Raw genomic sequence first — 121,896 nt, forward strand, 5'->3', positions numbered from 1 at the left:
TGTGAATTGTATTATGTTATTATTGTACATGTATTACGATGTTTAACTGGCATCTTAACGCGTCTTGCTGCTGGTGACAAAAAGTCCTGATATTGAATATGGCTACAGAAATCTGGTTATGTTATTTCTTAATACAAATATCGTTTTGAATAATTAGGCGACATCAAATGTCAAATATTACATCAAATGTTTCACTCTCTCATGATGTTTTCGCTATACTTCCTATGCCTTCTATTCCATATGGTCACGGGTATGAAATTATCGGATATATAAAACTGATTAAACACGTAAACACCCAGCATCGCCAAACCCTTCTTTAACCACTGAGGTAAATTTCTTTGGTCTGTCAAACATTTCATTTCATTTATAAGCAACTGTTTGGCATTCTGGAAGTTGGTGGGTAAATAAGAAAACTTACAACTGTGTATGTTTTCTTACTGTATGAGTAGTTGAGCAAGTAGAGCGCGTATCTCAATCAACTGTTGTCCAACACTTACCGGTCATTCGAACTTCTTTCTATCACGGACGGTCCAAGACATACTGGGTAATTGACCCGACACACTTTGAAAATGGCACCACCTCATTGCCTCGACAATACAACAAATAATATATCCATCTTATTAAACTGTCGGTCAAAATATAATATACACTAATTGAATTTGACCAAACAATTACAAACCTCATCGAAACGTTACTATGCTGAAAACAGTCGCCAAAACACTGCAAACTTCAGCCCAAAAAACAACTTTGATTCCCGTATTAAATACATCACCATCGAATAACCATTTCATGTTTGTTTCATTTTTAGCCACCGTCAAACATTGGAGTATACTTTCTTTTTTTTATGATAGATGCCCTAGGCCTATTCACTACCTCTGCATCGTTTATTATCAAGGATGCCTATATTTCCTTGATTCATGTTTCCTAAGAGAAACTGGACTCTATTGTATGTTTTTATTACTTGGAGTAAGAGTATACATGTGGTCGAATTGGTTTCTTTCGTGTTTTAGATCTGTTATTGATTATCTGGTCTATTTTCAATTGTAACAGAGATACGAATAAGATTACCCCTATTCACAACCTGTTTATTATAACGACCGGGGAGGGGTCTTAAACAAACTCACTTCGTACCAACCGAATTATTATTCGCATTAATGTTTTTAACCACATGGACTCCTCGGAAGCGTTATAGCCGATATCGCGTTATATCCAACCTCGTTATATCAAAAGAGCACTGCAAGTAATGGAAATACCAAATACAGTTTATCATAACTGTGTTTCGTTAACGGCAAGTTGTAACAGTATGACACGTATGTAGCACCAACTTTAACTGTATATGTGTCACCTGGTTATACAATATCTGTATTACGTCCATCAAATAAGTCAAAATAATTCGATTACAAACGATTTCTATGCTTTCCATGATAAGCAGCGGGAAGTGTCAGTCGATCAGCTTGTCAGCCAGAGTTACTGATCGGGTTTTATACCCTGGCCATGTAAACTGGCAGCTTGAATGCCACCTTGGTTTGTTGTACGAAAAATGGATCTCGGGGATTTGAGGTTATGTGATGTGAGGTGACATGGGCCATAACCTCGCGTACAAGACTGTTATTACACTCATATTGCTGTGTGTACTGGTCCCTGCGTATGGGTTTACAGTGCTACCCCATTGAGGTAATATGACACAGTTTAACATGGATACCCCACTCAGACACAGTGTGCTGACTCCGAGACGACCAGTCCTTGTTTTAGCCCTTAATGCCTAGCGCCAGGTAGACGGATATAAAGGCAATATATTATTACCAAGTAAATACACAGGACAGTGTCGTGTTGCGGTGGGGAAGTGTCGAAATGGTGATTTGGCGTTGTGTTGTATATAGAGTCGTGTTGGTGTTGGCTTTGCAGCAGTTGACGCGCGGTGAAGTAATGTCATGTTGGTCCTGTTGTAGTAGCGGGTTGGAGGTTGTGTCAAGCTGGTGTTGTGGCAGTCACGAGCTGGTGTTGTGGCAGTCACGAGCTGGTGTTGTTACAGTCACGAGCTGGTGTTGTGGCAGTCACGAGCTGGTGTTGTGGTAGTCTAAAGCTGGTGTTGTGGCAGTCACGAGCTGGTGTTGTGGCAGTCACGAGCTGGTGTTGTTGCAGTCACGAGCTGATGTTGTGGCAGTCTCAAGCTGGTGTTGTGGCAGTCACGAGCTGGTGTTGTGGCAGTCACGAGCTGGTGTTGTTGTAGTCACGAGTTGGTGTTGTGGCAGTCACGAGTTGGTGTTGTGGCAGTCACGAGCTGGTGTTGTGGCAGTCTAAAGCTAGTGTTGTGGCAGTCACGAGTTGGTGTTGTGGCAGTCACATGCTGGTGTTGTGGCAGTCACGAGCTGGTGTTGTGGCAGTCTAAAGCTGGTGTTGTGGCAGTCACGAGCTAGTGTTGTGGCAGTCACGAGCTGGTGTTGTGGCAGTCTAAAGCTGGTGTTGTGGCAGTCTCAAGTTGTTGTTGTGGCCGTCTTAAGTTGTTGTGGCATTCTCGAGTTGGTGTTGTGGTAGTCTAAAATTAGTGTTGTGGCATTATCAAGTAGGTGTGGGTTCGGTGATACTGTGAAGTATTAAGTAAATAAGTCCCTAACTGTACAGCACTTTACAACCCACATCACTGCATCGACATCATCACGTTACACCTGGTAACAGTTTAATATGGCATCATTGATGAATTTGACTCTAGACACGAAATGACATCTAGATAGCTCGTTTGATCTTCTGTTGCTATGGAAATACGAACTGTGCTGCATTGGACAGAGACGTGTTGACATTTGTTGTATTGTTTGTTTAATATTAATGGACTTGCAACAATGTTTTCAAATCAACACTCACACAGGAAACCTATAGGGGGATGGAGCGTGCGTGATGCAATCAGCCACGACAAGAAGCAGTTATAGAAATGAATCTAGTTTGGGCCACATGGCATTCTTACCGCCCTAAAACATGCATTGTCAAATTTATCATCAAAATTCCACATAACTAATTTGAATAGGTGGCTTTATTATAACCTGGCATCTGTTTCAACCCTTAAAGAGATCGCGTCAAATTTTATGAGGACTATAAACAGGTTGCATTACATTCTAAAATGTACTTGTTGGTAGTTACTGAACAATGTCCTACCTACATGTAACATAGGTAGTCAGTGTCGTTTCTTAACACTGTCATTGGTGTAAGCCCAGTCAATTTAGTGTGCAGTGTGCATAGGTGCGGCCCTTAAGCACGCCAGAAAATGATCGTGGCTTCGAACCCTGATTCGCCCCGATTTTATTTCGAGATTTGTCAGCACCATACCCATACTCGTTGGTTTCACCGAAAAGGAGACCTGCATCATTGCGGGCGTTCCTCCCACATCAAGCTGACACGCCGTGATATAACTATATACTGTTACGACCGACGTTAAACCTAATTCAGTCACTCACTGGTAAAGCCTTGACTTTGTGACATGGAAAAGATCAGCGTGGTGATTTATTGTAATTGCATGTGCCTTATGGTGTGGCTGTGGATACTTGGTTTGTCCACAGGTTATTAAATACCCAGGCAGGCATACAGAGGCTGATGTGGACCACATTCTTCATAACCTTCACTCAATGGCTGTGTCGTAATCTGGTTATATGTATATGTTGGCTCACCTGCCGAGAACTACCGCATATCAAGTCAATCTTACACCCGCACCGGTACAGGATTGTAACCAACCCAGGGTATTTACCCCGGTGTCACGTAATCTAAATTATCTCTTTGTCACTGATTACTTCACTCAGCCGACTGGACTGTTTTATGATTGTGTGATCGATGAGCTCAATATTGTTCTTCATTTTTTTCAGACTGACTGGGACGCGGTATGGCAAGGGACCCAAAGCTCAGATCATAACGATTGCTGGCTGTGATCGTGTGCTGAAACAGGAATGGGGTGAAACACTACAGTGATATAATGTCGCAGATAGGAACTATTGCTCGGCAGGGCACATTTGACACAGCACCGGCCGATTCTATCAAAGGGAACAGCATTAAACGAGGTGATATAGAAATACCTGTAGTAGAGCCTGAGTCGACGGCCAAGAAATCGAAGAGGGAAGCTAAAAAGACTGACAAAAATGCTAACAGTGTATCTGACAAAAGTTCAAAGGATTCGAAACCTACCGGAGGGAATAATATTAGCAAGTTTGCCAATGTACCACCAGTCAGTACCTCTAAACCTGAGGTCTCAAACGATTCACAGCAGCAGACTACTTCGTCGAAAGGAGCGCTGAGTTCACTCAACAGTAAAATATCCAAGGGTAATTCTCCTGCTCCAGTTCCAAACCACCCAAAAACAGACGACAAACCAAGGCCTGCTCTCTCTGATTCTCTGTCCAAGCGTCTGCGCGAATCGCCAAGACGGGACCCCAGTCCATCGAAGCAGGTTGAAGTTGGGAAGAAGTCCAGAAAAGATGACCGGAAACATTCGGATAGTTCGGCGAGTTCGGGTAACAGAGGTAAACAAAGCGAAACATCTGCTCAAGCTTCTCCTTCCTCGAATTCAAAGAAGGGGGATAGGCATGTTGATATGTCAAAAAGAAAACGATCTGAGTCTGATGTGTCTGTGAGCGATGATAGGCCAAGTAGGCCCCGGAACAGACCGGATCGTGGTATGACGAACTCAGTGTCACAAGACAGAGCAAAAGATGGTACTCGGTCTCGAAAACTTTCGCCCTCAAGGTACGAGGACGTTGATGTGTCTACCCCTAGAGACAACACGTTTCGATACGAGGAAATGAAAGATGATCCAGTGCCTTTACACCCTCAAAAGGAGGTTTATAAACCAAAACGAAACTCTGACACGCGGATTAATACGGGAAGGGACGAAATGTCCCGAACAGTGCCAAATGCCTATGGGCAAACAAGAAACTCTGTTGATTCAGATAGGCGGGAAACTTATGAGCAAATTCGGCTAGAAAGGGATGGTTTGATTCGAGCGGAAGCTGTATATAAAAAAAGGATAAAGCAGCTGGAGGATGAAGCGAAACTGTTTGTAAACGATGTTGACAGTTTGTCAGAAGAAAATAAAACCTTGCGTGCCAGAATGGAGAGTTTGGAGACTAACAAGACCTCCCATGTGGAGGATGTAAGAAAAGAAAATCAACACCTACTGCAGAGATCGGAGAAGCTAGATAGAGAAAACCAAGAGTTGTGGATGGATAACCAAAAGCTCAAGACTGAGAAGTCCGATCTGGGCAACAAAGTTCATAGACTCACGTCTGATATAGAAGCATTGCAAAAGGCCCTCAATTCCACCGAATCTAAGAAGAATGAGGAAATTCGGGATCTTCAAAGCCAAAACAAGAAGACTGAATCTGATTATGATAATCTGAAAACTTCAGTTTCCGATCTTGAAATGAAAATTGTTGATCTGCAATCTGAGAATAAAGCATTAACTGAGAGTTTAAGTGAGAAAAGACGAGAACTTGAAGAGCTAGCGAAAGCTCTCCAAAGTGATAAGGAAATTCAAAAAGACCTGAAACAGAGCCAAACAGAGTTAGAACATGTGCGCAAAAATTTGAATAACATCACGCGAGAGATGGAACAATTCCAGCAAAAATTCAAAGACCTTGTGGCAGAGAAAGGTAAGGTTGACGAAACAGTAAAAGAAAAAGATGTCGAAATTTTCAGCATGAAAGATGCACTCAGGAAAAGAAAGTCAGCCAATGCAGATCTGCAAAATCAGATTGAAAGTTTGAAAAAGGAAATCGAAAAATTGAAATCTGAAAATGCAGAGTTGAGATTACTGAAGAAAGATATATCTGACATGAAAGAAAAGGTGAAAACATTGAATGATGAGCTTGGGAAGAAGGCTGAAGGAAACAAAAAACTTAAGCGTGAAAAGTCTGATAACAAGAGTTATATAGAAGAATTGAAACGAGGGCTTGCTAATGCCGCGGCTTCAGCTGAAACTGAAGCTGAAACATTCCGGGAAAAGTTGTCCACCGAGCAACAAATGATGAAAACGATGAAAGAAGAGATGGAACGAAAATCAAACTATATATCTAAACTGGAAACTGAAACATTTGAAATGAATATGAAATTTGATTCCTTGAATGAGAAAGTTCGAGAACTGGAACGGGAACAGAAGGAATGGGAAAGCAAAAGAGATCATGTAAGCGAGATAGAAAGTAATAACAAGAAACTGATAGACGAAAACAGACGTATTCGGCAGATGCTTGTTGAGAGAAACATGGAGGTAACTAACCGGAAGACTGAGAAAACAGTGCTTACGTCAAGGCTTGAAAAAATGGAGAAGAAGCAGGTGGACTCGGACATCAAGGTGAAGCAGCTGCAGGGATGGGTGGACGATATATACAAGGAAAACGACCCCATCGTCGTTGTGACAACTACACCTCTGCAGGAGCCTGTTCGTGCCAGAGCCAACAGGCCCAAGGCAAAAAAGCCAGCTTCCAAAAGTTTGGAACCAATTTCTAAAGGATCCAGTATCAGTTTAGAGGACCTTCGGCAAAGTGACCATCGAATCCCCAGCCCTCTCACACCACCAAGTCTGCCTGCCATTGATTTTAAGGTCCAGAACTTTGGCTATTATGATATCTATAAACAGAAGCTAAAGCTGATGAGAGGGAGGCGGTTTTAGATGTTGTTAGCAATGGGTGGCATTGAACGGATTATATGAGGGAAGAAGAATGTGTTCTTGAGTGCCTTTGGGATTCCTACCAAACAGATGCAAATATATGTTGTGCATGTGAGTGGATTATCACTTGGTAGGATCACATAGATTGATATCATTTCGAGATACAGACAGTCCTCCCAAGATGTATATGTGCGGGGATGCATTTTGTTCCAAATCGGGAGGCCAACATGTATAATGACCCCCCTACGAAACAAATACTAACATATTTTTTCAATTCACCAATGGATTTATTTGGCCAGGATGCTCGAAAATACCGATTTAAGTATCATGATACATAGATTATAGTGATGGTCATGTGTTTTCGTAATCGACATGAACGGAACAGTACTGTTGTGACAGCATTCGACAAACACACTGTTAATTTACTATTGTGCATATTTTCATTGTGGACGAACAACAATGGAAGGTCATCACGGTAACTAGCAAGTGCTAACCGAAATAGTTTGATCCTATGGGGACAAAGCTGGCTCAAGTAGGATTGATTTACAAAGAGGATTGCCTGTACACGGATTCCCAGGGATCGTGGAGGATTTACTAAATGGCACATTGCAACAAGTGACAAGTCCTGTTTAACCACAAAACGCTGAACACGTATTACCTTGAAATACTATATTAATCTGTTTGAAACTTGTGTGAACAAAACCCATCACCATCATTATATTTATTAAGTTTCGTTTGACATGTTTTGGGAAACTTTCAGATGCATTAGTTTATTATCCTTTCTCATGATAATGAATATTAAGTCTGCATTTATTATTTATGAAATTTATATACGATTATATGCATTGTGAATTTATTCTTGAAACATAACAGTATCGTCCAAATGGTTATATATTCATTCCTATATACTAAAAATCCAAATTTCTTACAGCAGAATACATTACTTTTCAGGTTGATTTAGCTCAGTACGAGCAGTGAACACACAATCATGTCAAGGACCAAAAACATTGTCTGAGACTGGTGTGAAACAAGGTCTCTTATCTTAATGCCACTATTACCTACACTGCGGGAAGGACGTCTGTGAGAAAGCTTCAACTCAACCTGCACTCGATGCTGGGTTGGGTAGAAGCACCCGTATTGTCACTCGGAAGTAGCTGCGTGTAGGACTTTCATGCAGGAACATAGGAACGCTCAACAGTCTGTGATACTAATCTGTGATACATCGCATAGCGTGATGGGGCCATTAACAATCACATGGAAACCTTTTACCTTCAGTATTCGTGGAGTCATTACTTGATATTATGTTATCTGATTCTTCTTGTGGTCACACAATGCAGCCTATAGACACGGTGCCTTATGGTGGCTCTGAGGAACATGTGTTCACTGTCAGTTTTACGTTAGAGTCACACAATATTAACCACGTGGTTGGGAAACTCTTAAAATTAAACATGTTACACAGTACTTCTCTTCATGGATCAAAGTGGGTATGTTTGTAGCAATGTTCTGGGGCGTCGTTTTTCTCAGTGCCAATTAGTTTGCTAGGATCCGCTGGTTGTAGGTTCGAATCCCAGATACACCCAGATTATGATCCTTGGTCTGTCATCTATACCTATACCCATGGTTTTAATCAAGATAGTAACGTCTACGATCTACGTCACTTTGGTGTGCTTATTCAAAGTTAAGTTGATAGATACACCGTGGTAAACCTCAAGTATTGCTCAAAGAGGCGTTAAATTTACACACTCTCTGCTTGGCACTCGTGGAATGTTTTTGGTTAGTCCCGTTGGAAAAATAGTCTTATTTCTCATGATTTTATCAAAACTGGTTTGAAAGGGAGCGCACGTGCGTGCGTGTGTCGATGAAAATATACTTGATTCTAATGTACCTTGTGGCCGCTTTAGGCTACGTCAGCTGCGGCTCAAAATAGGCGGGTTGCTTTACTTGACCATGATGCGTGTTTTCTACAGCATTCTTGCTGTTGGTTGCGAGCATCATGTGCGTGAGATTTTATTCGTAATCTTTGTATCGTCAAACGGTCAATGATGATTAATGTCATTTGAATAGATGTTCTCAAATGCCAGCGTTGCTTAAAGAAAACCTCTTGAATTATCTTGAATCTACGGACTCCATAAATAGAAGCGTAAGTGCAACCAAGGACATGATAAGGTACCACAGCCTACTCCCGTATGGATTTATTCCAGACACTTGAGTACACAGGCGTGGCTTAATCATCCCCATCTCCTTCAGATCAATGGGGATGAACAGTAATATTCCTGATTCCCCGTCGGTTGTTCTAGCGACTTAGCTTCATCGGGGTCCAGCGTTGCATGTCTCTGGCTTTATTGTTCCATCCCCGGACAATGACCATCGACCAGCTTACATTCCTGTTTTGGAATTTAAAGTGCCTTTTAAGTCATGTTATTGTCTCTGTACTCCGAAGTATGGCTTATGTGAACGTGTGTATACCTGGCATTGTCCTGGAGTCACGGCTTGGCGGTGATAAATATTTATGGTTTCGAAACCCGATCGTTATGGATTATTTTCATGGGTGCATACACAGTGCATAGAGCATGTGGAAGGACGGTGTGCAGGACTGACATGCTTGCCGCGGGGTAGTGTAGCTGCATGTGGGCTCACTCATGGGAATTAAGCATTGCTGATAATGTAATGCGATTATCCTTTTTCAGCTTATACTACTGTATGTGATTGTTCTCATTGCTTTCCTGTACATTAGGATATTGTTAGGCATATATTCAATCGCGTTCAGTTAAAAGATAAAGTAGAATTTGAATAATGTGAAATGCCATTAATCCGAACATCGTCTAATGCGGACACCTGCCTTCCCGGGCAATTATTGTCGGATCTTCATTATATACTACTTAAAAGAACAAAAGAACACCCGATTCTTTCATATTATAATAGTTATTCTGTCATGACAATTACTTTTGATAGTATATAATTACTACATTCTAATAATTCGTTCATGCCGAAATGTGTCAATCCAGACGACGTACTAATAACGGTACCGTTCGTATTAACGGAGTTCACTCTACGTCATGCTGGTTTAAACTGAAACTCTTTATGTTATATATGGCACATTATGCACCATGTTTTTATGTTGTTGAATTATTGTCAAAAGTTGAAAATGAAAAAGGATGAAGCTGATAAATTGTCATCGTTCACAATCGGAATGCTGCGAGCTGCATACATCTTTTCGAATGCTTTTTGTATTGCCACGACTGTGATGATCAAGTTGTAGAACCCCTGCTCATAGAGAACAATTGTTTGTTTGACACACTGTACAGATCCTGTATTTACTGTATCTACGCACCATTGTACAAATTGTATCATACTTGTACATAAGGACCAGATAATTTATTGATGTGACAAAAAACTATCATGTCTGAAAATAAATCTTTCTTACAGAATATCACGCTTTGTTTTTGAAAGTGACATTGTTAGTTAGGCCAATATGAAAGTTTTGTCCATAGTTAGCGCCATACTTGTGCTTGTAATGACCTACAGATCTGCAGATTCTATTGTACTGGGGTTCCATGTGTAGGAACCACGGTGTGGTGTAACTGAAATACTATTGAAAGCAGCGTTAAATCCCTCTACTCACTCACCATCTTATCCAATCAACCAGTGAAGATCCGGGATAGAATAGGTCTACAGCTACCCATGCTTGCCGTAAAACGCTACTCTGCTTGTCCTGAGAGGCGACACACGGGATCGGTTGTTCAGGCTCGTTGACTTGGTTGATGCATGTCATCGTATCCCAATTGTGTAGATCGATGCTCATGATATCAATCACCAGAGAGTCTGGTCCAGACTCGATTATTTACAGACCGCAATCCTATAGCTGGAATGTATTGCTGAGTGCGGCGTTAAACAACAAACAAACAATTTGAAACATTCATTCAATCATATACAATGTTTAACTTAGTTTAAAATACTATCATAAAGTTCTCTTTATTAGGAAATCGATTTCTCACTTGTACATTTCGTTTAGATTAATCTGTAACTGAAGAGTGAATGGGAGGTTTTACGCCGAGATGTTTGCAGTTATCCAACCATATGACAACGGCATGGGTTTCACACATGGTTTCCTCGTGTGGAATGGAACCCGGGCCTTTTTCGTTACGCAACACTTTAGCCACTAGACCATCTCAATGCCCAAGAGTCAATGGAGAAATGAGCTTCCATGTATGTGAGTGTGTGTCTGCGTGTCTATCTGTGTGTGTGTGCGTGCGTGCGCGCGCGCGTGCGTGCATGCGTGCGTGCGTGTGTGTGTGTGTGTTTGTGTGTGCGTGCGTGCGCACGTGTGTGTGTGGTTCAAAAGTTTATTAACATATACCTACATAATGCCCAAGTTCTTTCCCATAAGACTTACATACACGATAAATGTGCAGACTACGTTCAAGACCGATATATCCCGAACGTAATGTGTCGTCATTTATTACCGGCCTTTGATGTCACAATGCAGTCAGCCGTGAAACCTGTGGCTGTGAGATTATAATAATCCTATTGGTTTCCTTTGTGTAGCACACCCTCCTCGACGATATAACCAACCACTTAGAAGATTACAGATTGGATTTGAGTTGTGAAATGTGCCATTGGTTTATTTTCTGTATTTGCCACAGCAATACAGCATGTGATAAATCGTGTTGAAATCGTCGAGCGGCATTATACCATACTCACTCACCAGCGACTCTTGCCTTTCTCGCGGCAAGTTGAGTTGAGTGAGTGAGTGCGTTTTTACGCCGCTTTTAGCAATATTCCCGTCTGAAATGGCCTTCCTAACTTATAAACCCCACTGTTGTGACGTGACATGTATGACTGAAGATAATAAGCTTCTGGGCCAAAGAACGTATACACCCATGTTTGATGGTGGCTAAAAATCAAACAAACAAGAAATGGTTATTCAATGGCGATTTATTTGATACGAGTATTATAGTTGTGTTTTGGTCCTTAAATTTGCCGGGCGGTCGGGTAGCCTAGTGGTAAAAGCGTTCGCTCGTCATGCCGAAGACCCGGGTTCGATTCCCGACTTGGGTACAATGTGTGAAGCCCATTTCTCTTGTTCCCCAGAGTGATATTGCTGGAATATTGCTAAAAGCGGCGTAAACTCAAACTCACTTCCATTAATATTGCAGTGTTTCGGCGACTTTTTTTTAGCCTGGTAACGTTTTAATAACGTTTGTAATTTTTTGGTCAAATCGGTTTTCCAAGTGTTTACTTTCTTTTGACCGGCAGTTTATTATTTGTGAGTATACAAGAAACAAATCAATCAGCATCATCGACTTCATTTCTATAGGTTAGTTCTTTGATTTGAATATATACATATATATATATATATATATATAATGTTAAAGAAAGATTGATCATTCTGATAATTTGTCCTGTGTGTAACTGAAGCAATGTATTTGGGTAATTAAAGCACTGTTAACAGCAAGCTTAATACATCCTGAATTTGTGACCAACATGTTTTTAAAATCACTTGAATAAATCTTAACTTGGTAAAACCCGGCTTAATACCTCTTTAACACCATTGCTGCTATTAACCTCTTTTTACATGTCGACTTACACAAACATTGAGCCGACTTTCAATACACAAAGCGTTTGAGATATCTTTCGTGTGAGACGCGAGCGATCATTCATGCTGTCAGTGTGGACACGGCATTGAGTACAATGATCACCAGTGAACAATATCATCTCGTATCTGTAATAACGAATGATTCCCCATTTAGCCGACACCCAACACTTAGTCTACCTCGGTCTCTACAGAAGGCACGGTACCCGAAGGCACCTACCGTACTTCCCGTAATAAGCGCCCAGGGAGCTCTCAAAATTAGAAAGGGCTCTTATAAGAATATTATTTACGTGGGAAAAAAAAGAAAAAAGTTGAAAGATCTTAAATTTCGTCTAAAAGGTTTATATACGACAGATATATCTTTCCAGAATTTAATTGCCCATACTTAAGGATGCATGTAACACACGAATGTGTATTATACACGAATAAATATGTCTTGTGTACATTGATCAATCGGTGGGGGTGCTACTTGGGACTGTTCACTAGCCAGTCGCCGTGGTCGCTTATTAGAGCGGGGCGCTTATTACGTCGAATATGGTATGTTCTATTTGTCGGGTTGATTGTGGTGATCATGTAGGCCTAAAGTGGAGGTCAACGACGTGGATATGAATGTCCGCTATGGTGGCGGTGTATAGCTGTTGAATGGAACATACAGATCAAGGGTAACAAACTTGTTTTGCTTGCTTATTTGTAATACCGGAACGACGCTAGTCTCGTTGTTAGGTTTCCTTTGTTTGTTTGGTGCAGGGTTTGTGCTAGCTGACTTGCTTGATCCATGTCATCGTATCGCAGTTGCGTTGATCGATGTTCATGATGTCACTCACTGGAATGTCTGGTCCAGACTCGATTATTTGCAGACCGCCGTCATATAGCTTTAATATTGCCGAGTGAAGCCTAAAACCACAAACAAATAAACCTAGTCAAAATCTGGCGCTAATGTGGTTCTCGGATAATCGGGGCCAAGACTTTAAAGTCGTAAGACATATGGAGATATACCAGCTCAATGGTTTAAGAGTGGACTTGTTATGCCGAAACACGTGTTTAATTCTGAAGTTGTATTTTCAGCACATTTGTTGGTGTCTTCGACCTTTCCCTTGTCTCCATTCCGGGATTCCGGGTACCAGCGACCATGTTTGTCGTACCAGCGTCGTATCCGACTCGCTAGCTTGGTGTGTCTCTAGATTATGTGGTCCAGACTCAATTATTTACAGACCGCCGCCATATAGCTGGAATATTGCTGAGTGCGGCGGTAAACTACAGCTTGCAACTTATTTGCTCAGTAGCCTTACCAAACCACTTGAAACGTAATAAAATCTCCCTCCCTACCCGTGCCACATCAATGGCGTTGACTCCTGAGAGGGATGCAGGTAGGGAGACTCCGTGAGTCGGCTACCTTATGTTTATTCTTTTACGCCGCACTCAGCAATATTCCAGCTATATGACGGCGGTCTGTAAATAATCGAGTCTGGGCTAGACAATCCAATTATTGACATCATGAACATCGGTTCACTTTTTTTGGATACGATGACATGTATCAACCAAGTCAGCGAGCCTGACAACCCGAGCCCGTTAGTCGCCTCTTACGACACGTATGGGTTGTAGAAGACCTATTCTACCCCGGATCCTCACGGGTCATCGGCTAGGTAAGGGGATGGAGGGATGCTGTCAGGTAAGGTGAAATGGGGTTTAACGTCGCGGTCAATGTTATTGCACTTATAGAGCAACGTGCAGGTGTGTTTATATATGAAGTTTCTATCTATCTGTCGACCGCCTTCCTGGTCTAGTGGTAGAGTGCCCGCCCGGAGGGCTTAAGGTCGTACACTATTGTGGCGTTTACTTGGAGAGAGAAAGGTCGGTGCTTCGATTCCCGGCCCCGTCCTACTAAAAGACATAAAAAGATTGTACTTGTTGTTACCCTGCCTGGCGCTCGGCATTGAGGGCTAAAATGGACTGGTCGGCTCGGAGTCAGTATACTGTGTCTGTTAAACTTCGATATGGTATCTCAGTGAGCTAGCACTAAAAATCGCATCAATCACATCAACTCAACTCATCTGTCTGGCTGCTTGCGCTCGTCCGGACTTACTCTGGTTTTATTACATGACACGGCATGTTTCCCCCCTTAATGCCGAGTGCCAACAACAAATGCATCTTTTTAATATGGCGCCGAAGCACCGACCTTTCTCTCTCCATGTAAACGCCACAATACAGTTAACACGTGCAAATTTGTCACATCAACGGGACCCTAATCAAACACGTGATGTCGTTACCTTCATTTAGACAAGTTATCAGTTCTCCCAGGTTTAAATCACCTCAATGGCGTACAGGAATACACTTGCTGATGGCAAAGTTATGCGTCGGCCAGAACAGCTCAAGCTGGACAAAGCCACGGATTTAAAGATCCCATACATTATGCTGAGACCAACGAGGAATGAGGGGATCTGTAATAAATCAAGACCAGAATGAATAAACTTACTGATATACCAATAAAGAAGGTTTACTCGTGTAAACAAGCTGATTCAAGTGTGTTTGGTGTTGGCAGGGATGTGTATGTCCGCTTTGTATTATGATGGTATATAAATGTCGGTCATTTTATTAAGTCTTTGATTGGCATATAGAAGTGAGACACATAAGGAAGAGAATTTATGGATGTCAACTTCTTTATTATGAGGAACACAACGTTTCGGAGTATATACTTACTCCTTCATCAGATGAATACATTCTATGAAGCAGAGAACATTGTATGTTATTTGGCGGTGGTACACACACACACACACACACACACACACACACACACATAAACACACACATATATACTGATATACTATTCATATCTATAGTAGAAGGTACAATGCAGATTTGCTCAGTCTTTAGGTATTTAATCTATATTAACCTATGTTATAAATATGTACATACGTCCCTGGTTATAATGTCACCTGTCGTCCAACTGAAAAAATGGCATTATAACAAGGGTGGCATTATAATCAGGGAGGTGAAGACCAGACCTTACTGGCTTGATGGAAGAACACCAGCTGATCTCAATACAATTAGTTTCTTGATTTAGAAGTGGGAATTATTTCCTCTTCCTTGCCAAATGTTTTGTTTGAAATACATTAGCATTGGCATTATAACCAGGGTGGCATTATAACCAGGTGTTTTTGCACTGCGGAAATCCGTTCTGAGAAAAACGCGGCATTATAACCAGGGGCATTATAACAAGGGTGGGACTATTACCAGGGGCATTATAACAAGGGTGGCACTATTACCAGGGGCATTATAACCAGGGTGGCACTATTACCAGGGGCATTATAACCAGGGTGGCACTATTACCAGGGGCATTTTAACAAGGGTGGCATTATAACCAGGGACATTATAACCATGGTGGCACAATTACCAGGGGCATTATAACCAGGGTGACACTATTACCAGGGGCATTATAACCAGGGTGGCACTATTACCAGGGACATTATAACATTGATGGCACTATTACCAGGGGCATTATAACAAGGGTGGCACTATTACCAGGGGCATTATAACAAGGGTGGCACTATTACCAGGGGCATTATAACCAGGGTGGCACTATTACCAGGGGCATTATAACCAGGGTGGCACTATTACCAGGGGCATTTTAACAAGGGTGGCATTATAACCAGGGACATTATAACCATGGTGGCACAATTACCAGGGGCATTATAACCAGGGTGACACTATTACCAGGGGCATTATAACCAGGGTGGCACTATTACCAGGGACATTATAACATTGATGGCACTATTACCAGGGGCATTATAACAAGGGTGGCACTATTACCAGGGGCATTATAACAAGGGTGGCACTATTACCAGGGGCATTATAACCAGGGTGGCACTATTACCAGGGGCATTATAACCAGGGTGGCACTATTACCAGGGGCATTTTAACAAGGGTGGCATTATAACCAGGGACATTATAACCATGGTGGCACAATTACCAGGGGCATTATAACCAGGGTGACACTATTACCAGGGGCATTATAACCAGGGTGGCACTATTACCAGGGACATTATAACATTGATGGCACTATTACCAGGGGCATTATAACAAGGGTGGCACTATTACCAGGGACATTATAACCAGGGTGGCACTATTACTAGGGGCATTATAACAAGGGTGGCACTATTACCAGGGGCATTATAACAAAGGTGGTACTATTACCAGGGGCATTATAACAAGGGTGGCACTATTACAGGGGCATTATAATCAGGGTGGCACTATTACCAGGGGCATTATAACAAGGGTGGCACTATTTCCAGAGGCATCATAACAAGGGTGGCACTATTATCAGGGGCATTATAACCTGGGTGGCACTATTACCAGGGGCATTATAACCAGGGTGGCACTATTACCAGGGGCATTATAACAAGGGTGGCACTATTATCAGGGGCATTACAACAAGGGTGGCACTATTACCAGGGGCATTATAACCTGGGTGGCACTATTACCAGGAGCATTATAACCAGGGTGACACTATTACCAGGGGCATTATAACCTGTACATTGGTCTGTACATTGCATACTTCCCTAAAACGTTAGCGCTGGAATGTGACATATAAACTGCAGGGCAAAAGAAACTATATACTTGAAAATTAGACTTGACCAAAATATTACAAACGTTATCAAATCGTTACTAGGCTGAAAACACCGAACCACTGCAAACGTCAGGTCCAAAACACATCTATGATACATACTATGATAATATACATCTCCTTCGAATAATTATCTCTTGTTTTTTGGTCATAATTAGTCACCATCAACCTAGCTTTTGACCGGCAGTTTACTTGAAGTACTGCACATGGATTAATGTTTTGAACCAAAACGATGTAATAGTTTTGTTAGGCGTGTTTAAGTAAAGAAAACAATGTTTGATACCTCTACGCCTATCTACGCAATATAAAATCAAAAAGTATGATAATAACTTTTGATGCAGATGCTGATTTGTCAGTTTAATACGTAAACTCTACAAGACGCACTTTAAGAAAACTATCAAGCAGATTTCTACCAACCGTCATCGAACATTTTTGTTTAGCACATGAATATTCAAGTCGGAGATGAAAGGAGTTTCAAGACAATTTTAGATAAAACTTTAACCCCCTTATACCTTGCTTAGAAAAAAACACGCCTGCCTTGATTTACTTGTCGTTCGTCAGCACTCGCTTTTCTGTAAGCTCTCAGAAGCGTGTCCTGGACTGACAGTGACAATTGAATAAAAATATTATATAATATAATGGCTCAATTCTTTTTAATTGATAAAACAGCGTGGTATTGGTCCTCACAACATCCACCTGTTTGTATTCGTACTAAAAACTGTACAATAACGGTACACGCAATCTCTTTAATCTGACCTCTACTATGCAATTATCGACACACATTTCACCGGCACCTGGCATAAATCACAGGCGTGACAGCTACACATAGATTGATGACGTAAAACACAAAAATCATGACTGATTAATGTCAACGTTTAAAGCCGACCATTGTTACCACGCTAATCAAACATACGACTTGGCTAAAGTGAATCAGTGCGATGACTTTACGACCATTTACGTATATCGGGATATCCTGTATACTCCGTCTATTAAATAGGCTCGGGTGTTTGTCTATGATAAGGCTTCCTTATACAAATAGACCGCCTCCGTGGTCTAGTGGTAGAGCGTCCGCCCGGAGAGCGGAAGGTTCGGGGTTCGATCCCCGGCCGCATCATAACAAAAGACGATAAAAGATGGTACTTGTTGTTACCCTGTCTGGTGCTCGGCATTAAGGGGCTAAAACAAGTACTGGTCGGGTCGGAGTCAGTATACTGTGTCTGAATGGGGTATCCGTGTTAAACTGCGGCATGGTATCTCAGTGAGCTAGCACTATACATCGACATCAGTCCGGACTAGTACAAGCAGCCACACACACATACACGTGCTATATAAGTGCAATACTCTTGGACTCGACGTTAAACCCCATTTCACCTCACCCCACCTTACACGTTTCACTATGTAGCGCCAAGTTGGTTGGTTGGTTGGTTTTTTGTTTAACGCCGCACTCAGCAATATTCCAGCTATATGACTGCGTTCTGAAAATAATCGAGTCTGGACCAGACAATCCAGTGATTAATATCATGAGCATCGATCCACGCAATTGAGGTCGATGATATGCAGCAACCAAGTCAGCGAGCCTGCCCACCCGATCCCGTTAGTCGCCTTTTACGACAAGCATAGTCACCTTTTACGGCAAACATGGGTTGCTGAAGACTTATTCTACCCTGGAATCTTCACGGCTCGAAGTTGACATCAATAGGTTATTAATGGGAGGCATTATCTTCACATGGGCAGTTCAACCATTTTGAAGTTGAAAAAATAAAAATATTATAATTATAAATAATTATTTGTCTGGTCACGTCTGTATAAGTGAATGGCGCACTGCGTAATCTCTAATAATAACAGCTATAATGATAACAATAATGATATATAGAGATATATTCTTCTTAAATGCTAATTATTCGTTTAGGCGAAAGTTCGGTTAACTTTAAATCGTCGCCATTCGAATTTTAGTCCAGTTTCTATTTTCCCAGACCAGAGAACCAAGTAAAACATGTCTCTCATGTTGAAAAAAGATAATTCATGACACCTCTCCAATGAGGACGCCATCTTCTTCCTGTACACGAACAGAACACATCAACCTTGACAAGGGGTATGTGAACATGTGACGCCAGATTTCTTTTGTGAAAGTCTTTCAACAATAAATCAGTTCGAGTTGTTTTACTGAAGCTTAATACAGTTGGCATGAAGAAAGACATCCATGTGTCCGCGATGACACTGTGACGTCACCGACTGTCACACAACAACGGGTCACATCACAGGTATTCTGTGGAGCGATGGGGTTCACGAAGTAGAACACTGACCAACGCATACCTGATAACCCTGCGGGCACCTGCACTTTAGAAAAATTAAAACTAAAATAAAAACAGATTTCTTTAAACATTGCCGGTTTGTTTGTTTGTTGGTTGGTTGGTTGGTTGGTTGGTTGGTTGGTTAACGTCACAGTCAGCAATATTCCAGCTATGTGACGGCGGCCTGCAAATATTGTTGACCAGACAAACCTGTGGTTGATATTATGAGCAACGATATATGTCAGTCACACTGAGTCTGACCACCCGATCCATGAAGTCGAATCTTACGACAAACATAGGTTGCGGGGGTTCAAATCTAACACAAAAAATCCCACGGGAGTATGTACCGATGGGTATCTTCAAACAATATGACAGTCCAAAATCTATAGTACCGTCCGACCTAGATGCTTCTTAACGCAGACACAATCATCGTTTCGTGCATGTCGTGTCGAAATTTGTCAAAAAACACATTTTACGTACACATCAAACAAATTCTTCCCTTTTATGTAACTACTCGAAAGAAGTTAAAGAACGCCCGATTCTTTCATATTACTATACAGATTAACTAAAGTAATATGAAAGAACCGTGTGTTCTTTTTACGTCGTTTGATAAGTATATATGTACCCTTTTTGTCCAACAGTAAATAAGTATAATCGCACGAGCCACGCTAGAGAGTCCTTGCAATGAAGGTATTGTCCCTAGATATAACGATGTGTGTTGTTGCGTGTCCAGAATAATAGCTAGTTAAAGGTTCGACGTAAGATTTGCATGTGTTCCTAGTGCCTTTATGTTTTCTAGCATTGTCTGATATACACATAGTTCGTCTGAGCACAAACATTTTTAGATTTGTTTTATTTGGCTCAACTAGATCCATCCACGTTCATTCCCTCAGGTGTGTCTCAGGTATGAGAGATATGTTTTATGATTCAGGTCTCAGATGTTTATCACTTTGGTGAAACCAACGAGCACGGGTATGGTGCTGACAAACCTAGAAACATAATCGGGGCAAACCGGGATTCGAACTGACGATCATAGATTTCCGGCGTGCCAAAGGGAAGCAACTCTGCACAGCGATATATGTACCTAGATTTTGCCCAAGCTCCATGCTCACCGATGTCACGATGCCTGTCGAGGGTGTCGGGTGGCCTAGTGGTTACAGCGTTGGCACGTCACGCCGACGAAACGGGTTTGTTTCCACGTATGTAAACTATGTGCAGGCCATTTCTGGTTTTCCACGACCCGACAATGCTGAAGTATTACTAAAAGCAACGAAAAAACCCTCACACTCAACCACTAAACCCCCCGCCAACTTACTCACCATAAAAGGAGGGCCTAGATTCGCATCGATAATTATCATTTGAACGTTTACGACCGCATGCGAAGATTCACGAGATTTAACGAGCGTTTATTTTCTTCAAATGAACTTTTGTTCCCATGCATAGGCTCAAATAAGAAGATTATCCATTTGAGGATTTACAATGGAGGAGACGAGAACAATTACACATTCTCTTATGTTCAATCTTACCTGGAGTTACTATCGAACAATACCAGGTTTCCTGATCTATATGGGGTACAAGGGGCCTGTTCTCCAAGGCGCCGCAATTCGCTGTTCAGAGTTGCGGCTCTTAGGAATGTCAGAAACCTATGATCGTTGTCGGTTCGCCCTGATAAAATTTTAACTTTTTTATGTGGCCATTTTGACTCGGGTTTGTGGCCCTTGGGGCATATTACTTTTCAGGCTTGTCAGCACCATACCCGTGCTCGTGGAGTTTAACAAAGTGGTAAAGGTCTCACAACTTCATCGTTTTCAGGGAGATGGGATAGCCTAGTGTTTAAAGCGTTACTCGTCACGCCGAAGGCCCGGGTTCGATTCCCGACATGGGTACAAGGTGTGAGGCCATTTCTGGTGTCCCCCGCCGTGATATTGCTGGAATATTGCTAAAAGCGGCGTAAAAACATACTCACTCGTCGCTTCCACACGAATAACCATGATATAACTGAAATACTGTTCCAAGAGGCGTTACCCACTCACTCTCGATCCATAGCTGAACACAGATCTCTGTGTCTTTGTCATGGCGTCGCCAGGTTGCTGCTTCATCAGCATCACTCAAGACCTAGTGGTTAATCGAGGTTCCGGTCCAGGTTTGCAATTCAAGTCAAGTCAAGTCTTCTTTGAGAGGCTTTAGAAGTTGGAGTACTAAGTAAGGATAAGATTTGGGAATGAACAACTTCATCATTACAATTAGGAGCGGGAAGATGTATTAAGATGGTGATGTGGAGATATACTAGTATCATATATGTTATATAAACTTGGGAATGTGCTAGCGTCACTCTCACCCTCATACATCTGATTATTACTCTGACACTGAATCAGACCCAGCATTACATGGAACATTTACATTACTGTGTCACAAACTGACTTAGGTCTACCGATAGCATTTATATCATTTTTATCATCCACAGCACCACGTAATAGATTAGGAACGTCATTACATTTAGCATTCACATTTCTCTGGCCCACAGAGTCACATACTGATTCAGAAGTAGCAAGCGCCAGGTGGTGAGGTCCTTTCCCGCTAGTGACAGGGTTGTTATAAAGCCGTGGGACCAACAATGTTTACAGGTCTTTACAGTGTTGTCCCTGCCCCTAGAGTACAATACGCTCACCCTGTGCACTCAAAAAGAAGGCACTCATCCGACGGCAGGTCACCGGATGGTGGAAACACGACTACATACATACACCTGAAACACAAGTGTCAAAACGTGTAGTGTGACCCTGGGTAAGTGACAGTTCAAATAGGCCTCTGTTCACCAAGCCCCTGCTCCCCGATGTGTGAGGTGCATGACAAATCCATCTAGCGCCCGTAGGCAGCTTGGGATGTATAATGCCCAGGGAGTTGAGAATGATAACTGGTATGCACACGGATCCACTGGTCAGGGAACAAATAAAACCGCATTTGAGCTGAGACTAGTACCTGGACACCGGCGTTATATAAATGTATTATTGGTTTTGTTGTTTTGTTTGTTTGGTTTGTTGTTGTTGTTGTTGTTGTTGTTGTTGTTTCTAGGTTTGTCAGCACCACACCCGTGCTCGTGGGTTTCACCGAAGTCGTAAACGTCTGATCACGCCTGCATCACTTCGGGCTTTCGTCCCACATTAAGCTGAAACGCCGCGATATAACTGGAATAATATTAAAAGCGGCGTTAAACCCAACTCACTCACTCACTCACTCACTATATTTTAAAGGAAGCCAAATCTGGATGTACGGGTGTATATTGCTTAAACAAACATGATGGGCATCATCCCTTGGCCAGCTGCTGCCGGGACAATTAGGAAGTCGTATGTGTGTTAGTTGTAAAAAGCAGTCATTTTGGGGCACTTTACTTGCCCTTTAAGCAATTAATCCCCTGTGAGTGATGGCCCTGTACACACTGTTTATGCTTGACGATTATATGAATCTATTCATTAGTTAACTCAGTGTATGTCCTCTACGCCTACTATTGGATGTGACCACTTATGCGATCCCTTATCATTCAGTGCTTAGTGCACATCCCTTATTTGTTCATTCCTACGTATATACAAACGCCGTTAATAAATAGTTATGATAATGTTATAATCCTTTTCAAGGTTTTTTGTCGATATTTACCAAATATTTGACCATTTAAACATATGTCTGGTCGACAATTGAGAGTAAGTTCCCCGAAAACGGAAATTTAAACACATTGTGGAAAAGGATCCAAGAGAAAAGCACGTGTAGTTAAGAAAGAAACCATCAGGCAAACTATATTGTAAGTTTACAAACAAGTGAAAAACCTTTTACTTAGGATTAGATCTAGACAGTTTCTTAAATATGTTTTTTTTTTAAATATTAAATTAGACATATGGACCTGATCTTGGTCTACAATGTGAGATGTTACAAAGTTTTTGTCATGGTCAAAGGGAGACAATGCAGTCGATTGGGGTTTTTTTAATTTCAAGCGGTAAAGTTTGTGGTCAAAGGGAAGTAATTCAGCTTGGACTGTGCTCCTGTCTGGCGGACAGCGCTAAACTTGTGGAACGGAGTTACGTCAAATGTACAAGCTCTCTTCAGGGTCTACATGCAAACTTCAGACACTGCGTTGTGTTATCAAAGGTAAGTAATTGCGTTAGGAATAAAGTCTGTGCATTGTGCCATTCGTCACCACTCGCCCCTTTCCGTAACCTGCAAGAAAACGCTATTCGGCTTGTCCCGGAATAACAAGAGATGGTCACGAATGTTCTGTGCGCATGTTGTGACGTCAATCGACCTTGTGGCAAGGGAGATAACCAGTAGTTTCTAAGCTCCTTATCAGTGTGCCTATAGGCTTTCGCTGTGAAGCGCTTGAGTTCCCTATACAACACGGAAAATACCACACAATGTGGGGAGTTAAGACGATGTATTGAGGTCATACAAGGTGCCTTACTCTTATTAAACATGTCATAACACGATTATCTCCCTTAGACCATTAACTGCATTGATTGCACTGCTTGCTGTCGTCACAACACACAACGCTGGCAGGGTAATCTTTCAACGACGTTTATATAAACGTCTCGTGTGTTTAGTTCTGTCATGATTTATTTTTATTCGTTATTTCTGTATTTCTGTTTGAATCATGCGACGACATTTTATGTCACAAAATCACGGAAGTATCCTAAGCGTCTGATGCCTTGTTGCACAGATCGGTCTTTCAGAATATCGTTGCGGCATAGTGAACATCAAAGCACTTAACCTATTTACTCAAACACAATCTTGCGTAAACCATATTAGAACAAAACTTTGATGTCGCAATAGATTGTTTGTAATGTAAAAAGTACATGGCGTATAATTTAGGATTTACCGATCTAAAGTTATGCAGAGCGTCCTTACTTATATTTGTGTTTCCCAAAATGGGCGGGCGGGCGGAAAAGGAAAAAAAGATTCCTTATTGCAGAATACCTTTTCAAATCTTTGACGACCAGTACCAAATATTTGACAATTTGAACGTTTGTCTGGTCGACTTTAGAGACAGAGGAACCCGCAAACCGAATTTTTTGGAAAAGATCTAATGGCTTCCTTACCTATTTATGTTCATCGCTTCTTGAAAAAAAGTATCAAGTTTCACTGTCGTATATGTAAATGATGACAGTAAGCAACTCTTTGACACTTTGCCACGTGCTACTCAATGTATAACTCTGTAATGTCATATACTGAATTGAATAAAAAATATTTTTTATAAACCAACAAAACTCTTTGCCTCTTTCACTTCTGTATTGCAATATAGGATTCGCCTCCACTATAGTTCACATATTAGGCGGGGTTTTTCACGAAGCGGCATTCAAATACAGATATACGGCGGATATTTCAGGTTTAAAAAATAGTTTGTTCTGTCGGCGGCAGGGAAATTTGCAGGCGGCGGGAGATGAAAACTCAGAAATATGTAAGGACACCCTTATATCTCCACTCCAGGTAAAACTGGATTGTTTTTCTTTCTTGGGGACCAAAACTACATCGAAATGAAACTCTTGCTATGACGTATATGACATAGCTAGTCTGGAGGTCAGGTGAGGTGAAATTGGATTTAACGTCGTGTCCAAGATTATTGCACTTATATAGCGACGTGCATGTCCGTGTGTGTGTTTGTGTGGCTGCTTGTACTAGTCCGGACTGATGCCGATTTATAGTGCTAGCCCACTGAGATACCATGCCGCTAGCCCACTGAGATACAATCCAGGACATAGAATCGAGATGGCGAAAAACATGTCAATAAATAACTCGGCTAAGGTGAGGTGAAATGGGGTTTAACGTCGCGTCCAAGGTTATTGCACTTATATAGCGACGTGTATGTTTGTGTGTGTGGCTGCTTGTTCTTGTCCGGACTGATGCCTATAGTGCTAGTACACTGAGATACCATGCCGCAGTTTAACTTGAATACCCCACTCAGACACAGCATACTGACTCCGAGCCGACCAAGTCCTTGTTTTAGCCCCTTAATGCCGAGCGCAAGACAGGGTAACAACAAGTACCACCTTTTAACGTCTTTTGGTATGACGCGGCCGGGGATCGAACCCCGGACCTTCCGCTCTCCGGGCGGACGCTCTACCTCTAGACCACGGAAGCGGTTAGCTAGTCTGGAAGCAACATTTGTGATTTGAACCGATGACAGGCAACAAACAAATATAGTTGTATACAAATTGTGGGAGTGGCGGGTGCCTCTACGAGACATGCTTGCCCCTTTCACCACCACCTGGTGTCATCGTTGATTTTCAGGGATCCATTCATAAATTTTTCACCACTATTTTGCCTTTTACGTTCAATCACATCTGCTCGGCAGAGACTGACTATTCTCTGGCGTTGATGGCTTGAATTATGTTGTACGATGAAGCCGTACGCAGAATGTACTGTATTTGTATAGAATCTTCTGTAGTGTATCTTCCATCTGCCACTTAACTTGATAAACACAATACGATGAAGCGACTGAATCGTGACTATATCAATAAAGATGTGCGTTTCAGCTGAAACAGTATGAAGTTGATTGTGATGCTTATTATAAACCCTCAGAATCGGAAGTTCATTTGTTGTTACTAGCAACGCCAAATACATCTATCATCGTTATAACGCACATGGTACGTGGGCATTTCCCATAGAACCAACTTGGTAAATATTCAATACTAGGGTCGAACTAATATACTTGTAAGCCTGTGCTGCTGAACAGATCCATATATACGAGAGACACAACGTTAACAATACACGGTGTTATAACGGGGTTAGGGGTAAAAGCGAAATTCAATACCGAATAGATCAATATATATAAAATAACCACACGGTGTTATAGTGATCTGTCCATCAAGCTAGACAAATGTGTGTTACATGGAAATCCAAAGGTACAAATTGCGAATAGCCAACGTATCTTGCGAATTGAAGGGAGGCGATTTGGGAAAGGATTGCACAAGGCTTTACCGATGGAGAATAGACACGGTGTCGTGAGAGGTTAATTACGGGTGTCATCCACGATACTGCTGTGTGTCCTGTGGAGGTGTCATCCACGATACTGCCCTGTGCCTTGTGGAGGTGTCATCCACGATACTGCCCTGTGCCTTGTGGAGGTGTCATCCACGATACTGTCCTGTGCCTTGTGGAGGTGTCATCCACGATACTGCCCTGTGCCTTGTGGAGGTGTCATCCACGATACTGCCCTGTGCCTTGTGGAGGTGTCATCCACGATACTGCCCTGTGCCTTGTGGAGGTGTCATCCACGATACTGCCCTGTGCCTTGTGGAGGTGTCATCCACGATACTGCCCTGTGCCTTGTGGAGGTGTCATCCACGATACTGCTGTGTACCTTGTGGGGGTTTGATCTGTGACACTGCCTTGTACCTTGAGGAGGTTTGATCTGCGACACTGCTGTGTACTTTGTGGGGGTTTGATCTGTGACGCTGCCTTCTACCTTGTTGAGGTTTGATCTGCGACACTGCTGTGTACCTTGTAAAGGTTTGATCTGTGACACTGCTGTGTACCTTGTGGGGGTTTGATCTGTGACACTGCCTTGTACCTTATGGAAGTTTGATCTGCGATACTGCTGTGTTCCCTTTGGAGGTTTGATCTGTGACACTGCAGTGTACCTTGTGGAGGATTGATCTGTGACACTGTCTTGTACCTTGGGGAGGTTTGATCTGTGACACTGTTGTGTGCCCTGTCGAGGTTTGATCTGTGACACTACCTTGTACCTTGGGGAGGTTTGATCTGTGACACTGCTGTGTGCCCTGTGGGGGTTTGATCTGCGACACTGCTGTGTACCTTGTGGGGGTTTGATCTGTGACACTGCCTTGTACCTTGGGGAGGTTTGATCTGTGACACTGTTGTATGCCAAGTGGGGGTTTGATCTGCGACACTGCTGTGTGTCCTGTGGAGGAGTCATCCACGATACTGCCCTGTGCCTTGTGGAGGTGTCATCCACGATACTGCCCTGTGTCTTGTGGAGGTGTCATCCACGATACTGCTGTGTACATTGTGGAGGTTTGATCTGTGGCACTGCTTGTACCTTGTGGAGGTTTGATCTGCGACACTGCTGTGTACCTTGTGGGGGTTTGATCTGTGACACTGCCTTCTACCTTGTGGAGGTTTGATCTGCGACACTGCCTTCTACCTTGTGGAGGTTTGATCTGCGACACTGCTGTGTACCTTGTGGAGGTTTGATCTGTGACACTGCCTTGTGCGTTGTGGGGGTTTGATCTGTGACACTGCCTTGTACCTTGTGGGGGTTTGATCTGTGACACTGCCTTCTACCTTGTGGAGGTTTGATCTGCGACATTCGTTATTGCTTTTGTGGTTGTTGTTTTTGTTTTTCTTTCGTAATGACGAGGAGTTTGTCTTTTTACACGATCGCCTATTGATGAAAGATTATCTTATATCAACATGGAGTATCGATTATTTCAATTCGATCGCGAAATCAAAAGAATGCCTTTTGCATACAAACTTCTTATCGACTTGAAATTTTTTTAAAATGTAGGAGGAGAATTCAAAGATGATTCCAACCAAAGAACCATATCACCCATAAAATATAGTTGTTAAACATGTGAAACCGAAAGAACTGAAATTTAAAGGACTCCTGTTTCCTGTGCTGCAATTGTAAGCCATGTCTTCTCAGGCAGCACCAAAATCAAAACCGGCTTCAAAACCAAAAGGAGGCACTGTGAAAAAGAGGCCAGTGTTTGTAGGGAGAAGGGGGGCAGGTGGACCTTCAGGCCCAAAGCCGTTGAGTATAGCCGTGACAGCTGTGATCGGACTCGGGTTCGTTGGTGGAGGTATTGGCATGATTGTCTACAGCGACCACAACAATACTACAATTGACTTTGTCATCATCGGGGGGTGTATGATCGTTTTCGGCCTCATGTTCCTCGGTGTTGCATCTGTGTTCGTCATCAAACCTCTTTACTTGCAACGACGCGTCCAAGCCGTCATTGACGAGAAAGCTCGGGAAGACGCTGCTCTCGGGGTCGACGACTACGTCGGAGGTCAAGGCCTTTCGGTCAATGTCGCCGACGGTGCGAAACAGCGCCGCCCTAGCGCCGTAGACCTGTACTATGGGGACGGGGGTGTGGAGGTACCTGTGAGGGGTCACCCCGACACATTGCCCCGACCCCCTCCACCCCTCGTGGCCCTGCCAGGGAATGACAGACACAAACAACTGGTGCCAACCTTCCAGGCCCCTCTGCCCTCCGAACCCCAGAACAACGAGAACAGTAGACGTCAGTAGACACAGAATCCGCGCGGTCTATCAACGAAGCATGCTTATACTGAGGGAAAGAACTAAGGGAACGTCGAGAAAGGAAAGCGTGTGTTCGGTGTGGATTTGTGAATGTTCCTCGAAGAAAGTTCGGTAATATAATGAATACATGGGATAATATCATTTTTTCGAAATGAAACAGTTTTACTGAAAACGTCAAAAAACGCTATCTGCAACATGTTCTCTTATTTATTCCCACCAGTATATAAATATGTATATAGGATGTTGGATGTATTGTAGGATTGTGTTCATAGTATGTGGACCGCCTCGTGGTCTAGTGGATAGAGCGCAACGGAAGGTCGGTGGTTCGATCCCCAGCCGCGCCATACCACAATCCGTAAAAGATTGTATATGCTGTTACCCTGATAAAACAAGGTCTGGTCGGCTTGGAGTCAGCATACTTTCTCCGATTGGGGTATCCAATTTAAACTGCGGCATGGTATCTCAGTGGGCTAGCACTATAAAACCGGCATTAGTCCGGACTAGTACAAGTAAGCAAACGCACGCACGCACGCACGCACGCACGCACGCACGCACGCACGCACGCACGTCGCTATATAAGTGCAATACTCTTGTATGCGACGGTACACCCCACCTCACCCCATTGAGTGTACAACATGTGTGTACGCTTTACAGTGGGAGACTCCAACATGGCGTATGAGCCAGATTTACCCTTTTGTTCGCGACCCCTTATATCTGACGTTAAATAAAAATATGTGTTCAATCAACTACTCGCGATGTTTTAATTATACCCGGATATATACCTAGAGAATCCGGTGGGTGTGAATCGATATTGTTAGCAACGATCTGCGCCGTAGGGTTCGAGGCCTGTCACAGAGCCCGATCACCCATTCACTAAGTCGCCTCTTAAGACCAGCATTTGTTGCTGAGGACCAGTTCCAACCCGGAGTCCCCACGGGGACCCGATATCAAGTTTAGGGCCCCGGCTTGGTCACCTGCTGAGACCCTGCTTGGTTTTATCTAATTTTTTTGTGATTGGTCATGATTGGTCATTTGTTCTAGAACGATATCATTAAAAAGACTTTATCATGAGCGCTAACTATTATGAACCAGTTCAATTTTAGCTATGTTCGTCTTGACCTTAATATGGCGTCTTTTTCCTAGATGAAATTAAAGCCTAAACAGACATACCCCAATGCATGTGAAATCATCTACAATACATGGCGTCAAGGAATAGAAAGAGTTTGTTATTTCGTGTTCGGCGTTTGCTGGAGGTCACTGTTAAATACGTCGTCAAATGCATGCGCCTTATAGCGCACGTTGTTGCCGTGCGTGTTGTTATTACTGCTGAGTCATGTTTATGTTTCCACAAACAACCTGCAACATTCCCGGTGGCTTAAACATATTATTTTGCAATAAAAAATAATTACAAAATTCTCAGGACTTCTCTTATCTCTGCACTATTATTTTGAAATACGATGTTGGGCGATTCATATGACTGTCGTTTACACGATACGCTCATCCCACTACCACCCCACCCCCATCCTACGCTCATCCCACCACCATCTTACCACCACCAAACCCCCATCCTACGCTCACCCCACTCCCATCTTACCAGCACCCCACCCCCATCCTACACTCACCCCACCACCATCTTACCACCACCCCACCCCCATCCTACGCTCACCCCACCACCATCTTACCACCACCCCACCCCCATCCTACGCTCACCCCAGCACCTCCCCGCTCTCTTCCTACACTCATCACTTTTCAACTCCAGCTCTGTGACATTAGGAGACGCGAGGGTTCGCTGAATATTCGTATGTTCCCTCGCATAATTATTTTTATTTAATCTTATTATAAGTTTACTTCGGGTATGAAAAGACTTGAAGGTTCCTTTAATACGCGTGTGCTCCCTTTCAGAATTATTTTATTTAACATTATAGATATCAGACTACACCTTTTTTCGGTGACAAAGAGAGCCTTTTTTCTGTATATTCCTTTTCAGATTTATTTATATTTAACCTTACACATAACTCTTTTTCGGGAACTGTAAGTTATTCTAGGTTTCAGCATCCACATCAGTTGCAGGAGGCAACGGAGTTACCAAGGTAACGGCGAAACAACCATTGTTTCTCAACAATGTTTACATGCGGAGTCTCAACCCATTGAGATCAATAATGTATAACGACGCTTGCACCATAAGTACATGCGCGTTCAAAAACCACTTCATCTGTAGTCGATGTTTTCAACTGGGTAAAATTTGTTCTGTATGCGAAGTACTGAAGAGGATGAAGAAACGAGAATCCTGTGTTCTTAAATATATCTAGTGAGCGATAGGTGTTTACACTTCGTTACCAAACTCACTAAAATGACGTTATCACATGAAGAATCTAGACAATGACGTTTTCACAGGTAGGCCGCGAATAGCTGGAGAATTGAAGATGCAGCGAAAAATAATATTCATTCATTTTCACAGGTAGATTCGAAACAATGACGTTTTTACAGGTAGAATCTCGACAATGACGTTGTAATGTATAGGATCTAGACAATGACGTTATGGGTAGAATCTAGACAATGACTTTTTTACAGGTAGAATCTAGACAATGACGTTGTCACAGATCTAGTTTTTGACGTTGTTTTAGGTTGAATGTAAACGCTGTAACAGGTCAAGTTTTTGAATGACACTGTTTGAGACAAACTAGACATGGGTCTTTCATAGGTAGAAACTAATCAAAGACATTGTGTAATAGGTAGAATCTGGACAAGCAGGGATGGTTTAACTGGTGGGACATACTCAATGACGTTTCACGATGGAAACCACAAGGAAACATTATCCATTTGAAGACATCTTGGAAGTGACAAACTTGAACAAAAACAAAGATGGAAAACATTCAAAAGGATCATGCTTAGACAATGTTATTGTGGAGCAAATATTCACATACTTCTTTGGAATTGAGACATGTTGGCATATACACATGGGTACACTACCTCCTATATGTGGGGTTATCTCGCAAAACTTCTAACTGCCAAAACGTCAACACTTTGTTAAAACAACACGGGGCTTTACCTTCTGCTGTAATGGAACAGCCCAAGAGGATTAATTAGTAGAAGGACAACAGTGGCTAGTTCTATCTACAATTGAGGGATTATATCTGCATGTAAGTCAGAGACATATAGAGAGAGAACATGAGTTAGAGAAGGGCATAGGTGTAAAATAAGTTGGAGGAGGATAAAGATACAAACTGAGGCGGAGAAGGGTAGAAAGGGTATGATTTTGAGATAAAATAGGATTACAAGTACAGGCATATAATCTATAACGCATTCAGCACGTATGTAAACAAAGCAGCCAGGGGTAAAAATGAAATTATATCAATATTCGAAAATAGAAATCATATCAATACAAAAACAGAAATTATGTGAATACCTAACTCACAATAGATATGTGTACCCTTCTCACACACGAGTCCCAAAGAGGGACAGGTCGGCCGAAATTGCTTACGCAGAAGGCGACCTCTTAAACACTAAAAGCATGGTTTATCACAATGGTTGCTTTAAGGAAGGTGGGGTTTGTCATGTTATAAAAGGAGACCTCTCAATCCCTGCTTGATGGTTACCTGTAAACGAATATTGCCAGACAGACTCGCTGTCACTGGAAGTGTGTCAAGTCTACATGTAAAGGAAGATGTACCACTGCAGGCGATTTTCTCAGAAATGTCACTGAACAGTCCCACCCTTCAGAGGATAGCAACAAACTCTGGTTTCCTAGCACCATCAGGAAGAGCCTGCGATGACACTACTCAGATGCACTCTGTACTATGATAGTCGAACAAACATCTTCAGATTTGTTGAGGTCATTAAGTTTATTGAAGCAGCAGACAAGGCAAAGATGGCACAGATTGACTTTGGAGCGGCCCTACACAGCGGGAAACGAGTTTACAGAGATGCTGACTACAGGCGTGTTCGTCTCTGGCACCAGGTCAGATAAGGACAGAAGACACCTATGAAGTTCTTGGATGCTGTTTGCAGACATGTACATCTTGGCTTAGATCTTCAAATTGGACTTAACAAGATTTTACTATTCTATGTGGTACTTTCTTGTGCTATGACTATTGAGCAAAACAGTGTTTGCATTTTAATGTGCTGTGAATAAGTGCATTTTTTACATATATGTAATACATGTATCAAAAGGCTGTGTAAACAAATTTTTATACATATTTTATATATTCTTATTGTTATTTCTTTCGGGCTGTTTCCACTAATTGGTAATATGCAGTCACTGGGCCATGATAATTATTGTTTTAGTCTGTAGAAGTTTGGACATGAAGTTTTGTGAGGATACCATATGTGGTGGTGTGGTTGGGTGTGGAATCATACCACACATGACATCTACTATGATCAACAACTTGCTGGTTAGGTTGGCCTCATTGATGACATCTACCATCATCAACAGCTTGCTGGCTGGGTTAGACTCACAGATGAGATCTACCATCAACAGCTTGTGCCCCCAGATATTGAAATGAATGTGACAATGTAGCTGCAAAACCTTCTTTCAGTACTACAAATATAAAGAAAATACATGTTTGTCTTGAGCCTGTTTTATTGCTCTCTGTTATACATGGTACAAATACATCTCACGGAACCAATATGTACAAATAATTATATTCTCATCTTTGTAAAACACTCACATGCAAATGGGAGAAGATTTTGATTGTAACTGTACTTTCATAGTAAATGTGACGATAACAAAATGTATATCTTTCTTGTGTATGTACAGACATCCAGAATATAGTTCAGTGAGCAAATGTAAAGTGAGAAGAGAATAAAGCAAGACTTTGTACAATCCTGACAGCATAAGAGGGTAGGACCTCAGTGATTCTGTAGCATTGGCAACATGATGCACTGTAAATGTGGCAGGTTAAGGACTGACTGTACACAACCTTCAATAATATCAAAGAAATTAAGCAAAGTTTGGTTTTGATCTCATGAATATTTGTAGTGGTACACATGAGCAAGTAAACTCAATGAACAGAGTACACTGTCTGGACGCCAACCTTACATGTGTACATCTGAGAAGGGTGAGTGAGTGAGTATGTGTTTATGCCACTTTTAGCAATATTCCAGCAATATCACGCATGAAATGGGCTTCACACGTTGTACCCATGTCGGGAATCGAACCCGGGTCTTCGCCTTGAGGAGTGAACGCTTAAACCTCTAGGCTACCCGACCGCCCTCATCTGAGAAAGGCTATACATTTTGAAAAATGTTTTGAACTTTGCTTTGCTTAACTTTTTTACTTGATTTTTAAGTGTTTTCATTCAAAAGAAAATTATGAGGTTGTACTTTTGAATCAAACATTTGTTACTGAATATAGTTAAGTGAGCAAATGGCGTTCAATATTTACTGAATATGAACACTTAAAAAACTACTAATTCATATTTAGTTCCAATAAATTCCCTCAAGGTATAACACAACCACATCCCAGTGCATCAGAAGCCAGGTTAGGGCAGATGTAAAGAAATACTTTGAAAACATGACAGAAATAATTAGATATCTGAAAATACAGTTAACTGTTCAGAACAACGAAGATAGATCAGGTCAGAGTTGCCACTGCAGTGGCCTGTTGCTGTTTGAGCCACCAAACTGGTTAATACAGGTCTGTGTTGACAATACAGTTGCCATCTGGTGTCCAAGATATGTTACCAAGGTTACAACAGGTTAGGGTTGAGAATGCAGCGGTCAGCTGGTTCCGAGGCATATTACCATGGTTACCAAAGGTCGGAGTTCACACAGGGAAACCACATCTTATCAAACCAACAATTACAAACAATTTGAGCAGTTACCTATACATCTGTACAAAAACATAAATCCAAAATAGGAAAATAACTTTATATGAGAATCCAAACAAGGCATATTCCTGATTTAGTTCACACACGGGTCAAGGTCATTGTTCATAATAAGTTACCTCAACGGATAACGTCCTTGGATGTGAAGTATAAAAGTTACTTGATTTCAAGGATTGAAATTTCATTCAAAATCAAGCTAAAGGAAGAACTTTTTGATGATCAATTTTGAATGCTCAAAATCAAAGCATATTAAAAATCATTTAAATTTGTCAATTCAATTCACTGAAAAGAACTAAAAAACATTGGCACTTACTCAAAGTTTAACTCATAACTTTGAAAAATACTGGCAATATTCACTTTATACACTGCATGATATAATATCTCCCGTAATATCAAACTGAATCTTTTTCAGATTACATTCCTATATCCAATGACCAAATAAATCTATAATATATTAATTTACCTTATCTGACAGATATTCCTTCATGATGAATTATTATGACATAATCATCTTCAGGACATATTTTATCAACAGTTCATCTCCTACAGTCACGTAAGGCCAAGATTGGTGAAGGATACATGAAATATCATGAGCAGATAAAACCAAGCTGGTTCATGTCACATGTGGTCAAAGGGAGCTAACTCATACTGACACATCCTTGCTTGGTGAGGAAACGCTTCGCAGTTAGTAACAGCACTTCAATGTAGGAAGACAGGAAAATAAATAGGAAAGGTGAAAACTGTTTGTTAAAAGGGAAAAGAATTTAACATCAGCAGTTTGATGAATATGTTCTCTTCAATGGATGTCACTGTGAATGAATTATGTATCTAGTCTTACAGGTTTCAAGGAGTCATTAATCATAATCACAGACTACTTTACTTTACAATGACTAATGTTCTCAGATCACAAATCAAATTTCACAAGATTAAAATGAAACTTTCACTTTGTACTTGATGATTAATTCATAGGGCAAAAAACAGTGAATGTTTCGCCGACACACATGTATTCATTAAACATGTCCAAGCTTCACAATTATGAGGACTTTTGGCTGATCCTATAAATCACTAAACAGAGACGAAAGGGAAGTAGAAACTTCGAAAGTCCTTTGGATCCAAATAAATACACAAGTCAAGCACAAACTGATTAATCAAGTCAGGAAATCAACAGGGTTCAGCATTGTCTAATACAAGACAAAAAGTGAGATTCAAATACAATGAAAAAGAAGCACCAGTTAACTAAAGTCTTCAAGAAAGGCTGTAGAAGTAATGCATCACTGCAGATGAACAGGGTGTGTATCAGCGAACTTACTCTGTGTTTAATGCTACTGGTACTTGAACAGTTCAATCGATTCCAACAAAGTGTTACCAGTCACACGATCAACCAACAGTCATTAATATCTTATTTTATGGTACTGACCAGTTGTTTTGTTACAATTCATAAAAGAAATATTCAGAAGGAAATACACAGCTAGAATGAGATGATGCATTTACGATACATTTGATAAAGCTTGCAATTAAAATACATCTGGCAACCAAAATTCAATAATTCACAAAAGGCAAAATATATTAACCAAAAGGTAAAAGAACAGTAATATCCGGCCTGAGAGCCTAGGCCTCGTTTCACAAAGCTGCTGTTGAACTATACCTTCCCCAGTTCCCATAGCTGAACATGGACATGGAGAGCCATAGCACTACAGTCACTTTCCGGAACAGGGCCCTGGAGTAGGAGAACAACACGCTGTAGGAAAGCATCTTATTCTCACTTCCAGATAGCAACACTCTTGCACCTTGATATGTACCATCCAGCTTCTACAACTGCCTGAGAGCAGCTTGCTTTTATATTGTAGCCTAATTAAGCAAAATATTCTGACAATTTTCGGGAATCAAACCCCGTTACGTGGCAGTTACACATCTGTTGAGCAGTTTTGGAGGTATCCATCTTGAGTCAGTGAAGACCACTTCAACATAATGTCTTCAATAGAACACATTTCATCAAGGCAGATGCAAAATCAAGACTGTACTTCAAGTTTTTGAGTAAGCATCACATTTTGATTTTGGTAATACACTGCTTTTAAATGAATATCCAAATAATCATTTAACAACAATAATCATCTGATATCATTAAACACTGACTGTGGATGATAATGTATTTTTAAAAAATCTAAAATATTTTAAGAAATAATAGACTAATTTCAATCCTGATCCATCAATTCAGAAAGATGTTATTTGTAATGACAATAAGATGTCAACTTCTAATTCAGCATGTAACTTACAGAGAGCCTGCACAGACTTGTTTCTGCTTTTAGCACCACCCTCAACAAACTCCTTCAATACTATACAACCAATATCTCACAGTTTCAAATATTGCCACTAACAAGCTTAACACAACCTCAAGAAATGAAGCGTTTCAGATGCAAATTATCATAACACAATGAAAATGACTGTTAAATATGAAATTGTACTCAGAACGAGAGAAGTTTACTTTTCCAGAAACACCCTGTTTCATAAAACTCTCTTAGCACTATGACAGTTGTAGCTCTCATACTTCAAAATACCCGGTAAGCTAATAGTCATGGAGTCCATGGTTCTTTAAGGCAACAGGTGTATCTTGAATTGTGTATCGGTACGTACTGCATGTGGGCAGTCTTGGTCAATTTGTTTTGTTTGTTTTTCTAGATGATAATACCCTGACAAGCCAAATCCAGTGATTGAAATACTGATGAAGCAGTTTGAGTTGTAGAAAACTAATGTACACAATCATCGTCCACAATGGGATTCAGAAAATAGTACCAGGTACCTTATCTCATCAAGATAGACATTTTCAAAAACACATAAACCCTTTGAAAACAAGACTATCTTACTTGTTTTTATGTAATGATGACTTTTCTTTACTAACAGTACCAATATAAGTAGATCCTTCAGAAATATGCTGCTGACGAGATATACATCTGGAAGCCTTATCATTTACAAAATTTCTCTTTGACAAATTGCAAAGAAATATTAATTCAATAAGCATAAGGTGAAAATACTGACAAACAAAATCTACTATTGAGCAGGGAGTCCTCCATGATCTTATGAAGCAAAGCTAAAATAATCAATCTTTTTGGTTCTCAAGCAAGAGCAAACTCACCCAAGAAAGCATACAATATCTGCTGTTGATTGATAAATAATAATCTGGTCTCCAAGTAACTCTTGTCACTTTCTAAAAATATGCTGCCTTCTGCACCAATTTCTAAATGGTCGAGCCTTGCTTGAGAACCAATCATTTTCATGTTTCTAGCCTTATCTTTGGTTCGTGTAAGTTAAATCATCTGGAGATCTTGTCATTGTTTCATCATAAATAATCTTACTCCCACCACATTTGCTAAATCATGAATTGGGTTCCAACAGGTCTATGCAGTAAGCAAATTTAGGTCTAAAAATAGATATTTTTCTACTTCAACAACTGACTTTAGCCTTTTCGTAAAACTGATAGTTGTCACTGACCATCCAGACACAGTGGTAATACTGTCAGTGGACAATTACAGTCATTATCTAAACATAATGCTCATCTTGAAGTCAACCCCAGGTTTCGAACTGGTCAAAAGGTCTGTTTGAACAATGTTAAGGATTCAAAATCACCCCAACTACTTGCAATCAGCCAGCCAAAAGTGCCCTAAACATATCTGGGTGCTGCTGTACAAAGCGATCTTAACGCTAAGATGATCGTAACTCCCATACCTTAACACAGACTTACAATAGTCGTAGCGCTAATGTTGTTTTGTAACCTGGTGCAAAACGGAAGAGGTTTCATGTTGTTAGAATCCCAAGCTGAAATATAGTTTTCTCACTAACATAAAAATACTTGGTAACAGCTAAACAGCTAGTTACCTCCCTTTAGTCCGCAGACAGTGAAATTGAACATATGCTGCCATAAGCAGGAGAAATAACATTTTGTTTGTTTGTTGTTTTACGCCGCACTCAGCAATATGATGGCGGTCTGTGACATAATCAAGTCTGGACCAGACAATCCAGTGATTGACATCATGGGCATCGATCCACGCAATTGGGATCAATGACATGTATCAACAAAGTCAGTGAGTCTGACCACCCGATCCTGTTAGTCACCTTTAATGACATCATAGTCGCCTTCTATGGCAAGTATGGGTTCTACCCCGTAGTCTTCACAGGTCAGGAGAAATATCAGCTGGACTTAATACACTAACAGGTTTACCCTATACCTGTGTTCAGCAATGCCTGAATAAATTCTGCTGAACTGCTGGGATCTGAGGGTCAAAATGATTAACAGATAGACCCAGTTGGTTCCATATCAGTGGAACTTTTGCAAAAGATTGTCATCTTTGAATAGTCTTTATAACATGATTATAATCTATTCCTATAGCACTTGATTATCGAGGTAGGTTATTACCAAGGTTTTGTTATTCCCAATTCTTCACAGTCCTTATGAGCATGTGGTTCAATTCAGTTTATAACATTGATGTTCTGTCCCTTTGAACATATTACATTCACATACAAAACTGTACAAAAAAAATAGTGAAAATAAGCAAACAAAAATCACAGCTGTAGCACGAACATGGATGAAATAAATTGGCTTGCAAGCGCTGATGCATAATGAAGCTCAGCTGGCTTGAAATGATGCAAATGAAAACAGTCATATGACAACAACGATGAGACAGCAATGAGGTGAAGGTCATCAGGGGAATGAACTCTTGAATGAAATGACGACACAGAAAGAACAGGGTTCAGTGCTAGCTGATGCAACAGCTCTTTCGGCAGTTCATTGGTGGAGAGTCACAAGGGTTTAAATATTTCACTTTTTTGTGTTTGTCTCTGTGCACAAAACTAAGCATCCGTGCCCTTGTCTTGTTCGTCAGTGCGTATGACTTCAGGTGGGATTTCAATGCATGTGGGAGAGGAAGTTGTTCAATGCCATATATGGTAGTCCGAGAAACTATCGTCCTGCAGGCTAATTCTTGAAGACTCAAAACTGAAAACAAAGAAAATCATTATGTGAATTTACCGCTTTACATTCAGTCATATCAAGAAGTTTTAATAATTTCTAGAATCAGCAACAGATGTCCAAGTTTAGCTGTAAAATGTTTGCTAGTGATAGAATGGCGCTGGAACAAGGGAGATAACTCCATTAGGTATACCTGACATGCCAATCAGATAGAAACGAGAAATAATTTAGAAAATATCCTTTCAGTATCAAAGACAGAATATTTATTAACAACCAAAAGATGAATACTACAACAATAGGAATCCCAAAGGGTCTGAGAATGCAAACTGAATGTATATTAATACTTTGCAGATCAAAGTAATAATGCACTATGAGAATGTGTTGCATGGATTTACCTCTATACAATTTACAAATGTTGTGTTTATCCAACATGATGTAAAACATCAATTTTTGTAATCTGAGCACGATGAGTTTTATCAGTTTCTGCAAACTGTCTGATATTCTTTGAGTATCAGGATCCTCTTTGACAGATCAAGATGTCTTCTTCAAAAAGAATTAATTCTTAATTAAAACCGTCACACAGCTGTCACGGTCCTCACCTTTATTGTGTCCCCATGCCCGACTCATGCCATTTCTTTTGAGAGCGAGTCGAGACAGTTCAGCGAATGACTCAGTTACATTGAAGTCACACAGTGGACTAACTTCAAAGAAAGCCATGTCATTCTTGATGGCATAAGCCTCTGCCGTAGCTTCACTGATCTGGCGTTTGAAGGCAAGATGAAGACGATTTCCGACCAGGATCTTGGGTACACCCGGTGCATGCTGCAATACCATGTAGGGGATTAGGGTGAATTCATCATGTTCAAGAACTAACAGTAACAGGTGAGCTAAAATAGGGTTTCATGTCGCGTTTAAGAATATTGCACTTACCAAGATTGTTGCACTTATATAGCGGCTTGCATGCACGTGTGTGTGTGTTTGTGTGGCTGCCTGTACTAGTCCAGACTGATGCCCATTTATAGTGCTAGCTCACTGAGATACCATGCCCCATTTTAACATTAATACCCCATTCAGACACAGTATACTGACTCCGAGCCGACCAGTACTTGTTTTAGCCCCTTAATGCCGAGCGCCAGACAGGGTAACAACAAGTACCATCTTATAACGTCTTTTGGTATGACGTGGTCGGGGATCGAACCCCGAGCCTTCCACTCTCCAGGCGGACGCTCTACCACTAGACCATGGAGGCGGTCTTACATACATAGGGACATGCATGCACATGAATTTGTGCTTGTACTATTGTAGCATATGCAATTGTCCCTTGTTTTGTTTTGTTCAGTAGATTTTAGTAATAAAACATGTGGACTTTCTGTGTTGTCATCTGAGAGTACTACTTGTACTACTAGACCAAACAAAATCTTACAAGACTCAGGCTTTGGACAAAATGAGGTGAAATGGGGTTTAACTTGCAAGATTATTGCACTTATATGGCGGCGGCGCGTCCAAGATTATTTCACTTATACGGCACCATGCGTGCATGCGTGCGTGCGATGACATGCAATCAACAAAGTCACTGATCCTGTCAACATGTTCCATTTACTTGTCTCATGATTAGCATAGATTGCTGAGGCTTATTTTAACTCTTCACTAGCGCCTATTATAACTTTGAAGACAGACTACTTTCAGGTCATAGATGACTTTTGGTGTTCCAAGTCTGTCACCTAGTGTCTCTATTTCATCAGTTCAGCCACATCACAGTTGGGGAAAGGAAGAATGGGCTCCACCCTTGTGTTTAAGTGAACCCTGGGTCTTCAGTACAATGAGCTCACGCCTAAAACTCTAGGCCACCCAACCATCCCTAGCTCATCAGAGAACTGTAGACAGGCTGACTCTCACCACTCTTCCACGACTGACTTTCCGTAACAAGTATAGGCTACTGGGACACCCTGCTTCAGAATTCCTTCTTGGTATTATCAAAAACTTTATAACTATTATTATAGACAGTCCCAATACGTGCCAAAAACTTTGAGTCCACAAGCCCAAACATCATTAACATAGCTTTAGCATCATTTTCAGTGCATTTTAGTGCTATTGTAAGCACAATGTTAACTAGATGTTTTAAGATTTTAATTCAGTTATTTCATGTTATTTACAGAACATTTCCTCTTACTGTTGAGACATTTGTTAGCTTTACGGACAAAAAATACTACTGTTTTCTCTGCCAAAACTTCCGAAATAGCCCCAACATCCTGCAACCAAGTAGTTGTAATTCAACAGCAGCAGTTTTTACACTAATCTATTACCTCGTTGATTTCCTTGATCCATCTGTCAATGCCATCAAACGACCACCTGTTTGTTATGTCATACACCAGCAGAATTCCCTGGAAAAGAGAGAAGACATTTAGTGTTCAGTCAAAAAAACCAAATGTGGCTTAGCAGCTTGCTGTAACTTAATGAAAGTTTGGGAGTCAAGGTACTTGGTTCATGGAATCAGAGTTACAGATATGGCATAGCAGCTTAGAAGACTAGCTCCAGTTCTAGCAATCAATATTTTTCTAAAAAGTGAACATGGCAGGTTTGTCAGGTTAGCCATGAATTTCTAGCAATCAGAGTAAAGTAAACTGTGAACATGGCACTGTATGTTCCGTGACTAGCCCTTAGTGTCTAGCAATCACAGTTCTGTAAACTGTGAACACTGCAGGTTCCGTGACTAGCTATTAGGGTCTAGCAATCACAGTTCAGTAAACTGTGAACACTGCAGGTTCCGTGACTAGCTATTAGGGTCTAGCAATCACAGTTCAGTAAACTGTTAACGCTGTAGGTTCTGTGACTAGCCCTTAGTGTCTAGGAATCACAGTTCATTCTGTGAACACTGTAGGTTCCAGGATTAGCCCATAAGTGTCTAGCAATCACAGTTCTGTAAACTGTGAACACTGTGGGTTCCAGGACTAGCTATTAGGGTCTAGCAATCACAGTTCAGTAAACTGTGAACATGTTATTGTAGGTTTCAGGACTGGCTATTAGGGTCTAGCAATCACAGTTCAGTAAACTGTGAACATGGCCCTGTAGGTTCCAGGACTAGCTATTAGCGTCTAGCAATCAGAGTTCTATAAACTGTGAACACTGTGGGTTCCAGGACTAGCTATTAGTGTCTAGCAATCACAGTTCTGTAAACTGTGAACATGGCACTGTAGGTTCCAGGACTAGCTATTAGTGTCTAGCAATCAGAGTTCTGTAAACTGTGAACACTGTAGGTTCCAGGACTAGCCCTTAGTGTCTAGCAATCACAGTTCAGTAAACTGTGCACATGGCACTGTAGGTTCCAGGACTAGCTATTAGTGTCTAGCAATCACAGTTTAGTAAACTGTGAACACTGTAGGTTCTGTGACTAGCCCTTAGTGTCTAGCAATCAGAGTTCTGTAAACTGTGAACACTGTGGGTTCCAGGACTAGCCCTTTAACAAAGGGCAGGATCTAGGATTCAACACTTGCAACTAACTGAAGGGTTTCTCCATAAACATAATGAATGACTATGTGTCAGCAAGGGTTTGTAAAAAAACACTTTCAATGGTATTCTGTTACCAACTACAACTACTAAGATGACATTCCTTACTCAAAGCATGTCAAGTCCATCCCTAAACATCCACAACATACAAATCACTGGTATCTAATTACCTAAAATCTAAGACATTCATCACAAAGACATTCCCAGTTCTATTTACACAGAATCGCCTTATGCATCACTTAATCAATTCTAAAGCTTGAGTGTCATGTCATCTTCTCTAAAAGCAGCTTTCAAGATCCTATTCAGTCTGTTGCTGAGGCAACACCATTTCTTAGCATCATGGAAAAAACTACCGCCATTGAAGGGCATGAAAAAAAAATATAGCTTTCATGGTATTCATTTACCCATTAAGAGTATTGGAAGAGTTTCAACTAAAAGTCCTCAAGAATCCTAACATACAAGACTTAACTTTATTATATTTTCAAGGAGAAGGATGGTGTTGCCATGACATTCATGTTATGGAACCTTCATGGTATTAGTCTCAGTGACCACCTACCCCCTACTGGCTGGCCTCATCCAGACATGCAAATAGCACTTCTCAGAACTCCTTCGTTGTTATTCATAACCTATCATAGCTGAGGTAGGTTGCATGTCAAGTAACAATCTGTATGTAACACCAAGCATGATCAATATTTATTGCCGGACGTCGGTGGATTTCTGTTACAGCACAATAAGAGTGGGTTTAAGAGAAACCTGTGATCAGTGTTAATTTCGTAGAGGTCTGCATTGCATCATTGCAGATAATTCTTTGTGATACTGAGTCATGTGAAGCAAAATGTAAGGACTAATGGGTAATATTTCATTTCCAGCAGCATGAATGTTGTGGCATGTTTAATGTATAGAGGAGAGTAAGCTGTAAATACAGTATAGCCAAAGCATGAATAAATGAACGCTGTTTTATGGTACGAAGCCAAATCCCTGGCACCGCTGCATCATAGGTTGCGCCCTTCAATCACATACCAACTTCCTGTATGCCAAGTGTCCAGTAGCGAAAAACTGAGTATGGTTTTATGCCGCTTTTAGCAATATCCCAGCCATACCATAGCGCAGAACATCAGAATCAGACGTCACAAACTGTACCCAGCTCCAAGACTGATAATCGCCCCATCTGCAGCAATTTTTAGTAAATATTTCCATCTGAGATTAAAAATTCTATTTAAATAAAGTTACAGCTAATAATGGCTTGGTCGAGGTGACTAATTACAAGTGAGTGAGTGAGTGAGTGAGTGAGTGAGTGAGTGAGGTCTTACGCCGCTTTTAGCAATATTCCAGCAATATCACGGCAGGGGACACCAGAAATGGGCTTCACACATTGTACCCATGTCGGGAATCGAACACGGTCTTCGGCGTGACGAGCCAACGCTTTAACCACTAGGCTACCCGACCGCCCCTACTAATAACAAGACCACAAAAGAGGATGAGTTTTAGTTTGACATTACTGTTTAGAATGCAATGCTAAAATGAAAATAAGAACTATAAATAATACGAATTTTAAACAAAATAACTTCTGTTTATCTAACTTGCCTGCCCAAGACATTGAAAACCTGTATTATTAACTAAGCTAATTGTTTATAAAAAATACCAAGGAGGATGTATCAGATATTAGAGTGACATTCATACATTAACATGTAAAGCAATGTACATGATGGGTGAATGAAACCTGTTTATTTCTACTGATCATAAGTGCCTGTAAGTCATGATGACCCGCTGATTTTAGAAGCAAGGACGACCTCATCAAGCCTGACTCAACATACATGCTTGTCACAAGATTTACAAAACCAGCTGTCACATTTCCTATGCAAGGAAAAATGATCAGGTACATCAACGTCATTATCCAACCTACACATGCATGAAATTAAATTTTCTATTCACTGTAGTATCTGCAAGAGTAGTCAGGTTGATGTTCTACACCAATTCTTAGTAATCATAAAAGTGGTACATGTAGTTCTCAAGGAAATGTCATAATACGTCTTTCCTGAATTTTACAATTCTCGGACCAGCGTACGAATGGACGAGCGAACTTATGTGAACTATACTATGTTCACACAAGCTCACTGGGCATTCTTCAGTAGGTCCTGTTCACATGATGATTCTAGCCACCACAAATGAATCAAGTAAGGCTGCTTAAAGAAACAGCGTGGTCACAGTGATCAAAGGTCCAAATTGAATCAAGTTCTCTTTTCCATGGCTCCGATTGCAATCTATTCCCTTCTCGGCTGTTTAACATGAACACCAGATCACAAACATTGCGTTGGCCATGTGGGATGGAGTCAGAAGAAGACTTGCCCTGTCAACTAACCTTATCTACAAAGCTATCATAGAATAAAAAATCTTGTTACAATCAGCCTTGCACAAAGATCACACTGTGGAACCGGCCAATGTTCCACATGTTCAGTGAAGGCTGGAAAAGCTTGTGACCAAGTGGGATATATCCATCCACCCAGATATACCCTACTGTATGCTGAGAATCTCAAATGATATATTATTCTGAGGGTCAACGGCATAGCTCCCTGGAAGTCAGAAGCAATGAATGTTGACAAAAAGCTCCCACCCCCACGGAATTCAAAATCAAATAGTCCTTGTCATGAAAATCAAAAATGTTGGAGTGCCCAGATTCAAATACTGTATTTGTTAACCTCAAAAGCTCCCCTAGGACCCCTTTGATTTCAACCAAGTGGAGACCCAGGTTTAAGTATGTGTCCCCAGCACCACACTGCTAGTCGTAAGGGGAACCTGCAAGGTTTTGGGGATAATATCAGTTAGTGGATATTAAAGGCGACTGAATGCATCAGGTGGTCAGGCTCAGTGACTTGGTTGGTAAAGGGCTCACAATATTAAAAATACAAATTTCCATTAGTCCTTATGATACCTTAACAATTGAGCAGTTTTATGAAGGACTACAGGACTAGTGCCAATTTCAAACGCTGCCTTGATATAACTGAAATATTGCTGTGGGTGACATTAAGTAAGAAACACACTTGATTTCAAACACTGCCTGAGAGTTTCAACTCCTTAAGCTCCTAAGCATATAAGCTTAGGAATACATAAATGGCATAAGCAAGACTAAACACTGCAACAGACATTCGCTTCCTAACATAATGAATTATGGAATGTCTTATAGCAAATCAGTTTATATCAAAGGTCATTCTGTCAGAAAATAAATCACTGTTGCAATGATAATCTGATAATCGAACAAACACAGGAATTAACGTAATTCAGGTAAATTACACATGACTATAATGTGATTATGTGCTGTGTTCTGTATTTATTCCGCCAATATAACTCAGCATGTGCCAGGACTTATACATTCTTTTCCTACTTCCACAGACATTTGTTCTCATTCAAATCTGCCAGTTACTGATAAACACTGAACTCAAAAAATGAACAAAAAGCAATGTCTCTTTATTCACAAAGAATCTTTCATTTGTTCACTCATTAAAGAAGATGGATTACTTAACAAGGAACAAAAATTAGACAAAACTTGTATCAGCTACCAGAATAACATTTCATACATCACTTCAAACAAGGGATGTCATTGTATATTGCGATGTCTTTGTATGGTGATAGACAGAAAATAATGATTATCAATACAAATTTAATAATTGAAAGCCACTGCTACTGAGGTGAGGTGAGGTGAAATGGGGTTTAACGTCGCATCCAAAATTATTGGGTTGGTGGTAACAACAAGTACCATCTTTTTCCATCCTTTTCGTATGAAACGACCGGGGATCAAACCCTGGACCTTCCTCTCTACCACGGTGGTGGTCCACTGCTACAGAAGACACTGTGACATACACTTACAAAAGGGACTGATCCAGTTTAAAGTCAGTCTACAGACTTGCATTTGAAAATAACATAATACGGCGAATACATTGTGTAGAACCTACCATGAAGTGGATTTCCTTGCAGTATTAGTAGCAAAGGTGTAAATGTGTTTCTGATGCAAATTAAGAATTTCTCATTTTTAATGGGGGGTTTTCAATTATTTGGATCATAAAAGACAAGCGTATTCCTAAACCACCTAACAAATTTCATAGTAACTAATAAAGCAAAATATTTTCTAAAAGTTATATAATTTATAACCATTATGTTTTTGTTCTGCCTTACATGCCAAACTTTAGTGACATGTTTTGAAATGTTCCGTTTCTCCCCCCCTGCATTCAGTGTGAAGATTATCCATTCTTTTACATAATACTGTTGAATTTTATCACATGGAAAAAAGTCCAGTTTGGGACCATCAAGTTTAAATGGCGAGGTGAACAAGAAAACAGTTGTCTGTAAATAGTGTCACAACCAACTGCACTACTGTGGTATATATCATTGATATATAACAGAACACACAAGTCTTTTTGAAACCAACAGAAAATATATTAACAACCAACTTTACACATCAAGCATGCCAGGGTACTAGGGCTGCAACGAATACACTATGAGGCGAATTTGTATCACGAATATAGGGTAACGAATACGAATATTAATTCACAAATACAATAACAAGTCAGAAGCTGATATATTATTTGTTATATTCAGTGAAGCAATAACAACATAAATTATTTGACATGGTTTGTTAATTATTAATATATTATACATTTATATACTGCACTTACCCAGGTTCTAGTATCTGCACACATGTGACAATGACCAGTGACAATACTGTCAAATTAAATAGTATAAGAGTGTTGTCTTTTGAAGAAATGTATACATATCATGTTCTTATGGATATCTTTATTTAAATGCACATGCTTGCATGTAAACAAATATAAGATTCTACTCGCCACGAATACAATTCATGAATGGATACAGTTCGATTCACCGAATACGCGAGTGAATCATAACAGCCCTACAGGGTACATTTCCAAACATTTCAAAGACTCTTTTCCATGGTTTTTATTCTCTCACTTGTCAGACTAGGGAGAGTAATTGTCAACTTCAAACACTTCAGGGGCAATATTTCTTCACAGGAAGATCAAATTGGCTGTTAGACAAGACTTAATTCTCCACAAATGAAGAACGAACCAGACAGGTGGTACAAACATAAAAAACATGGTTGTCAAGATGAAACAAGCAGCAAACCCCTGCCATTACTGCTAGGTTCTAGATCAATAAGCCAACACGTTTCCTCTTCTTCCTGAGAATGATAGCATCTACACTAGCATCAGGAACCTCTTACGCAAATATTGACCATATCGCTCGATTTACAGCAACAAACGTGTACAATCATTCCACTAGGATAATGCCTAGGGGTATAGATTAATACATCACCATCTCTGTCCAACAGTGCCTAAATGGCAGAACCTGGACGTTGGTCATGTCCTGTCCTGTTTGAACATGCTGTGACAAACAGTGACAATATTACTCACATGAGTCAAATATTTCATAACTCAGAAACTTATTGTTAACGTTCATTAAAACATTAGAAATATTTCAAGCCGTCATTTAAGTCTATTTTAAAGCTGTAATACTAAATCGATTATGAAGTATTTGGGGTAGTATTAACATGATCAATGCTTAAATGTCCTGGTGTTTGTTTCCAGACCGTGGCATACATGGTATGTACAATGGTATTTCTCAAGTACCAATTACCAGTTTCTCTGTTGGATAGGTATATTAACTTGTGTTTTACCACATGGTGTCCATGTATCAATAGTGTGCTCTACACCTCTCCATCATAGCATGAGATATGAAAAGTTGTTTTATATATGTTTTGGTTTTAATTTGATTGTCATGATTGTTATGTAACACGAGGAATCCCAATTACCAAGAACAAGTTTCTGTGTTGTCAGTCACTAACAAGAAAGAAATTTGAATGTAATTTTAAACAAAAATTGCTTAAAATCCATTTCAAGTTCAAGAACATCATCATTCTATTAGCAGCATGACAAGAATCTTCAAGAGCAACACCATAATTGGCATCTGTGATCAAAGATTCCTGCTTATCAGGAATTTCTTCCAGCAACGAAACAGCAATTTTCCAATAATGTTTATGTTCTCACCTAAATAATCATGATAATGCCTCCAAAACAGGTTTTGAACTTCAATTATTAAGTAATTAAAGATTACTAACTTTCAATTATCAATTGGACTCTCCAATCTGTTAAAAAACGTCCTATCCCGATTAATAATTCACTTTCATTTCAAATTATCAAGAGTTAATCGATTCTTAACAATAGATCTCAGTTCAAATTAAAACACCTTGAACAAATCTAATAACATTGATTTTTTTTTAGTGCTAACAATACAAAAACTTGATTAGCTGATAATTGAAAGGGATTATATTGCTTCAATGTGGCATGAATGCCATTAACAGGGTGCCCTGTAACTGATATATTTGTCTCGGATTGCTGATATTGATCTGTTTTGTCTCAGGCAAGGAGGAATCTATTAAAGATCCTTAAACTAAGTGTTTGATGGTAGCTATGGCAATGGATGGCAAACTCTCAATCATTTGTCCATGCATATTAGTGTAGGATTTGATCATCTGGGATTCCCATAGGTTTTATCAAATCACACAGACTTGCTGTCTTCATTGCTCAAAAGTCAAGAGATTATTCAAATTATCCCTCTTGGCAATGTAACAAATTAAGAAATCTGCCGAAAGTCATTCTTCCCACTGTTTTCTGAATAAATAGAAAACAATGTTTCGTGACTCCGAATTGCTCACTAATTGAATCCAGTGTTTGAAAATAATCATGTTAATCAAGGGGTCGTTGTAATAACCCTAGTGTCCAAAGTCATAAATTTAGGGGTCCCCAAATTCAAATACCAGGGGAACAAACGACCCAGGGACACCACTATTGTCAAACACTAGTATCAGTCCACCATTAACCATAAATGTTCTTGCAATCAGACATATGTTATTAGGTAGTGGCCTACATGTGTAATTAACAAGAGTCATCAGAAGATGACAAATCCCCCTGGCACCCACAATAGCATACACTTCAGACCCTGGTTAATGCATGCACCAAGTTTTGATGAAAAATCTTTCAAGGTTTTCAAGTTATGTTCCGGAAACAAAATACAGGACGGACAGACAGACAGACAGACAGAAAGGTGATGTCTATATCCCACCTCATTATAATAATGTATATACCAGAGGAATTTAAATAAGTTACTTTTGGCAGACAAATAACATAAAATGTAGATCTTAAAACCGCGAACAAAAGAAAACAGTATGTATTGATCATTGACACTTCAGCTTTACAAGAGAGTGTGACTTCTGAAACATATACCTAGTGTAACAATCATGTCAATAGGATTCTGACAATGTGAATGTTAAAATCTTATCTTGTTACAACAGTCTACAATTATCTGTATTCATTACCTGTTGTTGACAACGTACCACTATCCTCTCCCACCGATACACCTACGGACCAACAGTCTCAGAAATACATACATCCAAATCCGGTTACACAGTGACAGGAAAGCAAACTGATGACATTACTTCTGAAGGCCCATCGCAGGTGTGTGTACCATATGATTTTCTACAGAGAGACAGTACATGATGGAGTGAGTGAATGAGTTGGGTTTAACGCCGCTTTTAACAGCATTCCTGTTACATCGCGGCGTGTCAGCTTAATGTTGGAGGAAAGCCCGAAGTGATGCAGGTCTCAGACATTTACCACTTCGGATGAAACTAACAAGCACAGGTATGGTGCTGACAAACCTAGAAACATAATCGGGGCGAACTGGGATTCGAACCCACAATCATAGGTTTCTGACGTGACAAAGGGATGCAACTCTACACAGCGAATCGATGCGCCTTAGACAACTGGGCCACCCGTGTCCCTGACAGTACATGAAGATTGGGTGGTCAGGCAGTGAGACTGGTGACTGGGAAACAACCTAGTTGAACACTTATCACTTGCATATGCATAATAAGCAAAGCCTGATATTAAACATACTACAATAACTGTAAAATGATATTAAGTTATCCTAATCAAGACAATATGATACAAACTGTATAGTATATTATTACAGTTCTCACCACTCGCAATTATTTACTAACGAAGATGGCTGCATGTGTCTCATGTTTTTAAGTGAAAACACGCCATTTCGGCAATAGGCAATATTACTTAGAGTAATGACAAAGATTGCAATGTGCTCTTTTCAAGAAATATCCTTTTTCCAAGCAATACACATACTCATTGAATTTTGACCATGTGGTTACCAGTCGCAGACGTAACTGTACTCGAGACGGCTGCAGTCTGCAGTACTCACTGAAGTGCTTGGCACTAATTTATTCAATCACTGTGGTTGTGCTATCACCCGCAACCTCCGCAAAAGTAATTAAAGCGCTACATAAAATCATCCACTGCTGAAAAAGATCCCAATCAGCCCAAAGTCCTGAGTGGAAGGATGAGTGTTGCATCGAGGCATCCGTCTTCCTATCCCCACATACCCTATTTTTGAACAATTAAGACAACATGTCAGCATGTCATTATGGACTATATTTTCAACTGGTTACAATGCGGGTAAGAATAGGCAGTCAGGGACTGCGGTTACATTTAGCAATGTGTGTATCTCAAAACTACCTCACTAGAGAATTAAATACTACATCGGGACATTTTTGTCTCTCAGTTCATGCTGGTAATGAATGCACCTTGCACTGCTGCTAAACATACCTGCTTGTACACACCTGACCGCAGTTCCTTACCCAGATCGTAACCACGTGATCAAAACACAATGATGGTACTTATCGCTATCAACATGGACATTTCTTGAAAAGCGCAGTTTGCAATGTTTGTCATTACTGTAAGTAACATTATTTATCACCTTTATAAGTATTAGGACACACGCAGATAGCTTTATAATTAATTATTAAAGGAGACATTTCATGATCGAGTGGCGAGGACTATAGTCTCTTGCATCCTTAAAGCATGCATCAGCATTCATTAACATGATCAACATCAACAGAAAAATCTTACCAGTGCGAATTATGAAAAATAAATTATAACTGATTATTAAAAGTTAAATTATTGTTGTGCCCTGGCTTCCATACAAAATCTGACCTCGTCATGTTTGACAGATTAAAAAGAGCATATGCTTGATTTTAACTGCTTCAATCCCACTTCTACACACATGTGCTTATATAATGCACTATGCATTATGTACTAATCCATATCTCGCTAAGCATGCAAAGTAAGATCCTGCAGCCGGACACATGTACAGTGCAGCAGCACACTGACAGGAAGTAGCATGTGTGTGTGTGGCAATCTCGCATACTACAGATGGAATTACGGTTAATCATATTGTACATAATCTCCTTAAGCAGGGTCAAGTGCAGCATGTGTGTGACTGTGTAGAGTCAGTCAGGATCAGCGTGTATTGCTGTAACAATCTAGATCATGTTAGATCACATTAAATGATTAAATGATATGCCAAATGCTGAATGGCAAATAATATTTAACTTCACTATTTGATGAGTATGCAGGCTCCTGTGTTTGTCATTACTTCCAAACCTCAGAGAGGTTTAACTTCAAACTTGGCATGGAAATTAATGATGGAAAAGAAAACAAATTGTGCTTAAGTAAATACTTTTTACAACATATGGAAATTGAGTGACACTTGTGAAATGTGCATTTCCTACCACCGATCTTGGCATGTGTGTAATCAATATTTTGTATAGTTTGCTTAACATTTGGAGGCAAGGATCAAATTCTTTCCTGCGCCAAGCATCAAAATATGGTTATTACTGGTACATAATGATTATTTTTTATGTCTTTATTTTCAAACATAATTGAATTCAAATCACTACATAGAGGAATTTTTGCATTATTTTACAAATCACTTCACGCCAATCATTCCATTTTTCTTCAATTATTGTCTATATAATATGCCCTATTTAACTATTACTACAACATCAGCTTAATCAAGGCCATCATGAGCTAAATCCATTATGCAAAGCTTCACATCAAACAACAAACTGCAAAAATTAATATCACCATAGTAACTCAAAATTGAAATATTCGTGAAACGAACATAATTACCAACCTCAAAGGAAGCTGTCTAGCACTGGAAGCACATTTATGACAAAAGAGGATTTAATCACGAAAATGGAATATGATATATTTGAGTATGATGCATGCGCAGCAATGAATTCAACATACGAACATAAATCAAGATAAGAATCATCAATAGTGAAGCGAAATCAATAGCACCATTGAACGTTGGACAAGAGGGGTAATGACAATCACGACCTTTGTGTTCGATGTTACTGCCATTATTCTCAGGAGGTAGGCGCCATCAAATGAATCGATTGAACCCTGATGATTTGTAAACATTCAGCAGCAAGCGCAGAATGTTTGTAGCAAGGTTAATGTTCGTTTCTTATGCAGTTCTCGAGTTGTCTGACACAAAATCCAGAGGCGGTCAATTCTGGTTGTAAATATGTCAGATGGGATTGGGATACGTGAAGCCGAAAATGTTGGCAGCAAAATAATTGTTAAACTTGCTCATTCATCATTTTCCTTATCATTGGCTAAATATTTCGATTTGATAATGAATAAAAACAAAAGTTCATACCTAGTGTAGATCTACCAACAAGACAAATGCATAAACAAACCAAGTCTATTCAAAAGAAAATTAGACCCTTGAAAATCCAGGGTAGAATAGGTCTTCAGCTACCCATGCTTGCTGTAAAAGGCGACTATGCTTGTTGTAAGAGGCGACTAACAGGATCGGGTGGTCAGGCTCGCTGACTTGGTTGATGCATGTCATCGTATCCCAATTGTGAGGATCGATGCTCATGATGTCAATCACTAGATTGTATGGTCCAGATTCGAGTGAGTGAGTGAGTGAGTGAGCGAGCGAGCGAGCGAGCGAGCGAGCGAGCGGGGGACACTAGAAATGGGCTTCACGCATTGTACCCATGTCGGGAATCGAACCCAAGTCTTCGGCGTGACGAGCGAACACTTTAACCACTAGGCTACCCGACCACCCCTACCAGAAAAAATATGTGTTGAAAGTGTTTGATGCCAATGAGATCAATTGTTTGTCAGAAACATATACATTCTGTCGAGTGTCACCAAAGTAGAGATTGTTTCCATTTTTATGCCACTTGCAAAGCTTGAATATAACTGAAATTCTTGTTCAAAACTGTACACAACACAGCTAACTCATTCCAGTCTAATGTCAGAATATGGTACAGCTTGTTGAGCATGTTACATCGTTAAGGGTGTTGTGCACTCCTTTCACAAAGCCATCAGACATTGGTTTGCTGCTTCAAGCCATGTTCAGCTCAGACCTGAATGGTGCATGCATAGCTAATGAGTGTGTTGTGTCTAACACCATTATGTAAGGGCAAGCATTAGGACAGCCTTGAGAAAAGGGAACAAGGACAAACAACACTGACAAATATCTTTCTTGACAACATGTAACACCTAGTCTGAAAATATAGAATTTTGACAGAAACAAGCAGCTGCATATAACCTGAAAAGATGCCCAAGTAACAATCGAGACTTGTTTTATTTAGGACTATAGCATTATAGTAAGGGGTGGGCGGAGGTGGAAATCATACGGTTTGGGGACTGTGAGACTAATTTCTTTCCTGTGGTCTATGCCATGCTTTCTTTTTCTTTTACACAGCACATAGTCTTCTCCCATTGCTGGCTTTAAAATTAGTGTTATGAAACTGATCCTTGTAACCTGACACATCTATATCAGAGTCAATATAACATGTTTTCCTACTCACACTCAATATGAATTTCATGAGCAGATGTGGTGACTATTCTGCCAGATGCACTCTGACTATGACAACAACAAATGTTTACATGCATTTGAAGGGCAAACATAGCTATCATGTGTCCAGCCAGTCCTAACAGATTAAGGTTGATGCAACATTGAGTATAGACATTGTTCATCATCCATATCTGCTCTTCATATTGAAGACAAATGACACATGGAGGGCAGCAGAAATGGGACTTAAATCACATATAAAGACCAAGTAACCAGTTTTGTTTGCCACATACTGAATTAAATAATGTTTTCAGCATTTTTCTCAATATTTATGACAGATCAGATTTTTTTTACTATTTACTGAACTGAAACCCAACAAAAGAGTTGGATCATTGTTGAGAACTGATTTGAATTCATTAGTAACTTATCAACAGCAGCGCTCTCTGGGCGGACACTCTACAATTAGACCACGGAGGCTGTCGCTTGGCTGAGAGTCACAACAGCAATTGATTGTGGTTCATTCTGTCAACCACTGGATTACCTGGCCTGGACTTAAATATTTACAGGCTGCTGGAATACTGCCAACTGTGGCATCAACAGATTACACTTACACACTGTCAACACTCAACAACATCAAGCTATGATTAGAAAAATATCATTTCCTATCTAGCCCTATTGGCTTTGAAGGATTACCCGAACCCCTCCAAGAAAGGAAGCAAAACACAGGCAAAAACAATACAACATTATACAATCTATCACTTTGTGACATGTTACCCAAAACAATTCCAGGTAACTTAGCAACATCGCACCAATTATTGTCTTCAAAGATGAATGGGGAAACATGATCCCCACTGCAGAAAAAGAAAGCCAAGTTAAGAAAATGGATTCCGTTTAACAAAATCACTGACACCGTAAAAAATGCTGATTGAGGAGAAAGTGCTTTCAAATGGCACAAAATAGTAAATAAACGCTACCCTAGTGCATCAAGTTGTTTAGAAACACTTAATAATTGCTTGTGCAACTTTGAAGAAGGGAAAATCATGAAAATGTACTGCCAGATGTGTTTTCACACTATCAAAATTCATGACTCAAATACACCGGAGTTTCTCTGTGTGTTTGCTTAAAGGATATTTCGTCAGTACATCCTGTTATAACAAAATGTTGTAGAAACTTAAGTATTATCAACACAAAGGCACACACAGACACATAGACACATACACACGCACACTCATACCATGACTTGAAGCTTTCTGATGTCTTCAACACCATCCAGCTGTGAATCCACAAATTATGTGAACATACCATGAAACTTAACTTTTCGTTTTGTTGGTTTGCTTGATCATTTTAATACTGCACTCATCAATATTCCAGCTATATACCAGCAGCCTGAAAACAATCTAGTCTGGACCAGACAATGTAAACAAATAACAAACCATGGTATCACATCACCAAACAAAGTTGCAAAGGAGAAAAACGTTCAGTGCAATCTGCACATCAAAATACAGTGAGTGAGTGAGTGAGTATTGTTTTACGCAGGTTTTAGCAATATTTCCGCAATATCATGGCTTGTGTATAGAGTGAGGCCTGGCCAGCAGTGTCAGCAAGTAGAAAGAGCCAAATAAATTAAAATCCAAGCACGATGAGCAGCCACTGTGACACCTGATTCTGATTAGATCCTTGAAACCTATTCTGCCTCAGCATCCCCAACATGTACATGACTACGAGTTCAAACTGAAATATCATAACACCCAACAAAGTATTCACTAAATGTTCTTTGTTATTAAAGTTCTGACAGAAAGACTTCAAACTTGGGGACGTTTTGGTAGGCAAGCCTTAAAAAAAGAACCTACAAAATGTTTTTCAGCTTTTCCTGGAACATTTTTATTTTATAAATGTTAAAATATTGCCATGGTTAGCACACCCTCACATAGAGTTGCTCAAGTATCCTTGACCTCCTAGTCCTGCATACAAATCAACAAAAATATACTGTAATTGCCTATATTTTCTCTACCACATATTTCTCCAGCTCCATCCAAAGAATAGGAGTGACTGAATTGCTGCCCCAGCCTGCCTGCTATTCTGACAATGTGACCGCCCCAACCTGATAGGCCTGAAAGTGTGTGTGTGTGTTCTGGGTTATCTGACATGTGGGTTACAGGGTAATTGAGGCAGGATGCTGGAGCAGCCTCCCCTCCAGACAGATACATACATACATCTGCTGGCTGCACCTACATCACGGCCACTTCAACTGAAGAGCTCCATGAAAGATAATAAAACACTTCATGTGTTTCAAGATGTTTCAGATACTACCTTTACTAGCTCACTGAAAGAGAAGTAAAACATTTCCACTTGATATATGGGATGATTTCATCTTTTCTTACCCATTCAAAAATGATAAAACTCTCCCTCAGTTTTCTCACGTCAACTCCAACCTCATATTCGGTGTGTCTTCACTATGTTTATACACATGATCAAGCAAAACAGGCAAAATCCAGGCTCTAAAACTGCCTTTCCAGCACTAGGTTCTCAACATTCTCATAAGGCATGATACTAATTTATTTGTACCTCCCAAATTCTATCATCTTGAGACCCCATTTCCTCAACATGGACACAAAACTAGATGTCCACGGTAAAATGGGGAAAAATCATTATTTTGTAGTTTATACATCCTGTGGTATTTCAACATCACATTCAGTGTAATAATGTAAAACCAAGGATTAGAGTCTCTTCCCTTTTTTCAGTCCTGTTACCAGTGCTATACAAGCTGTACCAATAATACAAGTCTACAAAGCCCTACTATACATTAGATATCACTACAGTGGAATCTGTCCAAATCAGACTCTCAAATTCGGATTTTAGTGAAAACCAGACTTTTTCTCATGTCTCCTCAGTCCCTTAATAAATTATCATTAAGCCAAACTTTTAAAAAAGTTGTTTCTAGATTTATTCCACCTTTTCCATAAAAGGTCAATCGAAATAAAAATAAAAACAAATAGCTATGTCAATTATTTATTTATTTATATGAAAGTTATTCTGCTGTGGAGTTAAAACTGCAGCTGGCTTCTTGAATCACTGATAGTGATGTAGACATGGAACTTATTAATAACATTATTTATCGTATAAGATGGTCTATATTACTATCCAGGAGACATAATAAAAACAAATATTTTTATGTTTGATTTACTTCTTTTCCAGCTGCTTTTCAGTCGGAACAGTGTGCCCATGAAACGAAAAATAAAAAAATAAAGTACCGTATTCGACGTAATAAGCTTCCTTTGGACCACTGACATATTTTGGTCAGTGTCGACGGGAGAATCAGCCTATTTACTTTGCTGTGGGTGATGGTACACAACATCTTGCCAAACAGTGCTGTGTGCACTACATACAATACCATGAGGCCTGAGGAACTGGCACAGAAGGAACAGTACATATGGCCATATTCAACTTCTGCCAACTCAAACAACTTTTCAGACTTTAATGACAATAGCATGTTACACACTGTATTTTGATGCGTCTACCATGTTTCAATAGGCTTTGCAAATATGAACTGACAAGCAAGCAAACCAAATAATATTGAAACCCATGTAATGACAACCATGTCATTTTAACACCGAGCGGTAAATTACATTTTATGGACCTGCAGAACTGTACCACTTGTTCTTAGATGTGAATCCAGCAAAGTCATAGTGAGGTGAGGTGAGGTGAGGTGAGGTGAGGTGAGGTGAGGTGAGGTGAAATTGGGTTTAACATCACATTCAAGATTATTGCACTTGTATAGCATTGTGCATGCACCCACGTGCCTGTGGCTGCTCGTACTAGTCCTGATTGATGCCGATTTAATAGTGCTAGCCCACAGAGATACCATGCCACAGTTTGACATGAATACCCCACTCAGACACAGTATACGGACCAGTCCTTGTTTCAGCCCCTTAATGATGAGTGCCAGACAGGGTAACAGCAAGTACCATCTTTTTACATCTTTTGCTATGAACCCCTGACTTCGCTCTCCATGCAGATGCTCACCCAGATGACCATGGAGGCGGTCTGTTTAGTAATAGTAGTTTGTTTGTTTGTTTGTTGTTTAACACCAAACAAAATGCAAATGGGATACAATGAAATGTATCAACCAAGTCAGCGAGCCTGACCACCCAATCCCATTAATCGCCTCTTATGGCAAGCATGGGTTGCTGAAGACCTATTCTAACCATGATTTTCATGGGTCAAGTACTAGCAAGTAGTAGCAAGTAGTAGTAAGTAGTAGTAACAGCAGTAGTAGTAGCAGAAGCAGTAGCAATAGCAGTAGCACAAATGCACACAATATAATAGGGCATTCGCTTGCCATTTGCTCAGCGTGAAGTCTGCTGAAAAATATTCTGATGACAATTTCTGGCTGGTAAGACTATGCAATAGGTTTCACTGAATAAGTAGTGAGGCCATGCATAATCATACATAGTGAATAATGTTATGTTTATGTTAAAGAATGATGATTCACAACTCTACACAGTATCAGGTGTCATTCATCATGTACACTAGACACACAACCTAATAACCCTGATGCATGCATGTGTTTATCAAGCGTTTAGCCTTGTCTTTGTACTGAGTCAGTGAATGACTTCCCACACACTGAACACAAGGACCATTACCTTTGATGATAACACAGCATGGTCATGACTGACTGACCAAAGGTTCACTGTACCATCAAAGCCATTCAACTAATGAGACAACAGGTCATGTTATTCTCACTGTGACGACTCTGAAATGGCTATCAAAGGATCTTTAATCATTCATTTTGCAACTTGCTGCTATGACTAACAGATTAATAACCCGTCTTCAGGGTTCATCAAGCACACATCATTCCACAATTAGGTAGAGAATCTGACGGAAGCGCCAAAACAATTTGGGAAAGTATAGTTTTGGTATCAGCAGTATTTGATCATGTTCTAAGGTCAGTGATATTTTCAAAATGGGGTCGTCATTCCACCTGACATTTGTAAACAGAGGGCTTCCTCCGTGTCCCCATGGCTATCTAACTTACAAGGCCATGGCATTTGTGCTGTTGTTGGGAATTGGCCTTCTGTTTGTGTTCAATGTAGAAAACTGCTGTGAAAAATAAGAATGAGTACAAATCTACTTGAACTTGCTTTTGTTAAAAGTATTTAGTTTATCATCATGTATAATTTTTTAATAATATCTTCATGAATAGAACTTGTAGTAACATAAGCCTTCTTGGCCTGTTTACAAATCCAGACTCATTGAATAAAGAAATGTTTAAATCAATTTGAATTAAATCTTCTAAAATCTTGGGATTTGCTGATTGCAAGAACCTCTAGCCATCTATTCTAACTTAACAATTACTGAGCTTCATTTTCATCAGAATCGAACATGAGATGAAAGTTAGAAAATTTATCTATTCTTAGAAACATTATGTTTTGAAATGCTTCTTACAACATATTAGGGAATTCTGCAGCACCATCAGAAGCTGAGACACCAAAAATTGGGGAGGTCAAATCCAGACCATCTTGGAGACCAGCAAAACAAATCAGTTGTCCACACCATCACCCAGATGGCCATGGTAGTGGTATGAATGAATGATTTTCAAAAATTACAAGCTGAAGTCAAATGCTTTCATTTGTGAATTTCAAATATTTCACAAATAAATAATTTATCGTATATTTTTTTTCCATGATCAATGATGGATTTTCTGCTTAAATGTAGTCTCTGGGAGGTTGCACTGCATATAGTTCTGTTTGAGTTAACCATGTTTACAGGTTTCACTGTATATTGGCTTGTTGGAACTAACAGGCTTCATCGTGTCTTCATCGCAAGCAATGTATCGTGATACGTATCGGAACACACAGTTGGTGTATCAAGCAGCCCAATGTATATTCTTCTGTTAGGTTTTCAGGTTTCACTACATACTGTTCTGTTTGTGACAGCAAGGATTCCCGGTATACTATACAGTTTCTTCGCTTATGCCATCAAACCAAAAGCCAAAATAATTTTTTCCATCTCTCAAAGAATTCACCTGGAATGTAAATGACGATTTATCCTCCAAGACCACATCTGCCATCCATCAATCCCCACGTTGTTGGTATGTGAAAGAAACATCATAGTGTAGCCATCTTAGTCTCTGGTATCAGGCATAATGCCCTGTTTGTGGTATCTCCAACCACAAACCACTAACAAGATTTGCCCGCAACTAGACAACGTGAGTATAAACACACCTGTTCATCATACTCAACCACCATCAAAGATAGACAGGGAATCATTACTCAGCCCAAATGGAGGAAATACTCTCTAAGATACTCCACAGATAGGTATGCCTTGTGCCATCAACAAAATAATTACTCAAGCACACAACCAAGTCTTACAGTCACTGTCAATGAAATTCCAGAAGGCCGTTCCCCTTACATTTTTCCAAGCTTGAAAACAGTTTTTGAGGGTCTGGTGAACTGTAGGTAAAAATTCCTTGGTTAGATTGTGGTAAACAGGAAACGTTGGTTCTGCAACATGATCTATTTGTTTTGTGCTGCAGCATCTCCCCTATTAGTGGAGACACAGTTAAGTGCAGTGAGAGCACTAAGTACAGCCAAGTCTCCACAACAATTAATGATTCAAGACTTAACGAGTTGTTTGGCTTTGGATTTGACGCTTCCTCATCACTTGTTAACTGAAAAAACTGACCCAGTGGTGTTTGACACAGACATGTGTTTACACAAAGAAAATATACAGAGACATGAAGGTTATGTCTGAAGGTTGAATACCCCAGTGGGACTGTGTTGAAGACAAGAAGAAATTAAACATGCATTTATCATGTTCATAAGTAATTGTGCAATCTGCCAGCCTGAAATTGTCCCTTGTTTTGTTTTGTTCAGTAGATTTTAGTAATAAAACATGTGGACTTTCTGTGTTCTGTCATCTGAGAGTACTACAAGACCAAACAAAATCTTACAAGACTCCGGCTTTGGACAAAATGTGCAACAACTGTAACGTGAGGTGAAATAGGGTTTAACGTCACATTCAAGATTTTTGCACAAATATCGCGATATGCATGCACATGTCTGTGGCTGCTTGTACTAGTCCGGACTAATGCCGATTTTATAGTGATAGCCCACTGAAATATCATACCAAACAGTTCAACATGAGTATTCTACTCAAACATAGTATACTGACTCCGAGCCAAACAGTTCTTGTTTTAGCCCCTAAATGCCGAGCTCCAGACAGGGTATCAACAAGTACCATCTTTTAACATCTTTTGTCTCTCCAGGCGGACGCTCTACCACTAGACCACAGAGGCGGTCACCTAACCAAGAATTCTGACAGGGTAATACACAGAAGTAGGAATATTAGCATGCACAGGTAGGGCATAAATGCTGTTCCTTTGGCCTGTAGCCAGCAGAAATACTTACTTACTTACTTTGGAGATTTAACGTGCGGTTTAAGACTGATGCGTATTTCGCAGAAATAGCAGACGGCCTGCTTTTATTGAAAGTCAGTGACCCACTGGGTCTTTTGATACTGCATATAATATTTAAGGTACTTGTATATAGTCGTAGAGTGGTTGGATTTTTGAAGATCCAGGGTTTTTTCAACACTTCTTTTACCTGCTGGCCAGTAGATAGTTTTGTATGTGAGACCGTGTATTCTCATGTGTACACAACCTTTAACATTGCACTGAAAAGCAACATGAACACTAAGTAGCCCACAAACCACACCTCCTGTGAAGGTGACAACTTCACATGGAGGCTGGAAGTATCTGTGATGGGCTAATTCTCCAAGGTATGTGTTAGACCAGACTCTCAAGCATGGAGTCATGGTAAAACACAGGACAACAAGGCACATCACACTATCAGAGAACTATTTGTGATACATCCTTGACATTAGGGTGTCAATATTGTTATCAATAGTACATTACATATTGGCAACTATAATGCAGTTGCAACACATTTATTATTTAACATGATTAATACTATTGATCATCTTGATAACCAGCTCAAGCCACAAAATAGCACTTGATGAACAAAAGGAATAAGTTCTGCAAGATCATCCTGCTATTTGGCTATTACAAGTGGTAAATAGGACATGGAGATATTCATGATGAAAAGGTAACATTATCATTATAAGGAAAAGCCTGAAAAGATCTGTATCATTGCTGAGAATTAGTGGGGATTTGCCAATGATCACACGTTTCAGATCTCTGTCAGATATTAGGGCTACACTTTTTTAACTTCATGTTTCACAGATTTATTCCAGCTCCTCCACACAAGGTTGGTCGAAATAAAAGTATAAATGGATAACTATATTATTTATTTTTATTTTTTTTTATTTATTTATTTATTTATTTATTTATTTATTTATTTATTTATTTATTTATTTATTTATTTATTTATTTATTTATTTATTTATTTATTTATTAAGTATGTGAACGTAATATCAGTAATTATATAAAGTGCAATCTGTTTAACTGAAGAGGTGCATGTGATCACATGGCACGTGCCATAAGTGGTACAGTAATTCAACAGGAAAATACTACTTCCACTGTTACTGTTTCGGTATAACAGAAATTGACACAAACTTAAAGGGGATTGACTCAGACACAAAAGTCAAAGTTAGTGGTAAAGTCAACTTTAATTTCGGCATATTTCAGAAATAACACAGAAACAAGAGCCATCAGAAGATGAAAAATCCCCCACGCCCCCACAATAACCAAAGGCGCCACCTCAGCCTCCGGTTAATCCATGTACCAAGTTTGGATAAAAAATCTTTCATGGTCTTAAAGTAATGTCCCGAACAGATTTTATCATATTCTGTTATAGGGACTTGACAAGTGTGATAAAGTATATATACATATTCACATACATAATTAAATAAATAAATAAATAAATAAATAAATAAATAAATAAATAAATAAATAAATAAATAAATAAATAAATAAATAAATAAATAAATAAATAATATAGTTATCTATTTATATTTTTATTTCGACCGACCTTGTGTACTAATTATATATATATATATATATATATTTCATCATCTTCATACAGGAACAACAACATCTTAATTCTTATGTCAATGTTCAAGAGATACATGAATATCTTGAAAGCAGTTAGCCTTTTTATTCCAGCATGTAACATGTTTAAGGGACCAGGGAAGTATAGAAGGGTACTCTAAGTATTTGTGTACTGTGCCCAACATCACTAGCTGTCTTACAAAGTACGTATCATCACTGAATCAATTTCTATATGGAAACTTACAGAATCCTGACTTTGGACTCAAGCTACTGGTCAACTTCCTTTCCCAAATTCTCAACAGCTTCAGAAAAATGTCTTTGTGGACTTGAAACAACAATCTCGGACACCACCATAGCCTCTACATCAACATCTATCACACTCACATCAAAGGGTAGAGGGCCTACTAGCATGTATACTTTGTGTTTGAACAATATTTAATACCTACATCAAGATAGAGCACCCCTGTGGGCTAACTGGATGTAATTGATACTCTGGTGTCATCTGTAACTTTACCTCCGTGAGCAAGATGGGTTTAACAATAATGATTTTTTTATTTAGGGGCCCTTTGCCATGAGACATTGCGAAAGTATAAAATGTCAACATGGTCTTTGACTAGTTTGAGAAATGCTATTTTTGAAGAAGGATGATATGTCATCATGACTATTGCTATAGAAGGCTAATACTTAGAAATCGCATCCTTCCTGTTTTCTGCATGCATGCTTCACGATACATCATGGTACATGGAGTATACGTCAATGAATATCAATTCAATGCTCTCTATATTTGTAGTTTAACGCCGCACTCAGCAATATTCCATGTATATGATGGCGGTCTGTAAATAATCATGTCTCGACCAGACAATCCAGTGATTGACACTGTGGGCTTTCGATCTACGCAATTGGGATATAATGACATACATCTACAAGCTGACCACCCGATCACGTTAAGTCGCCTCTTACAACAAGCAAGGGTTGCTGAAAGACCTATTCTCTAGCCAGATCCAATTCAATGCGTACCACATGGCCTACCCACATGCCAAGGATCCATGGGGTTTCCAGGTACGTCTAGGGTCCCCAGCATCGTATGCTTGTCATAAGAAGTGACAACATGGATCAAGGTGGTCATATTTGGCCGCTTGGTTGATTCCATGTCATCTTATCCCAACTGCGTGGATTGATGTTCATGCTGTCCATCACATGGAGTCTAATGATCAGATCCAGACTTGATTATTTTACATATAGCTGTAATATTGCTGAGCGCGGCATTAAACAACAAACACATCATACCAAGAGTAGAATGCAGTTTCCCAGTTGTATCAACTAGTACTACTACAATGATCATGGTAATAAAGTACTCATGTACTTCACAGCCCTACACTACACACCCACAACAATGTTTACTCCCTGTCCATGACACACAAAATGTTCAGCCAAAAATAATTTACAACTGTACCAGCATAACAAGTGAGGGTCTCCCGTCAGCCCCACCACCAACAAGGAAATGGCCACGGGGTGCAAGTTGTGTGGTTCCTGTTCTCTCCATGTTGTACACAGTAATTGCCTTGCCATGTGCCATACCATAAATTTAATGATTTAACTTTAAAAGGAAAGCATCATTTCCAAACAGGATGCTGTAACATGCTAATGAAGGCCAAGGTTCTATATCGAAACTGAAGCAGGGTATATACTTGCCCAGTAACCATTTTCATGATCTTGATATGAATTAACTTGTTTATAGTTTTAATAAGTGCTCTCCTTTTACAAGAGCCTGGGATGTTCATATCAATATGGCATATCAGTCAGGCATATTATCCTGTGATAGGAAAATGTTCCCAAGATCAGTCCAAGTTATACATCTATTTCAATAGCACCTGAAATAGCCCAGTCAAAAAGGTTTGGAACTTCAACTTTGACCTCTCTTAGAACAACATACTATTTCACATGAATATGACATATCAGTTCCCAAAATAAACACCTAATGTGATCATTGGCGTTAACAAAATAGGGCAGTTGAAATTGTTTCCCCAGGGAGTTGATCATAAGCATGATGAGAATGTAACAATAACCAACAAACTGAACATTATCATGACTTAGTTTAGCATGTTTAGTATGTGGGCTAATGTAAGAAATTGAAGAAAATAATTCCATTTCAATTGAGATATGTAAGACTACTATGTATCAATAGAAAGGGCAAAAAAGATCTTTCATTTGATATATATCATGCCTATGTGACACAATATCAAAAACAGTTATATTTATAAATTGAAATCCAAGATGGCCACCACAAAAGAATGGCAACATAATTTTTCTTTATCAGTGATGTATCTTGACAGATGTCTCCAGGATTCTACCCCAAAATATGTTTCCCTTACATTAGCCCATACACTGGGTTTGTTTTAACGCTGCTATGATTGGCATGTGACTTAATTTGATGTTGAAGGAAAATATAAAATGCTGTAATCCTGATGACTGCTCAAATGAAAATGAAAATGAAATACACAGACAATACATACATGAAGGGATAGCTTCTATATATACTGACAGCACTGTGCAACCACTTAGCTCCTACACAGCACTAGTTCACCTCACACAAAGCTGAATACCGCAACAGTAACTGACTGGAAAACAGTTTTCATGGTTGCAACGTGAATGGCTCACTTGAGGTTTTAAGTGGGAATTGAGAGTGAGGATAAATAATTTTGATATACAGCACAAGCAGATTAGTAATACTGCAGAATATTGATACATGTTATCATGGTCATTATGATTACAGTCATAAAGTATTTCAATACATATAATTTGTATACTACCATACATTGGTCACATGTAGCATAGTATGAAATTCCACAAACTCTTGAATTCACATTATGTAAGAAAATAAGCAAGAGCAAGAGCAGGGAGTAAAATGAATGAATAAAATATGAAGCAAAAATATATGGATTCAAACCCAAATCAGTGGATTCTGTCTGACTTAGTGAGGGATGACGTTGATGACAGGGCCAACCATTCCCCCAAACATCAAAAGTGCGTTAACAACTTCTCCATTGGCAAACATGGCAAATACACTCTCAGTGCTAGGATTTCCTGCAGAGTCATACATCTTGCCCAGGAGATGTGAAAGTCTTTTTTGTTGACCATCAACTGCAGGAACCATGCACTTGATGCAATGACTGCTAAAGTTGCATAATTTGTTTAAGCTGTTTGTAACACTTGTGAAACATTTGATGTTTGTTTGTTTGCTGTTTAACGCCGCACTCAGCAATATTCCAGCTATGTGACGGCGGTCTGTAAAATAATCAAGTCTGGACCAGACAATCCAGTGATTGATATCATGAGCATCGATCCACGCAATTGGGATTGATGACATGCATCAACCAAGTCAGCGAGCCTGACCACCCGATCCCGTTAGTCGCCTTTTACGGCATGTATGGGTTGCTGAAGACCTATTCTACCCCGGAATCTTCACGGAAACATTTGATATTTTGGAAGTTGCCTATAGAGACCAAACACCTTAAACTAAACACATTCACCGACATGATTCACATGCAGAATGATGTAAATTATCTACAAGGCATCAATAATTGGAAGTAGAACAATATAGCAGAACCTCACAAATACACAGAAAGAAATTAGATGGTAATGGTAGTCGCCATTAGCTTGACAACATTAATGACAAGACAACACCTTACATAAAATCTTAACATAAACCTTGAGAAAGCAGAAAGTAAACTCCTTCAACTGATGTCAAAAGTATTTAAAAAAATGCTCAAGAAACTGGATCTCAGAAACCATGAAAAACATGCATGTTTGCTTCAACCACATACATTACAATAAACCATGGTTATAACAAACTAAAAGGGACCACTTATTTTTGTTTGTTGTTACCTCCATTATAAGCATATATACAGCCTATATACAGCAAATGGACAGGACCAGTTTGTTATATCGGTCAGTTCGATAAAAGCGTGTTTGTTATAAACGTAGTTTACTGTATTTAAAAAAAGTAGCACCTGATTAGAAGTACTGTCAAGCTTCAGTGTGCAAACTGAGGATGCAGAAAACTAATTAACTACCTAGCTATCACCCACACACAAACACCCATTGAATAATGTACAGCTTGTTCCTGTATTACGTTCCCTAATTCTGTGAAGACAAACACTAAGCGCTCTAATGTAGAACAAGATGTTACACAAAGCTAGGATAATGAAACGGAATACCACAAATGTCATGAGTGGCATTACAATAATCTGAAGACAGCAGCAGGCTGAGTAGCAAGCCGGCATCCAGCCAGGGACAGTTTACAGCTGACATTTCTATGTGGGAAGAGGCGTTACAGTTTCCCCAAAATCCATATTGATTATTCTTCCATCAATCTCCATGCACTCACTCTTCAAAACTTATTCATTAGAAGCCAGAGTTATAAGCTGTATCTTGACATAGTACCAGGTGCTTTACAGATTATTTTTTCACTATTCTTTGAACTTTTCATACCTGAGTATGTCCATCATACATAAAATAAGACTGTGTTCAACGTTCAGAAGTAACTGTAAAATGCAGTAGATTGATGTTGTTCTCAATAAACCCTGATTTTTGCTGAGACAGCACATACACAAATTGTTGCACGTTGGAATCTGTAGATAATATACATCTTCCCAAGGAAAGAAAGTAAACTGACTTTAAAAGTCCAGTTTCTACCCTTGCCCAACTAGGCTGGAATTACTGGACTCGATCGCAGCGCCACCAGTGGCTATTACCAGTTATGTCCCTTCTAAGCCTTTCCTATGGACCAATCAGATTCCACCGCTCGTATCACTTGCGTTTGCTTCACACAAAATGGTGGCGCCCAGTCAGGACGATCTGATTGATAATCAAGATCTATATTGTGACAAAACGGGTCTTACATCGCGAAATGCATCAAATCACGTGAGCACCTTGATTAAAAACATGAAAAGATTTGGAAAATATCTGCTGATACAACAAGCTAGCGGTGTACATGCTTTGCAAATCCTGCAATCGATCGAAATCTGCATGACAGTTTACAAACCGGATTTCGATGCGCAATTTTGATTGGACAATGCATAGACTCGTTAGTCCAGCCAAAATGTAACTCCATAATACTAGCCTAGTTCGGCAAGGGTGGAAACTGGTCTTTTATAGTCAGTTAACTCTCTAGCCTCGGGAAGATGGATAATATACTGAACATAAAAAGTTAGGGGTCATGACTATTTGGGGGATATTTATGGTACCGAAGACTGAGCACACAATTTAATATAAATAATATCCCCAAAAATATTCATATCTTAAACTTTTTTTAGTATATTCAGAATAGGCACTATGAAATCTAGTCACCCAGAATGACATAGATTTGGAAGTTGTAGATGTCCTTTTCATCAAAACTACACAATACATTACTGATTAGGTTCAGGACATGACTGCATGTCCAGTATGTTACCCTCACCTCAATTGTACGCCATTACAACAACACTGTACCACAAATAGTGAAACTACCCAGTCTTCACTGGTCATAGGGCCCATTGAAAATACATCAAAATGACACCAGCATTGAAAGAGGAGTAATTTGCAAAAATAATATGTCAGCGCCATGAATACACTTAATCTAGATTATCTATTATGAAAATCCATATGGAGAAATGGATGGGGTACTTCTTGCCATTCAATGTCAACAATCTTGTGTCATGATAACATGCAGGTTAAGCTGGGATTTCAGCTAAGTCCTCATACCTCAACCTCAGGCAAAGAGCCACAGGCTAGTTAAGACAAAGATAAGACATGTTCTGTCCTAGCAGTGTTAGAACACCATACCAGCACACGCTGATGAATATCATTGTTCATAAAAAAAATACATTGTCATGAGGCAGTTTAGCCTAGTCCGTTCTATCTGGTAACCATGGTTACACCAGGAATAATACAAAATAATGTTGTCGTTCAAATTACACCTAATTTCGCACTAGGAAAGGTAGATAGTTGCATGGTTTGGTTTAAAAAACAACAACAACAAAACATGCCTATGTTTGAGAACTACTGTAATGTCAGCAGTAGTATACATTTTCGTGTATGCTCCTTCTTGGCACAAACTGTGTACCACTGAAAATGGTCGGTGTGGGGACATTACATTAGAGCTTGTCAGATATTCACAAACACATAATTTATTTTTTAGTCTTAGACAAATAATCAGATTGGTCATGCCAGATGGTTTAGCAGCAGCAGCAGAAACAAATATTTTTAATCCACTGGTCCTCATAATAACACACAGCAAAACCCATACGATACCTTAACTATTGGGCAGTCTGGCAAGGACTACAGGACTAGTGCCAGTTTCTAACGCTGGCTTAGTAGATTCATTGTACAAAACCAGTTTTAAGAAATTAAGATACCCTTGGATTAAAAGTTCTATGTTAATTACTTGATTATTTCCTGTACCATGTACACCCACTACCAGGTCTTCAATCCAACTACTACCATATGCTAAATTCAACCAATTCTGCAGTCACCATCATGTGGCTACCATGTACAATCAACTAACACAGTAATAGACAGTGGTCAAAACAAGTTCAGTGCTTCCATATCATATCTGTTTAACAGTTGATGTAGTGGTTTGTTGCCTAACATATATGAGCAGGTCTTACATAAACAATAGCGAGTCCATGACCCAGGTCAAGATAGTTTTCCTACCAGTGTCATAAATGTTATCAATGACAGTTAAGGTCCAGAAAAAAACAGTAGCTAAAGATGTACTATCAAATAGTGATACAAGGTTTGAAAGAAAAGGTGAGCATATCCTGCCCAGCCAGTGGTACCCTTCACAAACACATGCTAAGGCAAATCAATTTTCAAGGCAAGTCAAATTCCACTTGTACACAACTCATAACTAATATATGTAAAAACATGACAAGTTTGGGGGAAATGTACTACCTGTAGTCCTTCTAATTTATACCTGCCTCAGATTCATTAACATGTAGCTTCTGTTTTACAAGTATTGTTCATCGTGTTCATATCAATTATCATGTCCAAAGTCATTAATTTCTTAGTATTGATGTTGTGTAAATGAATGACTTTAACACATGTCGAAAACAATAATTGACATGTCAATCAGTGTCCGAAATAACTGCCTGCCCGTGGCTGGTAACTTTTCTGCCGGGCTGTCGGAAACTTTCAATCACAACCACTGAGATGTACCGGTACATGTTTCCAAAAGTTAAAGGTTTATCTAGAAGCAGTCTCCGTGGTAGATATCCTTTGAAATAGATATAAGTGCTGATGACATTGGAAGTATGAACATAATTACCCGCCACTCAACCCAAGCCATGTGTGACCACACCTCATATCATGACACATGTTTGTATTTGTCCACCTGTTTGTCTAGGAAAGATCAATATTGGTTTCTTGCATCACTCAAATATCAAAGCTAACAGTGTGCTGGGTCTACAACATGTTGTTTTTACCTCTAGCGAACACAGATCACATAAATCATCATAAAAATACCCTTTTTCTTATTGATGAAAGTATTACACTATAACTGTAATGGTATTGACATTTATTGTGATACTCACATACATGACCTGTGATACTTTACATCAGATCACGATGACTGACACAAACAATGTCTCCCATGTTTACGAGACAAACATTCTGAAAGTTTTACTACCAGCTCATTGCTGCAGGTTGATGGTCTAAACAAGCAAGACTAGCAATGATAAAAATATTTGAAAAAAAGGCAAACATAACATGATGATATATCATACAAACATCTGTCATAGGCCTGGCTCAGAAAACAGCATTTCAGCATATTGTAATACATGCATTGAACAATGCATGTTTTCATATTAAACAATAAACATATACCATAGTAGTATCAGTAGTATCACTATGATAAGATCACTGATTACACACACCTTGTTAAACATCAACAGGATAAACATATAGTCAAACATACCTGCGCCCCTCGTGAGTAAGATCTTAGGATGGTACAAAACCTCCCTTGTCCGGATGTATCCCTGTCAACCAAGAAACAAATAGGTTAAGGCAACAATGATATATTTTTTCTTCCAATTTCTTAAGTACAATCTGTGCAGCAAATGGTTCACTTTCACATGTGATATACAGAAAGCAAATTATGCATCAAGTGACATCAAAAGTGATGAAGCGCTAATCATCCCAAACTATAAATGTGTTGCTGTTATCAGGTACTAAACATATGTGCTAAAAGGCAGGAACAAGGATAAAAAGGATGTGAAGACAAACAAGACACAGAAGTATCTCCCATGTTTTGGGGAGCCAAATTTAAATGAATAGGACTAGGAGTTGGAAGAATACTATATAATATGGAGAATATTTACACCGCAGGGCTGAACCTTTTTCCAGGTGTTCCAAAAGATATGTACATGCTTTAAGAATTTGATGACGTTTCAGTTACACTTACTGCACATTTATTGAAACTGAACAAATAAATTGCTTGTCATGCTCATTACAAAATTCAGAGTTAAAACACTGCATACCATGTTTACAGCAAGCACAGCCAGTGTTAGAACATAAGGGTTTGCAAGGGCCCTAGAGCATCATAATGACTATTGTAAAATAATAATAAGGATATATTCATGATTATATCCTTGGTTCCACACAAAACCATGATAACCCCTATAGTAAAATGATAATATCAATATTCTTGATTATATCCTGGGTTCCACACAAAACCATGATAACCACTATCGTAAAATGATAATATCAATATTCATGATTATACCCTGGGTTCCACACAAAACCATGATAACCACTATCATAAAATAATAATATCAATATTCTTGATTATATCCTGGGTTCCACACAAAACCATGATAACCACTATCGTAAAATGATAATATCAATATTCATGATGATATCCCGGGTTCCACACAAAACCATGATAACCACTATCTTAAAATAATGATATCAATATTCATGATTATATCCTGGGTTCCACACTAAACCACGACAACCACTATCGTAAAATAATGACATCAATATTCATGATTATATCCTGGGTTCCACACTAAACCATGACAACACTGACAATATAACATTACAAACTTCCTGAATATTAACAAAATGTGTGGTCTCACATTAGCATTGCTCATAATCACTAATAATAGCTATTATTCGCTATCAGTCAGGACAACTAACATTTATGTACCAGAAACTGAAGTCACTTGATAACAATACAAGCTTTTAAAAACAAAACTACAGACACATCTTTCAATATATGGAGTGTTCTGTTCCATTTAATATCTTTGGATCGTGGCACAGGTTGAAACAGAATCAACAATGTAGAGTATTGTGAATTTCTTTGTACTGAACAGATCATCCATGCTAATAGTTATCCAAGATATATCAGTGATCACACAATGTCAGCATCTGTACATCATATATGTCATACACTTACCAAAGTTGCAACTTTACCCTTTTGCCATCCAACAGAATCGTTGTCGTTTTATAATCAATTCCTGAAAAAAATAAAGATTTTTTAATTCTCTCATACACCACTGCTATTAATCATTATTTTCTACCAATAGCAGTTTCAAGTAATAAAATTAACAGGAAAATAACTACCAAATATTGTAATACAGGCGTCTTTAGTAAAGTTTAGTTTAATGCACAGTAAACAAACAACAGTCTGTTCTGTATTAGTCTTACCTGTTGAGCAGAGATTTCACCTACACTGAAATATTCAGCACTGAACATTAATCAGTCAACTCATGATCTTGATGATAATGGTTCAACAGATCAGGATAGGTCATTTGTACCCCAGGAGTGGGTGATTATAGTGCGTTTCCTGACTGATTGTGTACTATCAAACCCATACTGTGTGGACTGTTGATCATGCTGTCAATCACTGGGATGCGTTGTCAAAGCTTGATTACTTATGTGACATAGCTCAAAACAAGTATTCACTAAGAGATCTTAACAATATGTGATACAATTGATGAAATTTACAAATTTGCCATTCCCATTTCAAACAATAATTTATAAGTAGTATTGAAATGTATATACAGACATGATGATTTGATCTTCGTAATGTCAATTTCGGGGGGTTTTAAATTAAGAAAAATAGGAATTTTCGAAATTTTCCTTGGGGTTTGTTGCTATATAGTATTTGAATCAAGGCACCCCTGCATCTTTAACTGTTACCATGGTGTTATTTTTGATAAGGACATCTCAACTTTTATGGCTAATGTTTGTACACTGCCAAACATCAGGAATACACATTCAGGCAACCAATTTTACAGAAACTATGAGAAGTAAAGTTGCTATTTAACTTGTGTCATTTTAACTAAAGTTTAAAAGTATTGGAATATGGATCAGCTCAAATTGGTTCAAAATTTGCTTATTATTAACTATAATTTTGACTGGTTTGACGCCATAAATCATAACAAAGGTATACAATAAAGATCTGCAGCCAATCTGACATGTGTTTTTGTAGTTGATTAATGCATATACGACCTGAAAGTATGAAGCTATCAGTAAACATCATATTATGTACAACAAAAAACTACTTAGTATCCTTTCAGAGAATTCAGGTAACCGATCAGGTGATAACAAACTTGGTTATAAAAATGTGAAATTCAGACAAATTATCACTAAACACGATGATTTACCATTTAATCATATTCTGTTCTGCTAGGCATTGTTTTATATGAAGAAATAAAGATTGCTGGGTGCAGTTTCTCGTAAACTAAACCGGGAAGAGCAATCAGGTGTCAGGTGAATAGCACACTTTCTACCAATCTACCAGTAATTCGGTTAAGAAATACACAATATATATAAGTTCAAAGAATGTTGATGCAATGATGGGATGAATAGTATGATATAGTATCTGAAACTATTTTTTCATCTGATTAAAAATATTTTGACAATGAGAGTTTAGTTGCAAGTTTGGTTCTAAGAATGGAACAATTGGATCAGTCGCCATTGAGTCCTTTTGCGTTCTTGCTACAGCACATGAATGAAAACAAATGCAAAAATCGTAATTACAAACGACAAAAGTTCTAATTATGTATAATATCAAGGCAGTGCCCTTGTTCGAGGAATGTATCCGTCAATATCCACTTAAAGGAACAATATCTCATACATGTGAAGTTGTACAAAGAAACTTATCCGATGTCACATGTCTTTGTAACAGTCAAATATTTCAAAATACCTATAGCGTATTGGGATATTATGACCTGTGTTCGTTTTTTAACAGATCAGTTTGTTTCAGTTGTTTCACATAGGTGTTAAGTCTCATTTGTCAGATGTGATGGCACATGTGACAACTATGTTCATGATGTCCACCTTTTCTTAAAACATCCATGGAGTTGGATAACAATCAGTCAACGTATTGTTGGCTTATCCTTTTACCAAAGTATGTTGTTTTTACATCGGACATATATGGGTGTATTCAGTGTGCTTTAGTAAACCAATATATATAAACTCTTATTTTTGACAAATCCACTTTGACAGATAATAGTGATTTATCAATTAACATATTATTATATGACAACAAATACACAGATGGAAGGTTATGACAGGAACATGAGGAAGGAAGTAGTAATTTTTGTTTTATATGCAATTTGCCTTAGAAATAAGGGTTGTTCAGGAAATAAACTGAATTTTATTGTTACAAAATAATACGTACACATATTTTCTGTGTACCAAACAACATAATTGTACATACACATTTACACAGGCAGATGAATATTCCAAAGTGAAAGGTTAAAGTAAGCATCATACATTCATATGCGAGGATTCAAGGGGATAACCCCTCGCTGTGAACGATGTTTTCCAGTTGGCCCCTTGCTGTTCAGAAGCCCAGTTTTGGGGGGTTGCTGGCGCTAATTGGATTCTGGTGATTACGTTGGATAATTAAAATGGTGCCGACTAGACGACTGAATGTTGGTGTGTTGCTTCCCTTTAATATCTCATGTCCAACAATTCAAACAACTGGTGTGGATTAACATAGAACAAATATGTGAGCTGCACTATGTACACATAGCTCCATGTTTACTTATATACATTCAGTTTCTAGTGTTGTCTTATTTATAGATAGATATGTTGTATAAGGCCAGTCAGGTGTAAAACAATGTATACATGTACGTTTTTGAAAAAAATCATGTTTGTGCCAAGGGATTTCTTATTCTGAATATATTGTATATTGTGTGATAAAGTATACATTTATCAACATGCAAAGTTGTGAGAAAAGCTCTATCTAGATTATATCACGCAATGATGTGTCTCTTCAAAAGTGAAAACACTCATCATTGGATGATGTCATGTTTACATGTTTACAAGAGATTGTGCGAGATTGTCAACAGTACAATGAACGAATACACACCACAATTTGAGTATCCGTAGGGTGATTCAGTCGCTCCGTCCTCCATCCCTGACAATAATTCTTCTTTTCCAACATCACTGTCTCCGACGAGGAGAAATTTCAGTAAATAATCGTATGATTTGGAAGCAGAAGCCGAATTCACAGGCCGAGGGGGCGAGGGACTACTGGTAACAGCAGTGCACATCATTACGGCGCTGATTGATCGAGCTTCCATATACGCATTAAAACAATAGTTTCCATTTTATCCAGAATTTAAGGGATACGTATCCATGGCCATTTTGGAATAAACCACACAGACACACAAATGTAACTGACAAAATTTAACCCATTGCAAACAACGTCTAGATGATCGCTTCTCTTCCTCAGGTTACACTGCGCATGACGGATATGAAAGTGCGCGTTAGGGCGCATGCGTCAAGGGTCAAAACCAAGATGGCGGTAAATGTAAAGTCAAAATATTATGAGAGAATGTTTACCGTTATTTTTAGATGATTCGTGTCAAAATACAATGTCATGCACACGTATACATTAATTCTTTAAATGTTTCAGTTGATTAACCGATACGACTGCTTTTGAAACTGGTTCTTTTAATATCGTCTGCTTAGTCATCAACACCCGATTTTCTCTCAAAACATCTGGTTAGTGTCCATTTCCAAAAGCATGTAACTGAACTGTTGTGCAAAGGTCTACCCTTCCGGACATGAATACGGGAAGACTACTTGTCCAAATTTCTAGAAGCATAATTCTTTTCAGCATGTGTATGATGATGTATTTCATTATTACCGTGATTATATCATAGTCTGTCAAACGTGGGTGTAGACTGGAGATAGGTCTCGGTTGCTTTTCTTATCATCAGATTTAATTTACCTAGACCAATGTTGCCTCTGTTGTCACAAATCACAATGTTTTTACCAATCTAAATATCAAAGAGAATGTTTAAATAACAACTATGAGATGAGCACATTAATTATGAAGTGTTCTGTCCAATTACCAGTGCAGATGAAATGCACAAATCTACTTCACGTACTTGTCCACCAGCTGAGCATAGTCAGGCATGGTATTTGCCTAGCTGCAAAACAGTAGCGATCCACAACTCTGCTTCTCCTGTCGGACATTTATTGGTCACTAATGGATTTTTGTTGTGAATAAACATATTGAGATATATATATTATATGTTTTACATTACATTATGGTTCAGTTTCATAGGCCTGGACCACCATTATTCCATATCATAAAGAGCCATTGCAATATTTGGCAATAAACAATATGCTATAAGCACATAGGGCACAGAAGGAAATTCCAATCTCCTCATGTACAGTAGGAAATTGTTTACGGAGACTGGACTGAACATGATCATTTTTGTTTCAGCTGATGTGTATGAATAAAGCAAACAATTAGAGGTGCTGGTCGTAATGAACGTGATGGAGGTTTTTGAATCCAAATCCATCGACAGAAATGAGGTACATATTTTACATGTTTAATGATGATTGTCGTATCAATCTTTTGTTTTAGTATAACTTATTATTCTTATGACCTAACATGCCTAATCTAACCTTCTTCCAAGTTTCATAGGATACATCTACTACCATAGCAATTATGTCCTGTGCAGCCTCATAATTTTATAATAGTGAATGTGTACATGGTAAGGTTTCAGAAAGAAGATGAATATTACTCTGGTCAGTGTGTTACTTTTAGACCAGTTTCTTTATGTATTCGCTTGTAGAAGATCACAATAAACATCATAAAATTGGAATGATTTGTGAAGCTCATTCTACATAATGTTCTAGGTGTTTCAAGTTGGATATGAGAGCTGTATTGTCAATATCATGTTGTCTCTAGGTTAGACCACAAACCTATATAACCTATATACAAGTCCTTGGTTAGACCCAACAAGAAATCTGCTAATAATGAAAACATGGAAGGACTACCTGTTTCTCCTGAGTATTTAGTTATGTCACATGGACCACTTGGCTAACACATGTAAATGATCTGTGAACTTGATGAGATAAATTTATGTCCATGGGAAATATTTTATGTCCCTTATTTTTCTAAATGGCATGGAATTCATATGTTTTCTACCATGGTGTCTACCCTACTTTTATCAGTCAATATAATCATTATCCCTACATTTATGAAATGTTTTTGAAAATCCATTTTACATTGTTACTTTGTTGCTCACGCTGCTTTGATAAACATGAAGTGATGTATGACCCTACTCTGACTTTCCTTTAATTACAATCAGCAAATAATAAATGTATTGTTTAAATGTATACATTCTATAAGATTTTTTCAAACTTATTATTTTGCAGGTTTTAGAAAGACTAGCTCGAATGAAAAGAGAACTTGCTAAGAAGGAAAAGAAACTTGAGGTAAGAATTTTGTTTCCATATTTTCCTATCAGAGTAAATATTGTAGAACTGTACGAAAAAAGTACAACTGGAGTCAATATATGTGATCTCAAGTTTATCATGACATATGTATGTGAAATAAATTTTATAGTATTTTATATTCATCTTTCTTGAGTTGTATCATTATCAAATCCATTTTAACCAAAATTCTTAACGATATTAACAGTGCAGTGATTTTGAAAATAACATTTTATATGGGAGACTTTTTTTCAATTTTTAGTAAATGGATTGTGGGTAATTAATCTGGTAATCAACAGTGTACATTGTAGCAGCTGCAGAAACATGGCTGTGGCAATTTACCTTTCATCTTTCTGATTACTTCTTCTACCCACATCATGCACATTGAAGGTGAACAGGCAAATGAAAAACCTTCAAGTTTGAAATAGTTTACCCATCATGTTCAGAATGCAGATATAACTTGTTCTTTTCTCACATTAGTATTTCAGTATCTCAGTTTTTGACAAATATGTCTACATAGTAATCCCTAGTCACAATCATTGGTGTGAGACAGATGATGAGAGTAGATCCATTAAGGAATAATACAACAGGGCCACAGGCAGTAACTTTAAAATGTTAAGTGTGTAGAAATTATATGTCCACTGTCCACATGAGAACATGAAAAACAATAGGCAAGAGAAAAGAAAATGCAATCATTTTTTGCATGTTTCAGGATTTCAGTGACAATCATGTTCATTATACCATTTTGAATACAATTAATCAATGTAAATTCTGTGCAATCTAGGATTCAGATTATCTATCCCAAGGTCTATAATGTAAAGATATATATGCATGATATGGAGGTTAGTTGCGTCCTAATTATGATCACAGTCTCTTGGATAACTCCTTTAAGCAGATATAGTCGCTACATGGCAGAGATATTTTGGATACAATGTCAAATTGTAACTCACTTCAGCAGATCTAAGATGTTTTGGCTTTTTATTTGTCAATGTGTTGTTAAGAACCAACTATAGCAAGCTATAGTGTTTTTATTATGACATAAAAATGTGTTAAGTAATGTCCAGAGGATAAAATGTGTAATGGCGAAAGGATGTCAATAATCATTTGCATGTTCTTTTTCTGTAAATACGCAGAGGGCCAAGCGTGCCTTAAGAGCAAAAGCACATGTGAAGCAAAAACTGAGGGAACAAGCTTTGATCCAAGGTAACTGTGGCTCCCCTCACCTTCACCAAGAGGAGTCTCAGGCAGGTGCTGATACTAATAGTAACTCATGGACACCAACATCCGCGGGCAATTCTTCCCTTGATGTAACTCAACCATTTTCTGATGAGAAATCTGAAAACAGTGTCATCAGAACTAATAGAGACTTCAAAAGTGACCATGATAGACAAAGGGAGATAACTCCATCATCACGACGACCCTTTCTGGCTAAATTGGAACAGGCTAGTGGGCAGTCATTGAAATCTGAACTTATTGTTCATTGTTCAAAATCAGTTGACACAGGCTTGAAATCAAAAGCTTTGCGCAAACATTTGAAATGTAACGAAAGCGTGAAGGCAACTGAAAATGAGAAATGTGAAGATTTGTTGACAGATTGTCTTGTTCAGACTGGTGTCAAGGATCGGTGTTTTAGACATGATGGCATTACAATAAGTCCAGACTTACTTGAAGACTACCCTATTATTCTTGAGAAAAAGGTTTCATTATGTGATACCAATGATTCACATCTTGACAATTCTTTGTTTCTTACACCAGCCCCAGTCAGTAACAATTCAGAGAAAATTTATCTCCATGAATCATGCCAAGAAAAGGGCGTAACAAGTGTTAAACTTAAGCTTGAATTTGATGTGGAAACTGAAACACAAGGATCAAGAGTTAAAGGGAATGACAGTCAAACTGTGTGTAATGATAGGAAACTTGTTTCTTTAGAAAGCAAACTTGAATCTCAGGAAGATCAAAACCTTGATGATTGTATAGTTATACGGAGGACATTCAAATCAAATGTATGTGAAGAAACCATTCCAAACTCTATATCACCGGTTTCTCAGAACGCAGGAAACTGCAAAAGGGACAAAGCCCTTTCCTTGAGCAGAAAAAGAAAAAGTGGTGCTAGTGCTCAAAGACAACAAGATGAAAAGAAGTTCAAATCCAATATTATGGAGACTGATTCTGTATTCATGGCCTCAGAGCCAGAAAGCGTTGTAAGAGAGGGTTCAGTTACTGTGGTCTCAGATTCCCTCTCCCCAGTTGCTAGCCAGAGTTTACTGAAGCCTTCTAATCCCAGAGAATCAACAGCTATAACAAAAGAGGACCCCAACTGTGATAATCCAAAGAAAGCTTTGCCTGAGAAGGTTTGTGATAAGTCCACTTTTAACAAGAACTGTCAGATTAATGCTCAAACTATTGAAGAAACCAATTTATCTGACATTTTATGGGATAATAACAAAAAGAGTTTTTCAAAGGAAAGTGATTTAGAATATCAGAGTCATCAAAGAAAGAAATCTTCAAAGAATTCCCCAAGAACTAAAGCAGGGTCATCACAAGGAAAACAGACACAACCAGCCGAATATCTAGACTTTACTGAGCTGGATGTCATTCCATTCTCACAGTTTCAGTACTCAGACTGTCTGTTCTCAAGTCAGGATTTACTGTCTGAAACAGTCCCTGGCAAAAGAGGAAGGAAGAGTCACTTTGGTATGCTGATACAAAGACGATCTCCAAGGCTGTCTGCAGGTCTCAAGAATGTAGTTGGTGATGACATCATGCCCAATGACTCTAACTCTGAACCTATTTCATCAGAGAATTTAGAAACAGATTCTTCATGTGGTTCTCAGATGCTGTGTCCCAAGCCGGTTTCAAAAGGAGGTAGACGTGTGAAGAAAAGCAAGAAGGGCATTATGATATCATCAGTGTTCCAATTCATTATTGATGAAGCAAAGAGAATCAAAGATGTGAAAGAATTTGTACTGCCAATTAATATATTTAACAAGAGAGTTCAGAAAAAACTAACTGAGTATGTATCTCAGGATAGTGTTAGTGACAATGATCTTACATCTGAGGTAAAACACAACACAGAAAAGAAAGTTCATACATTACAATTTGGAAGGTGTAAAAATGGACTTAAGCCAATAAGGAACAGACATGTTGAACAGAAAGAGAGATTTCATGACAATCTGCACAACCACACTGCAGAGGATGCAGCTGAGCTGTTGGATTTCAGTATGTGTGAGGAAGAGGGGAAATTAATCAAAGTTGAGACAAGTCAAAGTATATCAGCAGAGATTCCTTCAAAGATGTCACAAGGATGTATTTTAGAAAATGACAGTAAACTATGTGATGTTAAGGAAGAAAGAGACAACAACATTTGCAAGAATGTGAATTTACTTAATGAAATGTGTGTGTTTGACACTGCTAGAGAAGAAAACCAATCTGTCCTGTCAACACCAAAACACCAGTCTGTCAGCTTTAAAACACCAAAGCAAGAAGTGTGTGATTTTGCAACACCGAAACACCAACTAAGCTTGATGTCTACCCCTAAGATTGAAAACTCATTTGTGACCCCAAAGCACCAGATAAGGAGAATGAAGTATGATGTTGCTTCATCTGACCTGACCTGCTCACCATCCCTGTTTCCATCACAGGAAGTCAAAGGGGAGATGACTCCATTGTTTTGCAGTCCAGTTTCTGCTTCAAGGGCATCACCATTTGGTGTTGCTGCTTTACCAGAAGATGGGGACTGTGGTGTTGATGATGAAGACGTGTTCTCCAGTCTTGCTGGTGCTGCAGATACAGAGGCTGAAACCAGAGAAGGGAGGAGGCTTGTTACTGTTGGATGTTTTCAGGTAAGACTAGTTATCTCTGAATAGTCTGATGTAAAAAATGTAACACAGGGTGAAGAGGAATATGTAATAATAGAAGTACACTGACTATTTACAGTCCATTTTAGATATCAAATGAACTCCCCTTATAAGACAAATGCTAGAGATAGGCCATTTTAACTGGCATGGACTAGTGACATAAAATTGCAAGCCCTTATGAACATGAATCAACTATCACTTTATTTGGGTCAGCAGAAACTGGTAAACATGACTGAGTGAGTTTCATTATTTTGGTTAGAAGTACTTACACAATAGAGGGAAAAACATACTTTGTGGTTTAACAAATGAAAATCAGCTGAGAAATTCTTATTTTAAGTGAAACTGAAAAGGCCTGAAAGTTGTGCAAATAAACTCCACTTGCCTTTGAAAATTTACTATTAAATAGAAGTTAGTGCTATTTTTTAATTTACTTCAAAATGTTGATAAAATTGTGAAGTTAATTTGTAAACCGTTACTTTGCTTGTCACTTAAGAATGATGCTAATCACCAAGATTGTCATTGCTCAGATGTTATCTAATTCTTTTACTACACATTGTTGAAAATTAAGGGGCGTCTTGTGATGCTGTGGGAAAATTACCTGAAAGCAGTCTGAGACTTTGGCCTCTAAACCAACGACTGAGTCTTGTGAGACCAGCTAATAATAGTCCATATATATGTTTATTAAAACTTAGGTAAATAATGCAAAACTGACATTATTAGTGACAAGATTTGGTTTTTAGACTCAAAAGCCTTTAGGTTTGAAATGGTGCAAGACATATTGACCATGTTTTTTCCCTCATGACATTCACCAGACATATATTGGAAATAGGATGTGTAAGTATGCGTTATAAACACTGATTTCAAATTTCTGTATCCAAGACATGCAAGACAGAGCCTGTCATATCAGTCCTGTGTGGAGTACTACATACTGCGGGATCGCTGGTGGACTTCGTCGTCACTCTTTTCTCAACTTCCCTCAGTATCTGGTCCCTGGAAAAATCACTCTGGACAAATGAACTGGACTGGATTCTACCAGAGGTAAGCAATTACAGTAGTTTCCAATGTTAATTAAAGTTATGAGTCATTTATTATCCCCCACCCAACAAAGTTGGCGGGGGATATAGAAACGGGCTCCGTCCTTCCATCACGTTTCGTTTCCGGAGCATAACTCATAAACCGTTCAATATGTTTTCATCAAACTTTGCAGGTCTGTCAGGTACATGCTGAACTGGTGCCTTTTGCTATTTAGAAATTTTAGAAATTTTTATTTTTTACGTTTCCATGGCAACAAGATGGACTTAGGTTCTGCAAGGGTAGGGTTTGTTTCGGAGCATAACTCATAAACCGTTCAATATTTTTTCATCAAACTTTGCAGGTTTGTCAGGTACATGCTGAACTGGTGCCTTTTGCTATTCAGAAATTTTAGAATTTTTTTTTTTTTTACGCTTCCATGGCAACAAGATGGACTTAGGTTCCATACTCTTCTTTTTTTTACAATTACCATGACAAGTTCCACATCGGTTAAAAAGGTTAGGGTTTGTTTAGATTTAATTATGTCATAATTTCTGCAACAGGGGCGGGGGATATAGCCATGTTAGTGGCAAACTCTTGTTGAATACTAAGTTACTATTATAATTATAAAACATTCACTCTGATGTAAATGTTGTGCCACCAAACAAAACAATTTACACCCACCAAAATGATGTTAACAGATAGACTATTAGATATGAGGAAACTTAATAACTTAAATGAGACCGATTATTTCAAGCAAGAGGGTAAGTGATGGTGCAGTTTTCACTGCCTGTAGTAAAGTTTATTATTTGGTTAAATGGTTACAAAATATGCTTCGTGCAGTTCTATGTACAGTGTTCCTTTTATTTTTAACTCTGTTTGGTAACAATAATCAATTAGGAATATCAAAATACCTATCTTCATCTTTTATACACACTATCACTAGTATCAACATGATCAGACATCCTTATTCAAATAATATATATCCTCTGTGTCATTCATTATTGAGGGGTCACGCAAGACATAAAAGTATAAAAAAACACTGCATTTTCAACTTTCAAGAGCACAGTTCAGTAGCAACTGGAATGAATCATATCATACCCACATTGACTGTTACTTATCATGCATTGTACATGCACGGTTGCGTTCAAGCGTGTGCTTTGGGTAGCTTTTTCCTTCAAATTCAATCTTGCACTTTTCATTGTTTTTCATCAGTCGATGTCCATTTTTCCAGTTTCATAAAAGCATCCAATCAGTGTAATAGGCATAAACAACATGTTCTGCAACTGTTAATCACATTGTCAACATACATGTACTCAGGCCTATTTTCATTTTGACACCCTACATACCGAAGTGACCCTTCATTAATGAAAACAAATATGAAAAATAGGTGTGAAGCTGTGTTGGCTCAGGTGGACTTGTTAATTAATCTCAGTTATTTTGCACTTAGGGTTGTGAAGCAGAGACAGCTTGGTTGATGCCATCTGAGGACAAGGTTGTTGTGGTAATGTCAGGGTCAAGTGTCAAGGTTCCTGTCATGGTCAGTGTGTTTGTCTATGACTGGTTATCAGGTGACTCGACGAGGTTCAACCTTCCTCTGCCTGTGTCAGTAAGATGGTAAGATATGAAAGACACGAACGAAATGATAGGAATCAGATTTGGTTAATTGTTTTGTTTGAATTGTAAAAAGTGTAATGTCTGTGTCAAATTTACCCATATGTTATTTGTATCACTTGCTGTATGATTACAAGAAGCAGGCTGTACATGAAAGTCTGTCAGTTAATGAATCCTTTTTATCCTCTTGGCATATAATGGGGGTAGGTGGTGGTGGGGTGATTGAGCGGATGATATGTAATTTACAGAATATGTTAGGAGAAAAACTTACAGGCTCTTCGGGCTTGTAGAATTATGTTTTTATTAGCCCTAGGTAATTTCTACAAGGGGGGCACGGGTGGCCCAGTCGTCTAAGGCCGAAGTGATAAATGTCTGGGACCTGCATCACTTTGGGCTTTCCTGCCACATTAAGCTGACATGCTGACATACTGTTAAAAGCGGCGTTAAACCCAACTCACTCACTCACTAATTTCTACTAGCTTCATGTCTACTATATAGGTAAGCTATAATTTCAATCCTTGTTTACCCACTCATCACTCATTTTGACGTATGATCTCACTGTTTCAGTCCTATGAGCAATGGTATTTGCTGCCCCCTCACTGACCGCCAGATCACGGTGTTCTACAGACAAGGCACAGTGACTCGGGGTCAGAAACTTACCCTGAACACCTCATTCACAGCCACAGTGGACGATATCAATCTGGACAGCATAGATGGTCATCTGACCAGCATCAGTTCTGTCCAAGACCTCAGTCCAGCTATTGTTGGGCTCACAGTTAACTCACTGTTGCATATATGGTAATCATTTATGATAAACTATAACATGTACTTGTGTTTCAACATTAACTGTTTTGAAGTAGGATTTCGTAACTCATGAGATCGCCTCCGTGGTCAAGTGGTAGAGTGTCTGCCCGGAAGACGGTCCGTGGTTCGATCCCCGGCCATGTCATACCAAAAGACGTTAAAAGATGGTACTTGTAACCCCATTTCACCTCTCCTTCTTGTCCATGCTGTATTCAGAGTCTAATTTGAAGAAGGCAGTCACTCACAGCAAGGTGTAAGGGAGGTAACTCTTTGAAGAAGTGCAGCGTTTTATCATCTGCATTATTATTAAGATACTCTTGGCTGGTTGCATACCTACACAATGGTGTATTTGTATTTTCAGGAACCATGAGTGTGGACTATTGTTGCAGACAGTGGACATCAGTTTCACTTGTTCCACTGCAGTTACATTGGCATCAGTGCAGTCAGAACAGGTACACCATCTGCCAATGACATTGTATTTTGGTACACATAATAGTTTGGCAGCTTAGAAATTCCAGACCACATGAACTACCCTGTTTCATTTTGAAAACCAAAATAAGGATGTGAAAATGTAAGGATACACTGACATATCTAAGTTAAGATTTTGTTATGTCTTGATTTACTAATACTAACAAATTTAGCCGCTGAAAAAAATAATAAATACCAATGATGCTGAAACTTGTCATGGTTGTTCCCACCGATGAAGTCACTTTTATTTATTCAAGACATTCAACCATTTCTTTGGCACCACCTAATGGAATCAAGTCACTTGATCACCTGTTGTGAAAATGTAATAGATCTGTAGCTTGGTAGTATGTATTGAGGCTCAACACTTAATTATTCTCCTACCATTAATTAAGTGTGAAACTATTCTCCCAAACTCTGATGCAACATGATACATGGCCTTTGATACGATACAAGTTACCTGAATCGTGATGCATAACAATACAGTGAAGAAGAGGATTCAAACACTGTACCCTCAGAGGGATGCGGGTCCCCTGCATGACAAAACAAATATTGAATCACTATGCTTTGAATATTGATGGATTTGACCAAACTTGATAGGTCGATAGTTTCTGATATGAGACTGTTTAACAACCACATGGATTTGTTAGTTTTAACTTTGCCAAACCAGCCAACCTGCCAATGTTAACAAGGTCACATAACAATAACTAAAACATTTGACTGGTTGACAGACATTAACTTTACAAATGTAGATGGATTAAGATCAAATTCCACTCGTAAACATGTCATGTGAACTTGGGTCAAGGTCAGTGACTATTAAATTGGTATTATCAAAATCACTGGACACATGGCAATGACTAAAAGATTCTGAATAACTTCACCAATTATTGACTGATGTGAATCACGTCCAATTAGGGGAGATATTATGCATAAGTACACATCAAAGTCAGTAGCCAACTAACTTACTACCGTAATCTGTTCAGTGTTAAGGAGGTCAGAGGTCATATGGGGCCTCAGAGGTATCCTGATTAAGACTTTGAGGACAGGTACAGTGAAGTTTGCAAGAGTCAAATAGCAAAAGGACATATTTATGATTTTACCAATTTTTAATAGGACATTTTGGATGACAGTCAGTAAATGTTCTTGAAAATTTACCTAATACCTGAGGCCGATATAGAGGGGATCAAACGTGATGATAGTTCACAGTTGAGCCCAAGTGTCTGAAAGGACTTACTTATTACTATCAAATGTCCAATATGGGATAAAGCATTATGTGTGTTATGTTTTGCTGGTGTTACTGATGCCCAGAAATCTCATTTGGAACCTATGATATTAGACAGAAGTTTCAAAGTTTAAAATTTCCTGTCTTCCGATGATACCATAATCTATCATATGTGCAAATATCAAGACCCATAATGTTTATTGACATTTAGAAAAAGTCATCAGTAATTTTTCATTGCACTCTTTCTATGTCTACTCACAGAACGGCAAGAAGTCTGGAAGACTATGACATCATGATACCATCACCCATGGCAACTGGTGATCATGTTCTGATCAGGTTCATCTTTGTTTTCAGGGTTATTTACTGATGACCATGATGAATACCAAGGGAGATAAGCCTGTAAGCCTTCTTGCTGTGAACCCAATGACATGCACAAGTCACCAGATGGTCTCGTATGAGACAGTGCCACAGTGGAAAGGGTATGGTATATCGTTGGTGTATATGCATTTGTATTGACTAATTCTTCATGTTACAGATGTTGTGCTATCATTTCAACTAACGAGGCGGTCGGGTAGCCTAGTGGTTAAAGCGTTCGCTCGTCACGCTGAAGACCCAGGTTCGAATCCCGACGTGGGTACAATGTGTGAAGCCCATTTCTGGTGTCCCCCGCCGTGATGTTGATGGAATATTGCTAAAAGCGGCGTAAAACCATACTCACTCACTCACTCACTCACTCACTCATTTCAACTAACACCTTGAAAAGAATCCTCTTCTCTGACACCACAAAGTCTGGGAATCTCACATATTGATACAATATGTAGCATAACAATTGTATTCAGATTTATTCATGCCAGTAAAATAAAAATAATAATAATGCTATTTTCTAAATGGCAAAAATGCAAACTTTGAAAACCTTCAAGAAACTATTTTTGGGTGGACTGCCCAGAGAGTGGAAACTTTATGTGTAGGACCATTATGCGACCTATATGTATTTATGGCATTAAACTGACAAATTTTGCTTCCGTTTTTAAAGAAATATTTTTCAGTTGTGGAACTTGTAAGCATCTTTGGAAAAACTAAAAGCCCAACAAGATGATATTTTGGTAGGATATTTAACACTGCAATGTGGTACTGATTTAGTCATCATGCCATGTGGGAATTAAGGTTTATGTTCTTAGAATTCAGGGATCCAACTATAATTTTGTGTTTGAGATACTGAGTATAAGTTTCTTTAAGCACAACCATCTGTACTCAACTTTGATCACTGTCAAAAATGTTATGAAAATAAAATATTTTAAATGTTATGAACTGCTTTACCAACTGTGTCAAAACATGAATGTACATTACCATAGCAATGAAATAATCTTATGTTCATATCATACTTTCTCTTACATCAAACATCCTTACTAGTTGGCTGAAGATGTCACTATAATATTTGTGTCTTGTAGATCAGAGGGGTGTGAGTTGTTCGAGGACCTCCTTGTGGTTTGTGACCAGTCCGGATCTCTCCTCCTGTGGGACACATGTTCTGGACAACTTCTGGTCCGACTGTCTAACCTTCACACAAGGTGCTTGGCTGTTGACCCCTCACAGGAACGGATCTTCTCAGGACAAAATAATGGATGTGTGCATGTGTACCAGCTGTCTTGATGATGTAGTCAAGCATCTCATTGTATTATTTGTCCAGTCCAATTGCAGCGTTCTCAGATTCAAAAATATATGTATATATATATAAATATATTCACTTCAGGTTTTATGTCAGGACATTTTATATTGTATAAGAAGTCAGGCTAAATAGATTTTATCCAATGTGGGTATTATTTCATTTCATTTCATATTATTATACATGACTTTAGGAATAAAGTTTGCAATAGCCTTCTAGCCTGAGTCAGTATATCTAATTTCCCTTAATTGTAATATACTTGGTAAATTGTACTTACTCTAGCTAGTGAGATGACATGTTTTCTGATATTATACTGTATTTCATGAACAGGTTTTGTAAATACTAAACTTATCATTATTCAGTCAAACATATTTTTCTGTATATGGTCTGTTTTCAACATTGACTCTTTGTTTGGAAAGTTATAAGTCAGAGTGATGACATGTTCCTGGTCAGAGCAGATTCACTGACAATGATGAAATAGCAGAGCTGATTTTTTTTACATTTACCTCTTACATATAACCAGGCAGTAGGGGACATAAATGGCCTGTGCAGAGTTCCTTCCCTTTGCAACGACAAACCTCAGATTTGCAATAATTCTGGTCCTTGGTCTGTCAGCAGCATACCTCTGCTCATTGATTTCACTAGGTGGTATAGGTTTACAACATGCTTCATTTCGTGCTTTCCACTCACTTTGATCTAGAACACAGAGACAGAAACCTGTCTCTTTCACTCACTCACTGACAGCAATATTGAGACTATTGGAAGCACCCAGAAGATGTGTTATTTGTAGTGCTATGCTCAGTTTCTGGAACGGGTCTGTACAGGCTAACAACTTTGTAAATTTTGGCCTGAATACCGATCAGTGGATAATGAAAGAATGCTGTCAGAAGAACTGCGCGTCTTAGGATGTTCTCTGCTTTGAAAGCTGGAGGTGAATGTGTCTTTAATATGTGCAGTTTGTTATTTAGTATGGATGTGGTAAGCATGGATGCATCTGTAACTCCTGTTGTCACTACTGCACCTGTAACCTGACAATCTTATACTGTATATGTAACCATAAGGCTCTAGGTGATACTGGTACATTACTACAGATAAAATTTATAAATGTATTCCAGAGAAGGTAATTTGTTTTAAGATATTTTGATATTCATTTGTTTTACGCGTCTGTGATGCAGATTATAGTTGTGACATCTGTTTTGAATAATCATGCTGTTTGTAACAGATGAACATGATGAAGTTGATGAAGTTATTATTATTATTATTATCTATTTGTTGAATATATATATGCTACCAAAGCCGGGTGCTTAGTTCTACTGTGAATGGTATATGTTTCTAATTTAACACGCTTTAATTGTATACATCCATTAAAACAAGATGAGAAGTGAATACACAATGCCATTTAGAAAGCGGTCCAATGTAACAAATGTTATATTTGGGATAACACTTTCTTAGTAGAGTACAGATTCTAGTACTTCTTTTTTTTGTCCCCCGCCGCACGAAAGCGCGAAGCGGGGGATATAGTATTCACGTCCGTCCGTCCGTCCGTACGTCCCACCTGTTTGTTGCCGCGATATCTCAAGAACTAAATGCTGGATTGTCTTCATATTTGGAACTATCGTGTATATACAGACTCTGCAGACACCAGTCGGTTTTGGTGACCTTGACCCCATTTTCAAGGTCACAGCAGGCAAATCTGCTTTTGGAGTTGGAAAACGGTGTTGCCGCGATATCTCAAGAACTAAACACTGGATTGTCTTCATATTTGGAACTATGGTGTATATACAGACTCCGCAGACACAAGTCGGTTTTGGTGACTTTGACCCCATTTTCAAGGTCACAGCAGGCAAATCTGCTTTTGGAGTTGGAAAACGGTGTTGCCGCGATATCTCAAGAACTAAACACTGGATTGTTTTCATATTTGGAACTATGGTATATATACAGGCGGGGGACATTTCGTCACTTTGTGACAAATACTTGTTCTTTCTTTTTTTCACCCACCCCCACCCCACCCCAAAAAAGTACTAGAATCTGTACTTTACTAAGAAAGTGTTATCCCAAATATAACATTTGTTACAAGATGAGAAGTGTTTTGTCCATTCCAATGATAGTTAGGAGAAGGATGGCACAGTTATGCCTCTAACCAGTCTGTGACCTTAGCATTAAGACAGAATCCGTTAAAGAAATGAATTCCTGCAAGTTTAGTTTTGGCTAATAGACTGATTAGTTCAAATGATGCTTTTTAAGTAGGGAGACCAAAACATAAAGACCACAGTGTTAAAAATATGTCTGAATAAGATGAATGAAACTGTGTGATATCATAAATAAAAAAACTAACTTTCAGGAAAATAGTCTTTAGTTGGTTTATAAGATTCATGTATGGTTAGAGACTACTAAAAATTCATTCTACTATAAGTGTTTGTAATTAAGAAGACAGCTTCCCTGCAAGCTGTAAATATCAATAGTGATTGTCGTGGTTTCTTGGATCTATACATGGGGGCACGGGTGGCCCAGTCGTCTGTGGCCCCGCGATTCACTGCAGAGTTGCGTCCAGAAACCTGCGATTGTGGGTTCGAATCCCGTTTGTCAGCACCATCCCCGTGCGTGTGGGTTTCACCGAAGTGGTGAACGTCTGAGAACTGCATCACTTCGGGCTTTCCTCCCACATTAAGCTGACATGCTGCGATATAACTGGAATACTGTTAAAAGCGGCGTTAAACCCAACTCACTCACTCACTGGATCTATACATTGCATCCTATCAACTTAATGCTGAGCTAATGATAAACTTGTCAGGCATCGCATCTTTTAGTCATGACAGGATACTACAATTGTGTGTTTGAATCCCAGAATCTTAATTTGTCAGCACCAAACCCATGTTTGTACTTGCTAGATTAGAGCGCCACTAAGGCTTTCTTTCCTCCCTCATTAAGTTGACATGCTGTTCAAAGTGACATTAAACCCCAAATCAGTCATTCATTCACTCACTCACGCATGTCATGCAGTCATTCACATCTGAGAGACTATTTCTTTGCAGAAAATATCAACTTTATCAGGACACATGATAGGACTCTCATTTTGAGACAGATATGTCTGTAAATTCTTTCATCTGATGTCCTGAAAAAGTTTACAATATTTACTTGTGGCTGTGCCATTCATGAAGGCACTTGGATAAGATGAACAAATACATGTATTTGATAAGACTTAGAAAAATACTCTGTTTGTTGAGTGTGAGTCAGTCCATGTAACAGTGACTGTTAATATGGCACAATGAGGCTGCAATAAAAAACTTCTGTAAGACTTCAATTTTGTTGTTTTTTCTTTCATGTGTTGACACATTGTCCAACAATCCACTTTCGTTTTAGAAATTGCTGAACCCTTATGCATGTAAGAAAACGTACAACTTTTGGTTAATTGCATATGGCGGTGTTTGTATGGTATAATAATCAGGCAGAAGATGTTTATCACTTGGTGTAATGCAGTACAAAAAAGATACGGCTATCCAAAGATTTATATGCTGTTAATATATTTCACCTGTCTGTATTTTGTGATTTTTTTTTGTAACTTAAGGACTGCACTCTTTTACACTTGAAATTAAAACATGTAGAATCCATGTCCTTGAACTCAAGTGCAATATCCTTTCTATGCCAATATATTTGGGTGCCAGTGATTCAAGGAAAGAAACCTATCATGTGCAGAGCAGTTCAAGTGTTCCCAATGCCTGCATTTTAATATAGAAACTCACCCTCATATCTTTTGATATCAAATCTATTGACAAGAGGTGTTCCTATGAAATGAAGTTTAGTATAAGCATATTCTTATGTATCAGGGGTGGTCGGGTAGCCTAGTGGTTAAAGCGTTCACTCGTCACGCTGAAGACCCGGGTTCGATTCCCGACATGGGTACAATGTGTGAAGCACATTTCTGGTGTCCCCCGCCGTGATGTTGCTGGAATATTGCTAAAAGCGGCGTAAAACCATACTCACTCACTCACTATTATGTATCATGAGTCAAGGTTGCTTATTGTGCCTTCACTGTAGACAGGTCAAGACTGCTTACCGGTGTTACAAGTTCATTGCTGACATAGATCAAGGCTGATTGTTACGTTTTTGACCACTTCTTTTGTGTACTGGATAGAGTGTGTGCCTGGAGAACAGGTTGGTGGTTTGCTCAATCGCCACATGATGCCAAAGGATGTGGAAAGATGATAATTGTTGATACCCTCCTGGCGCTCTGCATTAAAGGGATAAAAAAGGACTGGTCGGCTCGATGTGGGTATACGTAAGATTATTTCAACAACAATTGCATCATACAAGTGCAGTAAATTTAAATGTGATGTTAAACCCAATTTCACCTCGCCTATAATGTCTTATAATGATTTGTTGTGGATCAAGGCTGCTTATAATTTCATTTGGCATAGGTCTAGCTACTTACAGTGATCTCACTGTCTACATAGATCAAGGCTGCACATAATGACCTCACTGTTTGCATAGATCCAGGACCCATGAAGATCCAGGTTAGAATTTGTCTTCAGCTACCCATGCTCGTCATAAGAGGCGAATATGCTTGTAAAGAGGTAACAAACGGTATTTGGTGGCCAGACTCGCTGACTTTGTTGATGCATGTCGTGGTATCTCAATAGATCGAGGCTCATGATGTCAATCACTTAAGTATTTACAGACTGCTGTCATATGGCTGGAATATTGGGGAGTGTGATGTTAAACAGCAAACAAATCAAGGCTGCTCATGACTTCAAACTATCAACATGGGTCAGGGCTGCTCATAACTTCACACAGTTGAAAGGGGTCAAGGCTGTTAATGACTTCACACTATAAACATGGGTCAAGGCTGCTGCTCATGACTTCACACGCTTTACATGGGTCAAGGCTGCTGCTCATGACTTCACACGCTTTACATGGGTCAAAGCTGCTGCTCATGACTTCACACGCTTTACATGGGTCAAGGCTGCTGCTCATGACTTCACACGCTTTACATGGGTCAAGGCTGCTGCTCATGACTTCACACGCTTTACATGGGTCAAGGCTGCTGCTCATGACTTCACACGCTTTACATGGGTCAAGGCTGCTGCTCATGACTTCACATGCTTTACATGGGTCAAGGCTGCTGCTCATGACTTCACACGCTTTACATGGGTCAAGGCTGCTGCTCATGACTTCACACGCTTTACATGGGTCAAAGCTGCTCATGACTTGACACAGTTTACATGGGTCAAAGCTGCTCATGACTTCACACAGTTTACATGGGTCAAAGCTGCTCATGACTTCACACACTTTACATGGGTCAAAGCTGCTCATTACTTCACACACTTTACATTGGTCAAAGCTGCTCATGACTTCACACACTTTACATTGGTCAAAGCTGCTCATGACTTCACACTATAAACATGGGTCAGGGCTGCTCATTACTTCACACTATAAACATGGGTCAGGGCTGCTCATGACTTCACACTATAAACATGGGTCAGGGCTGCTCATGACTTCACACAGTTGAAATGGGTCAAGGCTGTTCATGACTTCACACTATAAACATGGGTCAAGGCTGCTGCTCATGACTTCACACGCTTTACATGGGTCAAAGCTGCTCATGACTTGACACAGTTTACATGGGTCAAAGCTGCTCATGACTTCACACAGTTTACATGGGTCAAAGCTGCTCATGACTTCACATGCTTTACATGGGTCAAAGCTGCTCATGACTTCACACACTTTACATGGGTCAAAGCTGCTCATGACTTCACACGCTTTACATGGGTCAAAGCTGCTCATGACTTCACACACTTTACATTGGTCAAAGCTGCTCATGACTTCACACACTTTACATTGGTCAAAGCTGCTCATGACTTCACACACTATACATTGGTCAAAGCTGCTCATGACTTCACACACTTTACATGGGTCAAAGCTGCTCATGACTTCACACAGTTTACATTGGTCAAAGCTGCTCATAGGTCTTCAGCAACCCATGCTTGCCGTAAAAGGCGACTATGCTTGTCATAAGATGTGACTAACAGGATCGGGTGGTCAGGCTCGCTGACTTGGTTGATGCATCTCATTGTATCCCAAATTGCGTGGATCGATGCTCATGATGTCAATCACTGGATTGTCTGATCCAGATTCAATTATTAACATTATTCATATAGCTGGAATGTTGCTGAGTGTGGCGTTAAACAACAAATTAACAAACATGACATCACACAGTTGACATGGGTCAAGGCAGCTCATGATTTTACACAGTTGACATGGACCAAAACTGCTCATGACTTCACACAGCTGACATGGGTCAAGGCAGCTCATGACTTCACACAGTTTCCATGGCTCAAGGCAGCTCATGATTTTACACAGTTGACATGGACCAAAACTGCTCATGACTTCACACAGCTGACATGGGTCAAGGCAGCTCATGACTTCACACAGTTTCCATGGCTCAAGGCAGCTCATGATTTTACACAGTTGACATGGACCACAACTGCTCATGACTTCACACAGCTGACATGGGTCAAGGCAGCTCATGACTTCACACAGTTATCATGGGTCAAGGCAGCTCATGACTTCACACAGTTGAAATGGGTCAAGGCAGCTCATGACTTCACACTATAAACATGGGTCAAGGCTGCTCATGACTTCACACAGTTTCCATGGCTCAAGGCAGCTCATGATTTTACACAGTTTCCATGGCTCAAGGCAGCTCATGATTTTACACAGTTGACATGGACCAAAACTGCTCATGACTTCACACAGCTGACATTGGTCAAGGCTGCTCATGACTTCACACAGCTGCCATGGGTCAAGGCAGCTCATGATTTTACACAGTTGACATGGACCAAAACTACTCATGACATCATGCAGTTGAAGACATGAGCAGCCTTGATGTATTTGTTGATCATGGTGGTTAATGAAGCATGCATATCTAGCTGTATGTAGTTGGCACTAATCTAACATAAGACGTGGCTAGATGTATGTTGCTGTCAATGGGGTTTTTATGTTCTCAAAGAAAGTTTTCTCGCAAATAAATCTGAAGTGTGCTGACGATAACCTTGGTCTTGTTCAGCCTGCTGATTGCCTTCATCGTAAACATCGCGTATATTACTTTTATGAACAGGTAATCAATGCTAGGCATCACGTATCTCCTTCAGCTAAAACATCTCATGTCGGTGTAGCGTTTTTTGGACAACAATTAATTTCCTCTACAGTGAGTTCGACTACAGTAATTGTGGTAAGGTGATTCGACTACACTTTCTTAATCCCTCACAGGTTCAACTTCTATAATACTAGCTACAAAAATAAAATTAAATAATAAATAAAAACATGAAATAAAGCCGATTTTTTCCAATATCCTGGTCAGGAGTAGCTTAGTAGTAAATAAGCGGAAGCAGTCATTGACTGAAATAACAATTATAAGAATCTTCGCTACCCCTTCTCCTGAGTCGTCTCTCATAAGTCTCAGTTATTTTAGTATAAAAACAACACATTAAACCACTGTTCATGCCGAACACTAACTTTCGGCTTACTAATAACAACAAAAAGTAAATATTTACACTGATAGGAGTTCATAGCCAAGAATTAACTAACTTCCCTCCTTTGAGTAAACAGATTTTTTAAAAACACTGCTGAGTCAAATAATTGTCAGGAGCCGTGAAGATCCGGGGTAGAATAGGTCTTCAGCAACCCATGCTTGCCGTAAAAGGCGACTATGCTTGTCGTAAGAGGCGACTAACGGGATCGCGTGGTCAGGCTCGCTGACTTGGTTGATGCATGTCATCGGTCCCAATGGCGTCGATCGATGTTCATGATGTCAATCACTGGATTATCTGCTCCAGACTCGATTATTTACAGACCGCCGTCATATAGCTGGAATATTGCTGACAGCGGAGTTAAACAACAAACAAACATCTTCAGAAGATGTGTTTTAGTAGGTTACCATGACTGAAGGTATATACTTGTTTTTTCACAATTTACACATTTGAAGCTGAGCAGATCCTTACACCATTGTCAACAACTGTTGAACAGTACAGACCACTAAAAGCTATATTTCAGAAATAAGTTAATAGTGGTTGTTCACCTGCTGCTGCAGTACAAAACAATTATTTCTCAGAAATAGTTTGCTGAAATGTTATATATTAGAAATGTTGCTTGTTGACTACATTATGTTCTTGATCGTCCAGGGTTTTTTTCTTGGAACACGTCTTTAATATGATTATGGGTAATAAATAGAATAACCCACTCGGTACGAGTGATAACGGAAACTGTGTCAGTCGTGAAATTAATGTTTTAAAGCTCGGAACTTAAAACATTACTTCACTCGTGACATATTTTCCGTAATCACTCGTACCTCGTGGGTTATTCTATGATTTATAAATGCGTTCTTTGGTCATTGTATATAATAGATACACTGAACCGCAAAAGAAACGTTCCCATGGATAGATATATGAGAAACCTTATTTGTCAAAACACTGTAAACATACTTTGAGACATATTAAAGATATGAAACTTGGCAAAAACTGATCATCAAGGTTGAAATGAAAGTGTCAAATGTTCTCAAAGTGAAACACGACACTAGTCTCTGAGAAAATGGCATCACAAGTCAGTATCTCGCGTGACCGCCATGTGCATTGATGACTGCCGTGCAACGTCGATACATAAAATGGATGAGGCGGTTGATAAGGGCCATAGGCACTTGAGCCCAGACTCGAAGAACGCCTGACGCAGTTCAGCTGCAGTTATCGGCCTTGGTTGGACGCCATTCAGCCGTCTTTGAATCTCGTCCCACAGGTGCTCAATGGGATTTAAATCGGGACTGAGGGCAGGCAACTGCATGGTTCTGATGCCATTCTGCCGGAGGAAGTCTCTTGTTGCTCTCGCAGTGTGGGCACGGGCGTTATCATGCTGAAACTCGTGGTTGCTGCGACGTGCAAAATGAGGTATGGCGTGTGGTCTCAAGACTTGATCAATGTATACCTCCAGGACCTCATTGCCCTTTACCAGCCTGGCCGAACACTGAGATCTGCAAACAAACTACAGCTTGCTGTTCCACCAACCAGCAGAACAACATATGGCGACAGAACCTTCCGAAAAGCAGGTGCAACTCTATGGAATGCACTGCCCATTGATGTTAGGGGATCTGAAGATCAACACCTTTAGATCAAAACTCAAGACCATCCTCTTCAAAAGAGCATACGACTGAGCGCTCTTGAGCAGGCAGTATGTCTGAATAAGTAGCGCTATATAAATGCGTAATTTGAATTAGAATTTGAATGTACCGAGCTGCTGTGACACCATTGCCTCTCCCTGGACCGATGTTCTGGAAGACCACAGGGCCGACCCACTGTGCAAGACCAATTCCATCCCACACCATGATGCTCGGACCACCCTACGAGTCTCTCTCAACAACACAAGCATCCGAATTACGTTCGCCACGGCGTCGCCAGACTTACCCTCTGCCATCTGCTATTGAGATACAGTAACGGTTCTTGTCTGAGAAGAGGACTTCTCCACTGCTGGTGGCGCCAATGCTGAAGCTGTGTTGCCTACTGAAGACGGTACCGGCGATGACGTGGTATCAAAATGGGTCCTCGCTGTGACCTGTGACAGTGGAGGTGTCTGCTCGTCAATCGTCGACGCACGATGTCCGTCCGCACTAATGTGTCGCTGGTGTGTCCCCATGGGCTGTTGAGCAGTTTCCGCAGCAGTAACAAAAGGATCTTGAAGATGCTGTGGCACAATCTGACGATCCTGACGTCGGGTGGTGACCCTTGATCTTTCACTAGTGGTCGGTCACCTGTAGTGTTGATGTTCTGGTACCGTTGCTGGACCCTGTATATGGCCCGTACGTGGACTTGAAATGCAGTGGCTACTTGCCGTCTAAGGGCTTGGTGTCGCTGATTTCTTGTCTTGGCATGTGGTAGCAATTCAATAACGAATGAATGTTATCCGATCTGGGTGGATTTTTATGGGGCAAGAAATGGGGGAACGCATGTGCATTTCAATTTGCACGGAACTCACGTGCATCGGGTTACCATGGCCGTTGCCCTGATGCGTTTGGGCGATCGGTTTTATTGTCATCTGCTTTGATTATTTATCATCAAATTTCTTTTTTCAGGACAAGGTTATGTTAAATTTTAGAAACTTTGACAAAAATTACCCAGATATTTAAATGACAACTTTTCATGCAATGTTACTTGGGGTGACGTTTCTTTTGCGGTTCAGTATATATGAAACTCTCTCTTAATATTCTTTACCTTATCTTACACGGGTTGGTCCACTATTTTCTGAAGGGATCAGCTTACTACCCTTCTAATTTCTGGTTTTGATAACACTGAAGATGAAACGAACGGTAGACGAAAGTGGGCGTCCGCTCATGCCAGTGTATAATTAATTACCGTTTACGTAACTTGGCGTTTACGTAACCCATACGCAAATAACATGCTAGACCTTGTTTATCACAATGATTGATAGTGTTTTTCAGTTCTTTACGCAATTAGTCAAGCGGTCCGTGGTCTTGTGGATAGAGCTTCTGTCCGGAGGTCGGTGGTTCGTCATACCAAAAGACGCTGGAAGATGATATTGTTACCCTGCCTGGAGCTTGGCATAATGGAAATAATACAAGAACTGGTCGGCACGGAGGCGGATCCATGATGTGAAAAAAGTGGGCGGGGCACAGATAATACACAAGTCACGATTTGTTTGTTTGTTTGTTTGTTTGCCGCACTCAGCAATATTTCAGCTATGTGACGGCGGTCTGTAAATAATCGAGTCTGGACTAGACGCTTCAGTGATTGACATCATGAGCATCGATCCATTGGGATGCATCAACCAAGTAGGCGAGCCTGACCACCTGATCCCGTTAGTCGCCTCTTACGACAAGCATAATCGCCATTTGCGACAAGCATGGGTTGCTGAAGACCTATTCTACCCCGATCTTCACGGGTCACACAAGTCACGAAGTGCGCGCAGTTCACACGTCAGGTGTCCGAGTGGGATATTCATGTTTCACCCCGGCATGGTATCTCAGCGGGAGAGCACCCGAAAACCAGCACAATTCCGGACTAGTGCAAGAAAGACGCATACCAACATCGCTTTATAAAATAAGTGCTAAAACTTTGAACGCGATGTTCAACCCCATTTCACCTCACCTTCCTGTTACCGGCTCCATTGTTCACACAGGCTAAAAGGGACTAGACTCGACCTAGTTTCACCTGTAGCCTAGTGGTGAGGCGGTCGCTCGGCACACTGAAACCCGAGTTTGATTACAATGTGTGACGTCAATTCATGTCCACCGCCGTGGAATATTGATAAAAGCGACGTAAACATGTCACATGCCCTCACTCACCGTCTGTCAATCGCGAGTCTGTGTGTAAAACCATCGCCACAGCGATCTAATACGCTCTCTGACCCGTGAAGATCCGGGGTAGAATAGGTCTTCAGCAACCCATGCTAGCCGTAAAAGGCGACTATGCTTGTCGTAAAAGGCGACTAACGGGATCGGGTGGTCAGGCTCACTGACTTGGTTGATGCATATCATCCTTCCCATTCGGTGGATCGATGCTCATATTAATCACTGGATTGTCTGGTCCAGACTCGATTATTTACAGACCGCCGTCATATAGCTGGAATATTGATGAGAGAGGCGTTAAACAACAAACAAACAATCAAACAAACAATACGCTCTCTGCTTAGTAAATAAGGATCACTGTCCCCAAGAGTGTTTGCTTTAGAAATTCATCAACAATTCCCTATATAACCAACGAATCATTCTATTTTTCAGAGTATCGCTCAGAGCTTGTGTTCTGTTTCAGAAGTATGAAAATAGAATATATACATCATCATATGATACAACACATATACACATGGAGTAATAGAGTATATTACACACAGTATGCAAAGTGTGTCATCCCAGTACTCGGCCGGCCCAGTAGTCGCCACAATTCGCCATGTAGAGTTGTGTCTCTAGCCGTCAAGGATGGAACAGAACAAGATTCAGAACCCACTGTGTCACTACTATACGTCTACGACCTTGGTCACTATCAAAATCGAGATGAGAATGAAAATCAACCAACCCATTCACTCTGATACCAATTTGAATCAATACGATTTCTATTTTTAAAAATAAATTTAAATCCAAACTCATATGCTGATCGGTTTGTTTTCAATGCACAAGTAAAAAAATTCGGTTAGTTTTCTCTCTAGGAAAGGACAGACAGAAGTTTAGAGTGTAGTTTGTTTTCTTTCTTTTATCCCACGAGCATAGAGACGACTATAAAAGGCACCGAGTTTATTGTCAAGTTGTTTGAAGTGCGCATAGTTGATTAGTTGGTTGGTTGGTTGTTTAACGCCGCACTCAGCAATATTCCAGCTATACGACGGCGGTCTGAAAATAATCGAGTGATTAATATCATGAGCATTGATCCCCACAATTGGGATCGATGACATTCATCAACCAAGTCAGCGAGCCTGACCACCCGATCCCGGTAGTCGCCTTTTACGACAAGCATAGTCACCTTTTACAGTAAGCATGGGTTGCTGAAGACCTATTCTACTCCGGACCTTCACGGGTCGCGCATAGTTGAAGACGAATGAATGAGCCAACTTTGTTCAACGCCAAAGACAGCGATACTCGAGCTATATCACACAGGCTGAAAAATAATTAAATCCGGACCAAAGAAATTTGTGAGTGAAAGCACGGGCTCCTTCAACGCCGTCGTGACATAATGACACGCTGTAAGCCAAGGTATATACAGAAGCTGAACCCGTGAATACCCAGGTCAGAATTGGTCTCCAGGAACCCATGCTTGTCGTAAGAGGCGACTAACGGTGGTCAGGCTTGACTTGGTTGATGTATGTCATCGTATTCCATTTGCGTAGATCGATACTTATAATATCAATCACAAGATTGTCTGGTGCACATGCGATGATTTATATACCGCCGTCATATTGGTGGAATATTATTGAGAGCGGCGAACAACAACGAACACCCACAGAAGCTGACCATCAAATCCCCCTTTTAGCCGGAACCTACACGCACGAGGCCCTGGTGAGATAGTCCATCGCTAATCACCACAGGGGGGGGAAGTGAAGGCGTGACCACCCCACAGGGATACACCAGTGAAGGGTTGTCCACTCTTTTCATTACTTGTTATCTACAGGAGATGTGAGCACAGTTCATCTCTGTCAGCACAGGTAAATTCTTTCACAGCACATTTGTAAAATAAATGAGAACTGACTAAGGGTCTGCTTTTCCGTGTAGCTGACAAGCATGTCAACGTTCGCTTCTTTACAGTTCAAATATCACAGTATCGGTTATCGCGTGGTTAGGAACGCTCGGTGTATCGATATGACGGGGACGCACCTAATACATGTTTGTAAGTAGCAACCATATCCTTAATGTAAGTGATGGATACTCCATTCTCATCCTTCCTTCCTTCCTTCCTCCTCCAGTTTATCCTTCCTGTCGTCCATCACCAGCTCATCGTCCGACTTAAAGCCATAGTTGACATTCTGCCTCTGCTCCATTTCATCCTCAGGCAAGATGTCTTCTCTGTAGCCGATGTCGTCTTCCGAATCATACACATAGGCGAAGTTTACTTCTTCAGGGTTGCTGACCACGTCAGTAAGTGTGGTTTCTGTCTCGGGAGATGATGGGGGATTCTCGTATTCTGGACACGTTTCATCTTCCTCGTCTTCTTCCACAACGTCGTCTCCCACCACATCTGCTTTCCCAGCTTCTTCCCGCAAAGCCTCTTCCAAAACTCCCACAGTCGTATGTAAATCAGCCCCCTCCGCAGCTAAAGTGGAAACATCGTCTATCACAATTTCAGGTACCTTCTCCACAATATATTTCTTTCTGAAAGACCCTGTTATAACGATTCTGTCATCGCCAAACTCTTCCACTGTGGTCCCTTCATTCGATGATGAGACTCGGGTTTTATTTGCTTCTCCAAGTGCATTTACATTATTATCAGCATCAAGACTTGGTGTCTCTTGAGCAGCACTCCCAAGGTCGGAATCTGGTTCATCAGAGTGCCCACTTTCGTCTACTTCCAGATGTGGACCTAGATACAATTCGGGATGGATTTGCTGGTAGTCTCTAATGAAGGAATCCTGTTCTGCAAATTGCCAAGTGCTATGTCTTCTTCTCTGGTGCAACACAGATTGAGGCCTTGTGAAGGACACCCCAGGATCACTTCTCTTCCTCAAAGGCTCGGTGATGGGTCTAGTGTTCAAAGTCACCTTTTTCCTTTTAACATACCTCGGACCACTTTCTTCGTGAAGCTTAAACTCATCTGTGTATTCTTGCTCGTCTATAGAAGCCAGATCACTTGATTCCCCACTCATCGAAATGTTAGAGTGTCTTCTAGTCGGAACCAAATCGAAACAACTAGTCCTACGGTTGAAAGTCATATCTTGACTAGGTCTACGACTGGATGAAGCTTGACTTGGACGACGACTTAAAGACAAATCATGACTGGGGCGACGATTTCGGATTATACTATCAAGAAACTGCCCGGTACTGTGTCTCCTTGTCCTGTTATAAGCTATGGGAGGGCTTCTGAACACATCTCTCATCGTCATTCTCTTCTCGAATGTCCCTGGACCGTGGTAAGTAACTGTACTTATCCTCCTCAGCTTCTCCTGCAATGACATGGTGTCTGACATGGAAAACTCACTCACACTCAGGTCCTCCTCCGCACCCAGGAACGTGTCCGAAACTGTCTTCTGTCTGAAGAACAGATCACTCTCAGCTCTAGAATCGCGTCTTCTCTGAAGGTTCTCCGGTGACAGGTTCCCTTGCACGGTCATCTCGTCAATGTCCTTGGCGCTCACCATGGGAGTAGAAACAGCCTTGGTGTCATGGAAGTGTTCGTAGTCTATGATATGTTCATCAAACATGTCCTGGTATGTGACATCTAGAGGAAGAAATCTATGTCCCCATTTAATTTCCCATGGGTGGTAGGACTTCCTTACTTGGAACGAGGCGCTGACTGTTGAAGATACTGCTTCCAGGACAACTATCAGTTCAAAGTTCTCCTGCATGGCATCATCTCTAGACAGATTATACAAAGGGGATTCTTCGTTAATGTTGTGGACGATATACGTGGGCCACGGCAGGAAAAGCCGTTCATCCCCTCCCTCCGATCTGAAGTCCATATTGAAATACTGTACAGGGATCTTATCACCAGTTTTAGAGAAGGTTTTCAGGATAAAATAACCACGTGCGTGTGCTCCTATTATATGAGACTTGCGCATGTCGCCAACTCTTATTGCTAGCCGAAGTTTGAGATCCTCTGCAAATATACAAGCCACTTTGCTGAAAAGAATCGTGCCAGATCTCTTCTTGGATCGTCTCACTTTGGCAACTACGAGCCCGGCCAATGCAAACTGTAATGCTGCTCCAAGTATTGACTGTGCTATGACACCTAAGTAAGCCCCAGGACAAGCTTCAGTCACGTAGCGATACCCATAACCAATCGTTGTCATCGTTTCAATCGAGAAAAGAAACGCCGATGCATATGATTGGATATTTTCAACACAGGGCAACCAGTCATCGTCGGTTTTGAATAAGTCTCCATGCACATAGGCCAGTAGGTAGTAGTAGGCGGCAAAGATAAGCCATGTCAATGTGAAACCCCCAAAGAATAGCAACAGATTCCAACGCCACTGGATGTCGATGAGTGTTGTACAAATGTCCGACACATACTTTGTGCTGCGGTTTGCGACAGAGACGGACTGTATGTTAGTTGCCCCTCGCTCGCTGATGAGACGGCTGTAAATCGGTCTCAGCGTGATGCCGGAAGTGATATCCACCATCTTGGTTCCGGATTTGCCAACCTGGAACATGGAAAGCAAGATGTCATCTAGTGAAAAACAATGAAAAAGCATGTATGGAGGTTATGAGTGAATGACATGTCATACAAACACTTATTTTTTACACAATTTGTGAGTGGCAGATGCTACCTGTAGGGTCGGATATGCTTACTCTTTTCGCGAACACCTGGTGTCATCACAGTTTCAATGATCCATTTATATATTTTCCACCACTATTTTGTCTTTTTCTCCCAATGGAATCTGTTTCGGCAGATAATCGAGACTGATTATTCTCTGGACTTGATATATGATATATGAGGCAAATCCAGGAGACAGATTTTAACAGAAGCAATCAGTGAGTTAAATATCACAAGAGGAAGCAAGTAGATGGCAGAAAGACAATCGCCCGATGGAATCGGCGTGTTTCATTGTAGTCGTCTTTCAAACCAAACATCGGGATATTTGTAACTGTCTTGTTCCGAACTCGGAACGGAGTCCTATTTGCTAGATCTTGTTAGTTCGTGTTTTTTTCGTTGGAAATGTCAGACACGGTGACATGCTTGAAGATGATTTTGATAACATATATTGATATATTACAAAGTGTTTGTTTGTTTGGTTGGTTTGTTGTTTAACGCTGCACTCAGCAATATTCCAGCTATATGACGGCGGTCTGTAAATAATCGAGTCTGGACCAGACAATCCAGTGATTGATATCATGAGCATCGATCCACCTAATTGGGATCGATGACATGCATCAACCAAGTCAGCGAGCCTGACCACCCGATTCCGTTAGTCGCCTTTTACGACAAGCATAGTCACCTTTTACGGCAAGCATGGGTTGCTGAAGACCTATTCTACCCCGGAATCTTCACGGGTTTTTACAAAGTACGGAGTAGGATAAGTGCCCTTTTTTCTCACTAGAAAGGTCTAATTTTAGAGATAAGGAAAACTTATATAAAAGTAATGCTATCAAATTATTAGGCATGTTCAAATAGTTGACAATTTGCCAACTTTCTTCTTACACCTCTGGCATGTGCAAGTAACCAACAGTGACTCTAGTGTTTCTCTTTTCGACATAGTTTCGCCAAGTGCATGTATTTAAATCCAAAAACACGCATTAAAAGAACCAAGTCTAGTTCTTATTTAAATAAACATATCGAATAACTTGCATAACAATTCTAAATATTTTGCACTTTTCGAAGATTATCCATCAGCCCTTTCCTTTATACATAGTTACATCCTTGTGATTTGTTGATGACAAATATCGGCTGTGTTGTGGATTTCAGGACAGAAGTAGGCTAAGATGTCCCCTGTGTTGTTTGCAAAACTGACCAAAACGATGATGGACTGGTTACAAGTGTGACCTGGGTGCCGTTGTACAAAGCGATCTTAGCCCTAAGATGATCGTAACTCCCATACTTAACATAGACTTACGACAGTTGTAGCGCTAAGGTTGTTTTGTACAACGGCACCCTGGCTGATTGAGTGTCATAATACGCCCGACTGCCTGGATCCTCATTTATGTCCTTGGTGTTTATCACTGGTCTGCTTGCTTCAGACTTGATGTTTTACAGGCCGTTTTGATAAAGCTGGGATAACGCTGTCATACAACAAGACTCCGTTATCTACATGTTGTTTGTTGGGGCGGTGGGGTGGCCTAGTGGTTAAAGTGTTCGCACGTCACGCCGAAGACCAGGGTTCGATTCCCCACATGGGAACAAAGTGTACAGCCCATTTCTGGTGTCCCCCACCGGCATATTGCCGGAATATTGCTAAAAGCGGCGTAAAACCAAACTCACTCACTTACATGTTTGCTGTTCTATTCCAGCCATTTGACGCTGCCTTGCAAATAATCGAGTCCTGTCCATAGAAACAAGTTATGAGTAACGTCAGACGCCGCCATGTACACCATGACACGCAGCTAGCCAAATCACCAACCACCTGATCAAATCCTTCCGCTGTTCTCAAGCAACAGAATGCTGGTAACCTATTGTACACTTTGATTAAATGAAATAGTCGTCTAAGACGCCGCAATTCGCTGTGCAGAGTTGCGTCCCTTGGGCACGCCAGACACCTGATTGTGGGTTCGAATCCCGGTTCACCTCGATTACGTTTGTCAGCACCATACCCGTGCTCGTGGGTTTCACCGAAGTGGTAAACGTCTGAGACCTGCATCACTTCGGGCTTTTCTCCCACATTAAGCTGACACGCTGTGATATAACTTGAATACTGTTAAAAGCAGCGTCAAACCCAACTCACTTAAGATCCTCGCTGAAAGATGTTATGCAGCGTTTGAATAGATTGCCATTATAATATCATCTCACGTACCGGTTTTCGATGCAGGATGCTAGATGTCCGTACTGAGCGAATAAACGCCGTACATATCTATATATAAACGTGGTACATTTTACGAAACACGTGAATGTTCTGTGCCATACATTACTGCATACACATATACATGTCAATCAAATCAACAGCCTGAATTCACGATCATGAAAACGAGTTGTTGTATTGTATCGAACACCATGGCGAAAACGGCTTTGAGAATACTGACCCTCTTGAATGATAATACATTTGACATGTCCAACAGACAGGAAATATTCGCCCGCTTTTCACGCAAACATGACTGTGACCGGAGAGTCCGAACCGTAAACAAAAAGTTCTATGTATATCTTAGCATGTGAGTAAACTGACTCTAACGCCGATGTGAACTGTGTCAGCTTGAATAGACATAGAAGTGAAGTAGGTCTTAGACTTCTGCCACTTTGCTGAAACCCACAAGCAAGGGTATGGTGCTGACAAATCACCAAGAAACATAATCAGCGCGAATCGGGATTCGAACCCCACGATCAGTGGTTTCTGGCACACCTAAGGGACGTAACTCAGCATGGTGTAAACAGACGTCTGGAATTTTGCATCGAGATTAGATATTTTTCAGCTACAACTGCAAAGGTCCAACATCAGAAAAAAAATATTTAAAAATATGAGCCTGTAAGCAAAAAACTATGAACCTGTAAGCAAAAAACTATGAGCCTGTAAGCAAAGCACCTTGTAACAAATTATATTTTGAGGCAGTCATTTTTTTTCAACAGTCTGAAGACATTTTATTTTGTTTGATAAAACTCCCAGGACCCTCCAGATTATCAAATGGTCGGTCCCTTACGGTCATTTTTATGTGTAAAAGATATGTTGTCCTACTCGTGACCTTTTTAAACCTCTAAGACCTGCATCCCTTCGGGCTTTCCTCCCACATTAAGCTGACACGCCGCGATATAACTGGAATACTGTTAAAAGCGGCGTTAAACCCAACTCACACACTATTGATATATGTTATCAAAGTAATAGCTACAATGTTGTAATTATGTTTTATAGTGAAGTGGATATGCACATGGAGACATGCAGATATTGGTAAAATTAAAACCCACATTGTTGTGAGTTGTTTATTAACCATGAGCCATACTTCTATATGAGAGTTACCTCACTCGTGATAATATGTTACTCCTGTAGCCTGACACGTGAATTATTCACACTGTCCAAACTTGCTAACACCTCGCTGCACTGAAATGGGTCAGCGTTTCGCACATAGCGATTTGCTGTTGGCCTGTCTCCGTCCTCTCGACAGACAAACCCGCTTCACGAAAATGGTTCACAATTTTTCGGCAGCGAAATGATGTATGGGGACATGGGTCGGATGGAGCTAGACAGGAACCCTGCCCTTCGCCTCCTAGCGGCTTTAGGCGAGGAGCGCAAGCGCTCTATGGCAGATATACCTGTCTAGGACAGGAGGTCCTGTTATGATTGTTGCCGAATAACATAAACATGTTAACTGTAATAATTTACAGTTAGGAATGTTTTAACAGTAATTCATAATTACTTATGTATTTCGAATGTACACACATCATTATACACATGTTACATAAACATGTTTCTTTAAAAAGTTTGGTTACATTTTTCCAACGATTTCTCATGCCCAAGGCCCATGCTCCCATGTAATTTTCTCAAACACATAGCAAATGCTAGGGTGCAGACTCGATATACGTGTATAGGCCTACTTACGTCTAGAACTCGCGGGCCCGACGAGGGGAGATAACTCACAATTGTACTCCATTAATACCAGGAACATGCATTTTGCAGGCATGGACGAGAAAGGGTTGTGTCTGGATGCATTTTGACTTAGATAAAGTTTTTGTCGGCATATCACTGTTGAAATCGGCCAGGGTCGGGGTGTAAGACACGGGTACTAGAGCCACGATTGCCTGTGTCGCCTGCTCGGCCCCCCAAAAATGATCGCAACGTGACCAACGTGACTTTCTGCCGCAGCGGATGCGCTACCGGAAGTAGCATCACAAGGGTCGGGCTGTTACACTACAACGCAATCTGTCAATTCGTAAACTGCCTTAAAATGTCAGACAGTTTATATGGTGTCGGCTTTCTAATTCTGCCTTACATAAAGCCAAACACACACACACACATAACTATTCGTCCCGCACACCTTCACAATAACAGGTCCGTGACATGTGACATCCTATGGGAAGGTAAGTTATACGTTGTGAATGTTGTACATACTAAAATACGCGGATCCAATTATGCGCTTGTGTGGTGATATCCATGAATAAAATACTAGATACTAGGGGAAACAACAATACTTCTTCACATCTATGAATCTTATTTTATGACGGAGTACAGTTACCTGATTCAATGTGTAACGAACGCAAAAAATCTGAGAATATGAATTAGTGAGTGAGTATGGTTTTACGCCGCTTTTAACAATATTCCAGCAATATAACGGCAGGGAACACCAGAAATGGGCTTCACACATTGTACCCATGTCGGGAATTGAACCCGGGTCTTCGGCGTGACGAGCGAACGCTTTAATCAGTAGGAAATGAATTATAATAGGTTGAAAACACATTTATCCTATTTTACATTGCAAAACAAGACCTTATGAACTCTTTTGACATATACACGCTGTTATATAACATATATTGTCGGAGAACGATAAGTTTCATTTATTAGACTTCATATATTTATTAACATAATGTTACTTTCACACATGACAAACTAAAACGTGACTATTATTTTATCTGAGGAAAGGGAGACGTTTAAGTGGTGAATCACCCCTATAGTATGACGAACCTGTACATATGTGGCGATATAAACAATACATATTTGTTAATCGTTTTGAGGTACAGCTATGTGGGATGCTCTTAACACACTTCCATGTTTGACAATGGCGACACTACGAGTCAGATACGTTGATGCAAAAATAGTCCAAGTGACCCCGTTAAGGTGTTACAAAGGGACAACACATTCTCACCTTATATTACTGAAACTGTCATTTGTCGTAGAGATCCCATAGCATATTCACCTCTACATCAGTACTGTTCACTCCAACGAGGCAAAGGTTACAGTTTTCAGTCCAAAGCAGCCCGTCTGTTAATGTCAGTGGCGGGACGGTGGCGTGTCTCTTTACCTGTGACATTGCTTGACAAGAGGGCTTCATAAATCACTTGTTTGCCGCTGGTTATTATTATAGCGAGCTACGAGGCACAACAGGCGACATTAAAACTTAAGACGGCAACATGTTGCTTCTGAATCCTCCTGTGACGCGTCATGCATTTATTTGGACTAATTTGCATTGCATGTTGTGCGACCTTGAGCGATTCCACATCTTGCACCTTTCGTTGAATTTCGTTTTCAGACTTTCTCCATTGTTGTGTTTCAGACCCGTTTTTATTTTTTAAGGAATACGTACTCCAAAAAGTCAAATATCATATGTCCTATTGAGGCTCGAATCGTGACCTGCATGTCCTGTAAAAGAGATGAATCACACACAAACTATTCTCACCCGGTGACAGTACGGAAACGGTGTTTGTTCCATGCACTCGGAATATTAAGCGTCAACCACTTGGCGCGACCATATAAGCTGACTTCATGCACAGTGGTGATCTTTAGGGTCAATTGTGTAACAGGTTTCAAAGGAATCGAACACAAATTAACAAATGGATCCATAAAGTGACACGATACAGTCGGTAAAGTTAATGTACAGCCAGTAAATATAGAAACTTTGAAGAATGTCAAACCGCACATAAAAGTGTCACATGTATTCAGTGTATCGCCGCCACAATACAGCACTTTACATGCGCTATAATTGTTTGACAAGCAATAAGTCGATAAGGACACATAAATCATGTTCATTGTTGGACGTTTCAAGTCCAAAAGAATATGCAACATTTCGAAATTTAATCAATGTTGCATGGGTGAGAAAATGGGTTTCGATGCCCAAGTTATTAACTAGTATAAAGCAGTCAAAGTGGAGGGCGATAATATGAGCAACAGTTTATACATTGGGGACCTGGGTTGGAATGTAGATTCTCAGCACTCCAATGCTGTATAAACGGCTAAATAAGAACGATTAGTCAGGCTCTGTGCCTTGGCTTACTGTGTGTCCCGGATGTTGTACATCGTTGCTCGTGTTTCCGTTTACAGGCAGCTGTGATATAGCTGTAATATTGCGGCGTCAAACAACATTACCTCACGTACTCGTCATGCCATGAATGAGTGAGTGAGTGAGTTGGGTTTAACGCCGCTTTTAACAGTATTCCAGTTACATCACGACGTGTCAGCTTAATGTGGGAGAAAAGCCCGAAGTGATGCAGTTTCTCAGACGTTTACCACTTCGGTGAAAACCCACGAGCACGGGTATGGTGCTGACAAACCTAGAAACATAATCGGGGCGAACCGGGATTCGAATCCACAATCATAGGTTTCTGGCGTGCCCAGGGGACGTAACTCTGCACAGCGAATCGCGGCGCCTTAGACGACTGAACTGACACGCCGTGTCTCAACTCACTCACTCTCTGCCATGACAATTACAGGAGTTCTTTTCCTTTGTTTGTTGTTCGAAGCCGCACTAAGCAATATTCCAGCTATATGACGGCGGTCTGTAAATAATCGAGTCTGGACCAGACAATCCAGTGATTGACATCATGAGCATCGATCCACGCAATTGGGATACGATGCGACATGCATCAACCAAGTCAGCGAGCCTGACCACCCGATCCCGTAGTCGCATAGTCGCCTTTTTACAGCAAGCATGGGTTGCTGAAGACCTAGTCTACCCCGGATCTTCACGGGTGAACAAAGGAGTCAATAGGAGAACGGCAAATCTTGACACAGTACGGTAGTAAAAATATCCTTGATCGGGTATTAGATCTAACCTTTGTTTGTGTAAGTGAGGGATTCTGGTTACGCCATATTTGTGTGCTACCCAGCGAACTGGAGATGGAATCAGTCGAAACCGTTAAACAGAAAAAAATACCATCCTCCAAGTCAAGATCATGTCTTAGAGTTACAGCGTTATTGCAGAGGTGATTGAAGACCCATCGCACTCTCATATCGTCTTCGGCCAAAGCGTCAAACATCCATAGATGTATATTACAAAAACACGGAAGCAGCACACAGCATGTCGCCAGTTAGGTTAACGAAACAGGTCGCGTTATAGTGGTTCTATTATGACATGTGATGTACAATATAAGAACCAAACAACCCAGCATTGGTCCACCTTATCCATGCTGAGCACGTGCTGTGTGTCAGTGTAATGGGATGTGTTCAGCAGGACTCGCTTGAAAAAAGCCCGGTGTTTGAAAGAAGTTCATATACTACACGAGGTATGCTACGGCGTTTTTTAACCTATTGGAAATGTCAAACTTTAAAGTTACAGATAAAGGACGAAATAGGGTAAGAGCCCTTTTGGCCTACAAGAAATGCAATAGTTTACACTTACGAATGCCTTTGAAATATTGCTATGAAAATTATCAGACATGTTGAAATGGCTGAAAGCATGTCTTTTATCTTCCCACAATTGCATGACATGATCAAATACACAAATATGACTAAATGGGTAAAAAAGGCTCATATTCTGAAATTCAAGAACAAATAATAATAATAATAATAATAGTCCATTTATATGACTGTACTCCATGCATAAACACGCCCTAAGCGCTTAGACATTTATTACCCCGAGCAAGGGATCAGTGTGCACTCAACAATCATTCTCAGCTCCCTGGGGAGTATACAAACCAAGCTGCCTGTTAGGTGCAAGAAGGTTAACAACCAGAGAACAGAGGCACAATTAAAACAAAGTCACTTGCCCAAGGGGCACCACATGTGCTATATGTGTTACATATGCTTCAGTGTGGGGCAGGACCGAAGCCCTGGACACTCTCAAACTGCCGAACTCGGTCACCCATCCAAGGACTCTCGGCGACCGACGTTGCTTGATTTATGACCTGTGCGCTGTGCACGGGACCATGTGCCACCACGTGATCATGAATATGATCAAGCCCATGGTCCCGAGGACTATTTGACCATGTTTGTACTGTCTACATTTCCCAAGAAAAAAACAGCTTGGTCAGAAACTTGCTTTTGTTACAATAGTAGACCTATAAAGATAAAACGTCAACGCCAGAGAATAACTCGTCTCAATTTTCTCTCGGAACACATTCCACTGGGCGTAAAAGGTAAATTAGCGGTGACAATTATATCAATGGGTCACTGATTTTTTAAATTTACACCAAGTACAAGTTTTGAACTCGCGATATGATCAAGACAAAAGTATGACTTAAGTCCAAGAACCTACTCGTATATAGGATTTACATAAAGTATCTGCGTAAATGAGGGGAAGAAGTCAATATATGAAAATCTAACTGGGCAAGTCCGTGATCACAAAACAACAAAACCCACTCACCCCCACCCCAGCCCCACCCCAGCCCCATCCCAACACACACACACACACTGACACACACACACACACACACACACACACACACACACACACACTTCCCAACATATGTTTGTACTGTCATTGCCTGTATCGCCTTGGAAAATTAACTTGGATGACGAATTACTCATGTTTCATTATTAGAAACCTTCCCGCAATCCCCTAAACTCAACCTTCTTAAAACGTGTCAGCCTTACTACAACATTTGGCGTGTTGAAAATAACAAATCTGATTGTCATTCACAAGAACGTGTCTGATAACTTTCATGACCACTAGTAAGTATTTTTCAAATTTCCTTAATTTATGCAGATGTTGAGCCATAAAGGGTCTCGTCGTATACATAGTCATACATTGTGAGTGGTCGTGCCTTATTACTAGTTCTACATCGACATACCCTCTGATATTAAGGTGGCGCGGGTGGACCTATTGCCCTGTTGTCCGCAACTCGCTATGCAGAGTTACGTCCCTTAGCTCCCAGGATCCGTTGTTCCGATTCCCTGGCTATTAGCCTTGTTCTTCCACCACTACTCAGATGTTCGTGTTTTGTCAAAGACCATGTTTTGTGTCTGTTTGGTCATCTCACAGCAAGCATATATGCGCTTTGATATGAGTGAGTGAGTTCCTGAGTTGGGTTTAACGCCGCTTTTAACAGTATTCCAGTTATATCACGGCGTGTCAGCTTAATGTGTGAGGAAAGCCCCATGTGATGCAGGTGTCAGACGTTTACCACTTCGGTGAAACCCACGAGGACGTGTATGATGCTGACAAACCTAGAAACATAATCGGGTTCGGGGCGAACCAGGATTCGAACCCACAATCATAGGTTTCTGGCGTGCCCAAGGGACGCAGCTCTGCACAGCGAATCGCGGCGCCTTGATATGAAATATTGTTGGGCGTCACAACCAATTCACTCACTCAAACATTGATGCTTGCTGGCTATTGATAATGTCTTGATTCTCAGTGCGTTTATAAAAGGCGAGTATATTGTATTTTGGTTGGTCACAATGTCAGCTTATTATATATGTCACCCTACCTCGATTCTGACGCCATCAAACAATGCAGTTGACCAGCGACTTGTGTAAAACAGTGGGTGAGTGAGTGAATGAGTGTATTTAATTAGTTTCAGCATGACAATGTACCCGTGAAGACCCGGGTTAGAATAGGTCCTAAGCAACCTATGCTAATCATGCTTGTCGTAAGAAGCGGTTGACGGCATCTGGTGGTCAGCCTCGCTGACTTGGTTCATGCATGTCATCGATCCCAATTGCGTACATCGATGCTCATGATGTCAATCACTGGATTGTCTGGTCCAGATTCGATTATTTACAGACCGCCGTCATATAGCTAGAATATTGCTGAGTGCAGATTTTAACAACAAACAAACAAGTTTCTAACTTATAGTTTATTTCAAATTTTCTTATTAGCATACAACAAGGTTAGCAATTTCAGTCAATTTTTCTTTTTTTTCGATGCTGACTAGTAAGTCATAGTATGTCGCGTCGCGTCTCCGTGCCATGGCTTAGTGACAGCCACAGGTGCATATACGTGTTTTAATAGTCTAAATGTTGTTTTACGTTAAACATATATTAATTGATTGCGTATGAATACATTCATCAGAAGCATCTAAGGTATCATATTCAATGAAGATTAAAAGACATGCCGAACCTGAAGATAACAGTACAAACATTACTTCAAATCAGCTGGCATTTCATGTGAGATTCGATCGCGTGTATACCTCTGTAAATACACTTGGTCCTGAAGAATGTCCAAGTTGGAGAAAGAGTTGTGTCCCTTGTATTGTGCGCTTCCCTTACCTCTTGAATAGCCCTTATCAGTTGACACAGCTGATGGAAAGAATCGCACGATGATGGACCATTAAGAAGGCATGATTTATTTCATCTTTCACAAACACGTATAGGTATAGTCCTTAATTTTTTTCAATTGATAGTTCTCTGGAATATCAGCCAAGCGACTCACTGAAAATACTGTATTGAAAATGTAGACACAATCATACATGCAGTGAAGCATCTCGTTAACTTGGTCCTGGGTCTCTTTCCAGAAAGCGATTTTAGCACTGAGATGATAGTAGCTCCCATACCTTAACATAGATTTACGACAGTCGTAGCGCTAAGACAGCTTTGTGGAACCGGGGTCTGGGTAGATGTCGTGATTCGAGACAAGCGGAGTGACAGATCATTGTAAAAAAGATTCTGCTAGGACCAATCTTTAACGATATATCGAGAAAATAGAAGTAAGGTTAACGAGGTTTCGAATCGGTGCAGCACGCGTACCGCAATTCCCGACTATATCTCTGTTTTATTGAGGGAGAACTTCTTTAGTTGTTGTTGGATCAGATTTATACGACTGACGATATACCGTGTACGCTCCAATTCCATTTATTCATGAGCGAAACGGTTCGATGGAAACGTGTGTGATACCTGTGTAGGAAATTGATTCTTTGTATGAACGTTATAAAAAAAATATTTGTAGTTTGTACAGATCATAAATTAACCATATTTTTATAGTTGTTCATAAAAGATATAACGTGTTTATTTGAATACTAGGAAACCAGGTTAACTGTTAGGTCAATTACATTCGGTATATTTACTGTTCTATAAATATGGATGTAAATCGAGGGTTTGATAAACAAATATACAGTTATCCTTAACGTTAAACTTCCTGTCAATTATGTACAGACTGCAGAAATCGGGGACGGGGGGTATAACTAGCCACGGCTTGTAATAAATTGTTTATGTAGTAAATGTTATTTTTAACTAACCACACTTAATGAAAGATATCCCTTGTTTACTGAAATGTGGTCCCGTTGGATGTATCCTAACTGGTGAGTTGCGCACGTGATTATAAGGTTCGCCATGTTAAACAATAAAAATGCATTCAGGGTATGCGAAATTTAGCTGCGTCTCCCAATTTATCAACTAGTAACGGTGTCAGGTACCAGATTGTCAGACTCGATTATTCAGAGGCCGTCGTCATATTGCTGAAATATTGCTGAGTGTGGCGTTAAACAACAAACAAAATATTAAAAAATATTTTATATTTTTTTATTTTTAGCCAAGCAATTGTTTCTTTGGATCACTGAAAGGTTTTTAACATTTTTTTTTTACTGTTACTTCATCACCATCCCTCGGAGAAACTGCGACAGATATCGTTGGTTCGTTTTCCAAAATGGTCCAGTTTATGACCCTTGGATTGTCAGCACCAAACAGAAGGATTCACCAAAGAGTATGGTATGATGTCAACCACTTGCGCCGCTTTGGGCTTAACTCCCACATTAAGATGGGACACTGTGATAGACATCAGAACCATGTCACCCACTCACGTGTTCAGCGCCTCCGTGGTCTAGTGGATAGAGCGTCCGCCCGGAGAGCAGGAGGTCGGTGGTTCGATCCCCGGCTACGTTGTACCAAAAGACGTTAAACACGGTATTTGATGTTACCCTGCCTGGCGCTCGGCATTAAGGGAATGGTCTGCTCGGACTCGAGCTCAGTATACTGTGTCTGAGTGGGGTATTCAGGTTAAACTACGGCATGGTGTCTCAGTGGGCTAGCACTATATAACCGGCATCAGTCCAGAGTCCAGATAAAAGGCGACCATGCTTGTCATAAGAGGCGACTAACGGGATCGGGTAGTCAGGCTCGCTGACTTGATTGATGCATGTCATCGATCCCAATTGCGTGGATTGATGCTCATGATATTAATCACTGAATTGTCTGGTTCAGACTCAATTATTTAAATAATTATTTAAAGACCTCCGTCAAATAGCTGGAATATTGCTGTGTGCGGCGTTAAACAGCAAACCAACCAACCAGACTAGTACAATCAACCACATACGCACACACACACACATACACACACACACACACACACACACGCGCACGCACGGACGCGCGCGTGTGCGTGTACGTCGCTATATAAGTATGAACGCGACGGTAAACCCCATTTCGCCTCAACTCACCTCACCTCACCTCACCTCACCTCAATCACATCACATCACCACTTCACACTAAATTTAAAGCAATATTACGAGAGTCTGGTAATAATCGAGACTCTTTTCTCCATGATAAATACACCAGACCTAATCGCTTCCGCATTTCGTTTTGAGCCCGATTCCAAGGCTCCAATCTTATTTCTCTCTAGTTCTCAGCTAAGATGGAGATAGAAGATATGAAGATGGTGACGTCAATTCCGAAATGAGGCTATGGTGGAGAATAGGTCCAGGATATAAAACCTCGATAATGGAGGATGGAGTTTCGTATGTTTGTGTAGATCTACATCGCAGTTTCTGTTTCAGCGTGGCGATAGAGAGGAAAAGAGGGTGGTTGGTAATGGTTAGATGAAGTAAGGCGGAATTGGGTTTTACGTCGCATTCATATAACCACGCACATACACGTCTGTGTATTGAGGCTTGTACTGGTCGGGTCACATACCGGTATTGTAGTGCTAGCCCGCTGAGATACCACGCCACAGTTTAACATGTACACCCCACTCAAACACATTATACCGACTCCGAACCGGCCAGTCGTTGTTTTTTGTCAATAATGCTGAGCTCAAGGCAGAGTAACATCTTATTTTAACGTGTTTAGGTATGACGCGGCCTTGGATAGAACCAGCGACGTTCCTCCAGGCAGACAGACGTTCTATCTACCAGACAACCATGGTTACCCGTGTATGTACTGAGATACGCTGTATATGTGCAATGTTTAAACTGTATCCATAGTTTCAATTAATTGTTTTTTTAGATTTGTATACCTCTTTTACGTTTTATGGTCAAACACTTTCTCATAAAATGTCCGACATAGTAAATCAATAATTTGCAGTGTCACGTCATTCAGCAGTTTATGGTCTTCTTACGAAAGTACTCCCAGACCGTGTGTATTGTGCTCGTGTCAGTCCAAGTAGCATATGGTTGAGTTATTGGACCGAAGTAAGTTTTAATGGGCGATCGTGACAATTCGAGTACCAGCATATCTTAAAGTAAATTTAAAGTGGTGTCCTGACAAATATTCAGAAACTGTAACTTCTTTTTACCCACAAGGAGATCACTTAAAGTACATAAAGTTACAACTTATTACGACCACCGTAGGGGAGCTGTTAGTTTGTGAAACTGGGCTTTGTACTTACTTACGCTGTAGAATCATACTTACTGCTGTTTTAGAAAGAATTAAACCTTTTTGAGATAAAAAAAAATAATATTGAAATTATATGCTGAAAAAAAATAGCTAACTTATTCTCGACTGTTCGTATTTTTGTCCAAATGCATAGTTCTAAATATGATTTCAAAGTTGTTAAGGACCTTCCAATGAAATGGCGTGCGATTTTTAGTTTAAATGTATTTCCTCCAATCTTCTCGACATTTGAGAATCGCAATGTGTTTTTGATGGGTTTTTTTGCCTAAAAGGGCAATGAAAATTTAATATTTTGTAAGCAAAATATTATTTCAGCTGTAATAAACCCAATACACGTACACATTTGTCAATAAAAGATCATTATATAGTATGCAGTTTGCCTATCTAAAACTATTAATTTTATTACATCCATTTTCCATAAACCATTTCTGACAGCATATATTGCTTTATTTGGATAACATAGTTATCATTAATAGTAAAACTTTAGAATTTTCGAAGTTCGGAATAATGGGCTTGTGTCAATTATCTTTGCGTATATGATTTCAGGTAATGCTACAAATAAGTTTGAATATTTACTGAGGGGAAAATGAATTACCTATAAACATAACGTTTGATCGATCATCCGATATTAAAATAAGTACAAGTATTTAACAGAGATCAAACACAATTTAAAAGGCACATGTTAATGTTAATGTCCACGGGAAACTTCGTCAGCTTTAATGTTAATAACGTTTGGTGATCATTACATTTGTCTTTCATACATATAGCTCAGATTTCTAACTTTTTTAATATAGATTCTTATAAACATAAAGCCAGATGAGATCGCCAAAAGAAAGTATACACTTTAATTTAGGTTTGAACAAAATATTTTAAACGTCATCAAAACGTTATACTGGGCTTGACACGGTCGCCGAAACACTGCAGACGTATAGGGTCAAAAGCACAACTATGACACCCGTATCAAATACGTCACCATCGGATAACCATTTCTTGTTTGTTTCTATTTTAGCCACCATCAAACATGGACGCTTTTACTATCCACCATCAAACATGGGTCTATTACTTTCCTTCGCCCGGCAGGTTGTAACACAACAAAACATTTTCATTTTATTTTATGTTTGTGGCTTTTGGCTGCGTTCGGCTGCGTCTGTAAACAGAAAAATAGGTTTATTGTCCAAATATGTGCAAATCTAAGACAAACATTGTATATGCGGTTAATATGTATAGAAAACTGACATGAGTCAGAGACGTGGGGATCGTGTAGGTATTGTTACGACGGACACAGTGTCTCAAGTTACAGAAGGAAGGACCCAACTGAGTTTCACCATTAAGAATAATATATAATTATTACCAAAACTTACAATTACTCATTATTTACACAATTGCGACTACAATCAGGCAAACTAACATATATGTGGCAAAGAAAAATACGTGACTACTCAACGAGACACTGAAACTCCACCAATAAGACTCAATCTGGATCCACGTCACAGACATATTCCAGTCACAGTTGGATTGGCCAACGACACATTGTGCTCAGACTCAGTCTGATTCAAATCACAGTTCCACTTTCCTGGCTCTCACATATATGACATGTCCGAATACATCACAAGAATATACAAGTAGGAATGTCACAGACCGACATGGTCAATACAGTTGGTTGGTTGGTTGGTTTGCTGTTTAACGCCGCACTCAGCAATATTCCAGCTATATGACGGCGGTCTGTAAATAATCGAGTCTGGACCAGACAATCCAGTGATTGATATCATGAGCATCCATACACGCAATTGGGATCGATGACATGCGTCAACCAAGTCAGCGAGCCTGACCACCCGACCCCGGTAGTCGCCTTTTACGACAAGCATATAGTCACCATTTACGGCAAGCATGGGTTGCTGAAGACCTATTCTAACCCGGATCTTCACGGGTCTGGTCAATACAGGGAAGTGCGAGACGTCCGTCCTGGATCCGCCTCAGCTCTCATGAGCAACTCACTCACAACTCACTCCCAACTCTAACCATGGGGGTAGGTATGCACAACCTGTATGTGTCGGTTGCCTGTCTGAGGCGCTGTAATTCACTGCAAATAGTTGCGTTCCTTAGAAGTGCCAGAAACCTATGATCCTGGGTTCGAATACCAGATTTACCTTGATCATGTTTGTACGTTTTTCAGCTCCAAACCCGTCCTCTTTGGCTTCACAAAGTAATGAAAGAGGGCTTTCGAGATTTCCCCGAGCTGACAGGCCGTCCTAAGTGAAACACTGTTCAAAGCAGCGTTAGACCAAACTGGCTCACGAAGTTGGTCGACCGTAACCTGAAAAACCATGATTAACTCATAATCTCATTTTCCTCTTGGGCATTTGCAGTAGAGATAAAAGTCAATAGTAATTGTCTACAAATTCGTAGTTCGAACCAGGTAAAATCGATTGGTTGTTATCGAAGGGTCCATATAAACTACAATGAATGCACAACAGTACAAACAACTTAATGAATTGGGGGGCGGTCGGGTAGCCTAGTGGATGAAGCGTTCCCTCGTCACGCCGAAGACCCGGGTTGGATTCCCGACATGGGTACAATGTGTGAAGCCCATTACTGGTGTTCCCCGCCACGATATTGCTGGAATATTGCTAAAAGCCGCGTAAAACCATACTCACTCACTCAGTCAGTCTTAATGTTTTGGAAATAGTGACCTCTGACAAATGCAATGTGATGGTTCAGTTGAAGGATTTCATTGAGGGAGTGAGTTGGGTTTAACGCCGCTTAAACAGTATACCAGTCATATCACGGCGTGTCCGCTTACTGGAGGAGGAAAGCCTGAAGTGATGCAGGTCTCAGACGTTTACCACTTCGGCGAAACCAACGAGCACGAGTATGGTGCTGGCAAACCTAGAAACATAATCAGGGCGTCGAACCAACAAACATAGGTTTCTGGCTTGTCCAAGGGACGCAACTCTGCACAGCGAATTGCGGCGCCTTAGACGACTCGGCCATCCGTGCTCCCTTGAAGGATTTCGATGCGTAACAGCATAAACATCTTAATGTATTGGAAGTGATGACCTCTGACAATTGCAGTGTAATGGTTCAGCTGAGGGACTCACCACATCACGTGGAGACTCGGCAGACGCAGATGTGTCCCGGACTGGCACGAGGACGACATTATTCACGCTTTGAACTGAAGTAACTCCGATCTGATTAAAGGAAGTCTAAAAATACCAAACAACGCTGGCCAGACTTTGCTTGTATTTGATGCAGCACCAGTATTTGATGCAGTCTCTGGTAATAAAGTGGCCAGGACCATTATCTGATGGTTCGGAGAGGTCTGGATGGATGTGTTAAATGTTAAACA

General features: G+C 40.0%; 5 protein-coding genes across 5 annotated transcripts in view; 3 read left to right on the forward strand and 2 right to left on the reverse strand.

Annotated features, from left to right (window-relative positions):
* LOC139468795 (uncharacterized) overlaps positions 1-7,381 on the forward strand; it is a 17,200-nt gene extending 9,819 nt beyond the window's left edge. The window contains exon 2 of the mRNA XM_071250932.1: positions 3,849-7,381. Coding sequence (XP_071107033.1) covers positions 3,956-6,643 — 2,688 coding nt within the window. The 5' untranslated portion in view covers positions 3,849-3,955 and the 3' untranslated portion in view covers positions 6,644-7,381. The remainder of the gene's footprint in view (positions 1-3,848) is intronic.
* A 20,278-nt stretch (positions 7,382-27,659) lies between these two features.
* Positions 27,660-28,439, forward strand: LOC139469454 (uncharacterized). The gene has a single exon (XM_071251631.1). It carries the CDS (start codon positions 27,778-27,780, stop codon positions 28,396-28,398), a length of 621 nt encoding a protein of 206 aa, XP_071107732.1. The 5' UTR covers positions 27,660-27,777; the 3' UTR covers positions 28,399-28,439.
* Positions 28,440-32,982: 4,543 nt separating this feature from the next.
* LOC139467395 (ras-related protein Rab-40B-like) lies at positions 32,983-76,166 on the reverse strand. Its single transcript, XM_071248931.1, has 6 exons — positions 75,807-76,166; positions 72,879-72,939; positions 71,397-71,457; positions 41,499-41,576; positions 39,795-40,017; positions 32,983-39,222 (listed from the first exon to the last, which is right to left on the reverse strand). The coding sequence occupies exons 1-6, from the start codon at positions 76,018-76,020 to the stop codon at positions 38,984-38,986; spliced, it is 876 nt and encodes a 291-aa protein (XP_071105032.1). The 5' UTR covers positions 76,021-76,166; the 3' UTR covers positions 32,983-38,983.
* Positions 76,167-76,226: 60 nt separating this feature from the next.
* On the forward strand, positions 76,227-88,893 carry LOC139468797 (uncharacterized). The gene is made up of 10 exons (XM_071250934.1): positions 76,227-76,244; positions 77,175-77,266; positions 78,116-78,175; positions 79,306-82,014; positions 82,909-83,067; positions 84,491-84,657; positions 85,222-85,452; positions 85,820-85,910; positions 87,500-87,624; positions 88,594-88,893. The coding sequence occupies exons 2-10, from the start codon at positions 77,219-77,221 to the stop codon at positions 88,793-88,795; spliced, it is 3,792 nt and encodes a 1,263-aa protein (XP_071107035.1). The 5' UTR covers positions 76,227-76,244; positions 77,175-77,218; the 3' UTR covers positions 88,796-88,893.
* A 12,382-nt stretch (positions 88,894-101,275) lies between these two features.
* Positions 101,276-110,067, reverse strand: LOC139468798 (uncharacterized). Its single transcript, XM_071250935.1, has 2 exons — positions 109,939-110,067; positions 101,276-104,645 (listed from the first exon to the last, which is right to left on the reverse strand). The coding sequence occupies exon 2, from the start codon at positions 104,622-104,624 to the stop codon at positions 102,225-102,227; it is 2,400 nt and encodes a 799-aa protein (XP_071107036.1). The 5' UTR covers positions 104,625-104,645; positions 109,939-110,067; the 3' UTR covers positions 101,276-102,224.
* Positions 110,068-121,896: the final 11,829 nt, after the last annotated feature.

The sequence above is a fragment of the Haliotis cracherodii genome, unplaced genomic scaffold (genome assembly GCF_022045235.1).
Source record: "Haliotis cracherodii isolate W230 unplaced genomic scaffold, xgHalCrac1.p SCAF_2, whole genome shotgun sequence".
Classification (NCBI taxonomy): domain Eukaryota; kingdom Metazoa; phylum Mollusca; class Gastropoda; order Lepetellida; family Haliotidae; genus Haliotis; species Haliotis cracherodii.

Excerpts from the sequence above, each read along its gene's own strand:
- LOC139469454 (XM_071251631.1), top strand. The coding sequence starts at position 27,778 with ATGTCTTCTCAGGCAGCACCAAAATCAAAACCGGCTTCAAAACCAAAA.
- LOC139467395 (XM_071248931.1), bottom strand. The coding sequence starts at position 76,020 with ATGGAAGCTCGATCAATCAGCGCCGTAATGATGTGCACTGCTGTTACC. Across the intron at positions 72,940-75,806 it reads CTACGGATACTCAAATTGTG|GAATTGATTATAAAACGACA; the intron begins GTGTGTATTCGT and ends TATTTTTTTCAG. Across the intron at positions 71,458-72,878 it reads AGGGTAAAGTTGCAACTTTG|GGATACATCCGGACAAGGGA; the intron begins GTAAGTGTATGA and ends CTTGGTTGACAG.
- LOC139468797 (XM_071250934.1), top strand. The coding sequence starts at position 77,219 with ATGAACGTGATGGAGGTTTTTGAATCCAAATCCATCGACAGAAATGAG. Across the intron at positions 78,176-79,305 it reads AGAAGGAAAAGAAACTTGAG|AGGGCCAAGCGTGCCTTAAG; the intron begins GTAAGAATTTTG and ends GTAAATACGCAG. Across the intron at positions 85,911-87,499 it reads CATCAGTGCAGTCAGAACAG|GGTTATTTACTGATGACCAT; the intron begins GTACACCATCTG and ends CTTTGTTTTCAG.
- LOC139468798 (XM_071250935.1), bottom strand. The coding sequence starts at position 104,624 with ATGGTGGATATCACTTCCGGCATCACGCTGAGACCGATTTACAGCCGT.